This window comes from Xiphias gladius, chromosome 6, assembly GCF_016859285.1.
Source record: "Xiphias gladius isolate SHS-SW01 ecotype Sanya breed wild chromosome 6, ASM1685928v1, whole genome shotgun sequence".
Taxonomy (NCBI): Eukaryota; Metazoa; Chordata; class Actinopteri; order Istiophoriformes; family Xiphiidae; genus Xiphias; species Xiphias gladius.
In genome coordinates, this window is record NC_053405.1 from 21691196 (window position 1) to 21832850 (window position 141655).

Consider the following 141655-nt stretch of genomic DNA (forward strand, 5'->3'; position numbering starts at 1 on the left):
TTAACCACAAGATGTGGGCCGAGGCATGAGTGACGACAAACTGGCACCTTATCACATTTAGTTGCATGTTTTTACATGTTAAGTAAGAACTGTGAGGTTGAGGTTGTGGGTTTGCCTTTTCCAGGGCTTCTTCCTGTCACAGACGTGCTCCATTTGCTGCAGAGCGACCTTTTGCTGGAGGTTGACCTGGTTGTGGATCTGAGCGTGCTGGCATGTGTCAGTCCTGATGCTGAGTTACATGTTCTCATCTGGAACTCGTATTCAGTCAGAGGCCTCAAGTTGTTCACTCTTATCAGGCCCTCACCAAGCTCTGTTTCCTCTCTCACTTCCTATAAAACATCAAGCGATTAGGTCACCTGAACACTGCCTGATAAAGTCTGATGCTTCAAATAACCACAAAGCTCGTCATTTTACCCAGGAGCCATTGTGTGTGCGGAGCCTGATGTAGGGCCTCAGATCCACTGAGGACTCAGTGGTTTTCCACTGCAACACAGCTGCTATGGAGCTATTCCAAAATTCTATCTGCATAATATGAGGGGTCTCTGGTATCACTGCAATACAAAAAAATGTAGAAGTAGTGTAAGTTCACACAAGTGATTGTGTGATGTGAGGAGTTCTCAGCAAAGCCGAATATCGCCACCACAAATACTTAAATAGCAATTAATAATTCAGTAATAAGTCAAAAAGTCAAGACAGTTGAAGTGACTGTCAACACTTCAAAGAGTTAACTGAAACAGCAGCATAAGTGGGCTGACGCACTGGGTCAAAAATTCGTTTCAAAGAGGTATTACAAAAACAGAGAAAATGTTTTGCCAATAGCCAAGTCACATTAGTCAAACAGGGATGACAAAACAACTGTCTCGACACGACTGTTCACAAGATGACTAATTTCTTAAGAAAATATGTGATGATTCTGATAACACATTTTTTTGTCATTCATAAAGATATGGGTTTTACATAAGTGAGAGCTTACCTATGTCCTTTACACACAGGATGAATGGATCAGACTGCGATACACCAAGGTGGTTGCGGGCAGTGATGATCAACTGGTATTTAGTATTTTTAACTAAAATCCCTTGCGGTATGGTGATTTCTTCAGCATCCTGGATCTGGTCGAAATGTATCTGTGTCCCATTTTCTCTGAAATTGGGTTGAATAGAAATCAGGATTGCTGTTATCAAAAGCATATTTTATACCTGTGGGAAGAAAACAAGAAAAGAAGAACAGAACTCAGAATGACACCATACCTGTTGACTGAAATGTTGTAGACAGTAGAGAGGTGCGATTCCCGTCCGCTCTTCCATGAGCAGTCTATAAAGTCTGAGTTCCTTGTCTTTTCACAAGTAATATTTTTAGGTTTATCTGGAGGGACTTCAAGAGACAAAAGATGGGAAACAAAAGAGAAAAATAACAAAAAGCAAGTCATTGTTATTTTTTGGATACAGGCTGAGAAACGCAAACTAATACTCTCTCCTTCCTATGTTTTTGGCACACTAGTTCTCCCATGTTTTTGGTTCCACATGCACAAACAGTATGACAAATCAAAAAATGTGGCTCACTAACAACAAAAGTTTGCATTGACTTTTCCTTAGAGAGAATAATGGGATCTATTCTGCAAATGCTCAAATCGACTCTTTTGAAGTCCTACATTTTCTTAAAATTTTAAGATACAAACATCATTCAAACTTTAAATAGGTCACCACACTATGAAATTTTATGTTATCTCTTAAAATCAAGTTTTTTTTTTTAGCTTTTTCATGGTGGGTAATATTAATTGAACACATATGTCCATTCACTTATTCTGCTACGCTTGAGAGGGACAGAGTTTGAACTACAATCGTTTGAACGCTTCCTTTCCAGGTGTTAACCAGGTGTGAATCAGCAGTTAGTCTCACAGAGACACAGCTTAAGCCACAGGGACAACTCTCTGTCCAGTGTTGCCAGATTGCATGGTTTTCTGCCCAGTTTAGAAATTTTTTATATAATTGGGTGGGTAAAAAAATTTTGGGCTGGTTGTTATAACTGGGGGGCATTTTTTTATATCATTTGTGAGGTTTCCACCAATGAAAAGCTACATTCCAATAAACTCAGCCCTTCCTCTCCTCTGATTTGTTTGATGAAGATTGACAGGGCTCTGAGTTCAGTAGGCTCTGCTCAACATGCCATGGCACATGGCCGTCAAAGCCAAATGTCATTTAAGTTTATTTCAGTTTAACTAGGTTGAACCTTTTTTTTCTGTTCAAATTATTCTTTGGTCATAGCTCTGTGATGAAAGGCCTATTAATGTTTACATTTTTTCATATAAGTGAAGACTTTTAACGTTTAATGTAACATTATCAATCCTCCAAAAAGTATATATATACACACGCGAGTGCACACACACAAACACATACTCAGAAAAAAACCTTTATCCTGAAACAACTTAGTAGGCACCCAGAACGTCCAAGCAACTACTTAGTAACAACTTAGTAACCGCTTAACAACCCCTTGGAATGCCCTAGCAACCGCCCTAGACACCTTAGCAATCACTTTCCAACCACCTACTTAAGACCTAGCTACTACCCAACAACATTTTAATAACCATGACGACCCACTTTAGCCACTATTTTACTACCTGCAGTATCAAGTCCTTAGCAATGAGGTAGCAACTTGTAAAAACTTGTATTGAATTTTTCTTTGTGTGTAATTCTGTATATGGACATAAATTCTCTTTAGAAAATATTGCTGTTTCTTATTAATTTATACGTTCTTAATTCTACATGACTGTAGACATCAGAGCCAAGTGTACATACGCCCACCATGTAGATCCAGTCCACTGACAATCTGAGACAGATGATTGCTCTTCAGCTTGCAGAGCACTATAGATTTCGGCATCCAGACACTGGGCAGATTGAACATCACCGTGGTGCAGTTGACTTTCTTCCAATCATCCACAGCCTCACCATTCAGCTCCAGGGTTATTTTGAACCTGGGAATCAGTAACACAACAGCATCTGAACAAAACTTTTGCTGTTTTTTTCTCAAGAGGGAGAACATAACTAAACAGAAAACATTTTTGAGATATCTGCATGAATTTTATTCATAATCATAGATACAGAAGGCGTATTATATTGTATTTCTACCATTCCTGTGTCTGTTGACAGTTTGTGATGTGGCAGTACACTGTCAGGTTTGAGCCTATGATGAAGAGGGGAGCTGGCTCTACTGTCAGGTAGCCAAGTTCATTGAAGCGCTGGCAGCCAGCAGGGAGCAGAGGGCAACCTGACCAGAAAGGACATACGCACAGGGTTTTCATTGCAGTGCTGTCATCCAAAGCTGAGGAGGTGTGTTTTTTCTTAGTTTTTTTTGGATTAAAATCAGCTGGTGCATATGAATACCTGCTGCACAGTAAACATTTTTACAGTAAATTCCACCAATGTCGTCGGGGACGTGATTCTGTGACACATACTACCTCTCTTCTCGATTTTATGGTTGATCTCCATTTCTGGGTTTGCAGTTAGGCATACCAAGAAAAGTATGAGACAAAAGATGCATGTCTATCCATGATTATTTGACCGTTACAAAGAAGATGCACGCACTTTTTATCTTACTGCTGTGGTCAGTGCTTCAAAAGCATGATGTAAAATCGCAACAGCCACCAAACTGTGATAGAGTTTTCTCACAGAATCAGGGATTGAAACGCACCAGAGACTAACAGGCTAATAGCTATCGTGTGGCTAGGCAGAAAGATACTCACGCTTGATGGAAAAACTGAGAAGTATGATTATGCATCTCCAAATAGTTGAGGACAGATTCATCTCAGCTCATCTTTGTTGATCTCAAAGAACCCACTTAGGATAAATTACCAGCTGTAAACAGAAATTACTTGTTATTAATCACAAAATTTTTCTTTCTAATGAATCAATTATTTCATACATCATTTCTATACTTTAAGTGATCTTCAAAACTTACCTGAACCATCTGTGTACAGGGGACATTTTGGCTAACATGAGGAGGACACGCTTTGTTTCGTTGAACTTCTCATGCTTTTCATGTGCTTGTCTAAGAAGTACATGCAACTCCACTCATAGTAGCTGTGTAACAGATGCGCTGTGGCGATTAAGTTCACATAAGGCTTTTCGTTATCAAGATACCATCCGACAAGTTTTTAGCAATGGTTACATCCTCCTCAGATACACTTGCTTTGTGAGATGCATCTGAACTGCACTCAAGTGAAGCACTTGACTGTGCGAATGATACATCTTAAAGAGGACGGTGACCTAGTTTGGTGGTGTTTTGTAAAAGGCAGAAACTTGAACACTTGTTTGAGTACTTTTTTGTCCTACTTCAGTTGCATGTTTTTCATAACCACAAATGCTCAGTTGACTTTAAATGTCAGTGTGCGGAGCACCTGCTCTAATTAAATGTGCTGCTGCTAGCAGATAATAAAGTGATTGTCCCAACATGTAACATGCTGAGTGACATCAGTGCCTACTTTGAAGAAGAGTTCTTCACAGCAACCTCATTGCTAGTTTTCCTACGGCTGCTGACACATCTCGGGGTTACTGCCAGTAATTCTAAATGTGCTGATGTGTCAATGGAAAAGGCTATCAGTGCACACACTGTTGATTCATCCAAAATGACATTAAAAACCTTCAAGTCTAATCCTCTGATGTCTCTTACCTGATAATCAGTATAAATGGTCTGCCCTATAAATGGTTATCTTGAGGTGAGTAAAACAGACTTACACTTTTTGCTTGATAGAGGTCACTTCACACAAAAGCCAACACCTATCTTTTCTCACTGAGCTTGTTGCTTATATTCATAGTCCCTCAGAATGTCGACTGTGTTTGAGGAAAGATAAGCAAAGACTGAGACCTTTGGGATTTCCTTTTGCTAGTTTTTTTCCATTTCTGTCTTCAAAAGCTTTATAGGGAAAACCCAGACATTTGAGTGGGTGCATGTTCATGCAAAGATAAAACAGATCTCAAGCTTGAGGTTGGCTAATTTTCATAACTGCTATGCCTTCAAATAAAATGTTAAAGGTTCAGGTAAAAAAGTAGCTGAAAGTGCAACTTTTTATATGTAAATGATAGAAGTTGGTGCTTGATGCATGAATACAGCAAATACTGTGAAAGCTGCCAAATACAGGTGACATTGTTTACTGAAAATCTCTGTCACACAAACTTCATACACCACAGAAGCTGACTGAATTATCCAGTTTACTGCAAACTAAATTCCTAACAGCTGGTGTAACACATTGTCACACACTGTCAAACAGCACTCTGAGGTTGGTCTGAGTGTTTTTCTCACCTGCCAAACCTCAGACTAAAACCATCGTGTGAAGACGTAGAAATCTGAATGAGAAGCATGAGGTAAATATCAGTGTCATTTATTAACACACACATTGGGTGTTAGATAGTCTGACAAATCCAATGTGCAGTGGAAAGAAAAGTAGGAATATAGTTCCCTGTGATTTTTTATTTAAAAACTGTAATGTTTTAAGGATTTTATTGCATTTTTAAATACAGTAGATTATGTTAATAATATATAAAGTTTTACTGAAAAGGCCTATGATTGAGAGGAAGAAAAGTACTTCCAAATTATGTTTTGCTCAAACTGTAGGAAAGTAACAATATAGCAGATATTCTTGATGTACTTCAACATAAATGTAGTGGAACACAGTGATTCACTGTGTTGAGAGACAAACATGGTTCAGTTGGGACGGTTAATGGTTTATCGTGGTTTCGGCAAAGAGGCGGTAAGGTTTAGGACAGCGAGTGCCTCCCAACCTGAACTCCAGACTGGGCTGCTCTCCAGCAGGTGCCGAGAAGGAAAAGATCTGAAGGAGGGAGGTAAAGAAGAGGAATAGCTTCATCCTGGCCAGCTGTTCCCCGAGACACACACGCTTACCTGAGAATACACAATAGATTGGATGAGTTAGAATCACACAATCTACGAGCGATGCGCTTTGATCACGGAATATTACTGCAGCTCTGGAACAACCTAAGGATAAGATAGTAACACGCATCCCTTTTTAACTGTCTTACCAAATAATGTGAGTAACATACTATTGTAAATGGTTACACAGGCAACGACTGATGGCAATCAATGGCATATACATATACCTTTTTTTCGTTCTCTTCTGTAAAGCGCTTTGTTAAACCAACATATAACTGAGTTTTAGAGGGTTGTAACCATTGAACTACCTGCTGAAAAGAAAATGATAGCCTCTCTCTTCCTAAATTTACCATCCTGGTCCAGAAAGTGTTGAGGGTTGAAGGAGTGTGGAGTTTCCCACATCGACTCATCATGTAGGACCGAGTGCAGTGTGGGCAAGATCATGGTGCCCTGAAGAAATAATATTAACGAAAAGGGTTGTTCAACCCGCTATCTTTTTTATTTTTTGCTCTAGTTTGCTCTTATTTCTCATGCATGTTTCAACTAAAAAGAAACTTTTTTCCCATCCATGTTGGCTTAAAAGTTGAGCTTTAAAGTTCCTTTTTGGCCTTTAAAACAACTGAAAAATAATAATCACAGTATCTGAAAATACTTAAAATTTGTAAGATAAATTATAATTGAAACTTTTGTCAACTTTTTTGGATCTTTTAAGCACACGTGGATAAGAAGTTCTTAAAGTGTTCCAAAAAATAGAAATTTTAACACCTACTTTACATAACAATTAGGTAAACTCCCTCTGTTGAGTAATATCATCTCATATAATCAAAAGTTCCAGAACAGCTACTAAAAGGATCTTGTAGTTCATTATTTTGGCAAATTAGGAGTCAAGTGGGAAATTAAATGTAGAACCAGCAGCATCAAAGTTTTTAAAACAGGTTATAATAATAATAATAATACACAGTATCTATTTTCCAACCATATTATGTATCTTAGCCTGGACTCTCTCTTCACACAGTGAAAGCAGGAAACAGTGTGAAACTGCAAGAGTATGTGCAACCACATCCCTCACACTCTCTCATTCAACACAGGGTGTGGCAGACCTCTGATACCATAGAGTTATGTCAAGATGCTTACATAAGATGCAAGCATGGGCTGGGACAGATATTCCACACACACACACACACACACACACACACACACACACACACACAAACACACACACACACACCACACACAGACACACACACACACACACACACACACACACACACACACACACACACACACACACACACACACACACATGAGGGTAGTAAGTGAAAAGGCTTTCTTGTAAAATAAAAAGAGAGAACATGAGAAGAAAAGTATCAAGCAGTATGAAAACAAACAGGTACAGGACCTCAGATAATGAAGCAGGGAAATAGATCGTCACATGCACATGATCTAAGGCAAACGGCCCAAATCACTGCGGTGTTGGTGCATGCTTCTGTGTTGAAAGGTTCGAGGGAAAGGGAAACCCCAAATGGTAAAAAAAAAAGCTTACTGCCCTCTAGCTAGTTAAGAAGCATGCGTTGATTAGTTGCTGCTAGTTGAAAAATAAGAGTTGTTTAGTGCCTTGCTTAAGTGCGAAAGCCTAAGTGAGATATCGGCACTCCTGCTGGATGGATGGCTCCAGGTTCTTCTTGCCCCCACCAAAGATTCTTAGAGTATGAAGGGCAAATCTCCTCTGCTGATCCCATGGATAACCATTTGATAACAAAAGACCTTTCAGAAACCCAACACAGCATTCTAACAGCCATCTAACTGGACCTGAATGTGATAACGACTACCTAAATGCAAATATGCTCAACACGGTGTCATTCTGATGCTACTGACCGTACTAAGCATGAACTAGGAATGGTTTAAAGAAAATGCAACACACACTACCTTTACTCCCAGCTATTTCACCAAACACTGGTATGTTGGCACGATCTGTGTAGTCCTCTCCTCTTTGGACCAGGGATTCTCTCACAAGTTTGTAGCCATCAATGACCATAATCCTTCCAACAAAGAGGCGAAGTCTGGAAACGTATCCATATTTCTCTGCAAACTGAACACAGACAGTTGATGTAGCATGTTCTGGATTTGGTTGATTACTTTGACATTAGTGAGATCTAGCCTCTTTGCGAAAAAGAATTACTGATACAAGTGTACATTTGTGACTGCAGCTACCTAAATAGCGCAGCAGTGCTGCCTCACAAATGTTAAATGTCTCATAAAAAGAAACAAACATGTGACTGAATGGCTAAACCAAAGGAGTGATTCAGTATGCAGTTCCTCTTAAAGCCAAAAGAGCCTGGTAACAGAAAACTTCCAACAACTGTAAACCTCAAAATTCATTCTTAAAATGCAATTTCATTTTCTCCAGAATAATTCATAATACTTCATAAGTTAAGTCTGCTGGTGATTGTTTCTTAGGAAAATATTAAAGGTAATAGATGGCTCCCTATGAGGGAAAATTTGTGGCTGGTTGGGAAAAGAAGCAGACTGGTGACGTGTATGTTTACATATGTAGAGCTGTGTTCACATAGAGACCGAAGGTCAAAGATCCTCAGAGGGTGTCTTACAGTTTGGAAAAGGAAGTTAATGCTTTGTGACTGAAACCTTATTTTAGTGACAGTTTTTAGGAAAACAACTGCCTTATTTAAGAGTCGGTGCCCAACGCTGATTTTCAGAGTGGTTGATTGGCTTCACACCCTCTCAGGAGCAGATGTGCAGATGCTTGTTTTGACGCTGTACTTCTTTGTAATAAACCTTTATATGAAACCAAGATGGTGTCAGCGGTGTCTCCTTCATCCTCTTCATATCATCAACACCATCTAATAAACTACACTGGCAACAAGATATTTCATTTAAGTGTCTAGAGTTCCTTTTAGACCATATGTTATCATGCTGAATAGCTTCAGCCTCATGATAACTTTGTATTTTTTTTATATGTAAAAGTATCAGACCTTCGCCTGTAACTGCAGAACCGTTAACATAATATTTTTGATGTAATATGTCTCCACAATTATAATCAAGCTGAGATTCTCCCTGTCAGATCATCGAACCTTCCGGTGGGCTTAGAACCTACTAAACGCTGCTTGCATCTATGTGATTTAAAATGTCATAAAATAGCGAAAAAGTGCTCATCAAAAGAGATTCAATTTACTATTATACAAGACTAAGAGAACCAGTAAATAGTTAGAGAAACTGGAAAAAGTACAACTTAAATTATTAATATACTAAATTGTGGCCAGTGAATTTTCGGTCAACTGACTAATTGTTTTAGCTCAAATATAGTGAACAGCGATGTCCCTTTAGCTTAGGATTGTTGCCATATTTAGGGTAATGAACAGCTGAGTGACAAATTTTAAGGCTGGTGTTTTTACTGTCCCATTATGTTTTTTCTTATCAAACATGAATATAGTTTGGATGTTAATCCCGGACATTTTGTGGGCTAAAATGTCTTAAACAAAGCACCTGTCAACATCCAATTAAACAAGGGCACTCTAGCTGGTTAAATAACACAAGGGACATTTGCTCCTGTGTAGTCTGGGCCAAACAGTGTGGTTGAGTTTTTGACTTTTTATAAGATAATAATAATAAAAATAATAGTAATAATAATAATAATGAGCTTTATTTATATAGCACTTTTCATAACAATTTTACAAAGTGCTTTAAAAAAAAAAAGAAAACCAGACAAAGGCAAAAAGAACCTGAGCAGAGAGGAAGTAAAAACAATAATATGAATAAGATCAAATAAGTAGGAATAAAAACAGTTTAAATAGTCGTATATTTCCAAAAGCCTTCACAAAGAGAAATGTTTTGATACCTGATACCCGAGTAAAGTGCATTGCAGTAACCAAGTTGAGAAGAGACAGAAGCATGAACAACTTTTTGTGAACCATCAGTTGATAAAATGACTTAATTTTAGAAATAATCTTGAGCTCGAAGAAACAAGACTGAAAATCAATCTTGACTTGATCATCGAAACAGAGGTTAGCATCATATTACCCCTAAATCCCTAGCAGCCAGCTACGAGAAAAGCCGCTCTGCTGATTCCTACCCAAGTCTCTGAGCATGTTAGGAGGACACAATGATCAACTGTATCGAAGGCGGCAGTTAAATCTTACAGAACTAAAACTGAGCAGTCACCTCTAGGCTAAGTCCATTCCCACAATAATTTTGCATGTGAGTTTTTCGATTTCCTACATTTCGACGGAACTTGTCTGCAGGTGTTGTATAGTGGCTCTGAAATGTTATTGAGGAAAAACAATGGGTTTTTGGAAAAGTGTAAAAAAAATAAATAAATCACTGACTAGGTCCTTAAAATTTTTGTTGTTGTTGTTGTTGTTGTTTGTTTTTTGTGTGTTTATTTTTATTATTATTATTTTTTAAATAGCCTGAGACGTTTTATTTCACTTACCGGTTTTTCATAGAGTATGTGTGCAGTCATACTTCGGTGAACTGCAGGTGAAGTCTGGTGGGACTGATGCGATGAAGGCTGCCAATCGAAGGAAGAGCCCACGGTCGAGGAAAGCTCGTCAGCACTCTGTTCTTCAAAACATCAGCCAAACGCAGAAAAAAACACATAAAAGATCAGACTCCAGCCGTCTATCCACTCCAGGCCGACTACATTGTATATTTTCTCCATTTGTTATCTTATTTATAATAGCTTATTTATCTTATAAATTAGGGAATTTGCACCACTTTAGTAGCAGATCAATAAAGCTGGGCCCTGTGTTAGTAGCTAAATTTATGGCCCTCTCTTTTGAGTGACTCTGTGTCAAAATCTAGTTTTAAAAGCTTAATTGTTTTAGTTTATGTAGTGGTCATATTCTCAATGAAGTTGCGATTTATCAAATTACCACAAACTTACACAAATTATTTCATCTTAGAAGTACTGTTTGCGCTGGAGGTGGGAACTAATGTGAACAGGGCACATACAGACAACACAGAGGGTGGTATGTGGGGGGGGTCTAGTGGGTGCCCAACCACAAATTTTTGCCTTGATGCCCCCACAATGGTTGATCCCATCACAATAGAAGTTTTATTCCTGGAAAGTGAGGGCATTTCAGTTGATCTTCATTTCTGCAGAAGGCTGTTAAGACTTGAATTTAGGCATAAGGCTATATTAGGTTTAGATTTTGGTAAAGTGAAGGGTTGGGGCTTACAGCTGTGAAAGTTAAAATGAGGGGTAGGGACTAGGAAATGGATTATGTCACTGAGGGTCCTCACAACTGCTGATAATTACTAAATTATTTTAGTGCTCCACTCTTTGATAGTGGCTCAAATTTATCTGGCAGCTAAACTCATGCATTGTGAAATAACTGTCTACTACACATCTCTTAGATACATATGCATTAAAATCCACCTACTGTATAAAATTATAATGTATTGAATATGCCTTTACATTGTTTCCTTACTTGATTCACTAACTGATGACTGACAAATTGTCTTTATTAGAGGTATTGGGAAAACCTCGTGTCCCTAACATGCAGCACACGTGCATGCAGTCAGCGAACAGCTAGAAGAGTTCCAGCTCCAGCGTTGTTTTTCACTTCATATGGGAGGTCAAAGCTCCTGAGAGGCCACCAGTGTTACATAACATTCCCTGGCTGGGGTTTTTTTCCCCCAGTCTCCTTTTCCTCATCCAGATAATGTCAGTCGGACAACTATCCTGTCTGCAGGAGCAAAAGGGAGGTTTTTCAGAGGGCTTTTTGAAATATCTTCAGGATGATATTTCAAGCAATTTTTGATTGTATGGACTTCACTGGTTGGCTTTTGTTTGCTTTTGTATTGCTACTTTTGACGGATGTGGTAAGAAACTGGAGGCCTCACAACTTTCCACCTGGACCCTGGGCTATGCCTTTTCTAGGAAATGTCTTCACTGGACTTGACTTCAGAACAATGGAGAAGGTGAAGTGAATGATAACACTGTTTTCAAAGAGTAGAGAAAGTAGCCTTGTCAACATGATGAACACAAGGAATAACAATAAATACAAAACACCATCATAAGATTGCAATTAAAAGGTGTTTTCTCAACATGTGCCAGTTTCATATTTTACCCAAATCAAAGTTTATTTTCCGCTGCATGACAGGCTATACAGGGTTGACAAAATAATGCATCACCTCAAGGAAAATGACAGTAAAGCTCAAATAACATATTGGTTATAATATATAAGTTATATAACAGTGTATAGCAGTTACATAACAGTTACATAACAGTTAAAAAGACCACTAAAAAGGTTCAGGTTTATCACAGTGTCCTAGTTTTCATCAGTGATTGATCGTCTTTTAGAAGCATTTTTCAGCTAAGGGTTTTGAAAATCATTTAATACTTAAAAGGGGTTAAATATAGTATGTGAGTTTAAAAAGAAACGTGAGACATTCAAAACATTGCAAATAATCAGTGATTAACTGCAGGTGAATATGTGGAAAAGAGTATTAATTTATTTAGTATGTCAAAGAGGACAGTTTTAAAAATCATAAAATCATACACCAAACAATGGCAAACTGCATCAATGCAGAGTAACAGCATTCACAATGTGAAGTTAACAGTATTATTAGCACAAAAGGTGCCTTCATTTCTATTCTATATATAATTTATATACTGAAATATTTAAAGTGTCTTTGCCTCTCTTGAAAAATAATTTGCTTTTAATTACAGCTTGCTCAGGAGTACGGCCCTGTGTTTAGCTTGAGGAGAGGCAGCAAGAGAATGGTGCTTATTTCAGGACACAAAATGGTCAAAGAGGCTCTTGTCAACCAGCTGGACAGCTTTGTTGATCGACCTGTCGTTCCTATCTTCCATGTTGTCTTTAAGGGCCTTGGTAAGTAGCTGAATATATGAGAGCATGAATAATGGTGCAACATATATATAATGTGTTGACAGATTTGTCTAAAAATCATGGTTTAGACAGCCAACTCATGTGGGACTTTATAATGTAAATGCAGAATATGTGTAGTGGCATATTTGTTGGTGCCTACACTTCGTCCCACCCCACAATGATGCACCAAACTCAGCACAGCAGAGAGTAGGGAGTGACGACAACTGTAATAGAGTTCTCAAACCTGTAAAAGCAGGGAATTAATAAACGTAGCACAATACGTGTTATTCTCAAACTACATGCATCAATCCCTGAGCAGAGCCTGTTGGCTTTGTTAATAGTTTGATATTCGATTTTCACAGGCATAAGTTTGAGCAATGGTTACCTGTGGAGAAAACAGAGGAAGTTTGCCAACACTCACCTGCGTTACTTTGGAGAACGCCAGATGTCTTTGGAAAAATATATTCAAGTGGAAAGCAGCTTTCTTTGTGAAGCATTCAAAGAGGAGCAAGGCAAGTAGATCGCTCATGCGACTTCCCTAAAGCGCTGCCATGCTCTAAAAGGATTTTTCCAGTATGATTTATCATCAATTGAATTTAATTTGTTCCCAGGACGACCATTCAACCCCCACTACACCATAACCAATGCAGTGAGTAACATCATCTCCTCTGTGCTCTTCGGACATCGCTTTGAATACAGCGATCAAAGCTTTCGCCGGATTCTGGAGTTGGACAATGAGGCCGTTGTGCTCACTGGCTCTCTTCAGACTCAGGTAATTCCTGTCTTAACTGTTATCTTGTCATCACAGAACAAACTGTACTGCTGATCTATAACTGATCTGAGACTTTGTCCCATCAAACAGCTGTATGATGCCTTCCCTGGCTTGCTGAAGTACCTGCCAGGACCTCACCAGACTATCCACGCCAACTACAAAGAGATCTTGTTGTTCCTGCAAAAGGAAATAGAGAAGCACCAGGAGGAGTGGAACTCTGATGACCCTCGTGATTATATCGATGTATATCTGGCAGAGATGGAGAAGGTACAATATTTTCATATTTTCCATAAAGCTCCGTGGGATAGTGTTAAACCGAGCCCAAAAAGCCCATTCATCAGTCCAAGTACTTCTCGTGCCTGGAAAAAACATAAAATGCTACATCATATCATGCACAAAACAAGCAAATAGTATGAATATCTGTTTGTTTCTTTCACTGTTAAAGAGCCAGCACACCCACACAGCTCCGCTTGAATTGAAATTCACCCCCTCCATCCCTATAAAAGATATTTATAGTCTTTCAGTGATCATGCCTCCTTCGGGACACAAAGAATTACAGAATCCTTCTTAAACTTGACAAAATGTCTACATACATGTCAGCTGCTGCAGTCACAATGAGCCAATAGTTTCAGTGAGCCATGCTGAGAGAGAACCATGTATTTGAACACACTCTTAATATATTACTGGGAAAGTATAAGGTTTAATTTTTTACTGAAAGACAGCCCATGATCCAGAAAATGATTACTGTCAAATGTCATGTCATGTTTCAGCATTGAGTAATAATGCATGAAGTAGCCTCTAAAAGCACAGCCCTGTGTATAATGTCAGAAAATAACGTTGTTTTTTTTTCTGTTGACAAACTGCCAGAAAAAAGAGGATCCTCAGGCTGGCTTTAACATTGAAACCCTGCTGGTCAGCACCCTCGACCTGATAGAGGCCGGGACAGAAACACTGGCCACCACTTTACGCTGGGCAGTCTTATACATGATAATCTACCCAGAGATACAGAGTTAGTCAATTCATCCTCATTAATCATTAATCATGTTAAGGACTGGAATATTGTTGTGAAGGTTATAGATGTTTTTTCTGCTATTTCAAGTGTATAATGGCCAATGAGCTGTCTGCTGTGGTACTGACTCTGCTTCCTCGCTCAGAAAAAGTCCAGGAAGAGATAGACAGAGTGATTGGACTGTCTCGCCAACCCACCATGGCCGATAGACCCAACCTGCCCTACACTGACGCTGTCATCCATGAGACTCAAAGGATGGGAAACATTGTTCCGTTGGGATTCCCCAAAATGGCCAGTAAAGACACTACACTGGGAGGATACTTCATACCCAAGGTAAGGGAATATTTACCACACCCACCCAGGGCTGAATGTCAAGTGGTAAAATTTGCAGATTATTTATACACAGTTGATTTCAAAAACATCACGACTCTTTTTCCAGGGCACAGTTATTGCGACAATACTAGCATCTGTGCTGCTTGATAAGAACGAGTGGGCGACTCCAGATACCTTCAATCCTGAGCATTTTTTGGATTCAGAGGGCAAGTTCCGCAGGAGAGACGCTTTCTTGCCATTTTCAGCAGGTTTGTTCTTTACTCTTCGAATTGCTACCAATATAATTCAAAATAGGAGCATGTATCATAGGTGAGGAATCTGCTAATCTAAAGCTGCTGAGGACTGTTTCTCCCCAGGTAAACGTGTGTGTTTAGGGGAGCACCTGGCCAGAAAGGAGCTGTTCCTTTTCTTTACATCTCTCCTCCAACGCTTCACCTTCACTCCTGTTCCTGGAGAAATGCCCAGCTCGGTGGGGGTGCTGGGCTTCACCTATTCCCCAGAGGAGTTCAGGATACTAGCCATACCTCGCTGATGCTCTCCACCTCTTCAGCTATTCTCACCCCAACCAAAAAACAAATATCAATGAGCTGGATCACCACATTCTTTTTGAGAGCACAAAATGAAAGATCCTGGAAGTTAGAAATTTGCAGAAAATATTTAAGCCCATTACCTTTAGTGAAGCAATAACATAATGAGTGCATAGCCAACCTGCAATATTTGGCATAATACAGTATATGAACATTTTACCCTCAAATGTAATTGTAAATGATTACTATGTCTGTCAAATTCACAATGACATTTACAAGTATTAAGTGAAAGGCACCTGGAATTGTCTTCTTTTTCAAGAAGAAAAAAGCATGTCCATTTTCCCTCTGTTTGTTTCTTACAGGTAATTAAAGCCCTTTTATCCATGGTCCAGGTACAGCAATGTTGCCCATTATTTTGCCTGTGTAAACCTCTTCTTAAGACTGTGTTGATGTGTACAATCAAAACCGATTAACATTTTAACCAAACCTCCCTTTTAGTTTTGTTGAGCTGAGTAGTAAACCTGCCTTAAACTTTTATCATTATTACATGGAGTTTGTTGACTTCTATGAAAAACTGAAACTGAAAACAGAGCTCACTACACATGTTCATTTACTAAAACTAAACTTAAAAAAAAATCGACTGTTCTGCAATAAACGTGTACTGATCCAGTATCTATCACTGGTCTGACAAGATTTTATTTACAGTTTCTCAGATACTTTAATGACATAGTCATTAAGATATAACATCCATAAACTTGATACTGACTTGATCATTTATCAGTATTGAGCCACAGGAGTTCATGATATATCATCAGCTAATATATCCATTACATAAGATGTGTTTGCATTAGCTCCACCTTAGTTAAGCATGATTTCTGTTTACTAGAGGTTTTGCCCTTATTTGGATAAAACTGCACTTTGTTGGACTTATATGACGTAAAGGTTCACGAGCTGTTTGTCCGTCAGAGTGAACGATAACACCTGATGATGGATATGCATGTTGCTAAGCTTCCACTTTCAACCACTCCAATATAAGCATGTCCAAAACTCTATTGTAAATCTCCTACTAAATAATAAGTAATACTGATTACAAAAACACTCTGAAATATTTGTTGCCTATAGCCTCAGTTTCATTAAACAAACCTTTTCCCCATCTTTGTTCACTTTCTTGTCACCAGATCACACCTCATCCTGTGATCAAAATATATCACACCACCTAAACAAAAAGCAAAACTTTCATTTCAGTCCAAACCCCAAATATATGTCTGATAATTCAGCATCTCCTCACCATTTGGATAAATCTTCAAGTCCTCAATTGATAATTTTCCAAATGTGAAAGAACAGGGGCACAAAAGCCTTCAAAAAATGAACCTACAGTTTTGGCTTGACTTAATTTCTCAAATGGCAAAAGTTATGATAATTGATCAAGAAGTAACTTCGTTGTTGAGGAGCGTTTTCTTTCCATCTTAACAACAATACATCTTATGCATACAATTAATGAATAAATTTGCAATTAGCCTCTTTGATTTTGTTACTGGTAAATGAAGAGTGTATATATGTGTACATATATGTATAGTGAGATGTACATTCATCTAAAACCACACCCAGGCCATTTCCACAGAATTTTAACATGGAGGCAAAAGAACAAGTGCAACAATTAGACAAAATGCCATGCAATTCTCCTGATTTTTAATTGAGTTGGCAATCATCACTTTGACCTCTACTTCTATGAACTCGAATTGTAAATTTGTTTCGGTTAATGAGGTAATGTACAAAAATCATAAGTTGTAACTAATTGTAAAAAGGGTCTGTGTTAGGTATGTTGTATTCTGCCTTAAATCAATATATGATTTTAGATATGCTCCCTTGCAAAACAATTTACAATCAATTGACTGACAACACTTGGTAGAGGGTACTACTGTACTGAAAACTCTGCAATGTTGCCGAATATTCCTTATCTTTTGAAAATGTTTGACAGAGGGGATTTCAGTGGAGTAGATTTTTGGAAAGATACCTTATATAACGTATAAGGTATCTTTCATTCCTACCATGTCTAAGGGACTCTAGACTTTAGACTGTCTCAGAGACTAGTCTTTAGTTGTGTAATATGTACAGTCCAGCCCATTTCCACGTATTTACATGCAACTGGATTAGTTGGACACTTTTTAATCCCACAGCATTTTGTGTTGTTGGCTTGTCTCTGCGTACACTATAAACAATCAATCGCTGTCCAAAGTCACGGAAACACAGCAGAGGTTTTGCACTTAGTGTGTGTTATCATATTGCTGAGTGGAGAATGTTGTTGCTAATGATTGATTGCTATAAAATTACTATGTTTCAGCGTAATAATAATTTATTAAGGTTTTTTTTTTTTTTTTAATTGAGTGTAGCCACTGAGCATGTGGGCGATAAAAGGGTGCGTGAACAGGCATTATACAGCTGCAGGTGTTTCAAGTGAGGAAGACGAAAATCTTGAAAAGCACAGAACTGTCTTCTGCTGCTGGTTCGGCTCTCTTTAACCATGTGGCTTTATAATTTTTTGCTGAGTTTTGACCTCAAGGGGCTGTTCCTGTTTTTTTGAATTCTCCTTCTAATAATAGACATCCTTAAAAACAGGAATCCAGCAAATTATCCTCCAGGACCACTGGCTCTGCCCATTGTAGGGAATTTCTCCAGTGTGGACAAAAATATCCACACATTTATTTTACCAAGGTAAATTTTTAATACACACGAGGTTTCACTTTAAAGTATTAAGGGTAAAAGAGTTAAGGTGATATTATTGCTGAGAATGTATTATTAAATATGATTAAATCTGATAAAACTGTTTTCAAGCATTTTTCTGCCACTTGGTGTTTTTTAAAAAAAAAATTGTTGTGCATATTTTCAATTTCAAGTGTGAATTTTACTGAGAAATCCAAATACATTTAAACTTGGTTAATTTGACTGATTTAATAGAATTTACAATCATTTCAAGATCCTTAAAAAAAACATTATTGCGCATTTGCTATCAGTTGCCCCAGACAGCTGCTCATGTGGGCAATAACAATATGTATAAATTTACCTAAGAACAAAAAAAAAAGGAAGCTCTTTCAATCCTTTTTAATAATTTACCTACGGAATGTAACTTTAATTGTTCTCATATTTCAGGAAATGTGCATTTGCATTTAAAATGTTCATCTTTATGTAGAAATAAATGGCTAATACTGACACCTGGTGGTCAAATTGTAAATATAAATTGAAAATTTTAACCTCTAAGCACACTCAACACACCTGGTAATGCATTTGTTTCCCATTGGGCATTGGTAGGTTTTGTTTCTGAACAAGTTACAAAATGCAGTAGCGCTTTGTGGTTCACCAGTGTTTGTCCCTCTCTGATGTCTCCAGCTGGCTGAAGTCTATGGGAATGTGTTCAGCGTCCGCCTCGGTAGTGACAGGATGGTGTTTGTGACTGGGTACAAGATGGTGAAGGAAGCCATAGTGACACAAGCTGAGAATTTTGTGGATCGCCCATACAGAGCAATTTGCTGGCAGGTTTTACCCAAGAAACTCAGGTGTAAAAATCTCTCTCTCTCTCTTGTCTCATGCAGTGCAGAAATGACTCCCCGCAAGTCATTGAGCCTTTTTCTACTGAATGCTTGTGTGTAGGTGTTCTGTTCATGAGTAATGGTGAAACATGGAAGAGACAGCGTTTTGCCTGGTCTACCTTATAAAAGCATCATAGAGCAGAGTATCTGTGAGGAGATCCGATACCTGCAGGAGGAGATAGAGAAGGAGAAAGGTGGTTTAAAATGAGTATATTATAAGCTCATAATCCTAGAGGAGTAGCAGCAAAAGCTCCTAAGCAAAGTAGTGTGGTCCTAACAGTGGACTCCTCTCCTCCAGGTGAATCGGCCTCTTCAACAATGCTGTGTCCAACATCATTTGCCAGCTGGTGATGAGGAGACGCTTTGACTACAGCGACCACACCTTCCAGACCATGCTGAAGTTTCTTTCTGAGTGTCTTTGGCTGGAGGGCTCTGTATGGGATCCAGTAAGTCAATATTACGCATTTTGTTCAATCATTGTTGGAGAGACAGCACACTGGGATTGTGGGAGTCGTTTCTTAGTAACCAGCTGGGAGGCCCATGTCTCTGGTCAAATTTCAAAAGGTGAAAGGAGATGTTCTGAATGAAAATTTTCTCTACATCTACTGTTTTCTTCAAAGTAGTTGTACGAGTCATTCCCCAAAGTGATGAAGTACTTTCCAGGTCCTCATAACAAAATATTCAGCAACTTTGACACTGCCCGACACTTCATCAGTCTGGAGGTAAAGAGGCACAAGAGGAACCTGGACCACAGCAATCCCAGAGACTACATCGACGCTTTCCTCATTGAAATGGAGAATGTGTGTGAGGAACTGCATTGCACACACAGCACTGCACAGTTGTAGCCCTCTCTGTCAAACTGCTAATGATTCACTACTAAATTCTCCTCTGCATTTCAAAGAGCACGAAGAGTCTTACCTGGCCTTCACTGAGACCAGTCTGACTCTGTGCTCTCTGGATCTTTTCCTGGCTGGAACACAGACAACCTCCACCACTTTGCAGTGGGCTTTGGTTTACCCCATCAAAAACCCTGATATCATGGTGGGCGACATGCTTAGCCCTACAGAGAGGTAACTGTGAAACAGGAAGGAAACACGACCAAGAGTTTGCATCCTTAGCAGCTCTGTGAGGCTGTAGTTAGGCACAGCGGTGCTTTGAGCTAAATGCTAACATCCACGTGCTGATACACTCATAATGACATTGCTGGCATGATAATATTAATCAGGATTAATGATATATATGTTTACCATCTTAGTTTAGCCTTTTAGCATGCTAACATTTGCTAATTAGCACCAAACACAAAACTGGATTTGATGGGAATGACTTTTGTGCTGGTATTTCGTCATGAACCAAAGAACTGGTGAAATTCAACTTTTGCACCTAGTAATGGTGCTAGATGAAATGTTAAGGGACAAGCAAAATTAATCCATTTCATCCTGAGGGGACCATGACTATATGTACTAAATTTAATTGCAAAACCATTCAAAAGTTGATGAGAGAGATCAGTCTGGACCAAAGTGGTGGACCCATCTACAGACCAACCTTGCCATCTCTAAAGCCTACGTGGTTAAAAATGAGGTAAGTTGGAAAACATATTACACCCCTGTTTGGTAATAGAAAAGAAAGTTGCTGTGGTGCGTCAATGTGAATGTCAGTGGGAATCTGAACTGACATGACTGCAAGATCATGATGTTAGAAGACAGATCAAGGCATCGAATGCAATTTTAAACCTAAAATCATTAATTACTTGAATTTCTAGAAAAAGTCCAGGCAGAAATAGACAGAGTGGTTGGTCAGGCCCGTCAATCCGCTATGGCCGACAGACCCAACCTGCCCTACAGTGATGCCGTCATCCATGAGATCCAGAGGATGGGAAACATTGTTCCTCTCAATGGATTCAGAATGGCTGCTAAAGACACGAAACTGGGTGGTTACTTCATACCAAAGGTGCATCTAGATCACAGCGTTTTAAGGTCTTAACAGGAATATATCTTGAAAAAATGGGGAATGAAAAATGTGAGTGTTGTTCTTGCAATATTGCTTAGTGTTAACCTATGGATCTTGTTTTTAGGGTAGGTCCATAATACCCGTCCTGACATCTGTGCTGTTTGACAAGAATGAATGAGAGACTCCAGACACCTTCAACCCCGGACACTTCCTAGATGCTGAGGGAAAGTTTGTGAGGAGAAAAGCTCACCTTCCCTTTCTCTGCAGGTAAACCATATTCACCTCAATCTTGAGCATAACCTGAATCAGAATATCATTTTTATCTTGTGCTCTTACACCTTTGTGTGTGTGTGTGTGTGTGTGTGTGTGTGTGTGTGTGTGTGTGTGTGTGTGTGTGTGTGTGTGTGTGTGTGTGTGTGTTTGTTGGCTTTTCGGGGAAACGTGTGTGTCTCGGAGAAGGCCTGGCCAAGATGGAGCTTTTCCTGTTTTTTGTAGGTTTACTGCAGAAGTTCTCTTCCTCTTTTCCTGATGGAGTAGAGCTGAGTACAGACGGAGTCACTAAAACGACACGAGTACCGCACCCCTTCAAGGTTTACGCCAAGGCTCGCTGAATTATGCAACATCTCACTAAACCATTTTTCCATTTAACCAGTGTCTAACAGACAAGACCTAAGCAAAGCACTTAAGAAGTGAAAGCTGTTTTACGATTGCCTCACATTTAATTCTGTGTGATGAAGTTATAGTTTCATAAAAAGATGTTGATAGTACAGTTTAAAAGATATTTGCCTTTGTTCTTGTAATTACTAATGACAGAATGTACAAAGAGTTAATATACATACATAGATAAATGAGAAGCAAGCTGTATTGGTTACGTTTTCTCAACACTTCATAGAAATGATTAGTTATACGTGATGTAGAAGCCATTAGTTAATAATGGACTGAAATTATTTAAAAAAATAATTTAAAGAAATGACTAATTATTTGTTGATATGTGTCACAAACTTGGTTTACATCACTGACAAAAAAACACATCATAACAAACATGGCTATAACATGGGAGTCTGGCAGTTAGTGGAACAATTTTAACATTTAAGCTTATGAATTTAGTTATTTTGTAAATTTAATTGCAATTTAATAATTACTACTTGTAAAACCCATTGTGTAAAAGTTGGAAATGTCTTACTTTGTCTTACTCCTCTGGTGGTGGTATTAATAATAACACTGGTAGACGGCAAGGAAAGGTTCACTTTTCACTGGTTGTCACTGATTTTCTACAAACTTATACCCTATTAATAATTTGGAAGATGTTGTAGTCACATAAAAAAATCCACACTCACTTTAAAAATACGTTCAAAAAGTGGGAAGTATATTATATATACCCCTGTTAACTGCATGTAAACTTTGTTAGCATTCATCGTAAAGTACTAAATGTTCTGGCATAAGCCCACAGAGTAACATTAAGCTGTTTGTGACTGTAATGAAGGGGGCCTCTCCTTTTTTTAAACGCAAAAAAACATGATACACAGACCATGAACACGATGGCATATCATAACCTTATTGAAAAAGGGTCACAATTTCGGAATCATCATCATCATACAGACACAAATCTGCATGACTTTTTGTGTTAACTTGTTGCATAAAAGTGAGAAATAAAAAGAAATGGAAGTTGTGAATTGCTAGACTGTGAGAAGAAGAACATTTCTGAGAACATTTTAGCTTTAAAATGCAGACTGTGAGGTTTTAACCCTACACGTGCTAAAAATGCATGGACAACTGCATATGCTCTATTAAATCAATACAACAGATTCCTTATTTTTATGTTATGGCCTGACAGTTATTTGACTTTTTGGTTTTCTCTTTATAATGTCCATTTTGTTATTGTGTCGATGTTTGTGTCAGTTTTCAGCTTATACGTACTTTGTACTCTTTATTTGGTAAATGAAGGGGCATCCCAACATACGCTGTGAGTCAGCAGAGTACCAGCCCCTTCTCTAACTAGGAACGGATGATGGAGCAAGTGATAGTAATCAGTCCCTTGCTCCTCTCTGCTCCTACTCTGCTTCACAATGAGGCAGTGTAATTTCTCTCTGTGGCTTGATCTGAGGGGAATGCTGCTCTGTATTTTCACTTTTCTCCTGGTAGTGTATTTTCTGATCAAAAAGGATCCACCTAACTTTCCCCCGGGACCACCAGCTCTCCCTTTTTTAGGAAACGTCTTCAGCATTGAACCTAAACAGCCTCACATTTACCTGACCAAGGTAAGCTGACAGCATCACGACATTGTATGTGATAGTTTTTCTTTTTAATTCTGAGTTCACTTGAACAACTTGAGAGTGTCCAAAAGGAGAAAATAACTATTCATTAATAACTTCTGTACTTTTATATACAGTCATTTGCATTGTAAGTTAGACAGGACCTCAAGCACTGGGAATTTACCAAAATGTCTCATTTTATTTGAAAATTTCTAGCAACTCAATATTAAAAGTTTATTTTATAAAACAATGCTAATAACCTACTGATATTAAGTCACAGTGTTAACAACATATTGTGCTGAAATATGCATCTTTTCAGAGTCACATGCTCAACAACGGGCCACTTATTCTCTGCTCCTGCATCCACAGCTAGCTGATGTTTATGGGAATGTGTTCTGCATACGTCTGGGCAGACACAAAACAGTGTTTGTGTCTGGGTGGAAGATGGTGAAGGAAGCCATAGTGACACAGGCTGACAACTTTGTGAATCGACCTTACAGCCCGATGGTGAACAGAATTTACTCAGGGAACTCTGGTAAATCACACAAACCTGGAGTACTCACATGGAGTACATCAGTATTAAAGTAGTCAACCTGCCTCCTGAGCCCTGATCCTGATCAGGGTTTGGTTTCTCTCTGTCTCAGCGGGTCTCTTCTTTAGCAATGGGAAGGTGTGGAGGAGACAGCGGCGTTTTACCATGGCCATGTTACGTACCTTTGGTCTGGCCAAGAGCTCCATGGAGCAGAGCATATGCGAAGAGAGCCGACATCTGCAGGAGGCGATGGAGGAGGAGAAAGGTTGGCAAACACAAAAAAAACAACAGAAAAGACACAAATACACAGTGTACTCAGGCTGAAGACATTTCTTTTGTTCAGGCGAGCCATTTGACCCTGTGCCCTTCTTAAACAACGCTGTGGCCAACATCATTTGCCAGATCGTGTTCGGGAGACGGTTTAACTACGGTGATCACAACTTCCAGAGCATGCTGAAGAATCTGACTGAGATGGCCTATTTGGAAGGCTCCATATGGGCTCTAGTAAGATGCAAGAGCAACACAGACACATGTTAAAGAATACAGATTTGTCACTGCAGGGATTCATTTGGCTTCGTTTTGACTCTAAATTGAAAGCTTGTCTAACAGAAAATATTCCAAGCAAGAGTAAGATCTTTACTTGCCATTGGATAAAAACAACATCACTGAATTAGTTCTCGTTTCCTCTTCAAAACAGCTATATGATGCGTTCCCAGCACTGATGAAACACCTGCCAGGGCCTCACAATGGCATCTTCAGCAACTCCAAATCTTTGGAGGCATCAATCCGGAGAGAGATAGAGAGGCACAAGTTGGATCTGGACCCCAGCAACCCACGAGATTACATCGACACCTTCCTGATAGAAGAGAAAGTATTGCATTGACATTCTTGACTTAGCCTGTCATTATACCGTATATGTGAACAGAAAACTAACCCTTTTATGAACTGATTGCATGTTTTCTCCCTCCACTCTGCCTGACAGCAGAACAGATGCCGTGAACAGGGCTTTGAGGAAGGAAACCTGGTTCTGTGTTGTCTGGATCTGTTCCTGGCTGGCAGTGAAACCACTTCCAAGACTCTGCAATGGGGCCTCATCTACCTCATCAAGAACCCTCATATCCAAGGTGGGTGTTAAGATGAGACAAACTCTTAATGATTCCCAGCGGTAGATTTTTTTTTAACAATACCAGAAGAAGAACAAGTTGAAGCTCAAGGAGGTTACTTTAACTGATCGATTAAAAGTGTTTTATTTCACCTCGCAGACAAAGTCCAGGCAGAGATAGACAGAGTCATCGGACAGGCCCGGCAGCCCACTATGGCCGACAGACCCAACCTGCCCTACAGTGATGCCGTCATCCATGAGATCCAGAGGATGGGAAACATTGTTCCTCTCAATGGATTCAGAATGGCTGCTAAAGACACGACACTGGGTGGTTACTTCATACCAAAGGTGCATCTTCTTACAACAAACAGTTTAGGGATCCAGAAGAAAACCAATGTGCAGTGGTCGAAGAAGTACACAGATCCTTTACTGAAGTAAACGTATCAGTACAAAATGTAAAAATACTCCATTATAAGTGAAATTCCTGCACTGAAACTACTGCTTAAAGTAAAGTACAGAAGTATTATCAGCAAAATGTAGTAAAAAGTAGAAGTAGAAGTACTCAAAATGTCCCCTGTGACTGAAATATTACAATATATACATCATTATTAGATTGTTACTGCATCAAATATGTAAGTAACATTTTACTGTTGTAGCTGGTCAAGGTGGAGCTGGTTTTGAGAAATACATACTCTGTTAGCTAGTTAAGTCCAGTGGCTCCCAACCTAGGGGTCAGTCCCCTCCAAAAGGTCACAAGATAAACCTGAGGAGCTGTGAGATGATAAATGAGAGAGCAAACAAGAGAAAACAAACTTCTGCTACATAAACTCTCTAATTTTTCAGTGAAATCTTGGTCTTTGGGCCTCCAACAGTTTATTTGAGTTTATTTTATTTTACTTCAACAGTTCACATTTAAAGCAAACCATCTGAGAAGTTTGGAGGGGAAATATCTCTTTGGTGAAACTACTAACAATTCACAGACATCACAGACATTTTTTAAGCCTACCCTCACCCTGAAATATAGTGGAGTGGAAAAAACTGTACTTAAATACAGTACTTGAGTATATGTCCTTAGTTACTTTGCACCACTGCCAATATGTAACTTTGTGCAGTTGGTGATGTCTGAAATATGATAGCATGGAGGAAAGCCAGCTAATGTTACTGCAGCGAATATTGCAGAACCTCATGCCATCACCTGGAGATTTATACTCAAAGAGGAGGAAAAAACTTATTTGGCAGGACTTGTCTTGTCTTTGTGTTCCCTATTTTCCCTCTTTGTTGATGTTACTTTATATGGAAGGTATTGAGTGTGTGCATAGACCGGTATTTGCTGGCGGCTGAAGACTGAACTGGCACTTCTCCTGAAATACTAGAGATAAGAACATCTGACATGAATACTAACTGATTATTCATTGAGCTTACAAAAATATATTATGTGCCCACTTAGGCTAAAAACTCAAGTCTGCCTGTGACATCCTTTCAGCAGAGACCCTGTGATTAAGCCATTACATTTCTGTGTTAATACCCACTTGTTGACATTACCCTTGACACACCTTGTCAATGACGTGTGGCTGTACTCAAAACACTCAAAAGGTTTCTTATCCCTTTGTATAAAGACAGAAGCTAAACATTAGATTTCTGTTATACCATATTGGTACTAACAGACCTTGTGCTGTAACTATAAACCTGTAACAGTTGATTATTTTTTCCTGGTTTGTGCAGGGAACCTCTGTGATGCCAAACCTGACCTCCGTGCTGTTTGACAAGAATGAATGGGAGACTCCAGACACCTTCAACCCCGGACACTTCCTAAATGCTGATGGAAAGTTTGTGAGGAGGGATGCATTTATACCTTTCTCTGCAGGTAAACTTCACATCCAACTGAAAATTTAAAAATTTAATTTAATTTTGGAAACTTTAATCTTTAAGTGATGCATGAATAAAGTGATGGTTGGGCTGTAAAAATATATATAACTGTGGGTAGATAGTGAGAGTTGTGCTTTCTTTTTCCCAGGAAAGCGTGCATGTCTGGGAGAAGGCCTGGCGAGAATGGAGCTGTTCTTGTTTTTCGTCAGTTTGTTTCAGAAGTATTGTTTTTCCACCCTGGATGGAGTTGAGCTGAGTACAGAAGCAATCATTGGAGCCACGCGCACACCGTACCCCTTCAAGATCTACGCCAGGGCCCGCTGAACTGTATAACCTCTCCCTTACTACAGACGATATGCTACAGTAAAGCCAACAAATATTTATACAGAGACAACATCTGCTGCAACAGTGGTTAGTTTTCTGTCAATACCATTCATGTATTTGACCAGTCGAGTAGAGAGCGTGTGTGCGAAATACTGGAGCTGATGATGGAAGCACAAGGAAATGTTTCATAAAATAGGTAATGAAGGGGAACTACTATAGCATGCTCTCTGTTCTGCTACAATACATAATGTGTGACTATGTGATGAATTACCCTTAGACTGAACGCCATTATGTAACCAGTAAGCAGCAGCAAAACCCTCCCTCTTCAACAACTATCTCTTCAATCATGTCTATTATTTCCCAATAGTCGCTATATATGAATGATTTCAATTGGACTGCTGCCCACTATAAAAATAAACGTCATAAAGAGAGGCCAGATTGTGTTCTCCGTTTTGTCCCTTGCAGGTTACCTATGTGCATGTATGGTTGGATCTCTCCTGATTGGGGTCGATTTGTAAATTGCTTCTTCTCACATGCGAAGTTCTGATGACTCAAACGGGCGTTTGTCAAATGATTTGTGAACAAACAGCGTTGAAATGAAATGTGGTAAAGAGTGCAAGACTCTTTTTTTTTTTTTGTCTTTTGGACCCAAAATGAGATTGACACTTCTGATTGTTAGACAGACTTTTAGAAAAAAAAGGTATTTATTTTATCACAAGAAAACCAAAGGTTTTAAAATTTTAACTCCTTAAATTCCTGAAAATTCATAATGCCTTCCTCACTTTTCTTCACTTAATCACAAACATATGACACCACATATGTAGTTTCTGTGCTGCGCTACGTTTGATTGTTCTTATTTTTATATAAATGACACTGCTTTTAAATCAGTAATCTACAAGAATCATCAACTGCAAAGGAAAATAAAAGCGCTTTAACACACATCCATCGATCACAAATGGTAAACATACAGAGTAACAAAAGCAATCAACAGCCATTCTGTGTTATGAAACTAGTGCAGTTTAACTTAAGACTTCATAAGATCAGACAGCCAACTACCCACAATATGAAAGAGAACAACTGCTTCTCTACAGCACTCTTCACTCTGAAATAATCAGCCTGAAAACATGTCCATGATTAAATACAATACCAACTACAATCAAATTTCTCAAGTTACAATTTGCAGGTATTGATTGATTGCTGAGCCTGGTCCCAACATTTGGATCAAACGCTGGTGTTAAAATCATCATCATCATCATCATCATCATCGTTTACATTACATCTGTAAAACTTCATAGATTATAATCTTGATTACTTACCACTAAATAGGATTCAACATATTCAGTGAATAGAAAGACCTGCCAGTTTTTATTTAGAGCATGCTGCCAGCAAGGAAGTCAGATCACACTTTTGGAGTTTAAATACATGAGAAACACACTAGGCCAGGATTTATTTTGTAAGAGTTGTTGTTGCAGCACCTCAGAGGTTGATCACTTAATATGACTTATAGGATTTTCATAGCTTTACATGATGGGCTTGTTCCATTTCAATAAGAAAAAAAAAAAAAAGTAACTGGCTGATGTTTGATGCTTAAAAGCAGTTGGTGGCCAGCACCAAATATAGCAATCACTTTCTTAAAGACATCTAATGCATATTTGTCTTTTCATCAGTCTGCTGGATGACAACATTAGTATCCCCTTCACTGCATAGTATGACGGTTCAGTTGTACATACATCCAACAATCATCTGAAGTTACATTTAGTTGGCATTGGCATTCAAGTAACCCTTTTTAAAAATTACATTCATATATTGTACAGTCTCCAATTCTGAATAAAATGGTTAAGCGCTCATGTACATTTCTCTCATTCCTGACCAAGCTTGACAGGATATAAGAGGGTGAAAGCTAAACCGATTATAGCAAGTGTTAAGCTGAGTGTGCGGTCGGCAAAGCAAAAAACCCAGAGCAGTATGTAGTATACTTTAAGTCTATGGTAGGGACAGTGCGCGCTACTACGGGTTGTGGGTTAATGCTCTATACAAGGCCAGTTTGTAGCCAGTGTGTTGTGGGACATTAAGCTATAGCTGCAGGCCAGTTACTCACAAGGTTGTGTTAGATAAGTAAGTTTTCATCGATCCCAATCAGCCCATTTGTGACCCCCTCCCCGAGCGCTGAGAGCAGATGTGTTTAAGGTCACTTGAGGGCTCACTTGTGGGAGGGAGGGTATTTTTCCCTTCACTGAATAAAGATGAGATGTTTGGCTGCTTGATGAGGTCTATTTGGAAGTAGTGGCAGGCACGTTGATGGAAAGTGCCCGCCGTGGCGCGTTTGAGACTTGCCGCTGCTGGGATAAGAAGGACTGGCCGGGGGACAGCATGGAGGAGGTGCGGCCACCGAGGCGTGATTCAATGGCCAACTTCTGAAAGTTCAGACTCTTGAGGAAGAAGAAACACAGAATTGTGACATTTTACTCTCTGCTCTTCAGATAATATAGAGTAAATGTCAATAATGTCATGACAGGCAGGATACAAATCAAAGAAAATCTCATTTTACCTTGTTATACCATGCTGTGACAATCAGCTTCTCCTCATATTCCCTCAGCCTGGCCTGCTCACATTGACGCTAGGAAGCAAAATTAAATTAGTTGAGATTTGAAAACACTCCTTTAAAAACATCTCGTATGTTCATATTACAAACATTTGACAAAGACCATGAACAAGTCAAAATGCAAATTTACTTCCAGGTTGAGAATCTGCTTGTCCCGGTCTGCCAACTGGTTCCTCAGAGCCTGGATCTCAGCTGTGGCTGGATTCAATTTCGGGTCCAGTGCTCGGATCACCTGCAAACAGGAAAGAAAGGTCAGTACTGAAATACAGATTCTGACAACACTTAAACCAGTGGACTAGGTTTAGGTGTTAACACAACCTGAATAAAATACAGTAATAAAAATAGAAATGAGACTCACATTGCGAGCTTTCTCCAGGTACATTTTGTACCTCTCTTCCATGGCCCGCATGTCATCATCCTTCTTCTTCAAAGCAGCCATCAGCTCATCCACCTTCAAGGCTTAGAGGCAGGGAAGTCATTATGAGGTTTCACTTTAGTCATATTGTGCTGCTGTGTTTTGGTTCAGACAAGTTTTTAGTTTGCATTATACGCTCCGAAGACTGCAGCGCTGAAACGATGTGATTGGTTACGTGAGACTTACAGGTCTGAGTGTTGTCGGGTTGAAGGTCTTCCAGCAACTCTTTCTTCTTCATGATTTCATCCTGAGCCTCGTTCAGCTGGACCCTGAGGAAACAAGAGCTGTTTCTTTACCTCCCTTGACTGGAGAAGAGGGAAATTCATTTTACATCTCTCACACTAATCAAAGCACTGACCCAGGACTTACATGTGCGCATCAAGTTTCCGCTTCAGGTTTGACTGAAAGAAAATAAAAATAGTCTTTAAAGTATCTACAAATAAAAAAGGTTACATTTGGTTAAAGCAATCAATTTTGTACTGCAAAATTCATTTTAAAAATTATACAATGAAGGAGCTTTTACCTCTAAATGAGCTCAAAATTTTGACTGAAAATATAAACTAGTGTGATTTTGTTGCGTAATATCATGCCAGCACAAAGTCTAAAACCCTAATAAGCTTAACTCTGTGGGGCCTTTTTCTCTGTATTGGTGCCAGTGCATGCTGCCACACTCACATCATCGGGCTTGGCTGCCTGACTCTGCAGAGCCTTCTGGAGGTCCTCCACCTGCTGCTGCAACTCACTGATCCGCTCTCGGCTCAATCTGCCGATTTGTCACAATGCAGAGGAAGGAAACATCGACATGCAGGAAAGAAACATTTGAAAACGGAATTAACCCAATACATCAGCAAACACAACATGACAGAGCTAAGAATTATGAACAACAGAGAAGCCAGCGACCATGAGAGAAATCAACCTCTATCACATCTATCTGCGGCTGACTTACAAAGAGACGGAAACTCTGTTAACCTGTTCTCAGTGTCCAGTTCACTGCGTGTCTTATGTGCTTCCTCCAGCTGAGCCTGCAGAGCAGCGATCTTCTCCCGCTCATATTCCTCCTGCTGCACTCTCAGCATCTTGTTCTCATGCTGCAGCCTGATGAACCTTTCTCTGCACAATCACACAAACAAAGTCAGTGTTCTCATACTCACACCATACTGGAACAGAAAGAAAACAAATCCTACACTGTTAGAAGCAGTATCTATTACCTATACTCAATGGGTATTAATTCAGCTGCCAGGTTATCATGGCTGGGACTGCTGGAAGGAAGCATCCCTACGTGGAAAAAATGATGTGCATTTTAGAATATCAATGTGACGAGTGGATAAGTAGGGTCACTGTTAGCTGTTAGATCAGACTACCTAGAGAGATACCTGCTTGGGACAGCTGGTGCTGTTGAGCCTGAGTGCATCGCAGCTCCTCGTTGATCTCCTTAAGAGAATCTCTTTCAATGATGATCCTCTAGTAGAGGGGATGGCATTTTAAAACAACAGTAAAATTGTTAGTGAAGAGTTTTACATCAGATACAGTGAGAAAAATCTTCTGTCATTTGTTCCCAACACATGCCAAAAGCTGCCACACCTCTTTCTCCTTCATCACAGTTTCGTGCTTCTCCTCCAACTTCTTCATCTCAAAGGCCAGGGTGTCTGCTCGCCTCGTCTCCTCAGACAACTTCTTGTGTAGCTCCTGGACCTAAAAGAAATCATGTGAAAACACACACACAAAAAAAGAAAAACAGTGTGTGGAACTTAATACATTTTTCCTAGCAAGTGGCATTTACTTATAAAGTGACTTTTATTTGAGGTTGGAGTTTCCCCATCATTTCCAAGCATCATAGCATCATTTACCTGTCTCTTGTATGTCTCGAGCTGTGCACGAGCAGCGTTGGCTTTGCGTAGCTCCTCCTCCAAGCTGACAGTGTTGTGCATGTAGGTCATGTTATTGTCCTCCAGCAGCTTCATCTGCCTCTTCAGATCGCCCAGATTCTCCAGCTTACGCTTGTACGTTTCCACCGAGGCCTCCAGCATCACCACTCGATCCGAGCAGTTCCTATATGAATACAAAATAAATGCACAAAATTACTAAAACAGTGAGTAAGCTCATAAGTTAAGTGCTTTGGGGCACTTCAAGCCCGCATGTAAGATACGAACAAAATAGAAAAGTAGGCTAATAGAAAACTAGCATTATTTGATAAATCAGGAGAAGTGCAGGCTCTAAAGTCAACTTTAAGGTCCAGTATTCAATATTGCAAAAGAAAAATCTATTTTCATGCCTGAGAAGAAATGTGTAAGTCTATAAAACTATACTATGTCTGGAACTTGGTGCTCCATTATAACCGTAACAAAGAAGCCTTTTCTGTCTTTAAGCTCTGGTCCTTGTTTTCCACTAGCACAGATGAAGAAAGTAGGCTCTCTCCCCTATGAAAATATATTGTTAAAACTTATAAACTGTTAAAACTTGTTTAAAAGTTATTTTACCTTATAGTGAAAGAATACATTGTGTATTGAGGCTGTTTTCCTGCTTCCTCTTGTTTGTGCTTGAGCAAGAATAACCCTCATGTCAAGGCCAGCAAAACAGCATCAGCTAATTTCACTGATTAGTTCCTCTTGTCTGGTTGAGAGTTTGCTAATCAGTAAAAATCAAGGTCCTGGCCTTTCCTCTCCATCTAACTTTCTCAGCTGTCTGCTAATCTCTCAATAGGAGGCAACAAAAGATGTTTGTCTGTATACGGCTTCTTGAGCCCTGCTTGTTAATCTTACTTGGTTTGTTTTTGTGGTCTGTGCCTGAATTAAAGAGATACTTCAACACTTCCCTACTGTGACACAGACCTCAGAACGTCCAATTCATCTTTGAGAGCTCGAGATTCTTCGGCGAGGCTGGTGAGCTCGTCGTTACGGTGCTGAACCTCAATCAGCTGCTTCTCCAACTCTTCACAGTGGATCCGGTAATCATCTTTAGCGGCCTCCAGCCTAAAAGATGTAAATGCACAAATGCGTTCAGTCTTTCACAACCATGCTGAGGTTGCTGCAGCACTTTTGAACACAAAGTGACAAACCTGAAGTTTTCCTCCTGCAGTGTCTCCAGCTGTTGCTGTAACTGGCTGTGTTTTCTTCCTGAGGGTGTGCTGGGGTCGTCGAATGTGTCGAGCTGGTTGGTCCGGTCAGTTAGGACATCATTCTCAGCCAATAAGCTGTTTCGTTCCTCTTGCAGAACAGTCACCTGTCCAGGTACGAAAAGTGTTAGAGCCACTCTAAGTTAAGTTCAAGTGAATTAAATATACAAACAAAAAAAAATTCACATCAAGTCACCCGGGATATTTCATGATGTTAAATCTCTGGTTAATTATTTCATGCAAAGCAGAAAAGTCACGTCTGAACACCAAAGGACAGACCCGTTCTATCACAGACACCTCTCTTCCTCTCCCAGCTGTTAAAGCAAACAGTGAAGTTAATCCATGCTGGAAGCAGAGCACAGAAAATGTGCACTTTAAGCAAACATGTTAATACACGGTTAGTCAGTTTTACTTCTCACCCATCATTTCCCTCAAGTATATTTTAGCACCGGACATTGGACTATTAGTCTAAAATTAACTTGTCATTGTTTATGAGTCCTACATGTCTAGATAGAAAACATCTCTAAGATCTATGTCTAACATTTAAAACTACACATTTAACTAGGGCTGGGTTACATGGTTGAAATCACTATAATAGAAAGAACAACATTTTTCTGATACATATATATCGCAATATGGCAAATGTATGCAAAATTACATAATAATAAACCTCAATGCAATGAACAATTTTCCATTTACCTTGGACAAAACCTTTTACACCTTTAAAATAAAAAAGCTTCACTAACCAATTTTGTTGCTTTCAATTTTCAGTTGTCTTAAAATCATTAATTTAGACAACAGGATTTTATAAAATGATAACATAAGACTACAATTATCACAATATGATTTAACTGAACGTTGATAAACAATAAGATTGAAACTTTGCCAAGCCCTTCCTTTAACTTGTGTTCTCCTCTTCTATGGACTATCTTGTAAGCCTAAATAAACAAAGAGGCATTTTAAAATAATTTGTTACTTTCACTATAAGAAGACGACAAAATGATTATTATGACAGAGACGTCCCTGGGTAAATTACTGGAATAATACCACTGAATCTTAAAACAAACATTGCACGACTTGTCTCAAACAGGGTCCTGACTGAGCCATCTGTTAGCTGAGTTAGAGTAAACATTTGAGCAGCTGGTTTAGATGGGTTTAGTTTTGCCGAACGGTCAGCCATGTTGGACTTACCTCGCTGCAGCGAAAGACGAGCAAGACTGGGGACAGAACAAATCAATCTTTAGAGAGTCCAGTTGAACAGTTTTTCAGTGGCTATGATAAATATAGTCTGCCTGTACAGTGCTGAGTGAGGCCTTCTCTAGCAGTGGCAGAGCATTGGGTGCTTGCCACAGTGGGAGCCAGCAGAGCCCAGACAGTAAGCTCACATACCTTCTGCCACAGCAGCTCCAGACAATGGACCCAAGCATTACATCGAATTACACAACTCCTGTTTATGCTGTACCATAGGCCTGCCTGTGTGTGTGTGTGTGTGTGTAGACATGGAGCTGAATATCAGCAACAAGGCATTGAGGCTAGATGGCTGTAAACAAATCACATTGATATATACTTTTCTGTACAAGCACATGCCGAGTGCTTGAGTGAGTGAGTGAGTGAGTGAGTGAGTGAGTGAGTGAGAGAGAGAGAACTCTGTATTCACCTGTATGTCCAGCTCTTGACAGCGTTGGGCTAATGCTTCCTTCTCGGCTAAAAGTTCAGCGAGGTCCTCGAGGGCTTTTTTTAACTGGAATATGAAGGAGATGCTGAAGTAAGTAATGTACGCACCCGCTACCTCCCACACACACCAGAAACACAGATAGACTGGTTCTACTGCAATAATCAGGTCAGAGGTCTCAAAAGGCTTTAAACCCTTCTTTAACCACCAGCTCCTCTTCATGCACTGCATATTTTTCCCTTTTGACTATGGGGATGTGATGTGAAATTATCGAGGAATTTTCAGTTTTCACTTAATCTTAAGCTCGTTACACAAGGCACCTCCCGCTGTCCTTCTGCTCGTCGAGGGCGGCAGAGGCCCAGCTGCAATGTGTAGAGAGAGTCAGTATTTGAGCTCTAGGATTCAGTGCACAGTGGTCATGCTCGCCCTCAAACAGATCCACAAGAATAATTGTCTCAGTGAGGAGCTACAGGGGGCTGGAGGAACTCCTTTGAAATGGTGATGTGAACTTCAGCTGTTTGCCAAATGTTAGACTGGTGATTTATGCAGTTTCTACAGTACATTAGAGCTGAAAGGATAAGTACATAAACTGACTAGTCGATTAAGAGATAAAATCAAGATAAAATTAATGAACCATTTTGATCATCATTTTATTTTTTAAAATAATTTTCCAGCTACTGAAGGTGGTTTTACTTGCTTTTCTCTTATTTATATCACTGATATTAAACACCCTTAGGTTTTTTTCTGCTACTCAGACAAAACAAGCAGGACTTGTGATGAGCATTAGTCATTTTACAATTTGTAGACCAAATACCTCATTGAAAAAAAAGTAACTTGAACGTTATTTTCAAATTAAAATAATCATTTCAGATTGCTACACACACTTGAGGGGTTCTTATTGTGGTCCCTTTGCAGACCTTAAAATTAAAACCACAATATATATAGTGTAGATTTTGTTTTCATATCCAGCAAGTTGTTCATAAAGAATGTATCTCCTCTGGGTTTGAGACTTTCACACCGAAAGAACAAACCTTCTCCCATTCGGAGGGATCTCTGTAGTAATAAAACTGACCTGCTGTTCCAAGTCCCCTGACAGCTCTGCTCCAAATGGGGCCATGCTCTCTTTACTCATGAGCTGGAGAGAAAAAGATGTCACTGGGTTTATTACACAGACTCATTAAAAGAGCTGTAAAGGCTCCCTTAATAACTACTGCTGCTGCCGAAGTCCCTTCGAGATAGAAACTTTGAGGCAAATTACAGTTCCTAAAAAAGGTAAAACTGTTCACCCAAGCTTTTCTGGCCATTTTTAATATCTCTTAAATATGAAGGAGAAAGTTGGTATTAAGATGGACTGACCTCCTGGATGGCTGTCATGACAACGTGCTGCACAGACTCCTCCAGAGTCATGATGATCTGAATGTATTCTGTCAATTGAGTGAGAATGATTCATCAAACACATCATTTATTATTTCTGTGTCCCACATCCCAATGTACAGTAAGACTGCCGTTACTGATTTCTAAGCAAGGCTGCCTGATGGGCTCTGCCTTTGTCAGTGGCTGGGCAGGACAATAATTAAACATTGTTTGGCAGATGGCCTTAACCTACCTAGATTTTGATGGAACAGTCCCCCCTTCTATCTGCACTGTATAGCACATGCATACTGGCTGCGTCTACTTTGTGTACACAAATTATGCATAACATACAAGCAGTCACATACCTTGCTTACGCTCACATCTGACAGCACAGCCCAGTATGAGCTGCAGAAGCCTCCCCAGCTCCACAGGGTCTGAATGCTCTGTCATCTTGGCCAGATCTGGAAAGGGGAAGTCTGAGATCTCCTGGACTAAGACCTGATGGGACAGAGGAAGAGATAAAGAGTTTAACATGTCAGTCTGCTATCACTTTCTGGGTGCAAGTACGCACAAATACAGTGACTGAAACTGTAATGGTTTTTCAAAGCTACAACTGTCGACAGAAGTGGCAGTAGAGTCTTGCTACAACTAAGACGATTGCTGAACAAAATATTTCAGTCATGCGTTAATTTAGCAAAATGAATAGGACAAAAATGCTGGGCGTCAGTACTCCGTGGTATTGTGGCTGTATTGTTTACTAGGCTTGAGCTGCTTGCTTCGATCTCTACTACATAACTAAATATTCCTTATGAAAGTCGCCTGGGGCTTTGCACTAAGTAAACAGGGTATACTACAACTCCCACAGGCACCGAATGAACACACAGAGTCCGGCTTTCACATAGAGTAGGCGTTTCAAGACAATCACCTAACAACTGTGCAAACACAAGGAGGACATTATGCACATGGCCACAGCCTACCTCATTATAATAATCAACCACCATCTGAAGGATCTTCTTCAGGTTGTTCATCTGAGGAGATCACACATATGAGATGTTGATTATGAACTTAGTTTACAGTGCAAATATGAACCAAGAGGACAAGGTCAGAAGAAAAATACCATTTAGACACATATTACAAACATGCAATGACAAAATAAAGAACTTTCAAATGTACACAAGTGAGAAAATAATAGACCTTTTTCACAGCAGATATTTGGACATGTTATAGTTGGAAAACTCCAGCTAATAACATTAACAATGACTTTGCTCTATTAAACTGTCCAAGTAAGCCATGACAGTGTGACAGTGAGCTAGTATGCACAAATCACCCTTTTCACAGCAGACATTTTGACTTGTCAAAGCAGGAAAAGCACAGGTCTAAATAATAACTTCAACAATGGCTCCATTCCATGAAGTGTCCCAGTAAGCCATGTGAGTGAGTGAGCATGCTCAATACCAAGATCCTGGAACTGGCTCACCTAAGCCATCATTAAATGTTAAAAATTCCACCCGTGCTTTTCCTGCCTTGACAAGTCAATACGCCTGCTTGAAAAAGATCTGTCAGGACCCTGAAACTGAAACAGCTAAATGGATCATAAATTCTTATTCACACCTTTGCTTTTCCTATTGTCACACGTCCATATTCTGTGAAATAGGCCTATTGGGGAAGAAAAAGCAGCAGCAGGGAAAACACAGTCACAGCCGAACAGAAAGAAAGGGAATGGCATGCATGTTTTTTTTTAAATCTAAATAACCCTTACTGATATATGTGGACAAAGGTACATGTACACATTTCAGCAGAAGAGTCAGAGCGCAGGGTCAGATTGCAGGCTAAGCCAGGAGCAGCCCCCCCTGGAGCAGGTAGGAGGTCAGTGTCAAGGACAGTTGAGCAGGATTGAAGCAAACAGAGGATTTAGCACACAAAGAGGTTAAGCAAAATGAAGAGAAAAGTTGGAGAGGACACATTGAGGAACGAGGAAATGGCACTGCTCTGTACCTTCAGTCTCCAGTTGTCCTCAACATCTGTTTTGATACGACCGAGCCATCCATCGGTGAACCATGCTGGGTCTCTGCAGCCCAGAGAGAACAATCAACAATAGCTAATCTTCTCTGACTTCTCAAAAACAGTATACATGCAGGGACAAATCCTTCCCTAAGTGACATGAATTATCATATATCATTAATCTTCAATGCTGAATGTATTTCAACAAGTATTTTTGAATGAAAGTGTTACAGTTTACTTCTCTCAAAATTTTTACTTTAGACAGTTGTTTTCTACATTTCCTGTAATTAATTTCAATAATTCTTTCTTTCATTCAGCTGTGGGTTGTACATGTCCGTGGAAAAAATAATAATGAGAGTATAAACAAGTAGGGGATGAGTCCCACCACTCACTCAAAACAAAACATGCTTTTCTCCCTTTTGTGCATTTTGACCGCTTGAGACTGATGTCTGTAAAGAAACTAGCCAATCCTTCCTCTACAATGTATTACTCCCTTAATGGATCAACACTAATGCCTACTGACGAATTTAAAAATAAGTTCTCTGATTTTGAGTGTCCAACACCAAGATGTTGTTGCGACCTTGTGTTTATGCAATTAGCTTTTCTGTATACGTGTTTTAAGGTGGAACCAGTGTAGCTCAGTGGTGAACGAAAAGAGTTTATCCTTTGCTTTTCTGGCTTAACAAAAGTGCCAGGCTGCTGAATGTGATGTGAGTTATTTGAACCTGACTGAAGACTGGCTGTTAATAATGTATCTGCAGAGCAGCCAGATAGTTAATGGGGCAGAGCTATATGTCTGTGTGTGTGTCTGCGTGTGTGTGCCCTCTCACATCTGATGCAGTGCCTGTGATATTGCCGCTCCAGTGGTCAGCTCCTCCACTGTTCTGCAGGGTGCAGGAGTGTTAAAGGTCTGCAGCTGAGTGGCAGAAAACACAGCATCATCATGGGGACTGCTCAAAGATCCGAGGAGAGTACAGGGAATAATGCAGTTGTGCACTTTATTAACCAAGTTATCACTCAAGGGTTTCTACACCACACTGCAGAGGTGCTTGGACGGTGTAGCGGTCTCAAAACCACTATGAAGAATTAGTAACGGAAAGGAGAGAATTGAGGACCGAGACAAACTGACAGATGCACGTTGGACTGCAGATAATAGTGGCAAAGAAACCACAACACCCAGGCAAGGACAAAGTGCAGATGTAAATAATTCAAGTAGCTGCAAAGGTGTAAGGCGAATTCTCGTGGGAGAACACCCATTTTCTCAAGCAAGAACTGTCACACAGTGTCCTGCACACACCCTGCTGTTTATAGAGTTTACCAAACCTATCGGAGGGCTACCGGATTGAGGTTCACTCTCACCACCAACTAAGGTGTGTGTTCAAAATGTGAAAATCACCATTTGAAAACACTGGCATTTAGCATCACAATTCTGTCCACTTTCATACTTTTAAAGCCCCCCCCCCCCAAATTGGACCCAAAGGATTTTTTTGGCATGGAAATCTGGTGGGATAAGTTCAACTAACTTCTTGCTACATGTGCACTAAACAGGTAAGTAATGTGGCTTGTATACAGCCGCAGGATTTAAATGCCAGAAGAACCTGACACGAGATCTAATTAACAGACCCTTTATCCTATTACTAACCCACAAAACAGCCAACAAAACATGGATTCACAGCTATTGAAAAGAGCAGGTGCAGCAACTCTAGCTAGCTATGTCACAGGTAAATGAATGCACTGAACTATTACTGCTGGTGTTAGTCACATTTAATTAGTTACATAACGTTAACAAAAAGATCCAAAGAGCGACATTCCACAAATATCTCCTGTTTAATTGGATTAACACTCAAAACCCAGCGAAGATCAGCTAAACTGAAAGATATTGTAGTCTTTGTAGCCCCTAAGCGGTAACTTCATATCCACTACTCTGCGGTATGTTTGGACCAGCTCCCTTATCCTCACCGAGGTACGTTTCGCACCGGTGGACTGACGGTGTTACACTAATAACAACAGCTGCAACTGAAGCTAATCTTTGTAATAACGACAACGTACACCGGTTGCTGTTAGACTGACCGTCGACCACCCGCTCTGGTTCATGTTTGCCTCATTTCCTCTCACCTGGGGTTACTGTGTTTTCGCTGACACCCCCACCACCTACAAACAGGTAATGAAATCGCCTCAATGGTTTCCTTGTCTCGGGCGACACATTCCCATGAGCAAAACACTCACCCATACTATGAGGCTCTCGACCAGCGCCGTTTTGTTAAAGCCCATTTGTTCCATTTTAGCGAAAATATTTAAATCCACCTGTCAGCAAAGCTCTTCCGCTCCTTTCCTCTGCATTTGACCTCACCTGCTGCCAAGGGGTAGCTCTCTAACGACAAATGCGTATAGAGGAGAGTCGGGGCGGCCTTTCCGCCACAAAAACAACGTAACAAGTACGCGAATGCGGCAGCTTCTTACTTCTTTGACGTTTACTTGCGTGCAGGCTCCGGTCTAGATGTAGTGAAGAGGGGTACCGGATCCAATCAGCATCGAGATCCGTGATGATTGACGACTGTTAAACCCCGCGGTAGCCAATCGGTGAGTGTGATCAGCAATTTATATACGCCCACAGTATGTTGGTATTCCCTCACTACCTATGGGTAAAGTGTTGTGGTAAGAGCCTATATCTTACCAGGGAATTATTATATTAAATATGATTATTAATTATATTATAGTATATCACATTATTTGATCATTAGTAAGGTTGTATTAATGTCTGAGCAGCAACATCTAAAGTTGTAGCTAGTAATGGTGACAGTAATGTCAACAACTTGAGATGTTAGGTAGTTTTAATCTGTAACAGTGCATCATATTTTAAAAACTTGTTCATGTATTAATCTGTAAAAAGAAGTAGGCTGACAATAGCTGTCAAATAAATGTAATGGAGAAATTTAAAGCAATAGAATAATAAAAGTAATGGAGTAGAAGTGTAGAGTAGTGCAAAATGGAGAGTGTAAGTACCTAAAAACTGTACAAATACAGTACTTTAGTAAGTTTACATACCACCACTGGCTGTCAGTACAAAAAGATTGTACAACATCCTAAAGTAGATCAAAGATCTTAACAGATGCCGATTGCAAACAAAGGAAAAAGATGCAATCAAATTTAATGTGTTTAACACATGACAAATGTAGAAAAATGACAAATGCCCCACACAGATAGATTCATAGCAAACATTAAACAAACTAAAGGATAAAATCAGTTTTGTCACAGTAATTCACTTCTATATAAAATGAAAACAGACATTTGTTAACTATTCATTCATTTGATAACTTTTTTTCTTTGTTAGTGAATGAAACCTTAATTGCAGGTGGTTTCCTGTCTGACTATGTGACCTACTGTAAAATACAGCTTAACCTCACCTTGTAGCTCAGTTCATCCTGCACAGTCAGTTTTGCAGGTATTGTTTGGAGTTGGAAATCGAATACAATTGGAATGTTAATCTATTTCAGCCCTATATTAGAGGGTATAATGACAAGAAATACAAGTTCTTTTTGTAATCATCACTGTTTCCAGATAGCCTCTAAAACCCTGGCAGTATGCCAACCCTTCTCTGACGGTAAATCATTTCTCATGAATACAATAAACCTCCTCACGTTATCCATTTATGTATCTCACGTGAGGGTGTGTGTAATTGAAGTGCAGAGGCTAGACAGTGTGTTCCCACTACCACGGCTTTAGTCCTATAAGATAACAAATCTTGCATGTGTCACCTGCTCTCTTGAGCCACAATATGGAAAATTCCCAACAAATCATACAGACAATGAGATGAGTCATTTGCATTTGTGGCCTTATTACATATTTAGTTTGAATTTATTTGAATTCATTGTAAGGAATTTTTACGTCACCCCACAGGGAAAACAACTAAGTGATCACTGAGCATAGTTTACATGTCACACACTCCCAAAACAAGTGTGTGTATGACCTGAGACTGGACTTTACACGTGTGGCCTGAAGCAATGCCCTCTGTCCCGTTTTTAGCTGTCAGTAGGTGAGCGCCTCTCCTCGCTGCCACTCTGAGACCCTGACCCTCACTGACTGATGGCTGCTATTTTTAGATGACCTGAACCACAATGACTCCCTCTCTTTACCCTCTCTCAGAGGTGAGGTGAAGGGCCTGTGTAATTATTGGTCAGGATATTTCTGCAATGGCTGTCATGGTTAACTATGTGAAGATTATCACATATTCACTCACTGTCAGATACTGTTTAAAAAACTGACATATGCATTTGCTAAGATAAGGCAGCTACTACAGCTTTTACTACTTTGCTGCTGCATTCTGGATCATTTGGCCAACACCCGACTTTCCATTAATTATAAAAGAATGGTACAGTGTGAGAATAATATTTGGGAAATTGTTGATTACAGACATCCACCTTACTGTCACACTAAAACATGGATCTATGATAGGCCTCCTTTCTGTTGCTGGGTTTATTATCTACAGATGAGGTAACTCTCAACAGCCCTCAGCGTAGTACAGTTTCAATGTCAGTGACATCCACATGAATTTCACAACCAATAGTTTATGGTAAGAGAAGAGTTATGTGAAGCAGCGCTGTGGGCAGAGTAAACTTCCAGTAAATGATCGACAAAGTCAGATCTAACCTACTTAAACACATTATAGGAGGGATCTTTCCCGGCTTTGATGTGGTGGCAAGTCATGTGATCCAAACAGTTTGCCTCTGACCAGACTGAAGGGAGAAATATGTTGCCTTTTAGATGTAACAAACGGAATACCTTGACACTAAAAATTCATCACAGTCTATAATGAAGTTTTTGTAAGTGTGTTTTGGAGTTGTCCGACTGTGTACAAAACACTGCATTGTTCTTACTGCATTACTGGTCACTTTAAGCTGGAAGACCAGCTGATATTGGAGGGTGTAGTTGATCATTAACAAGCAGCTCCAATTTATTTTGTACAGTGATGCTGTCATGAGGCACTTCACTTCCTTCTAGGAGACAGTGTCTACCTGTCAGCTGCTGTATCGAGATCAACTATGCACCCGTACCACAAGTCTCAGTCCAGGTGAGTCTCATTTTATCATGTTTGGCAGTTTTGATTGTCTCTTGGAGATGAATTGAAATGAGTGTGTTTTGATCTCATGAAAGCCAGCACCACCTGATGTGCTAAAAATAATATATCTTACAAACTAAATTGTCGTCTAAAATTTAAAGTAATCCAGTACACGAAACAGTGTAATATAAAATGTTCAAGTGTTTAAGATCCTCACAAAATATGAAGTTGAACACATTTTATAACAGAGAAAAACCACAAAATGTGAAATATATGTATGTGTGACATTTTCTTTGACATCTGTTTCAGTAACCCAGTGTCTTAATTTTATTAGCTGATTACTGCACATTTAATTTGATGATTGTCATTTAAGATGCCTAATGAAAGTTACTCAAGAATTGTAGCCTAATTCAATTAGCCAATTTGTATTTTTTCTTACATAAATGGTTTTAACTTTCCATGTAAAATATTCATCTTAAAATCATTTAGGCAAACAGCAGTCCTGGTGGATGCAACATGTCAAACTGCTGTAGTCAGAGCATCAGCATCGGAAAACGACTGAGCACAATCAACCTTATCTCACGAACTGTTAGTTTTGTGTCAGTATCTCCTCACTAGCAGATATGCAGTATTTAAGGTGTGTTTATTGTTGTCACCATGTCATGTCACGTTGCAGACCGGACCATCTCCCCTCTGAGGGTCCAGTGGGTCAGGGTCACCTCGGGTCACCCAGGTCTTTGGTTTGTGCACCTGAGCAGTCAGCACCAACGTATATGAGCTGCCACAAGGTGGGAACCTCACTTACTCACACACACTAAACACAGATATGAAACTGATGTAGTGCTATAGTCCAGAATTGTTTTTATTAATTGATGTCAATGCGGTTACATTATTGTTTGTCAGTCGTAAAACCAACTTACTCCACTTTTGGTGATCCCCACGTCTTAACTTCTTTTGAAGGGATTACACTGATTTGGAAAAAAAAAAGATAAATCCCCAATTTTTTCTGTTGTCTGAGATTTTAAACAAACAGTGATAACAGGACACGTACACAGGCAATATTATTACTGTAAGGCACTCCTTTTCAATTTTTATTGCTTTTATTAGGGTCACAGTCTGATTTAGAGGGCTGCTGCCAAACAAATGATAATAGTCTTGCTTCCTCAAAAGTCAATAAACACGTATTGTGTATCAATTATACTGTGTGTTATGAGGGATCATCTAGGACTTTAAGTATTCAGGAGATTATTTAGCAAACAGTAGGTGCAATACTATATTTGGCCTTAGATGTTTTTAGATTTGTCATCTTTCTTCTTTCTTCTCCCTCCTTCTTTTTTATTTCCTAATTCCTGTTGTGTTCCTGTTCCTCTAATCCTTTAACTTTTGTCTTTCTTTTCTTGTCATCTCTTCAGGAATCATCCACAAGCCATCGAGACTGGCACTGCCCAGTCTGCCTGCAGACCGCCAGCTTCCCAGTCCAGACGAACTGTGGCCATTTGTTCTGTGGTACGAGATTACACACACACACACACACACACACACACACACACACACACACACACACACACACACACACGCACAATCGTCTGATTCTGAAGAAGTATCAGAGCAGACCTGATTGGTTTTCTTTTATTCATGCACCTGCTCAGGCCATCATCTACTGTACGAGACGGGATTCATTCATTTTTCATTCATCTTACTCACCTGTTACATCACGTGTTTGCGTCTTCGTTCATGCCATTCACTGGCATCAGTGTAGCATCAGAGTGTTACAGCTGCGTGTCTGGAGCATTGAGACCTGTCTGTTTGGCTTTCAATAATTAACTGTTGCCATGGTTCCCCAACTCTGCCTCTCAATTAGCTTTTCACATCACAGTATGGTGAGAGGTGAACCCTAAGTACAACTCAAAATTTACAGAAGTAGATGTGATCGTGTTGTTTTATCGTATTGTACCATTTTCAATGAAGTGTTACTAAATTAGCTAATATGTGATCTAACCTTGACTGTGGCATTACCTTAGTCTTAAAGGTTTGATTAACCTTGAACTACTGTAAACTCACTAGCGTCTGTAGTGACACGTACACATAATAGTGTAACTGAAAGGTGTACTTCTTCCCAGAAGAGACACAATTGCACTTTACACACAAACATTGTGTGAGTCTGCTCAAGGCAGCTTTAACACATTTCATACACAAGGCAACTCTCATTGTGCTTTGGATTAAAACTTGAGAAAGAGAAAACAAAGAAAGAGATGTATGTAATTTATTAAAAACTACTCAGGCACATCAAGCACATGAAAGCACACTCCAAGTCTCTTTAGGTCTGGTTTTGACAAAAAGCCTCTTTTTTGTAATAATTAGAAATCCACGTTTCTTACGTACAGTGTCTCTCTTGCACACCTGTGTAACATTAAAAATGAAAATACTGTCCCACCTTCTAGACGCTTTGGCCTTGGCAGCGCTACTTTAGTTTTCTTTTGGTCTGTACTGGACTCAATCTTCACACAACCTTGAGAAATTATACATTGTTTGAAAGCTTTAAGTCTCCTTATTTTATCTGTGCAAAGCATGTCAGGATCCTCATATCACTGCAACAGATGTCTTTAATTTTGTGGCAGGTTAGCACACACTACAGAAAAGTTGCTTCTTACCTTTTTGGTTTTTTGTGAGGGGAAAAAACGTGCCCAAGTGCTAAAAACTCCAAAACATTGTTACAGGACTCCAATCAACAAAATGCAGCTGAGCTTTAGTCCAATAAACGTGTTGTAGTGGAGAAAAAACGTCCACAAACTTGAGTAGTTTTGTTTGTGATTGCTTTAGTGATAGAGAACCGGTTTATGACTTACCTTTTTCTTGTGGGTACATTGTTTTCGGGCTTGTGCACAAAAATGGGGGTGTCTGGTAACAGGTTGACCCTGATCTTATCTGTCACAGATTACAAACCTATTTCTATTCCAGCACACACTTAATTTCACCTTTACCTTAACATACTGTAGACACTTAACACCTGACCCACTCACCTCCGTCTTACCCCGGCATATCACACTCAAGAGAATCTTCAACCCTTGAACACCCAAAAGCCTCTGCCTGTTATCAGTAACAGCAAAAGGAATATTGCCTCTTCATTGCATTCTTGTAATAGTGGTGGCTTTTACTGCAGTTTAGCTACAGTGTAAATATTTAATAGAAGCATTAGATAGACACTGTAGTGTAAATTGTTAAATTTTGATCCAAAGGTGCTGATTCATGTGTTTGATTCTGCAGCTCCCTGTCTGATCGCCTACTGGAGACATGGGTCATGGTTGGACGCAATCAGCTGCCCTCTGTGTAGACAGAAGGTACAGTATGCATGATCCGATGTAAACACAGTCAGTTCAGAACGAGTGTGAACATAGAGTTGTTTGTGAGAAAATGTTTGTGACTTTCCAGGTCAGTGTGCTTTGCCATCTATTTAACGAGAGTCGATCAGACCGACAGTCAAAGGAAGTTCTTGGGGAAATCACAGATTACAACAAACGTTATTCTGGAGCCCCACGACGGGTCAGTACTCCATCAAACCTTCAGACATCAAACAGGACACACGTCCTTCAAACAATTGATTTTTAGTCTTAATTGAAAGTAGTCTCTTATTAGAAACTAGTCCTTCCATTTATTTTTCCTCTTCACCTGTCTGCTTGTTTAAAAGTAGTGGGTGTAACTTTCTTTTACAGTCTTGAATGCAACATCAGATTAGATCATAGGAAAGATGAGAATTCCTCCACTATTTCCTATGATACTAGGTTTGGTAACAGGAACACATGTTCTGCAACCTCAAGGATTTACTTTATTATACAACCACCAATTCCAGACAATGGAAGTATCTGGTTAACACATGTAGCGCTGACGCACTTAGTTGCCCAACCTTGGATGGGTTTTCTTTCCTTTGACATAAACAACTGATTTCGCACAAGGATCTCCACATAAATACATTTAAAATGTGGTGGGGCTGTTTGCTAAAAGGTGGTGTTAAAGTGCACAGGTCTTCACAGTATAGCAGCTGAATGTTGAGTTTAAATAGACTCACACACTTTGAAAATATAAAACTCTATCTTTACATAAAAGGAAATATAGGAAGTCCTAATAAGAATTCAGTGACATTCTATAAGTGCTGTGTGCACGAAAATCGTATTTTCCCTACTTGTCTTTTAATATTATAAAGATCAATCATATCATGTTTGAATGTGTGAATGTTCACATCTTGAACCATTTGCTATTTGTTTTCCTCTCTGACATTTCTTCTTCTCTTGGCCACTAACAGGTGACAGACTACCTGTGTGATGCGCCCCTTCTCCTGCAGTTACTGGCCCGTGGCCTCGGCACCATGGGAGGCCTTGTGTGGCTATTTTTCTTCAGGGTGGCCCTGTGCTGCGTGGGCACTGTGGTGTCCATCTCCTCCCCTCCTTTGGACCCTGTGTCCTCACCAGCAGCAAGTCCCCTAGAAACAGACCCCTCCCTCTGCGGCCTGCTGGGGGTTCTGGATGACCTGGTGGTGGTCATCCTTCTCCTTATCTGCGTTATCAACATCAACCAGCAAATGGTGCCAGAGAGAGGAAGGCACTCTGCAAATGCTACAACCTCACGAGGAGTAATGGGGAATTCACTGTAGACAGATGCTGCTGTGGAGTGTCAGTACAAGCTCTTTTGATATGGACTTTTATTGGATTTCTTCCTTCTGACTGTAGCTAGTGGATGCAAGAATACTGACAATAGCACAGCATGCAACAGTTGAAATGTTAGACGGTGTGTCTGGCTCTCAGACTGTGGACGCAGACTCCAGGCCTGTTTGCCAAGTGTTTACAGAGCCTTGAGCAAGAGTGATACCTGAAATACAGTGTTATGCAGTTTGGTGGTTCAACTTTGATTACAAATCCTTCCTCCTTAAGTTCCTGGGCCTGAAGTGTTTGGCTGGTTAATCCATATTAAATAGGCAAAATCTTAATTAATTCATCATTTATATTTTAATAATCCATAATTTATAGCATCTTACCCCCCAAAACTGAGCAAACTGTCATGTTTACCCCTCTAACTAGGCAGCAATTTTGTCACTTTGTTTCAGCGAGCTCAAGAAAAGCTGTCATGTCAGTACTGTAGTATTGACTTCTATTTAAATACTTTATATTGTATGAAATTGTTTTTATGTTTAAAATAAATAATATTTATTGTCTTAAGTGGGTTTTCTTAATCTTATGACACAGTACACATGCTACTCCTTCTCTATTGATTTATTTATTAGCAAGTTTGGTTTCTGGATTTTCAGCAGAGCAACACTGATAATGTCAGCAGATTTGAATGGTATGTAACAGATGAACCTATGGAACATGTATAAAGTCAACAGGAATCCGTAACAGTCTTCAAGTAATAAAGTATTATAGCAGGCACTGGTAATAATGCAAACAGACCAAGTATCACACTTAGTAAAAAGGTGAAGTACACTATTGAGCAAATTCATTTTTGACAGCACCAGAGATTTAAACGAGTATCATTGTATGTTGCTGCACCAGGCAGCTGCGTTCTTGAACATGCGTAGCCAGGGTGAAGGTGTGAGAGAAGGCCTGAAGTCCCTCGGGGCCCAGGGCCACTGCCAGCTCAGGGTGCAGCGCTCAGGGTGGGGCATCATGGCCAGGTGTCTGCCGTCCCTGGAGCAGAGGCCTGCGATACCCTGCGGGGAGCCGTTAGGGTTAAGAGGGTACTCTTCGGTGGGACGACCTTGGTCGTCAAGGTAGTGTAGGGGGGCGAGCCCACCAGAAATAGTCTGGTCCTGAGCCTGGGAGCTATGGAATTGCATCAGACCTGCAGAAAGGAAAGAGGTTTGGGGAAAATCAATATCAAACACAGCTACTGATCACAGAACCTAGTGAACTGTGACATGTGAGTTAGCAGGATGAGTTGCTATTGCATAAGTTCAAAACTTTCACACTGAGCAAACCTTTTGTACTCAATTATGATCCAATTCTGCATTCAACAGCCACTTAAATATTTCTCACAACTTGTTGGTTTTTGGCCAGAAATTTGTTCCACAACTGTACAACTACTGTACGTGATCGACTCTATGGAAGATTTTACTCGTTCTTGATTGTACCTTCTCCATGTGCAACCCAGACTCCCAGAGCTGATCCCTCCATGCCTTGGAGCCAAATGGATGGGGAAGCCTGGATCCCAACGCTGACGAATCGCGACTCAAACCTGCCAGACTTATTATGAATCAACACCACTTCAGACTCTGGGGTAAAATTTGAAGAGAATAAGAAAACGTTTAAAGCTCAGTAGCAGCTGCAACAAATCTCCTGTGATGACAACATTCATTTTTTCTCTTATTGCTGTTACAGTGTCTCAATTCACTTCTAGATTATTATTTTACCCATCATCATCATCATCATCATCATCATGAAATTTGTACGCAACATTTTCACTGCTTTTCCTGCCCTCTCCTCTTACCTGCTCCATCCTTGCCTTCTCCCACCCAGCCCAGCAGGGCGAGCAGCTGGCAGCCATTGCACACACCTAGACTCAGTGTGTCGTCCCGCTGCCGGAAGCGATCAAAATCAGCCTTGGCCTTGGGGTTATATGCAACAGTCGCAGCCCAACCTTTTATGAAAGGAGAATACTGTTACAAAACACATATATGTATATATAAAGGGAGGCATCTTTATAAGCCATTTTTGGCTTCAAACCTCTCCTGCACAATGTTAAAAGTTTTATTATTTTTTTAAATTTCTGCTGTATTTTTATACATATGTGCAAATAAACAAACAATGAACCTTTAGCAGATCCAAGGACGTCTGCGTAGCTGAATCCACCAACAAACACTACTGCTTTGAAATGCTCCAGGGTCAGGGAGCCAGAGCACAGATCCTGCATCGTGACATCCCACACCTACACACAAATATAGACAAGGGTCATGCACGTCAGCTGTACAGCTTTGGTAAACATATACCCAATTGATAAAGGTAATTATATCTTATACCTACCTCAAAGCCTGCCATATACAAAGACACAGACATCTCTCGGTCTCCGTTACTACCTTCCTCTCTCACCACTGCTACACGAGGCTGCCTTGCAGCTGAAAGACGGCAAGACACATAGGAGAGATTTATGATCAACAGAAAAAATGCGTCAGTGACAATTTTAATACCTGATAATCATACACATTTGCTATTTCGTTTGCTATTGATGTAATCACACACAATGCTACAATTTTCATATTGTAAATGTGAATTCCATTTATTAATTTATTTTATTAGGAATATTTTTTGGTCAGACACTATTTTAGTCTTCATTTGGCATTAATTTTGACATATAGAGGCAAAACGATAAATTGATTAATCACATAACTAATAGGCGAACTGATAATGAAAATGAAGATTAGTTGCAGCCTTGGAATACACTAAATAACTGTAAATTTGATCAATTCTGTTTAGTCATACTGAGCTGGCTGATGCTGGGCGTTTCAGAGGGGTCGAAGGTCAGTTTAAAGTAGGGCTGTGTCCTCTTGGCCAAACCCTCCTCTTCCTGTTTAACACAGATCTCATTGGCCTGAAGGCGCTCCAGCTGGAAACTGGTGTCCTCCCACAGTGCTCTGAGGTTAGGTAGCGGCTCTCTCAGTAGCTCTTGTCCATCCACACGAACACTGACCTGGAAGTCAATTGAGAGAAATAGAAAAAAATGATCATCACAGAGGAAGTGTAAAGGCTTAAGATACATATTGAGGTTGACGTCTCACCATAGCCTCTGGTCCGAAGCCACAGGTTCTGCCGATACGGTTGCACTGCACACCTGCGTCGCTGAATCTCTGACACACTGTTTCTACATCAGACTGTGAAACCTCCAGAACCAATCCCAACTCCTCGCTGAACAACAGCTCCATGACTGTGCAGATAAAGAGGCACAGTATTGAAAAAAAAAAAAAAAAAACAAAAAAAAAACCGACAATAACTTTGTGTTGTCATGCTTACAGTTTGTATTGTATGCCTTAATATGCAGTTCAAAGGGAAAAAAAATCCAAAAGTCAACTCACTAACCTCCAGTTCCTTGTGATGACAACTCAACATCAATTCCACGGTTTCCTGCAAATGCCATCTCCAGCAGGCAGGAGATGAGGCCTCCATCACTGATGTCATGTCCTGCGCTCAGCAGACGATCTGAAAGAACAGGGGGGGAAAAAAAAAAAAAAAAAATCAGAATGCCTCTGTTCTCTCTTCTATTTTTTTTCTTCCATACTTTCTAATAATTATTCACTTACAATCCACTTAAAATTTTATATCAGATTTACTTAACTTCAAAATCACACAGATTTACTGAATAAACAACTTTAAAGGGTAGAAAATACACAGTAAAAGCACTAGGTGGCTGTGTCAATGCAGCACAAAACTGTGGCCCAGTGAGTGGAGTATGAAAATAAAGCTAAAATTCTCTCACAGACTAAAACACAATACACAAAGCTAAACTTTTTTCATTTCTGTGGCAGGTATTTCTTTGCCTGCAGGTGCAAGCTGACCGTGTATGAGTGTCTGAGTTGTGTTGAAGCAGGCAGTCAATAGTGCTGGCTGGTCCAGGTCAGGAGAGCAATCTCCAAGCTGGCCGTAGCACTGAGCCAGGGCAGACCCTCCAAGACGATGACGGCCTGGACTGAGAGGAACCCACAACAACACGCCTGCAGACAAAGGGGACAAAGGGTCAGAGGCATGTGATATGTTGTCTTAGAGTGTGTGTGTGTGTGTGTGTGTGTGTGTGTGTGTGTGTGTGTGTGTGTGTGTGTGTCTCTGTCTGAGTGTGTCATACCTTTGCCATCTGGACCCTCAAGATCGGGCGTCACAGTGGCCGTGATGTCAGGACAAACAGCATATGCCGAGATAACCAGAGCACCTGAAACAGAAGCAGGATGAAAGCCAAGTTTAATTAAAACACACACAAACAAACTCCTAAAGACAGACAGACAGTGAGAGTACCTGGAGCTTTGACCGTCTCTTTCCCCACTCTTGCGGCCATACTTAAAGAGTCCTTGCCCCCATCGATGGCCACTCCAAGCTGACCCATGACCTCACACATGGCTTTGCAGGCCTCCCACAAACAAGCTCCTTCACCGGGCAACTTGGCAGCCCACATCCAGTTACCACTACACTTCACATCCTAAAACACATGTACAGTACATTGTTGAGGTAAAAAACAAATCATTGGATATTTGTCACATTTCTGACCTAATCTATCTTATTTTATTAAGTGGGGAAAGGATTATGCATCTTGCATTTTGATTCATTTTTAATTATTTTGCAGATGTCAATTGATAAATTTCCCCTGTTTGGGTTCTGACTCAAACAGATTCTTTGAAATTCCTCACTCTCTCCCTTATCCGCTCACCTTAAGCGCTGTGACTCTGGCAAACACCAGATTGGTAAGAGCTTCTCCCACAGCCATACGAGCCCCCGCCGCAGGACAGACGAGCCCTTTAATTGGCTGCTCCCCGATGGCCGTCGCTGCTCCCTCTAGGCTGAACGGTGACAGAGCAACAACAGCAACGTCGGCTAGTGGGGTGTGAAGAGGGCCGACACACTGTTGCTGGGCAACCAACCCAGTCACAGACCGGTCCACCTGAAAGAGGGAGAGCGCGAAGACATGAATAATCACATGCTGTCTGCGCAAATTTACTTCTGCAGAGACAGACGGACAACACACACCTTGTTGGTTAGGTAGCGTTTGGACGCCACAGCAGGCAAACGTAAGACTCTATCCAGAGCATCTTTGACTGTCAGCCCAGCAGGAAGAGCCAGCAGCTTGAGGGTCGGGGTCAGACGCTCCATCTTAAACTCCTTCTGAGGCATCTTTCCCAGAACCCACTCCAGCTGAAGGTCGACAGGACAACGCCCTCCGTCTGCTTGATCACCACTACCCCCCTCATCATCTACTAGCACAATCTGCGGGAGAAGTCAGACAGAAATAAACACAAAGATGCTGATTTGGGAACTGATTCAGTGTGATACTTGAGGTTTTCCAGGGGTATGATGTGGCTAGTGGCCACTATTTTATCGACTTGATCTAGGCTGAAACGTGCCCTGCCGTCTCCGGTGATGTTTCCCACAAAGTCAACGGGACACTTCTCCCTCTGACACACCCTCTCCAGGAAAGACCTGTCTGATGGGCTGAGCAGCAAGGCATTGCTCTCCTGATACTCTGCTCCCCACAGCTCCAACACACTCAAAGTGGGGTCCCCTTTCTACACAGCAGAGAAAGAGCGGAGAGGACAAAAATGAGGGTGAAATAAAATGAGAAATAGCAGAATGTGTGTTTGTGTATCTTAGTGTTTGTAGCTGTGTTCATGCACCGATTACCTTGAATCTGCTGCAGTAGATTATAGCTCCAGCTGGCTCACTGAGCTCCTTGAGCACATTACCTAAAGATGAGAAGATGTCTCAATACCTTAACTTTTGTCTAATTTCCTAAGCTTTATAAAAATGCTGAAAAAAGCCCTATATTTCATACCATTTCCTCCCGCCCCCTGATCATGTATACTGCAGACTGGATTGCCACTGCTTCTTTCCAGGCACGCCCTTAGAGCGCGATTCATCTTCTGCTCCATTTCAGCATCTCCCCTCTGCACTGCACCCAGATCCCTGTCGCTGGAGTTGTCCCCCTGGACCTACAAGCCAAAATATATTCAAATACACTGAAACTTGGGGTCACTGATTGTCTCAGTGGGATTTAATGTAGCACCCCTACTTGTACAGAGGAGGCCGCTCCTCCTCCCACGCCGATCCTGTACACCGGCCCTCCGATCTTCACCACTTCCATCCCTGATCGAAAGGAAGAGCAGAGGGAAACTGTGAGTCATTGATCGATATGTGTTAATAGAGCCTCTGCATTGATTAAACTCCTTTTACCTACAGAGTTAAAACGTTACCTGTCTGTGCCTCTTCTTTCTTCACATGTGTATCTTCAATAGAACCGAGACCACCGCTGAACATGATTGGCTTAATCCACTCTCGCCGCTCACCATTAGCCAGCCGCATACCAAAGGAGCGAGCAAAACCTAGAAGGGAATTATATAAAAACAGTATAAAAGAAATTGATTGAAATTGACTGAACTGATTTAAATTTAATAAAAGTAGAAAAACCCCCAAACATATGCTATTTGCAGTTTTACGGATACAATTTGTTTTCCTTTTCTCCGTTTCCTATACTTAAAATAATATCTTATTTTTTTGCCAACTACTCAGTCTAAGAGAAAGATCTTATCACACATTGGTTGTGGTAACTTCTGAAAACTAATTTCTGCAATAATGAAGATAATATTATACTGCATCCCTGTTTTACAGTATGCGTTGATCAGCTCTGTCCTGTCACCTGTTTTGATTCAGGTGAAGAATTAGCTGTGGAATATAATCTAGAAATGCTTCAGTATATATAGCGTAAGTTTCCTTACCTGACAGGACAGGTTCCCCAAACTTGTTGCCGTAGTCTGATGCTCCGTCACTGGCCTCGATGGCCACCTGCAGCGGAGGGGCAAAGCTGGAGGGATACTCCCAGCCCTCTCCTTCAGACTCCCAGGGGAGAACGTAACCTGGAGAGAAGGACAGTAAGAAAAGACGTGTCGCACTGTCCAAGTTAGTTTTCTGTGTCTCTATTAACAACTATTTCACTTCATATTCTCATATTAGTTATGGTTTGCCTCAGGGTTTAATTTTGAGACCAATTTTATTTTCCCTATACATGTTTCCCCTGGGGCACATCATTTGTAGACATTTTGTAAACATGTGTCTCTTTCCATCGTTATGTTGATGACACTCAGATGTACCTCACTAGTAGGCCCACTGGCGCTGGCATGCTAGAGGACTGCTAAAAAACTGGATGCCACAAATTTTTCTTCAGCTCAACTCCAGCAAAACAGAGATCCTTGCCACTGGGTCACAACACATCACAACACAATTTCTGCCATCTGCTTGTTCCATATTAGGACATATGAAGTCTGTTGCAAGAAATCTTGTTTTGTTTGATAGTAATTTAAGTTTTGAACAGCATACCACAAAGCTTGTTCAATCATGTTTTTAATCACAGAAATATTTTAAAATATACAATATTTTCGTCAACTCATCAGTGAAGGAAGTGTTCAAAATGTCTTATGCTGAAAATATTTATTGAAACTTGTCCAAGGAGAATGGAGAAATTGTCAATACAAGTTTGTGTGCGTGATGACGTCTGCATTCCGAAGCTCGGTCCCCTTTGTTAAGTCTTTTAACCCTTACAGATTATGTTACAAATGTTTGTTGATGTTAATTTGCTGCCTTGTATGAAGCACTTTATAATTTGGATTTTGAAAAGTGTTCAATAAATAATAATAATAATAATAATAATAATAATAATAATAATGTTATGATAATCATCATCATCATTATTATAAGTGAGGAAAGTAAAGCAAACCGTTTTAGGGTTCCACCCATTCTAACCTGGTATATGCAGATTGCCGAAGCAGTATCCTGCAGTGCCGGCGATGACGTGGCCCCCTCGTCCCGCACTCTGGACATCTCTGATACGACCTCCTGTTCCTGTGGTGGCCCCACTGAATGGTGCTACACCTAGACGTCAGACGAGATGGAAAGTTATTATATGGAAAACAACACATGAGGAATAAAGGACACTTGTGTTTCAAGTAAGCATCATTTTGTTTGTCCAAACCTGTCGGGAAGTTGTGTGTCTCTGCAGTGAAGATGACATGTCGTAGTGAGTGCCGTGTCTCATACGGGCTGGCTTGGGATGGATCTTTTGGGTAAATACACTCCATTTCCATGCCTTTGATACCACTGGGCACATACACACATGGATTCAGTGTGAAATGCACACACAGACATACACACTCACAGCATCTTTGGTTGCTCTGTTGCTTACACTCCTACCTGCTGTTGTCGCAGAACTTGATGACGTTGTTCTGGTTGCTGTGACGCTGGGTGTCCATTATGAGACTGAAAAGAGTCTCATTCTGCTCCTGCCCGTCCATCACCATCCGCCCCCGGAAGAACCAGTGACGACTGTGCTCACTGGGACACCACAGGGCAGAGAGAGCATTAGAGAACAAAAACACCCAGAAACAAAAACTACAGTGCCTAGCAACACACTGCACACAAACCCCACCTGTTGGACTGGGCCAGGTCAAAACACTCCACGCTAGTGGGGTTCCTTTTAATCCTCTGGAACATTGATGTGTAGTAGTCCAGATCCCAGGAGTCAAAGGCCAGACCTGTTTTAAGCAAATCACACACTAGAGATCTTGAATCACCAAAAAACACAACATATTGTACGTGTAGAATTTTTTTCTTATAACTGCAATGCAGGCAACAACCCACGGAGAAGTCAACACTAATAGAGGTGTACATTGAATCAATCAACAGAAACACAGACACAAACACACACACAGTGAGATCCAAACAGCTATTTATATCCTCTGCATGCTTCAAGGGAACAGAAACCCAACTAAAAACTATTTGACATAGTTTTGGTTTATGTACAGTTAAATCAAATTCTACAGAATTTAAACTTATGAAATTCTGAAAGGATTATTATTATTATTATTATTCAAAAGTATGCGTTGATTTAAAACAATGTCATGTCACTCATAGCAATTTGTGTCCCTTATATTAAACACCATGTTTAACTTGACTGGGGAAGCAACATAGTGAAAGCAAAATCAGTCCTTAGGGGGAATAAGGCAGCTTTAGGGTCAATAAAAATCCTTTAGGCCATTTTTAATTATCTCCTCAGTTCACCAGTTGAGCATGAGTGAACCTACAAAGCATGTACTTAAATTGTTCTCATCTAATTATTCTCATTGAGCAGCTTTTGAATATTAATGAAGTTGGGAAGAAGTGAATAAGCAGAGCATAAACGCAAGCACGCACACCACGTTTTGTCGCAGTGGTTAGTGTCCGTCTGAAACTATTCATACAAAGAGAGGAACGGTTTGTGAATAACCAATATATAATACATGAATATGAAATGCATTATTGTTTTGTGCATCGGGTAGTAGAAAGTAAAACTGTTAACTTTTATAGTTTATAGTTTTTATTTTATATACTGTCTAGTTAGTTTATAGTTTTATTGCTGCAACCCAAACCAAAAAGATCAACTTAATCCTTATCTAACTTTCCATTAAATAGATGGAGCCTTTATCTCTTTTTTGGATTTCACAGCACATTGGACACACATGCACGTGCAAGATAATGAGCAGCATCATCGCTGTCCTGTGACTTTAACCAGCTAAGTAATAATGTCATGCATCATGTGGCATTATTACCTCCACCAGCACACGCAGTGTAATCATAAATAGCTGCAAGACTGAAAAGAGGCATAAAGAAGGAGAAAGGTAAGTGTACATTAAGTACTAGTCTGAGTGACAAAAGTAAAAGCAGAGATGGAAAGAGGCTGAGGCTGAATAGTGCAAAGACAAACTCCTCCAATTTGGAAACTGTAAAGGGAGTCTCACCCAGATCATCGTTTGCTGTCTCCAAGGCTGCACGACCCTTCCCCAGGATGTCCACCTCAAACACTGGTTGTGGTTTGGTTTCCACAATGAAAGAGGTGATGGGATGCTGATAGACACACTCGGTCATACTGTCATACAGACACTCAATAAGTTTGTTTAGATCTCCATTGAGCTTGGTAACACTCTCTCCCTTTTTGGGCTGGAGGGGAGAGAGAAGCAGGGACATGAAGTGACAAAACAATCCTGAATCAGCGCTCTACAAAATAATTGTGTGTGTGTGTGTGTTCAAACCTTGATTAGAAACCTGCGAGACAGCTCAACCCGCGTGACATTAGTGAGACCGGCACTGTGGCAGATGGACACAGCGTTAGTGGACCAGGCGGTGGAGAAGTTCAACCTGAAGGGCAAAAGAGCAACAATGCCAATAAATACTGTTGAAAAAACAAAATCTTAGGCTTCATTGTCACTGCAAATCATGTTTGCCTAAAGCCTGTTTGACAGATTAAAATTATCAGTGAAGATTTCCATATTATCTTCCAGTGGACACAGTGAACATCTCCTTACTTCATGAGAAAAAAGCGATTCATAAAAAACTAAATAAATAAATAAATAAAATTAGTAAAAATTGTAGTTGATGCTCTAAGCAGCTGTACATAACTGTATATGTCCTGGTCAGCATGCAAGGACATGCTAAGACTGACAGTAAGTGCTACTGGGATGTAAACTATATTTGTTAAGTGATACTAATCCCTCTATGCAATTTGCTAGTTTGAACGTTTTTCAGACTGGATTTTATTTACGTGGAAATTTTCATTTTTACTCTGCTGGTGGCAACTGAATCAGTTAATCTGATCCATATCTGATATGTTTTGTCTTTTCGGGGTCTCAGGGTGTTACAACTCTATGACATTTGGTATGAAAATTCATGATAAGCTCTGGATGAATATTAATGTTTTCTGACCCGTGCTCTATTGAGACACACAAGAAGTATTAAAATAATGACCAGCTTATTATGATATTTATGGAGCAAATACATGATCCTCAGCACATAAACCTTAAATGTTTTGGGCACTTGATGAGCTTCCCTCCAGTGTCATTCTCAAGCCAAACTTAACATTTTTGTCCCTCTAGTAATAAGGCTCTATGAACATAAAATTCTTAAGGATAGTGATTGAACTTGCTTTTATTTGGTGGCAATCAACACTGCAGCTTCTAGGGGTCACTAGTAGGGCTTAACATCTGATACATGTAAGGAACTGTACAGACTCCCTTTATAAATGTAACTGCACCTTTATGATAAAATTTGTGCCCAGCTTGCTCCAGTGTTAACAACCCAGTTCTAATGAGCAAATGATACTGAAATTGAGCAGACTTCTATATTTTGGTCACATCACGAAAAAAGAAAAAAGCTCAAGAACTTTGACTTGTCAAGAATTAACTTTCATGCTCAACGTATAGAAACCTGATATCCATACGTGAGAGTCTTTTCATGTAACTCTCAGTTAACACGTTTTATAATGTCTTCAGTATAATGAAAATAAAGCTCACTGTGGGACAAAAGCAGACCCACAGCATGTAATCCAGGTAACTGATCAGACTGCTTGGGTACAGCACTACCTCGGTCCGATCTCCACCAGTTTCTCCCCGCTGCCCTCTATGAGATTTGGTTTCTCCGACAGGGGGTCCGCCTGCAGGGGAGGACGAAACAACCAGAGGAGAACCTCCTTCTGCTCTGCACTGAGACTCTCACAGCCTGCAGCAGAGAGCAAGAAGAAAAGCTTTGCAGAGGTGGAAAACATGGAAAAGGGATAAACAGCAAGAGGAAACCTCAAGGTACAAGTTAAATGTATATACATAGCTTTTTATCAATTGTTTTGATGCCCACAGCCTTAAATTATTAGCCGTTACACACTCACCTGTCAGCTCCACATTGTAGCACAGCTCCGTGGTGATTGACAGCTGGTGGTAGAGCTTGGCTGCCCGTTGTAAGGCTCGCCCGTTAACAGCTTCATTACTGTAGAACCGCACCACAGCCATGACTGATTGAGAGATTAAAAAAAAAAACATTCACTTTAAAAACCTTCCATTAATAAAATCAATCAGAAACCATCACAGGTGATGGATTGCGGGCATAATTTTTTTTCCGATGAAACTGATCTACTTCGTCTTAATAAGTGCATATTCTAATGTAATGGATGGTCAATACTGATAAGCAATGATAAGTAAGGACTCAGGACTGTTTTTGCATTTTCTCACTATTTTATCTGGAGACCTTTGTCTCCAGATGAACCCAGGTCAAGATAAACTGATAATCAGATGGGAGGCCACTATTGAAACTGTGCAAACGCTGGAGCCTGGAGTATTACCACAGACATGAACACACAAGAGCCTCCATAACATCTGTGTAAGGGCTCAGTGCGTGCTGACCATGAAGATGACCTTAAAAACCCAAGGGACGTATAGATGTTAAGATAAGCAAAATTAATCTGCAAACATGATTTATTGTCAAAATAAGGGGTGTACATTATCTTTCGACTTGAAAAATTTTAAATTTCCAGAGTATAATCACTGCATCAAGGTCATATTATTTTGTCCAAGAAAACCATTCATATTTTGATCAAAACATCATAGTTTACAATATTGGTGATTTCATTCAGGACTTTCACAAAAGCCTGTCAGCAAACTCCTCGTGCAACACAAGCTTCACATTTTTACAGTGCTGGTATTATGGCTAATTCAGAACAATAATAAATGCATGTTTCTTTCAAAACTAATTCAAACCCTGAACACACACACACACACAGTCTCGGCCTCCTGACAATTGGGCCATTGATTGTGTGCATGTTGGAGGTCACACACTTCACGGTCAGGAGCTTTCTGTTAGTCCTTAACCACATGGAGAAGAATGATGCAGCCTCCTTGCAAAACACACACACACACACACACACACACACACACACACACACACACACACACACACACACACACACACACACACGCGCGCGCCACTTTTGGAGATATTTCATAGACTTGGATTCATTACATGGAGACTTACCCTATCCCTAACCACTGACACAAAAATCTAGTTTTTCCCAGTTGGAGACAAGGCTTTTGTCCCCAAGTAGACAAGCTGTCCCCAATTAACTGGTCTTTAGCCGGAAATGTGTCCCTAAAAGTAGCCTATGACAGACAAACAGACAAACACACAGACACACAGATTTACCAACACTGACTAACTGTGATGCAACTTGTCAAGGAGTATCAAAGAGCCTGTCTACAGTAACAGCATGGAGGATACAAGTGACACCAGGTGACATGAGACAACAGCAAAATAAATCCCTTTTACTTTTACAGCATGTTAGCACAATGTTGGAATGGTTTCTCCTGTTTCGTTGGGTCGAAGCCAAACATGCTAACAGAAAAAAAAAAGGTACCGGAGTTAGCAGAAGGCTAGTTAGTAACGTTAGCTAACTTACGGGAAGCAGCCTCCGCGGTTGACTCTTTGTTTAGGATGGAAAGGTGAGTTGCCGCTCAGCCCTGGGGTCCTGGAGAAACTTCGGGACTGAAAGAAGTTTGGTTGGTGAAGGTCTGCACCCTGCCAGGACAGGATGGATGGACGTCTACACACGTGTGAGCGCTCCAACTGCGTGCGCATGCGCGGCTGCTGTTCTATTCCATTGAACGAGTGTGGATGGTCACAGAACGGAATCTTATGACTTTATTTAACTGATAATCTGGGGTTTATTTCCATTTACATTCTACAGTTAAAACCTCATGGTGGTATTTTATAGGCTGCTTCCAGTGTTTTTAGACTCGGCATTTAAATTTGGCTAAGTTTAGGTCTACTAAAGAAGAAACAGATGAGTCAAAATGACACTCTTTCAAAGAGTTTGGGGAAAACAATGTTTCTAAACTAACTACAATCAATAAAGGTTTTGTCTACCAGAACTTCAAAAAACTTTGACACAGCATTTAGACCTTAATGTTGTGAAATAAAATTGTTATTAACAACTATTAATAACAATTTTACGAGTTTGTAAAATTTACTGATAATTTGCCAGGAAGTTTCCTGTCGGAAAAAAAAGTCTTGACTAGTCTCTGCTCTATTTCATAAAATTTGCAGAAAACATGATTGACCTGCTAAACTGATTAACAAAGAACAAGAACAGAACGAAACTACTCCCACACACAGAAGAGTCAGGAGCTGCAGTCTTAGATATATTTAATAAATTAAAGCCAAGGTACAAAAAAAACAATGTACATTTCATACCTCCCTCCCCTCCTCCACCTACCACTCTCGTTAAACTGTGACAAACATTTTTTTATTTCTCACCTTAAGTGAGACCAAGATACAGACAGTCAGTGTTGAAAGTCCAGTCGTTCACAGTTCAAATCACAACTGGAAGCAAGACAGCTCACTCTCTAGAGCTGATTCTTGCCTCCAGTCTCAGCCTAAATCATGTCTCTATGCAGTGTCTTACACACTAGATATGTTTGTCCCCTCCCCCAAACCCCCCACAAAACACATACATGCTACATGTCTGCAGGCACCTCGGATAAGACAGAAGGATTAGACTGAGATAAAGTTTTATCAGAGACCACAGAGTACATTTCAATGCTGAGTGTTATTAGATGTCAACTGGTCCTGCTGATTCACAAGACAGTGTATTTTACAGGTGTCACATCACTTCACCAATAATGTCTCTGGCATAAAGGATGAGCACAGAATGCCAGTGCTAATTCTTGTTGCAAACGCTGACTAACTCTCATTTTGTTACTGAACTCTAATCCTTCTTGGTCATCTCCAAGGCAGTGACCCAAATGAATGAAAGGATTTTGTGTCGCTTGTTCACAAGCATTTTGTAAAGAGCAGTAGTTGGTATCAATAACAGATAGATGGTTGAGTCTGGTGATTATCCAGATGATGAGGAGGTTTAATGGATGGGTGTGGGTTGTGTGCCGATGAGCAGTGGAGGTGAAATACTGGATGGACCTGGTCAGCCTTTAAGAAGAGAGTAGTCTGACTGACTGTGGTGTGAAGAAATTAATGGGTTCTTTGTTTAAAAGATAGGAGGAAGTTATGGATGTGTACTGTAGGTCCAATATAAGTGCACTGAACAAGTGGAAAAAGTTACATCTGTGCACACACAACCTCTCATACATACCGGTTTAAACACACGCATACACTCAAATACACAGAAGTGTTCAGAAACAACTGTTAATATTCACAACTTGATTAATATTTTTGCACGATTACAGTGACTAAGCAGTCCAACGTCAGGATTATTACTCCCTCTAAACACTCTGTTCCCCTCCCAGTCTCCATCCTGTGCCTCTTTCTCACTGCCAGCTACTATAATTCTTTTCCCTCCTCCAGCCATCACTCTAGGCAGTCCTGCTTTACCTAAGGGACCACTGGATAAAAACCACTGTCTACAACCTGAGGAGACTGCAGTATGACTGGGTGTGACTGTAGCACACGAGGTACAGCCTTATACACAGAGGGCTGGGCAAGACAGCAGACTGTTTTTAGTCCAAGTTTTGTGTTCTTCCGCTTTCTTTCTCCACTCATACCTCCCAAAAAGGCATATCTAACTAATCGAAAAAAAGGACAAATTCACAAAAACATATCATGATAATTTGGCAATACAGATCTCTCGGGGGGCATGAGTGGGAGTAAATATTATTGTATTAATGTCATTTTTCCTGCAGAATCCCCTCCTGACACTGGTCCTCCTCTCTTCCCATTAGCAGCAGCAGGACTGACGCCCACCATCTTTCTATATGTGTACATATACATTTATATACTTAATTTGATTTATTTTGAAAAATAATGTCAAGTAGCTACTTACGATACCACTACCATTTCATATGGATGCTAATCACCAGGAAACAACCTAGGAACCACAGGAAGATCTAGAAAGGCAGAACAAGACAGAGATAGAAGGAGGTGTAAGGCAGCATGCTGGGAGTGCTGCTCGAAGCTCTTCCAGAGAAAAGACCTTTAAATAAGAGGGGAGAGGAGTAACAATCAATTTTAGATCACAAAAAGAAAATCGGAGCAGAGAGGATGGCCTCCCTAAAGCCAATGGGGATTTAATGTTTGTCCATTAATCCGATGGCAGATCCGATTTGCTGGAATGGTTCCATGTCTTGTCCTGCGGCGGGGCGGGTAATCATTACAATCATTTCATGATATCTTCACTGACAGGGTTGGTGAGAACTGTGTTGTTGTGGCATCCAGCTGGTTTGCACTGAGGGCAGAGGTCACGGTAAGGTGAGAGTTCAAGGGTAGAGTTTCAGTATTCAGCGGCGTACTCTGTACCATGAAGCCCTCTGCACAGTAGTGTGAACTCCTTAACTATGTCCTTCACCCTTCTCTTGTTCACTCGTTCTCTGCATGAGAAAGGAGGAGGGAGGCAAAGAAGAGTGGAAAAATATATGCCATTATAAAGTATATGTGAAAAATCATATGGTTGACCAACTGGATGTACTCATTAGCTAATAAGCTTGTCATCAAATGTCCGGGAGCGTACCTGAGTATCTGCTGTGAAAAGTTGTCTTTCTGTTCAGCTGTGACCCGTGACGATGGGAACCCTGGGGGCTGCAGTGCCTCTTTCAACCACACAGCGAGCAGAGAAAAGCAGTGCTTGTTCAGACAGAAAAGCACTTCTGCAAACTGGTCCATCAGGCTCCGAGATGCCCCGCCCCCGATGCCCTGGAAAGAGCAGAGGAGGCTTTTTACATGAGGGACTTAATTACAATAAGAGAGGAAGAAAGGTTTGGAGTGTGATAACACAGCAAACTGCAGTAATAGTGAAATGATGAAACTTTTCAGTGGTGTGATGTGTAAAGGTGTAATGTGGTGCTCCTCACCTCCAACACGGCCTGTACCAACAGTTTGCCATCCTCCTGCACCACCCTGGCCAATGGAGGCACATCTGAGCAGTGGGGTAACAGTTCAGTCTAAGGCAGATACACAAAGAAAAAAAACAAATGACTCATTTATGTTCAAAATGATGGCTTGATCAATTATGATTGCAAGGTTTTCAGTTGTGTGTGTGTGCACTCACAAAGAACAAGCACGTTGACTTGACTGTTGGAGCTTCAGGAAATTTGAGTGACAGAACTCCTAGGAGTGGGAGGGGGATATAGAAACATAAATACACTACTGAAGAATGGTGTCAAACATTTATAGTTTGTACTTCGTACTGACAGGCACATATTTCGCAGGAACCGTAGTAAAACACCCAGTACAATGTGTGCGGGTGTGTCTCTGTGTAAACGATGTGCAAACTTACCACAGTGGAACACTGCTTTCACGTCAAGACTCTCAGACAAGAACAAATCGGGCTTCCGTTTGAGGGCCTAAGAAGCAGATAAAGGCATTAAACAGAGTACATTTCTGTCGGCCCGACCCAATCGGTACTGCTCCACCACATTCCACTGCATAAGCTCCTTCAAAATACTGCTATCAACAATACCCCCTCAGCCTGGTAGCCGGATCTGACTGCAACACAGGACTGAGACCAGATCTGCCTACCAGGCTATAGTACTCTCTCCGTCTGTTTAGGAAAAACTATATCCAAACTCATACAGAAATCCTCCAATGCAGAACTCAGCAGGTATAACAAACAAATTGCAAAAAATCAAACTTTGAAATCATTGGAAACTTAAGTCAAACTAAAGGCAATGATGGTTTTGGCTTTGTTTCTCGAAATCAATCTTACTTGAAACATTACTTTTCCTTGTTTTTGGTTGACTGGATTGAATATGCAACAGAAGTGTGTAAGTAATTAACATGTGCAGATAAAGAGAAATACAACTCATCTCGTAATAATGAACTCATTCAGGATGGAGGAGAGGAGAGAGGGAGAGAGGGAAAGGGAGAGAGATGAAGGTCAGATCTATCCAAAGATAGAAAACAAAGGAAGAAGAATGAAGACGGAAGACAAAAATATAAAACATAAGAGCCATCAGCCAATTAGTCTGAACTGATTAATATTAGTTGAATATTAATTCATTTGGGCTTTGATTGGCTCTAGGCTGGAATGACTTCAGAGGAGGACTGGGCTCAGATACTAACCAGTCACCTGGGACCACAACACTCATTGCTCATACAGACGCCGTTACATCAACTTCCCAAGAGCGCTGCATCAACTAAAATATTTCATCTAAAGCTCTGAGTGTGTTGATGTTTTTTCCAGGGAGCAAATATGCCCTGATGTTGACTTTACAGGAAAAAAGATATAGTCAAAATGAAGGGCTTAAAATTCTGGATTTTCAAGCATAATATGCTTATATTCATAAATGTCTCATTTCTCCATTTTATAAGCAGCATGTAGAGTGGTGTAAGAAATCAATATGATCATTTATTGAGGGATTACACGGTCCTCTGTGAGTTATGACAATTTCTTGACATCTTAAGTTTATTAAACCTTTCCAAAACCTAGTAGCTGTCAAAAATGCACTGTCATCTGATTTAAAAAAAGCTACAGAGAAAATACCACATTTACACCCAACTGTGACAGCATGTCTACACAGTATTATTAAATATTGATATAAAAATAACTTAGAATTTGCATGATTATCAGGACACTAGTTTTGTGTCTAATCAATGCTTTGTATACTTTATTGAGCTCATCAGAAAAAGATTAAGGTGGTTTCTCTAGCTAAAATAAAAACCCTGCATGTGGTTAGTACTAAGTTTCTGTGGCAAGGTGACTTTTAGAACCAAAAGCGTTTGAGGAGAGACAGACGTCTCCTTTTCAAACATTCCCCTCACGTTTCATTCCACTGCCTCGCCTATGTGATGGGACACCTTAGGGCCCAGTAACAAAGAACAGAAAGAGATATAGAGAAGGAGAAGAGGACAGAAAAACAGGGAGAAACTAGAAAAGGAGAGAAAGAGAGAGAGAAACCCAAAGTGAATGAAATAAGAAACCAAAAACACACCTGAGCTTGGAGTTGCATAAATGAATCAACAATATCAGGATGATCCCTGGGTCCTAAAATATAATAAAGATGAAACTTAAGAAATCATAAGAGAATAAGAATAATATACAAACAGCAACTGAATAGATTCAACAGTCATGTGGAAATAAAAGAGAACTCAAAAATATTTCATTGAAATAATTCACAGGTGAATAAGGAACAAAGGGGTAGAAGGGGGAGGAGGTGGGGGCATATGAAGCTTTGGCAGAGTCTTGGAAGAACAGACCAACCAAAAACAAAAAACAGGCAGAAGACAAAGACATGGGTCTGTTTGGAGAGAAAAAAATAAAGAAGTAACGAGAGAAAAAGAACAAACCTAAAGAAACAAAAGTGGGTTTGGAGTGGGAACCCAGGAGGCACCTCTGTTACTGTTACAGTTTGGAGGAAAAGGGGCACCAAACCTGAATGAATCTCCTTTCACCTCCCTCCCATGAGACACTGCTGGCATCACTGTGATCAAACAACAAGGAACACATTTCCTCTGATATTTGAATAAGTGCCTCAGGGAGAGAGGTGATCATCAAAGATTCATTCAGAACTGGTCAATCAGATCCCCTTTGCTGCAAAGGTGAACCCATAGCCATCAGTATGAATCACGCTCAAAGATCAGGATAGGTTCTGATATCACTACCTCCCTTATGCTGGACACAGACTACAAGACTTTTTAAAATGTGGCAGATTACAAATGATGCACAATTAAACACACAATTCCTGTAGAAGCTTCTTGACTGAAGAATCCACATCGAGATTCCTGACTTTCAAACATGGTTTACTCCGAAGGCTTAAGATTGATGTTGGAGGGACTCCAACATCAAAAACGTGTAACAAAACAGAACAAATGTCTGTAGTGAGCGCCCAGCTTTAGCTGTTCCCAGACTCCAAACAAGTTTCCTGCTCAATACCCCCCTCCAGCCCTCGTCCACACACAACTCCTCGAGAGAATACAGGGCTTATTCAGAGGGCTGTGATGAGGAGCTCAACTCTAATTGTAGCACAGCAGTGGCTGCAGCCGTATTGAGCTGGCACGCCCTGCTATGTTATGTGTCAGCCAACTGAATAAGCTAGAGGTCTCTGTGCTGTGACTGTATCCTGTACTGATACTGTGTACTGAAGGGCACCTGCTCAGAAAAGAAAGAGTTTAGAGGCAGGAGGACAGGCAGCCATTACTTAACCAGTCAAAACAGGAAAAGAAGAGAGGAAAAAAGGGACAACACAAAGGGGAGGAGGGGGTGGGGGTAAGCAGCAGACAGTCCTGATACAAGTAATCTAAGCCAAGTGTAGTGAATTGATTATATATCCCCTTGATGTCCATCTCATGTTGAGTGAAAATCAGAACATTAGTCTGGCCCTGGGGTCACGCACATGAGGATGAAAGTCATTTTCATGCAACCCAAACACTGAAACAGTAAATTCAGCCACAACTTCATAAACGTAAAAACTAAATAAATGAATTTAAAAAATGGAATAAGCAAAGACTAGGCTGATAAATATAGAAAACATTGCAACATGTTATTTGTGTAAGTTTAAAGCAAACCATAATGGGCTTAAAATGATTTAATCAATGATCAGTGACAACAGCAGTCTGCATTGATAGAATCATCATTTGAGACTTTGTCCTCTCAACACATCAAGCAGACAGACCACCTTGTGTTTCCACTTACATTAATGAGTAATGAGAGCAAATGTTTAAAGGTCGACTGTGACTGCAGTCTAGTGATTTCTAACCTTTTGTTATTTTCCTATTTGTGGCCTCCAGGCTGAACTGCTTTATTGTCTAGAAATTTAGCAACATATGTATGTCACCATAATATGTCACCACATACATAAAATATTATACACATTTGTTTTCTTTAACTATTACGAACTTGTTTACAGTGTCCCTCTTTTCCCCTGCTACACTAAGTTGTGATTTTGGAACCTGGGAAATCAAATATGATCAGAAGCATTCAAAGTGCTACCACTGATTTGAACAGAAACAGTTCACAGTATTCACAGTCCCGCCCCTGCTGAACCCCCTACCTTGCTGGAAGATGGACAATGTTACCGAGGTAACCAGCTCAAACAGAGCCTTGATGGGTGGGAAGTGCTCAGTCTCACTGGCAAAGATATGCACCATCTGAAACAGCAGGAGTTCAAATTAGACACTTATGTGTACTTGCACACAAGAAACCAGGTTATTACAGGCTGCACCAGGTAATCAGAGAATGTCTTCACATGAACTGCAGTGACCTGATGATTATAAAACCTGTGTTTACCTACAGCTGGTTAATATTCAGACTTCTGCCCTACTCTTGGCCATATTTCTGAACCAATACTAGTATGTTTTATTAGCGCAGCCTGGTGCAGTGAGTAAACAAGCTCTATCATAAGAGCACAGTTTTCTTCTTACGGTGCAAATGTGTCTGAATTTTTAACCTGAGGAATGAAGAATCCATAATGTAATTAGATAACGTAAACTTGCAATTTATTATCTGTTACTACTTGAGTTTGATAAAGAAATTGCAATTAGCAAGTTAGTTAAGTTAATATTAACTGGGTTGAAAAAACATCTAAGTCAGTTTTATTTGTAAATGTTATGATACAAGTAAAAAGAAACTTGAAATTTAAAGAAAATTTCTAGCAATATTTAGCAAAACAAACGCTACTTGAGAATCTAGTCATGAACACAAACTCTAACTGTGGGTGAAGTTTTAAAAACTTACACTGTATCCTAATTAACCTTGGACTCATTGGTGCGTAGCTCATTAGTTCATACACAGCCATTTTCTTAAAAAGCTCTAAAATCTCTGTGCATGTAACCACATAGTATTAAAGAAAGAATACTAATGTTTGTTTTTGTGTGTGTGTATGCACATGGATGAGTGTGTACCTGTCGTGTGAGGTCGAGGGCTGAGGCCTGTGGAATTGTACTGTACATCTGCCCAAGCATCTCACTTAGCTGAGAGACCATGGGAGCAAACTCATGGAGCAGAGTCTTCACCGACTTCTCAAAGATAGCACACACCGCCTGAGGATCAACATGAGATCAGCTTAACTGAAATGTCACCATATCTCTGTATTATTTGTGGACCAAGTTCTACAAAAGTTTGACAGTATGTGGGCGGACATATTGACGACTAACCTCTACAACTTGCGAGTCATTGAGCCACTTGCTGAGTACCGTCTGTATGAGAGCAAACACTTGCTGCAAAACCACCACCACCTTACACACACAGACAAACTTCATTAAACTTAAAAAAAAAAAAAAAAAAATGAACAGAAAGCAATATAATAAACAAGAAGTAGCATTAGACATCAGCATGTACACATGGGTGCATGCCTATAAGCAGAATTAATGACTATGGTTGAGTGACAGCACACAATTTTCCTGTTGGCCACCCTCACCACTTTAACCAGCGATAGCCGATGTAGTCAGCAGCAGGAGGCAGCGGGGGCTGGGGTCGAGAGGAACAGATCTCATATGGCTGCGAGCACCATATGCCCTACTGTATTTCCCAACTACCAAACTGCAGTGCACTACATTACAAAGCCTTGAAATTGAATATATTGTATGTTTTTACTGGCTAGTATCTCTTCTTCAGCTTATTGCTTATAGTCAGTGTACTGGTCAAATTGCCCAACCTTGTTGATGAGAATGACAAGGGTATACGGTGACTGACCGGGTTTGGTCCGGGTGGGGGTGGGGCTGTTTTGATAGGCGGTGCTGAGCCGTCCGCTGACTCGTCATCCTGCTTGCTGATGTCGAGTGTAGTGAACAGGTTGGACAGCAACCCCAATATGTGGATGATTGCCAACTTATTGGAAGGATTTGGCTGAAAGAAAAAAAAAAAAAAGATAAATAAATTATTTCAGCTAGCTAGCATAAAACACAAGCCCACTGTTAGTATGCTGATATACAACCTATCCCCACTGTCCATATGGTTCATTTACTGCATTAGTGTCTGCCTTGAAAAATAACTACTAAAATATTCAAGAAGACAAATCTTGAAAGCTAGACATGTTACAAATTTTTACTCCTGAGCAGGATAAGCACTTTTGAAAATGTTGGTTGGAATGTTTACATCAACTAAAAGAAAATGTGAAATGTGGTGCAATAAGGTGAACATTAATCAATCATAGTTTTGGTAATAAATTATTTAATCCTTTTAGCCAGTGACATTCAATACTTTTGATTATTCTGTAGGCAAAGTAATCAATTTTAAGGCATAATTTAGGGCATTTGTCATTATTATTCATAGGATAAATAGAGTAAAAATTAATAATAATTAATCAACAAAATAATTGGTCGATAAATAATAATTAATTTCAGTTCTAGTTAAAAACCATAAACCACAAGTCAGTGGGTAGGTATTTCAGCAGTGTGACAGAGAGAAAGTAATGGCTCGTTTTCTTATCAGTTTTCTCACTGACATCGGTGCATGCACGCACGCACGCACAAAATCATTAAGTACGGTTTCACTAGTAGTACTTAATCATTTCTCTGTCTCCATGGTGATGTAACAGAGCCAAAAGACTACGAAGAGGACAAAGATGTGGCTGCCACACCCTCTTACAGCTACATCTCTCATCTCTTATTCAACATCTACCTCCTTCACAATGTTGGCGCTTTTACTACCCAGCAGTCTTCCTACAACACCAACAGTATGTGAGAGGTATATGTTTGACATCCTCATCAGAGTGACTCCATCAGCTTTTGCGGTTAGCCCTGCCAGACATCATGGTCATTCACCCCTGATGTAACATAACCTGAAGGTCTCCCCACTAGGTGCCACTATTTGTCTGCCTCCAGACACAGCACCTGATTTCTTAGTCTGATGTAATGCCGATACATCAAAAAGCTAGACAGAAAACAATAAGAGAGGGAGGAAGTCAGAAAGGATGGATGAGACAGTGTGTGACTCTGTGTGTGTGTTTGTGGACAGTAAGGGGTGAGACAGGGACAGAGACAGACACAGAGAGAAATGAAAAGCTTCATCTAAGCTGACATCTCTATTCACCGCACCAAAGGTCTTTACTGACTGTAGAACAAGAGATAAGGAGAAATTCTACTTCGTTCCACATCCAGTAGATATCAAACTGTGTATTTTTAGATAACCTCAGCTCCATATTTGTACTATCCAGCGTGACAGTCATAAAATCCAGGCTCCATTAGACCTGACATTTAAACAGGGTAAGGAATTTTCTTTCGCATGACTGTGTGCATGCAACCTACTGTAAGTGTGTGTGCATAGGCAGTTTTTCATTTTCTGAACTCCGTATTTGTCTCGCTGTGGTGTGTGTGTGTGTGTGTGTGTGTGTGTGTGTGTGTGTGTGTCTGCATGAGAGACAGAAAGTGTGTCTTTGCTACTTCCATGTGAGTCACTAGCCCATGGTGCAGGGTCAAATCCAATCTGGTCCCACAGAGAAATGTTCCACTGCAGTGACACCACACAGATACAAGGGCCTGTTCTTATTGGCCAGAGTCCAACTGTGCTGCTCTGTGTTGAGTGTGTGTGTGTGTACTGTTACACGTTGGTTATTGTACGCACTGTCTCATCCGCTAGCTTCTCCAGTTGCTGAATGTAAGGGGTGATGAGAGAGTGAAGGTTTCTTAAGATGTCTTCCACAGGGAGAGCAGAGAGCAGGAAGCCCAGAGCTTGCATCAGCCACATGCACTGACTTGTCTGCAGGAAGAGACGATCACAGATTTAGGTTCAATTCAAGCATGAGAGCTTATAGTCATTCATGAGTTTTATACCGTAGAGACAGCACAAACACATTTCATCCTCAGACTAAAGGCTGCAAACAAGTTACATCATTCTTTCACAGCATTTCTTATTTAAATTCCACTTCTGAACTGAGTGCCAAAACAGAAAGAGAGAGTGAATGTGAGAGGACAAACACTGACCTTGTGGATTTGCTTTATAAGCACCTCCTTGAGAGAAAAGAGTCAGAGAGATGGTTCTATTATTTTGAAAGTACAACAGAACCTTCTCCAATAAGCAAGGAAAAGTAACTCCAAAACAATACAGCTGAAGTGATTTCAACAAGTAAATGTTATATCTGGAAAGCAGGCAGATTACAAAACTCTGCAACACCATAGATGTTAAAAGTAAGGAGAAAAAGCTCTTAAAATTGATTAATTTTGGCTCTTCTACTTGATCAACTGGTTAGAAAAAGTAATAGCATATTTAAAAAAAAAAGGTAGACATGTGTACACAATACCTGAGAGACAGCTACTATGTTGGTTGCGTAGGGTGGCAGGTCATATTTGCATTCCCTACAAATTTTCTTCAGTGTAGAGACAGAGGAAACAGAGAGGTCTGGGTTCCCTAAAGCCTGTAGCACCAAGGGCAAGACACTGCTGAGCATCACTGGGTGGTCTGCCAACCATTCAGCCAGAGCACCTAGTGGGAGAACAGATACTGAATGAGAAACCATTTGTGTGTTGCTACAGGGGTCCCCAACCTTTTTTGTACCACGGACCGGTTTATTATAAGCATTGTTTTCACGGACCGGCCTTCAAGCTGTGGCGGATAAATACAACAAAATAAAATGATACGACCAACACAAAACATGCGGTATTTTATAAATATAATAATAAATGTGAATCCACTGTGTACTCGTATGTAACTTGATTAGCAGCGTCCTCCTGACATGCGCCAACAACATAACAAGAGTAACATCCTCTCTGGTCGCTATGGTAACACTTGAACATGCCTTCAAAATAAGATATGCCACAAAACAAATATAAAGTACATGAAAAATATAACTCAACATAACGCAACATAATGCTAAATCTTCTTCTGTCTCCTTACTGGGCCTTTTCCCCTTTGTAAAGAAACTTTCCAACGACGTCTGTTTTTCACTCATTTTGCTAGCTTGTGGGTTTAATATTAGCGTTCCGTCACGTGACCGAGACAAGCATCTTGACATGCGTCAAGAGTGAGTGAAGAACAGACGGATGTAACGGAGAGAATTTTCAATTATCATTTAGATTGTCATTTTTCAAAATAAAAGATTGTTCAGACTCGGATAATGAATGAAACGGAAATAATGTAAGTTATTTAGTCTTTCTGTGTGGCCCGGTACCAAACAACCCACGGACCGGTACCGGTCCGCAGCCCGGGGGTTGGGGACCGCTGTGTTACTAGACTAAAAACATTGTCTTTTCTGCACATTTAAATTATGCTTAATTTCTTTAAACTCTTATGATACAGCCTGTATTTGTCTTACCTATTGTGAACATCACTGTGTCCGCTAACTGGACGTTGTTGATGTTGATTCTGGGGATGAGTCCTATCAGGCCTGGGATAACATCAGAGTAATTCACATCTATTGTCTCTGCTATGGATTGGAAGCCATACAGCAAAGCTTCTGTGTGCTGGGGGAGGGGAACGCAGTCAGTGTATTTGTGAGCACGTGATGACAATAAAAAAGCAAATAACCCAAAATATAATATGAACAATGTTTCAAATAGTTTAAGTCCTGTAAATATACATTTCAACTTTTTTCAACTTTTCTTTAGGTTAACTCGAGGTGTATTTTGATTTAATTATAATAATGTGAAAATTAAAATCAACATACTGTTCTTCAAAAACTGGTTTAAGACATCTTGTGCAACACATTTTTAGTATTGGCTTCTGTGCAACACTATTAAAAAAACAGAAACTAGTTCCAAATATCTCTTTGCTCATCTGTGTATGTATGTCTTACCCACCTGCCATGATGTGGGCTGCTCTGCATTAGTCAACAGTCTCCCTAGTTTATCATATAGGTTACTCAGCAGCTCTGCTCCCAGCATCTCATACACATACATGAGAGTGTCTGAGATATCCACCCTGAAGGACAAACATGAAAAAAACAGACATTTTAGGGGCGCAAGCTGTTGAAACCTTATTTGTTACTCTATTTGCCAGACAGGTTCTACCCTCTCAGCTGACAGTCAGTGAGAGTCTATTAGAGAAAAACCCACTCATTTGCTTACGAATCATCCTGTCAGCAAGTATTTTCTGAAAACACTCAGGCTGTCACTGAAGCACTTGCACAAGTGTGCAGCAGAAATAGCCATGTAGAAGACAGGGTCATGTATACAAATGCACACTAACAAAAATAGACACACCTGTAGATCCTGAACTGCTCTTTCTCATCTGACGACCAGGATGCATACTCCTGATCGGACGGGAACTGGGCTTTGTGTAGCAGAACATCCACCAGCTGGAAATACACTGGCCTGTAGACCTGCAGATACACTGCCTGCTTATCTGACTCAAAAGACATGATTTCATCCTGAGGAGGAAGGAATAAGCGAGGACAAGAAGAATTAGTCTTGGGTCTGGAACATAAAATTATTTATGCATTTTATAGACCAAAAGCATCTGCTCTGGCTTGCACAGTGCTTCCCACACAAAGACTATTAAGAAACATTTAAGTAAATTTCAGTTTTTATTAGAAAACAACAACACAATCATCTAACATCTCTAACTTTACAGTGCCAGCTCACATAAACGAGAAAATTGATTATGTTAGATAACACAGACGACAAAAAGCAAATGTTTTCAGACAAGTTGTCTATTTTATTATTTGAAAATCGCAGACAAAGGCCAGACCCCCACAAGTAGCACATTTATACAATCAGGATGTGTAGAGAGTTAATGTTACCACCTTACTTAACATTACTTTAATATTGAGTTAGAGTAAATAATGAGATCGGATTTTAACATCCTTACTTGTAGCGTGTACCAGAAGGTGAGTGTGAGGGAGCTGGTGGTCTCATTGACCGGGTAGTGGCCAGGGATGCCTGTACAAAACATGATCATGTTGACTAAAGCCAAGAAGCTTTGCCAGTGATCCACCTGCTCCAACAGAGTCCTAGAGAAAGAGGTAAGGGAAGGGAAAGGGAGAGAAAACAGCCGTACAATGCAGTTGGTACTGAGGTAAACTATCACCTGAGTACCAACTGTGTCACTCGCTCATTAGGCACAACACCACATGAAAAGGAGACATGGCAGAAGTAGAGACTGCACTCAGACACTGGCAGAATAGTTCTTCTCTCATATGATGGACCATTCATTGAGAGTAGTTTTAAAACTGGACAAGATTTGTGTTTTGTTATTGGACTTGCTAAAACACATTTTATATTTGTTGCTTTCAATATGATTAAATTAGAGGATGTCTGAATTCCTCCCAAGACTGAATAATTATCGAGTTGTGTATGGAAATCATTCTGGCCAAGATAAGTGTAATATCAATTTTTTTTTTACACTGATGCAGGCCTACAAAAACAAACATACAAACATACAAACATACAAACATACAAACATACAAACATACAAACACACACACACACACACACACACACACACACACACACACACACACACACACACACACACACACACACACACACACACACACACACACACACACACACACACACACACACACACACACCTGGAGTGGTTCTCTCCTAGTGTGACAGCGATCCGGCAGATACCGTGGCAGGTCTCCATGTCTCCATTCTGAACAGCTTCTCTGAGCTGCTCCTGGAGGGCCAGCACTTGAGGAACCAGTTTCAGTAAAGTGTTCACATATCTACAACCCATGGACACAAAAAATAGACAAAAAGACACGAGAATTGATAGTTAAGAGCCTAGTTCATTTACAGAAATTGAGTTAAAACCAGACACAGTGCTGTACAAGGGAGAAGAACATCACATGCACAGCCAGTGAACCTCGCCTGGTGAATATAAAACTGACTCACATCGCTCACAGCTAGGCTGATGTATTTATTGCTCCTTCTCAAGACAAGTGTTCATTTCAAATCAAATCTCAGTCCAAGTCAGTCCAACCTCTGATCCAACACACCCACCCCTAAAAACCCACACATCTACCAGGGAACCAGAAAAATCTATTCAAAGCGCTTGCTCAGAGTTCTGCTGCTGTCAGTTATTATTCTGTCTTCCTCCTGCTGTTTCAGCAATCTATAATTCCCTAACTCCAACTAAAACAAACGCATGTGCTGATAAACATACATACACACAAACTCACAGGCACATGAGTATACACCCTTCAACACGGGCTTAGATCTGCTCATGTGACAACATCAGACAACATCCTCCTGTCATACTTAATGACAGCAAGTGAAGGGGTGACATTTGGAGATGAAGGGCGTGTGTGTATGTGCGCCTGAATTTCACTGAGGAGATTATGTGCATGTGGGAATGCTGTAAATATAAACCATATTACCTGTGTTTAAGTCCCAGGGGGGTTTTGTGGTATGGAGGTGGTGCTTCATCTTTCATGAGAGCGTCATAAGGATGTGGGTGCAGGTCAATAAATATTCATCAATGACACAGCTAGGTTGTGTGACTTTAACAATATTAAAAAAAAAACGAAAAAGAAAAAGAAAAAAAAAAACTGAATTCAGCCTGAAAAACTACCGTAGCTCACGTTTTTTCTCTGAGGATGGACACTCAACGATCACTTTAATAGGAACAACTGTGCACTTGCCTATCCATACAATTATCCAATCAGCCAATCATGTGGCAGCAGTGCAATGCATCAAAGCATGCAGATACAGGTCAGGAGCTTGAGTTCACGTTTCACATTAAATGGGTAAAAAATGCGATCTCAGTGACATTGACTGTGGCAGGAGGGGCTGGTTTGCGTATCTCTGAAACTGCTAATCTCCTGGGATTTTCACACACAACAGTCTCTAGAGTTTTACTCAGAATGGTGAAAAAAAACAACACAAAAACAAAAAACAAACATCCATCGAGTGGCAGTTCTGTGGACGGAAACACCTTGTAGATAACAGAGGTTAGAGGAGAATGACCAGACTGGTTGGAGCTGGCAGAAAGTACACGGTAACTCAGATAACCCTTCTTTACAACTGTGGTGAGTAGGAAAGTATCTCAGAATGCACATCACATCAAACCTTGAGGCAGATGGGCTACAATAGTAGAAGACAACATCAGGTTCCACTCCTGTCAGCCATGAACAGAAATCTGAGGCTGCAGACAAAGGCTCGCCAAAACTGGACAGTTGAAGACTGGAAAAACGTAGCGTGGTCTGATGAATCTGAATTTCTGCTGAGGCACGCAGATGGTAGGGTCAGAATATGCCGTCAACAGCATGCACGACCCAACCTGCCACGTGTCAACAGTCTAGGCTGGTGGTGGTGGTGGTGTAATGGTGTAGGAATTTTTTCTTGGCCCCTTGATACCAATCAGTCATGGTTTGAATGCAACAGCCTGTCTGAGTATTGTTGCTGACCATGTGCATCCCTTTATGGCCACAGTTTACCATCTTCTAATGGCTTCTTCCAGTATGAAAATGCCCCATGTCTCAAAGCAAAAGTCCTCTCAAACTGGTTTCATGATCATGAGTTCAGTGTACTTAGGTGGCCTCCACAGTCACCAGATCTGAATCCAGTAGAACACCTTTCAAATAGCTTATTTTGTCCAACCAAAAAGGCTGAAACCCAAAAGCTATACAATTTACAATGAAGAGCAGCAAATCCTCACATTGGAGAAGCTGGAATCACAAAAGGTTTAGCATTTTTTCTTAGAAAATAACTTTAAAAATTATTCAAATAATCAAACCTGTTAAATAAATTTCTGTCCCTTGATTAATCAACTTGTTTCAGCATTAATGTAATCCCTTATAGTACAGCAATAGCCAAACAAAAAAAGCGGCCAGCAAAAATGACGCAATATGCATCCTCTGCTCTGCAGGTTAAATGCATCTCTTACCGTGGTCCTGTGAAGCATTTATTATTCTAATTTCCCTCAGGCCCTCTTATGAGCCGAGAAGCTGGGTCTATGGTTCTGTGTTATCAAGCCAAGTCCCCTACTCAGCAGCCCACGCTGTTTCAGCTCTCTGTGGAGAGAGCTCCACCCTGCTGAGATGTGATGTGTATGAATGTGGCCTCCATCTAATAAGCCCATACCTGTGTGTGTGTCCTGGCCTACGTCCTGTGTGCTCGGCTGTCTGAGTAACTCTGAGAGAGCAGCGCAGGGGCCGACTGCACTTAACTCAGAGTGAGTGACTGTGTGTGTGTGTGTGTGTGTGTGTGTGTGTGTGTGTGTGTGTGTGTGTGTGTGTGTGTGTGTGTGTGTGTGTGTGTTCATGTGAATGGCAGACTGCACTCATGCACTCAGAAGATCATTCATTTTTAACAAGGTGCTTTGCAGATGCAGGTCATGCACTCTTAGCTCAAGAAAAGAGGACTTGGTGTGTATGCGATGTGATTAAAAGGGCAGAATGGATTTGTATGTGTTTCCCCATTTCCCTCATATGAGATGACAATCTGGTGGTTCCTCTGACACTGGCTGCTGCAGCCTCCTCTTCTCTACCTCATAGTTGTCCGTCCTCTCCTCTTTTGCTCCCTGCCCTTCTGTTATACACTTTCTCCCTCCTTCCTGGCTCCTCCTTTATTCCCTTCACCTCCTCCCTCCCCCACCTCTGATCCCCTCTGCAATTACTGCAACACTCCGAGACAGGGGAAATGGGTTGCCTGGCAACAGGATGCAGCTCGACCAATAGCATCCCCCCAAATGAGTTGACTGTAATGTGTTTAAACAGAGGGAGAGAACAAGACACAAGGAAGAGGGCTTAGTACTGATTGTGAGGGAAGAGAAAGGGGAAAGAAAGAGCCCAAAGAAACAGAGGCAGAAAAGATAGAATAGATAAAATAAACAAAGCAGAATCTACAGATGGAAACACGGTGGGCTATGACTTCCTAGAGAGGATCGAGAATAAAACCTTATACCTGGTGTTCTAACAGATGAATTTGTTTTCCTTCTAGCTCAGATGCAGACAAAAGAAACACAATGCACTGACAAAAACAGAGGCCACATATGTCTCAAGAGATGTCACTAATGAGAGTGAGGACTTTTGGGAGGATCTGACAAACATGCACATTATACTGGGGTGTGTTCAGTTGTGACACACAAAAAAAGAGAATAAAGGGAGAGAAATTGGTATTGAAAACAAGTGGACAATTGTCCACAGAACTGAGATTTAGAAAAGAAATCAGAACAACCCCATGTCTAACTAACATAGCCTATCCTAGTAGAGGATGTTCTACTCTTAACTTGACCGCCATTAATCGTCTTCCCACCATCAGCTTGGCATAATGCCAGTGTGTTTAAACTGACTTGTCAGCAGCAACTTCACAGACACGAACCCCCTGTCTGTGAAGCAGTGCAGAGGTATGGAGGATGAAGTATTTTAATCTTGCACAGTTTTCACACCTTCTCCTGCCCTTAGCACCCTTTCTTCTCTTTTGCTTCTCTCTCCCTCTCCCTCTCCTCCTCTCTCTCTAGGGGAGGGGTAAGGGGTGCCTGCCATGTTTGAATCAGCCAGGGCATGATGACATCTCTCCCCAGCTCTGTAACCATAGCAACGCCAGCCAACCGAGAAATGCCGCTCTCCTTCCCCTGGCTGTCAACTTGCCCTGTATCAATCCCTCCTTCCTTCCCTCCATCCCTTCCTGCACCCTTCCAGTGCCCACCCTGTCGGTTTCCTGCTGTTGGGTAATGCATCTTTTTTGTCCTGTCTTATCCCTCTGACTCTCCTCCTCTACCTCCATTTTTGCTCAGATGTAATTTCTACAGTCATTACCATGACAAGCTTTCATGCTATAGTATCGTGGTTCTTTCTCCTGCGTTTTTCTCAGGTTGGCATGCCAGTATGAGTACCGACTGGCACACATTTGTACGCACCGTTGGGAGTCCGGTTGTGAGATGGCGTTGACTATTGCCTCTACCGCTGTGTCGAAGAGCTCTGGGTCAGGCAGGGCACTGAAGCAGTCGTGCACCAGGCCTTCGCTCTCGCTGAGGGGCACATCCAGAAGCACCCAGGATGACAGGCAGCGAAGCACGCGTGCTTTCACTGCCCCGGGGCTGTCCGTCCGTCGCAGCAGTTGCTGCAGTAAGGGACACACTGACCCCCACTCCCGGCCCAAAGCACCCCGAACCTAGAGGGAGGATGATAACAAGTGTTAGACTGCTAGTTTATCGCTCACGTTGTATGTCCCCCAAATTGTTGAGTGGATCTACTTTTTCTACAATGTTGGCATTAAGATAAAGTTTGTTTGTTTTTTGTTTTTTTTACTGACACTAATATGATGACTTATTAAAACGTTGCTTTTTGGAATATACAAACTGTTTTTATCTACAAACCCCTTGTTTTGGTAAATTTACAAAACTAGCCAAAACCTTCAGAATATCACGTTTAAAAAAAAGCACGTTTGCTGACATAAAATAGTCTAAAATTAATAAAATTATGATTTTAAGCATATATCAGGAAATATCTAAAGACTATCTTAACTAGACTATAAATGTGACAATGTATTCACTGCCAGCTTCTGGCACTTGATCCTTTTTAATACTTGGTAATAAAGACACAATTCAATCAATTCTCAAAAAGTATTGAAGTTTGATACCTACTAATGAACAAGTGAATCCAAAAGAAAACCTGTTAATACTGCACAGGTGGACATCACCACCCGCAAAACTGGGAGAAGGTAGTGCCTGCAGAAATACCTGTCCCTTGCGGTACTGTGGCAGGCGGCTGGTCTGGAACTCTTCTGGCAGGACGGTGAGCAGCTCCAGCAATGCCAGACAGCGTGCTCGCCCATCGACCCCTCCCCCCTCCTCCTGGAACACCCGCACCATCTCTGCCACCGCGCCTGGCCAGGCCTCAGGCATTGTGTTGAGCGCCAGAGAGGCCAGGGCCACACAAAGCCGGGTGAGCACCATCTTGGAGCCGGAGGAGAAGCAGGCAATCTGGGAGAACAGCTGGGTCTTCAGAGACTCATACTGGTCCGTGGGGATGTCTGACCAATAGCGAGAGATCTTGGTGTGAAGCGCACTGGCGCCGAAGTACTGGATCTCTGGCACCTGTGAGAGATGATAAAATCATTGCAAATGACGCCAAACTCTTTTTCAGTGTATGTGTTTGTCCATGTGAGTGTGTGTGTGTGTGTGTGTGTATACACTGTACCTTATCTGGGCTCAGCAGGGCCCAGCAAAACTGCCAGGCCTGAGGTGAGACCTGAGCCTGCATTAGCCATTTCTGGGCCAGATTTTTGTTTTCTATATTGGGATCATAGTACAACTGGTGGAGGGCCTAAGACAAAAGGAGAAAGAAAAGAATAAAACTCAGAAAAATCAAAAGAATCCATACCATTTGTGGATGGTTGAACAACTTTGTATGAACAAAGTTCATGTGAGCAACTACACTCCAAACATTCACAATCGTGTGTGTCAGAGAAAGCAGATCAGCTGTGAGAAGACAAACACAGTCCCTTGAGCCCTTGTTTGGTGGAAAGAGCTAGGCACCTTGAGAAAATAGCATCTTTTTCTCAATCGCAAGCGGGCAAAGACAGACACATAGAAGATACAGCGAAAATCTGAAAGAACGGAGAAAGCATTGACCTGAAAACAGCACTCTCTGAAGTACAGCTGTGAATATAAGTACTTGAGTGCAAGGAGAACAAGAAGGAGAAAGCCTAAGAGGAAAGTAGATAAAGAATGAGTGTAAGAGAGGGAAATAAAAGTAGGAAAACAGGAGCATTAATTAAACAGACACCTTTAATCCTGGCAGTGCCAGAAGAGAGGTTTAGGCACTACTTTACAAAAATGACTGTTTATTCTCTTTGTCTCACACAAACACACATATATATGTACATGCTCACTGCACTAAAACCACCGGCAGCCGGCACTAAGTGTCTGACAAGCAACACAGGAAAAAAAAATCTATTCTCTGGGCTTCTGATCCTTGTCTTTTACCCCTGAAGACTGCTCACAACCATTCCTCCACCACCAGCCACTCTCTCCCTCTATCTATCTCAATCTCAGTCTTCTTCTAAAATCTACATTATTTCCCCATTCCCTTATTACAGAGGTTTAGGCTGTCAAACAAGGGAGGACTGTAATACTGTAAAGAAACCATGATGGGTCACAGACGTATGATCTTGCAGTTGCAGCTATAGAGAAGATCATCAACCCAGTGTCAATACCTACTGGAAGCAGCAGCCTGCAATGCATATTATCTATGTCTCAACTTACTGTACAAGACTCTGAACTTGGCTGGCTGGGCGTTAATGAGCTAATTGTTCACAGAGAGTCGGGTGGCATTGTACATATATGTGTGAGAGGGAGCTATAGGTGCAGGTACAGTATGTGCAGCAGGTACTGTTGGTACAGTATGCATGTGGCTTTAACTTTTTTTAAGCTGGCAAGTCTCTCTACCCCAATAACATCGACCTTTGCCACATTTAGGTTTTGAGTTTTTTATTTAACCCTGAACAGGTTAACAGAGACAGAGCTTCTTGACAAAACTGATGAAATATGAATGTGTTAATGTGTTGTGATTTGGCAAGGTCTTTCCAAAGCATTAACATTAGGATGGATTTTGTTAGTCAGCTCCACTCGGCCTTTCTGTAAATGAGGCTGTGATATCGGAGTTCAAAGCAGGAGCGGCTCATTACCACAGTCCACTATGTGATCGCAGACCTCTCCTCATCCAATCACAATCAGCATCATAGCTGTGTCTGAGCCTGTCTCTCCTTCCTTGGTTATTATCAAAGAAAAAGACACAAAACAGTCTGTTCATTTTGCTGCTTTAATCTTCTTACAAAGAACCACTGCCTGTTTCCTCCTAGAAATCATGCCAGCGTGCAGCAGTTATCTTTACTAACTGTAATTGTCCATTATTAATTTGTTCTTAAAACAAGCAAAAAGCATGTGCACCCCTAGAAATAGCAGTGTTTTTTGCAGGTGAGGTAACTAATGCAGCTGAATTAACTAACTTTATCTCCAGATGGTGGCAACCTGCCTGAACCACACGGCTTCACCTGAGGATGGCGTGCTCTTGGCAGTCACTGTCAAAGGTCATTAGCCTCCTCTCCTGTCCTTTTGCAATAGGATGAGGAAGGGAAGAGGGATGCAAGTGAAAAACATGGCTCAGTTAGACAGATTCACCATCTGCTCTCATGTATAACCACAGATTTGTTTGCTCACTACCAAGGCCAGGAGGATAACTACAGTGTGGGTCCTAGATGGTAGATGGAAGTAGATGGGTTTGAAAAGGGGCAGCCTTTCTATGTTTTAGTAAACATCATAGAAATCTCTTTCCCCATGCTTATGAAGCATTAACGCACGTGCCAAAACACGCACACACACACGCACGCTCCCACACGCACACACGCACCCACACGCACACGCACACACACACACACACACACACACACACACACACACACACACACACACACACACACACACAAACACACACACACCCATTCCCTTTGGACACGTCTTTGCACGCTGTTCACACACATGAGGTAAAAACACCTCTCTGCCACAGCTTCACTGTGTTTTAGAGCCATCTGTCCACTAGAGTGTCACGTTCAAAGTCATTGTAGTGATGGGAGGGCAGTGCTGGTGATGCAGAAGGCACCATCACACCACTGACCCATCATAACACTGTGCTATAACTGAGAATAGAAGACATGCAGAGGAACGATGATTAATGAAGGATCAAAGAAGAATAGTTTGTGTGAGTGTGTGCGCAGGCGGTTGTTGACAGCACACGGCCAATTCAGAAATTAAGAATACCATGTTGCCAATAGTCATAAAATCTCAGCATATGAAAAGCAAATATACCCTTGTACTAATATGCAAATATCAGTAACATGAACCGTTTCCTTTTCCACCACATAATTCAGAAGAGTGATCACCTACAGGGTTCCACACTGAGCCTATATACATTTCTGTCAATAAGTGGATGGTAATACTCATGATGAACCCTCTTTTCCTTCTGAAATTGCCTCTCATGCAACCACAAAACTACTCAATACACCACGCAGTATTTCTTAGTGTCACATTTGTCTGCCCTGCTATGTTCTGTAATATATAAGCTGGCACGCTGGTTCATCTCCTCTGCTTTTAAATTCAATAAAACTATTTAATTAGAAAAAAAAATTCACATACATCTGATCCTAACTTTATTTGAGGACAGTTTCCAAATGGAAGAGTTGCATCACAACCCGAGAGTCTAGGAGCTGAGGACTACTGAAGGGGCCTCGAAGGCCTCCTATGGGAAGCATCCTCTGTGGGTAGTGGGGCGACCGAATGATTACAGATAATCATGGTAACAGACAGCCCTCCCTGACCAAGTGCCCTTGAGCAAGATGCTGACTGGTATAGTAGTTATTATATAGGGAGGAGAAATGCAAAATGAAAAAAGCCTGACTTGCACACTGTTCAAGTCTGTAGAGCTCTGAATTTACTCTAAAATCCACTTGCTTGGTGGATAGTGATTATGAAGATAATTATAGTCAAACGGAAATTTGAGGCAGTATACGAACGCATTCATTATACACACAAAGTTACTGACAATGTTGTACTTTGTTTCACAGACCCAAGACTGAACAAAGGCCTTTTTATTTGACTCATACAAATACTGGGCCAGGAACCATCATCTCCACCACAGCCCACTGTACAATAGTAACAATTCTGCCCAGCTGGTCATTTTTTAATTTCACTCTTTAAGCAACTGCAGTTACTCTCATCATCTTAGGAGAGGCACAATTTCTCTGTCTATTGATGTCCTAAGGTGAACATTACGACATGTCTGCTGGAGGTGTGAGCTTTTCCAGTTACTTGCTGCTGTGACTGTTTTACAGAGAGGATACTAAAATTACTGGTAAAAGCAACATCTCAGATTCTTCTAAAGTCATTAAGTAGGTGGTCTGATGCAAATACTAATATGATGCTTTTAAGTGCACGCACTGATTCTAAAGAAACCTTTTGTCTGCCTCTTATTCCACTGAATGGACAGCATCGTGCTGATTCCATTACCAGTTAAGTACAAATATGTCATCCTAGCCAAATTATCTAGAAAAGAAAAAAAATCATCTCACCCAAACAGTGCTTTCTAAATATAGCTTAGCCTTAGAAAAACAATTTATCAGTTTTGAAATGCAAGTGCAAAAAAAAAAAAAAAAAAAAGAGTAAAATGTGATAACTGCCTTACTCGTACTGTTTCCCAGGATCCCTAAAAGAGGAAGGGTGGACCAGTTTGAAAGTAATGTACACTGCAATGACATCACTTGTGCCTAAACATTGTTTTCTGAACAACTACTACACTGACATTTAACCACAGCAACCACCTCCTGTTTCAGATTTCATATAAATCACTGAATATTGAATGTGTATCTGACATGTGGTTCACATTATTTTTTTGATGAATAACATGCACTATTTTTGCTCGCTTGGGGTATTTTGGCAAGCAATGGTTCACTTCCATTGTAGATGAGACACTTGCGTGCCGGAAAAACCAAAAAAAAAAAAAAAAAAAAGAAAAAAGAAAAACGGACGATGTATTGAAATATTCCATGCAATTTATGAGCTTGGGTTTCAGTTACTTTTACTAAAAAATAACCTAAGACATCATAACAAATTATTAATGACCCTGACAGTTACATTAATTATACATTTACTTAGGTACGCATACAATATGTACTAGCGTTTTCTTCAACTTTAGTTAATGTGATCAAAATTAGAGGAAATATTCTGTTTTTTCTTTACCTCCAGCAAATTATATAACAATAAATTTTCAAAGACACCACTCTCTCCACCTGTGGAAATGAAACATGACCAAATGAAAACAGGGATTGTCCAAAGGGAGACTGGACCTTGCTCACTGTTTGTCAATCTTCCTCTTTTTATGAAACCAGAAACCACAGTATCATGCCAAGCCATTTCCCCTACAGGAATGTGCGTCTCTCCCTCAAACCTGCCTCTAATCATATCTGTCGCATCACCAGCCTCCTCCCACCCCCTCCTCTTTCTTTACTGGCACTGTCACAGACATCAACCCTGTCCCTCCCCTCCCTCCTTTCCTTCATCCCCCAATCCATCTCATCGCATCAACTCTGCTCCTCCACAGAAGAGCCTCTCTCTCTCTCTCCCTCTCTCTCTCCATCCTCCCCATTGTCTCCCCACCCATCCGCTCTCGTCTGAGTCTGTGGCCACCCAGCAGAGAGATTCATCACAGCAACCTGGCAGCCACAATCAGCACTGCCAAGTAAGCACGCACACACACACACACACACACACACACACACACACACACACACACACACACACACACAAACACACATGCAGAGAGAGAGAGAGAGAGAGAGAGACAGACAGACAGACAGACAGACAGAGAGAGAGAGAGAGAGAGCCAATCCAACACAGAAAAAAGACCCAGACAAGCATTTCACAATGACAGAGATGGCAACAAACTGGCGGGCTACAACCTGTTATTTTGCTCTCATCTGCTTTTTCTTTCTGAACATCGGCACTAGAGACTAATTTGAAGACATGATAATACATCTAATAAGGACAGATGAGCTGAATCTCTGCATGCAAGTACAGACACATTATCTCTCAAAACGAAATCAGTAAAAACTGATACATTATGTGGCTACAAAGCAAATAAAACTCTTACGCTTTGTTTCTCAAGCTGTTTTAATTTGAAACATGACGGATTATTTAGTTCACAAACCCCCCGGTGCTGTATAAGCCAACAGGCTGCTGACAATGACTTACTGGTCCAAAAACTCACCTTCTCTACGTTTTCCACCGTAAAGTCCAGGGCGTCCGGTGTAGCTGCTATCCTCCCCGGCGTCTCCATATCTCCGCTGACACGGAGCTGTCAAATGATCAAAGAGGAGCAACACATTCAGGAACAAACAGCCAACGTTAAAATCCCCTTTCTAGACAGTGTCTTTTCCATAATACGTCCACAATAGCAATCGGGATCTATAAATCAGCTGAAAGAACTCATAAATTTAGGTTTTAAGGATCACACGAGAAGCTAACCGGTAAGCTAACATTAGCTTGTTTAACTGAGGGGCAGGCTAGCTGACGCTATCCTCCACTATAGAAAAATTCTATAGCAACGGCTAGCACCACTATGCTAACGCTACACTAGCTAACGTAGCAATGCATATAACTCCACGCTACTCTGGTAGCAAATAAAACCAAGCTAGATAGGTATATTATACGTTTTCACAGTGTGACAGCATTATCAAAACAGTGCTTTCTCCCTGTATTATGTCTAGGCTGTCTAAATGACCAGTATTTTCACACCTTTCTGTCCTGCGACGTTATGAGACGATGCTGGCAGCTCCCTGCCGCTTTTCTGCCTCTTCTCCGTCACCGGGAGCTTTTTTGCTACATTCAGGCGCTGTGGGAAACAGCGTAATCACAGCGTAAGTGGTCAAGGACCACCCAATAACACGGTAAATGAAACAGCAATTTCTAAAGTTCCCAAAATATTCAATGGCGGAGTTTATGCAAAAGCTGAAAATTAACAGAAAAATCGTCTGTTTTACTGTATTATTAGTTAGTAATGTATTAGTAGTCTTCGTAACTGTCGGCGCAGCTACTACACAGTTTGTCATCACATATTTTTAGATTAAACAACTGCTATCTTGTGTTTCAGCTTCGCTTTGTGTATTTTGCAACCAAAAGTACTTGTACCTGCGACAACAAGTTTTTTAAAGTACACGTAGCCTATATGAACATTCATATATAATCATGATTTTTGTAAAAATCATGTTTTTATATATGGATGGACTCATACAATAGCTTGTATTTCACAATACATTAAAATGTTTTTTTTTCATTTTCTCAGTAATTACACGTCCATATATTTTTTTTCAAATTCTTTTCATTTTTTCCACATACACAGCGAATATATGGAGAACAAAAATATATATTCACACCTCTTCCCGTGTATACATGGTATGAAAACGGTACTAACATCAGATTAAATGCTAAGTAGTAGCATTAGTTCCTATTTGACTCATGTACATCAAAATTAACTGAAAATTAATTAATGTTTTGTGGATTTTAAGAATTTGTTTTACATTTGGGGGTTCTCCTGAACTGCATGAAATGTGGAAAGGAGAAAAAAAACACAAGGTACACAACACCAAGGTGCAATTAAAAGCTTAAACAGGAAGACTCACAACAGAGCTGTGGAGTAGGATGAGACTGCTGTGTGAGCCTATGTGAGAACATCTAGCAGATGTTTTAGGTTTGAGCAACCGTTTCGCAGGAACTCAGTCTGGCGAAGTCATTGTGGCTGTTGGAAGAGTGTCATCTCACTGGAACAACATATTCTAGAGAAGTATTGCAAATTTAGTATCGATTTCACAGTCTTGATTTTTTTCCCCCCAACAACAGGGCAACAGCGCCCCCATGTGGGGAAAAGAAGACATCACAGTATAGTAAAACCCCTGTAGAAAGTGACATGCAAAAAACAATAAACAAATAAAAAACACAACGAAACAAAATAAAAAACAAAGTGAGGATGCGTCAAGTTCAAGTCAAATACCTAAAAGTATTTATTTATTCTTTTTATATAGTTGACCAATGAGATCTTCAGACTCCAAGCTGTCCCGGATGTAGACTTGGTTTTATTAACTGATTCATTTCTTCACATGCAGTCTATGGTTACAAGTCATTGGTGCAAACACAAAACATAATGATTCACAAAAAATATGAAAATAAACTCTTGTAGTAATCCAATCAATTTCATTTTCATTTTTCATTTTGTCGTTTTTAAGCGGTTATATAAGGGTCTTATGTAATAAATATATAACAACTAATTACTAATAAACATATGAGGCCTATGTAAGAGGCTAATAAAGCCCCCAATCTTTTTGAGAACCTCGTATCTCAGAGAATATGGATGAATAGACTAAATACATAAATACATAAAACACACCACTTGTCGGCTCCTCAGGACACAGTCCCGACAAAGTCAATACGTGAAAGGGTGGAAACAATTAAGGGGAACACACTCAGTAATCCAGTACACTGACCAGACTTTGCGGTGCTTAAATCGTCAAATACAACACACGGTTATAATTAAATGTTAAATAATTGTGTGAATCTCATGGGTGTTGATCTGGTCAGCAGTATTTTTTGTTTATTTATTTATTCTTTTTTTTCGCCTGTAGTTGGGGTGAATACACAGTAGTGCATTGTGTACCCTGGCAGTTGCATGGTTTTCTGTTATTCTGATACACAGTACACGCTCTTGTGCGGGTAGGTGTCAGTCTTTGTACTGAATAAGCGCCATGGCACAGGGTCAGACCTACTGACTATTTTGAACAGGAAACACGTGGCACTGTTTCTGGAGAGTTTGGGTAAGGGGAGGGGGGGGCAATCGGGACACACACCCTCCTCCTTCAGTCCCTCCAGCCACGCATACACTGGTAGAGCTGCCGCCTGCAGTGAGTGGGACACTGTACAGCTGCCTGGGATTTCTGAACTACTCCATTAAAGTGTGGTATCGGGCTGTGAGCGGGAGAGATACAAGTATCCAGAGACAACAACACGAGGGGCAACGACATTTGCTTACGGCATTTTCTTACTGTGAAGCCAGAGGAGACAGATGATGGAGACCAAACTCTGGATTGTCCTTTGTGCGCTGCTGCTGCTCATTGACCTGGGATCCGCTGAAAATGGTTGGTAGCGATTTGGTTTTTGTTTATTGCATCTTTTGGGTTTGGATAGTTTCACATATTCGGGGTTGCGTTAAAGTAACAAATTATGAATTTGAGCTAGAAATTTGCATGTCTTGCTGTACTAACAGTCCTCACACACACACACACACACAGAGTCGTGTCTCCGTGGCTTGAGGGGACATTCTCTGGTGACTTACTCTAACATCAACCTCAACTACTACTTCCCTAACCCTAAAACATGTCTTCAACCTTAAAATTGAAGGATTTACGTTATGGGGACTTGCTTTTTGTCCCTATAACGAGGACAAGTCCCCATAATGTGACTGTGTAAATAGATTTAGGTCCCCACGACATGAATAACACTTAGACCACACACACACAAACCGACCTCACCTGCCTTTAGGCGCCTGTGGTGTTTTTGAACAAAGATTTAAATGGACAGGGCTGAATTGAGTTTACAGTATGAAGTTAACTTTATTTGTCCGTGTTACACAATGAAGGGACAGCTGACTGTGAACATCCGAGTTCCTCTCGTCTGTTTTCTTTCGGACCCTGACATCACAGGTGGACTCTCTGCCACCCCCCCCAGCAGAGCTTTGTTTCAGATTGATACCTGCTTCCCTTTGTTCAAATTCACATTTTTTTGTTTTAACAGCCTTGCACTTTATCCTTCACATCACTTCCTAGACCCCACCCCCACCCCATCGCACCCCCCACTCCCTCCTTCCTCCTTCCTCTTTCAGCATGCATCACATTTACACACCTTGCACACATCCTGTATTTCACTTTCCCCTCCTTCTGCTTTCTCTCCACCTTCTCCTCCTACCTGCCCTCTCTCTCTCTGTCAGCACCTCTCACATAAAATTAAAATGAGACTATTGACATTTGAAAAGATTTTATTGGGCAGAACTGTCCCATTAGAAATTCAAATGACCAGAAAACAGCATGGCTCCACTGGAGGACATTTATTGGCTGTAAATGGGCAGGGAAGTACATTGTGATAAATGACACCTCTAACTATGTGCAGCAGCACACTGTCATTTCACTGGCTTCCTGCTAATTGACTTGCTTCTACAGTGCAGTATGTAGACTTTATGAGCAGATTTAAAAGCAGTGCAACTGTAGCCATAGTAGTAGGTTCAGGTTTTACACTGACCAGACTTTTTACAATTATGTTGACTGTAATCACCTATTCAAATATTTATCAATTCTCTTGTTTCTGTGGTCAGTGTGTCGTGACTTTAAGGAAGGGTGGATGTGGCACTTTATTAACATTCTCCATAAACATCCAGGTCTTCAATTTCTGTCCGGAAAATGAAATTTAAAAACTTTTCTCCTCTGCTGTTCTTACATGTTTTACTGACAAAACCCTTTTTGTTCCACTATAAACCCAGTGGGCCTTCTTTCTGAACAATCAGTAACATTTTTTGCTCTTTTTTTTTTTTACCTTCACTGGTTTATCATACACAAAATATGAAAATAAAATACAAACATCTAAATAAAAATGTACCAGTTATAATAAAGCAACCATCAAAATAAATTAATAAATAGACCTATGAAAAAATACACATACATATAATTTGAATCAAAATTTAACTTAATTATTTATAGTCTCATGAAAAATAACTGCAGAGTAGAGCCTTATGCGAGGCAGATTTTGACTAAAGGTTAGAGGAACTCCAGAACTCTCACAGTGATTTCAGATACATAAGTGTAAGTTTTCGTAACTGGCAGGTTTAATGGTCTCCTGGAAGAGGAAGACAAGGTCAATTTCATCTTTGATTATTATATATATTATATTCTTCATGATTTAAGGCCTATACTTTTTAGTAAAATGTCCGACAAATGTTTCATCACTGCAATGGTATTTTTAGTGTCTTTTAAGTCCATGCAGGCTGGGAACTTGTATGTGTATTATAGTTACTTTAGTCTCTCACATGTAGTATAATATGAGTCTCGTTGGACTGAAAAAGAAGACGAGGGGCTAGAAGCATGACATGCTGCTATAGAGGTCACACACACCAGTTGCAAATAAACATCTGAAATAAATGCAGATGAAAATGCCAAGGGCAGCATGCACAGAGCTGTCTCAGTCCTCAGCTGTTCTCAGTTCCAGTTAAAAGGAAAATCAGTAGAATGATCTGCGCTATTGACTCCAAAAATCACCACAATCGCATGCCATGAAAGCAGCGTTACGTGGGTTTTTTTTTAACGGAAGCATTCACACAGGTTTCACACAGAAGGTATTACTGACTCACTTCCAGCACTGGGTGTTGAAGCAGTCGACATCTGCTCGCAGAGAAACGGTTGGCTGTTCCTCTCACTGGCAGGGTCAAGGAGTGAGCGAGGGCCATTTCCCCAGGTAAATGCTGCACTGGCCTGAAAAACTGTGAATGAGACCCTGCAATATCTGCAGAGAGGAGTGTGCAACAGCGGAAACAGTGGTCCTCTTTATAAATCTGCTCAATGCACACACACACACACGCGCGCACACATATATACAAAAACAGACATACTACTCCAGCATTTGACCTAAGCTGCTCTAATGGAGCTAAAGCGAGGGAACAAGGCCAGTATTATACAGCTCAGCACCTCTGTCTATTTATGAGTGTGGCTGTTTTTGTATCATTTAGAGTTCAAACAGGTCTCCCCGCTCTCTCTCATTGTGTGTGCTGATGAGCTGCGTGAGTAATTATGGAGGTAATGAAAGGCACCACGTCAGTGTGTTACCGAATGGTAATGACATTACATTACATTAGTGCTCTGGTCTTCATCAGAGGGAAGAGGGTAGAAGCAGAGATGAAGTGTGGTACAGTAGTGCTAAAGACATCGAGACAAAGAGGAAAGAGAGAGTGAGAGAGATGGAAGGTCTCAATTAAGATATTACTTCAAAGGCAAAAAATTACTTGCGTCTCATGTGATTTGTAGTTGATGTCATGCAAAGTAAAAGTTAGAGTCAGTCCTTATCCTTTTTATTTTGTACTCTAAAATGATGTTTTACAGTAATGTGACTGTGTTGTGCTTTACTGCAAAAATTTCAGTATCTATTGAGCTCAGTGGTTCCCACTCTGGAGATTGGGACACCACAAAGGGCACAAGATAAATCTGAGTGGTCACAACAAGATTACCAAAATAGAAGAACAGCATATCCCTATTACACAAATTATGTTTTTTCATTCTTTTTTTTTTTTTTTAGATGGGGAAACACCTAAAAACAACTACCATATGAGGAAACATTGATCTGCTCGAAGCTCAGGGGGTCACGAGTAGCTTTACTTTGCTTCACTCTAAAGGGTCGTGAGTCAAAAGTGGTTTGGAACTGCTCCATTTAGCTCACAATGCAAAAAAAAAAAAAAAATCTGGGTTTGCAAAGGGGATATGACGTTATCTTTTCCCCTAACACTTGAGTGAGACACTAAACTCCTGTTTGCTCCAGTGAAGCTGCTCACTGATTGATACAAGGCTGTCGTGCGCTGAGCACATAACTCTGTTAAATGCAGCACTGTTTTACTGGAAAAAAGTATTCATAGTAGGATAACTTTCCTTGTATAAATAATACATGTGTATATATTTTTCAGTTTTGATAATTGTTGTTTGGATAAACACCGGCTTGTGTTGACTTATATACTCTACATTAATTCAGATGGTTAGTGTACACACTGTCTGCTGCCCTATGTTTGCTTGGAATAATAAGCAAATACGTTGTTAATGACTCTGAAGACGAATCACCAGGAAATGGCCATTAACCAGCTTTGGCACTATCCTCTCCTCATTAGATGCTGCTGCTTCAAAAATCGCTCTTGGTGCTGAAGCGGCTACCGAGGCCCCAGCTGCAGACTCTGTGCCCCCCTATAGCCTGAGACCCACCGGTCATCCTGCATCAGCACTAAATGGCTCTGACACAAACCCAAGTTCCGGTGGCACCAGCAGTTTGAGCAGCAACACAACTAAAGATGGGGAAACCACCTCTCAGACACCAATACCACAGAAAGATAATGGTAACTATTCAACTGTTAATTATAAGAAATAAGAAAACATGATGGCAGACTTATGGTAGACTGAAAGAGTCAAATGTTTGGTCAGCCCCGGTTGTGAAGATCATGGAAAACATGCAAAAAAAACAATTAAAAAAAAAAACTAAAGGCAATATGATGTTATTATTACTATTTCAATCAGGTGGATTTTTTTCATTGAGGATATTTTGTCACACTTCCGAAGAGTTTAGTAGGAAGTCCAGCAGCAGGTGGCTCAGAGTTTAGGAGCTATATTTAACAAAGTCCCTATCTCTGCTGTCCATGTCCAGAAGTGGGCCACAGAGTGAGTGACAGGGTTAAAAGTGTTGACAGTCATGCCACAAATACAACACAGGCCCAGAGACCAAGAGCTTGGTCTTTTTAAAAACTGGATCACAGAGGAGGAAAGAATTTCAGGGGTGGGAGAAAAGAGTGAAATAAAGGAGGTGTGACTGAGTTAATTAAATGAGGTGCAATCTGTTGGGTGAGCAATGGTAAAATATACTTGTAGCAAAGTTAGTTCTTAAGCGACGGTGCTAAGAAATGATAACATGCTGTGTGACTTTTCACGTGGGGGTGAGAAAGGTAAAAGTGAAATACTCCCCCCAGATGAAAACACTGTCTCCGTTTTGCTCTCTCTCCCTTTCTCTCTGTCTTTCACGCACAAATCTGTGCTGGTTCACACATTAGACTCATAAACATATTCACAGGCTTGCATACATTTTTAGGCAGTTAGTTTATTTTGTGGAAAAAGACTCTTTGCATTTATACAGTTGAAACAGTTGGTATATCTGTGGTATCATGCCATTCAGATAGCTGTTTTGTTCTTCCAAGTTTTGATATTCAGCTTCTAGTCTTCTGCCTCCATCCCAATACAATGGAGGTGAATGGATTTTTATTTGTGGCACTCAGCATTGGAAAATGTGCACTTTAACATGAGTCGACAGCTAGGCTAGTGGCTTCGTTAGGCTGTACTTAGGCACAGTGGTGCTTTGATCTAAATGTCTGTGAAGATTCTCAGTCATCCAGGTTATGGTTATCCAAGAAGAATTGAATTGAAGGCAACCTGAAGAAGTTTCACACCTCACCGAGGAGAAGCCCCCCAAAGGGGCTATTTCTTTGTTAGAAAGAAGCCCCACTGAAAACGAATGCCAGAATTAGTTTTTTAAATGTAATTTTTCAATGCTGTGCCATAAATGAAATTCCATTCACCTCAAGTGTATTAAGGTGGAGGCAGCAAACTAGACATGTATATCTCAATACCTGGACAAATGGACCCAAACTTTCTGCATGGCTGGATAACATTAGAAAAGTGTAATAAAATATGTCTATTAGAGATTTGGGTGAGATGGCACTTTAATTTCACACATTCTTCTGTCAGATACTTCAACACATTTTATATATGAACAGACAAAACATACATCAGTGTAGAGTAGGCCAGTGTCAGCATGCAGATGGCATAGATAAACCCTTTACAACAGCAGAATTATTTCAGTATTTTGATAACATTCTTTCTCTTTCTCCAGATACCATCGTGGTTTCTCCCTCAGTGTCTGTTGTTCCTGAAAAAAGTGAGAACCTAACCGTAGAGTCGACATCACAGCCTCGAATTCTTCCCTCTGAGAGCCACGCCAACACCACTCACATCCTCCCTACCATCACCACCACCTCTACAAGCCCCCCACACACAGGTCACAGTGCCCCTGTCGACACACCGGTCACCAACACATCCAACGATCCTGCAGCGCTACCTCCTGACTCCATCTCATCCTCAAAGCAGCCAACCAGTTCCACAACACACTCATTCACTTCTGCCCCAACACCTGAGCCACCAAAGCCTGATACTACAACCACTACCAGCGCCCAGTCCAGGTCAACATCCAGCACCAGCTCCTCTCAAAAGCCCCCCAAATCTGAGTCGGAAACGCTCACATCTCCACACATTTCACGGTCCGACGCACCCCAAGACCAACCAAAGTCCACCATGGCCCCGCCGAGCAACCCCTCATCCCAGGCCAAAGCCCATTCTGACAACCCCTCCCAGCTCAATGTGGGTGGTGACAGTAAGTGCATATCATCTTCTGTGTTGGTATATAAATTTGTTCTGGGCTATTTACTGGCTGGATATTGACAGAGCCAGAAGAGAATTGGCTTCACAACAAAGGACGACGCTGTGCTTTGTTTTGCAGAACAAGCGGATCCTCGCTTCTGCGCACACAGACACAAACACACACACAACATGCATCCCCCCGTCTACATCATCTACAAGCACTGTCACCACCAAGCACTCCACAATTATGGCTCTGTTTGGGAGCAGGACAGAGGCAGTCATGGGACTCGGGCCTTGAGAATGCTCTGTTTTTCTTCTTTTCTGTCTCTCTCCCCCTTTGTCTGCTAAATGATTTATTTTTCTACTTTCTGTATCTGTACTCTGCATGTTCAGTATACAGATACATTTCTTTTTCCACCATAAGAAGTCTGTTTCCAAGCTTAGGTTGTCATCATTGGAAGGAAAAGGGAAGGAAAAACTGATAAACCTTTCTCAGTTGACCAGCCTGCTTGAATACAGTTAAAATATAAAATCTCTCCACTTCTCTCACTCTGTGTGGTTTTATTAGGCCACGCTTGGCATCTCGCCTCTTTCCATTAGCTAGAGGAACAGGGAGCATTCACTGCTCTGTGGTTGTTGTTACTTTTGACCAGAGGATATTAAAAAAAAAAAACAGCTAAGTTTACAAAACAGAATTCCATAGCAACATCCCTATACAGAAATACGCTGCCAAAAACACAGACTCCTCATGCAGAGATATACAAACACAGAGTCCTCAACATAAAAAAGGTGAAGGGTGATGATGTTTTTAGAGATTAAGCAGCACTCGACAGCATACTATTTTGTATGTAAATACTATATAAACTTCTTGGTTCCAAATCTCAAAATGATGCCCTATAAATACATTTACTTTTTCAACAGTGAGCTCAAGTACTGTACAGGCAAGGTTAACATCACCATCCTGTGTTTGACATTTCTGTCCTGAACTGCATGATGAACACTCGAACTCAACACGCTGCTGTAGCGTCTATATTTAGCTCCAGTCACAGCGTCAAACAGCCATTTAAGAACCTGTAAGTAAAATCCACGTTAAACTGGATCCAGTCAAGTATGTCCGTTTTTTTTGCTCCAGCCACGATGCACGAGGCTACCACATTAGACCCTCTCCTGGCCGGCCTGGTGTCAGCCTTCATCATCACCGCTGTCATCATCACTCTGCTCCTCTTCCTCAAACTGCGCCGAAGAGACAACCGACCAGAGTTCCGCAGGCTGCAGGATTTACCTATGGTGAGCACAGCCTTGACATCCAGGCACCAGATACGGTCCTGTCTCAGTCAAAATATTCAGTCTGTCAGATAATGTTAATCACAGATGTGAGATATAGTGTTACAACCTCACTAATGCTTATTTGGCATTACTGCAGATTTACTGCTACAAACCAAATCACCACCACTTTCTACTAAGGCATCATTTGTAAAGGCTTTATGAGTTGTAACTGCAGGCTTTACTAAGGATTATAATCATAAACGAATGCTCTATAGATTAGTTATAACTAATATATCAGTTATTGTATCAGTTATATCTACTAGCCATTAATAAGTAATTAAAAAGAGCAGCTTTTGTGTTGCCAGGTTGGTGTTTATCCTCCTCTGGCAGGATCCTTGCTTTGTCTGGATAACTTTACCAGGAATACCACTTCAATGGACCATATGACTTCTGACCTTCCAGAAAACAGCTGCAGAGCATTCAGAACAAAATACATTCCTGAAATGTATTTCATATAAAAGTGCACAGTTAATGGATTACTGTACAAACCCTTAATTATTTATAAAAATGCAAAATCAGGAATGACTGACTAACTTTTGCTGTTGGCTTATTAAGCAGTGAGAAAGCTGTGAGTGAAACTTTATTAATGACTTATTAGCACTCACAACTTAAGAGCTTAATAAAAAGTTACTCTCATAAATCATGTTATCAAAGAAATAATGTGACATTTTGGGATACAGACTTATTTGCTTTCTTGCCAAGACTTAGATGAGGAGAATGATAGCACTCTCATGCCTGTATGGTAAATATAAAGCTACAGCTAGCAGCCGGTTAGCTTAGCTTAGCATAAATACTGGAGATGGGGGAAACAGTTAGCCAGTTATGACAAGCCTGGCTCATAACCCCAAGTACACTCCACTTTTTTGGTTTTTGTACAGATGGGACAAACATGATAAAACCGGATAATTAGTGAGCTTTAGAGGTGTTGGTTGGTTAGCTTATGCGAAGCTAACTGCCTGTAGCTTCATATTTACCATACAGACACAAGAGTGCTATCCAGCTTCTCATTTGACTCTCAGCAAGAAAGCAAACAAGCATATTTCCTAAAATGTCAAACTATTCCTTTAATGACTTGACAATTAGTAACCCACTAGCTACGGATATTTCAATATATTCTTAAAAATGGTTTCTAATAGGTCAATAAAGCATCAGTAAATTATTTATTTGAGCTTAATAAAGCTAATAGTTACAACTTATAAACTTTCACAATCGGTGTGACTTACAAGAAAGTGGTGCCACAAAATCTGCTGTATTATCTAAAATTTGAGCACATGTGACCATGTAGACTGTAAACGTGTAATAAGTTATGTTATTACATTTTTTCCGCGCAGGATGATATGATGGAGGACACACCCTTGTCCATGTACACCTACTGATGGAGGCATGACTGAAATTTTTGGCACCTAAATACTCTCCTTCAATCCAGGCTCATGCTGCAGCGTTCGCCTTAATCTGCACCAAACAGAAAGAATCCTGGGTAGGTGCGAGCAAAATTTATGGCTTGCTTTCATTTATCCAGATACTGGACATGTACATAAGGACATGATTGAAGCTGTAATGGACAATGAAGACATTACCCACGATGGGGTCCCTTTGGAAAAAGTCTATGTTGATGCCTGTAATTACTAATTAGGTCAACACCTCTGTTCAATAATGTATGCTTAGTATTTTCCAGGCCATCTTTTGGGGTCGTATAATATATTTAGATTTCCCTAGAGATGAAAAGCGTAGATTTAAAGCACAAGGCAACATCATCAGTTGTATCCATCAGCGTGATGATTAACACTTGGATACTGATTCAGCCTGTCCTGCCAGACTCTTACCAGGGGGCACTGGTATAATTTCCCGTTATCAGTTAATGCTGTAAAGTCTGGCAGACAAAAAAGGTCTCACAGTCTGACTGAGAGACCGGAGAAGAGAAATGAACAAGAAAAAAAAAACACACAGCTTGATTATAGAGTAAATGAGGTTGCACTTTACTTTTTCAGGAGTTTGAAAAAATTGGACAAATATTTTTGTGTGCCTACATACAGTAAGTGCAGGCATAGCACTCTTTGTTTTTAGGTGTGTGTGCATGTGTGTGAGTATGTTAAGGGATGCATGTTTGGTTTTTTGGTGGCATGGCAGGGGATATTTAAGTATTTTTTTCTGTGGTAAAGGTCCTGCTGCCTTTACACCGGAGTTTAATATGTGCAGTGTTTTTTTGTTGTTTTTTGTTTTGTTTTGTTTCTTTCCTGGAGTCTTCAGTCCAGGAGAGAGTGCCTTACACAGTATAGGAACAGCATACCATATATTGCAACCAAATAACTTCCAGATTTACCAATCATTCCCAGTATTTTGTGTGATTCCCATTTAAACACACACTCAGGGCCAGGTAGCTGCTCGGACTTGCCTGTGTTTGAGGACCAGCCTTGAGTGTGTTCAACATGAAGCACTCAATCACGCACGATGACAGTTGCAGACTGAAATTGGCCAGTGGCCTTTACACACAATGTTAGCATTGTCCTGTGCATTGTAAATACTACTGATGACTGCATCATGCAAAGACAACTTTATGAAACATTTCATCTTAGTAGCGTTCACCAGACATAAACATATTAAAAATGTTACATGGATTGACCTGACTGCGCCATGTTCCCAGTTCAGAAATACTCTATTGATTTTACTGTGTATAAGCCTTGCTGTATTTTCGCTTTGCAAATGTGCAGGAAAATGTGAGTGGAAGTGAGACACATAAAGGATGCCAGAATGACCCCCATCAATGCAAAACATACGCAGCTTCTATTTATTTAAAATAGACCCTATGAACTGATACATCAAAACGTCTAGTGATTTCAATCAAGTTTATGAATTGGAGCAAAACGTTGTGCTTCTTATTACTTCTTGTGCTATGAAAAATTACAGATGGGTGACAAATTAGAGGAAAACCCAACATAAAAGTGCCTTAGTAAGGTGTTGAGCCCCAAGAACAACTTCATTGCTCCTTGGCACAGATTCTACCTGTCTACATTCCCTAATTTTGCGTTTTGATGAGGGAGGTGGAGAGCGCCTTCTAACATATTGCTCCAAAATCTCCCAAAGATGTTGATGGTGAATGTGAAGGCCATAGCATATGATTAACATCACTTTCATACTTGTTAAACCATTGAGTGAATCCTTGTTTTTCCTTTCCATTTGTCACCCATCTGTACATCCAGTATTAAATTAGACACTGTAGATTCCTAATTTAGGGGTAAAATTGTCTGTAAAGTCCTGTATTTGTCCATTTCTTTAAGTGTCAAAAGTACCCTCTATGCATAATGAGGCTTTGAAGCCAGATGTGGATTGATTGGTGTTGTATGATTAAAGGTATTGTTAAACCATACTCTGCATTTCCTCTTATTCCCGTTCAAATCTGTTATTAACAGAGTTTGCTGTAAACAGCTCTTTGACCTCAGCTACAACAAGAGCACAATCAGAGCACAACACTGCTATAGAGGCAACCACAAAAAGGCAAGCTCCTGTTTTTCCAACTTTAACACAGACTTTTATTGTTGGAGACAAAAAACAAAACATTTCTTTTACAGACCTTTAAATGAAGGAATCAGTGCACTGCTATACTGCAGCACTATTGCACAATACTTGGCAAATGCAATAAAACAGCAGTAGAAAGCAGAAGTCTGATTCATCAGCCATTATGTTGCCAGAACGACAGATGAGCCTTTTCTTAGTTAAATGTCTCTTCAAACACAATATTAAAAGCTGAACAAGAATAATGTATTAGCAGAGGTGTGTTAAATACTGTTGTGTACTGGTCTGTGTAATTTACTGTTTTCTAGAAGGTCTTTTATTGCTCACTATTGACTAGTAAAACAATCCGCCTTGTTAGATGAGCTGAAACGTGTCTGTGGACACTTGCGTGATCCAAGCCTCCATATGCACACCCTGCTGAACACCTAACCTGCCCATCAGCTCCCCCGTGGCTCTGCACTGTGGTCTGGGATCCTCAATAGGGGGTGTCTGGATGCTGAAATATTTAACAGCCTGACACCAAGCCTGGCACAGTGTGACTCATGTCAGACTAGACATCATAAAGGGATTCTTTACTGGCTTAACTGAGCTGTGTATATGTATGTGTGTGTGTCTACAATAAATAAATATTATATATATATATATAAATAAATATTATATATATATATATATATATAAATAAATATTATATATATATATATATATATATATATATAATATATATATATTTATATATATATATATATATATATATATATATATATAAATATATATATATATATATATACATATACACATATATATACATATATATATATATATATATATATATATATATATAATATATAAATATATATATATAATATATATATAATATATATATATATATATATATATATTTATATATATATATATATATATTTTATATATATATATATAGTGAATGAGCATATATATATATATATATATTATATATAGTGAATGAGCACCAGAACTTAAAAGCTAAAAGGTACTGTTAATCTTTATTCTTGATATACGACTGTACGACATGTCATCAAAGTTTGTCAAAGTGCAATGTCATTGTTAAATTTAAATTTGTTTGTTATTTAACAAGTTGATTACTTAAAATATTCCAGTTTAAGGCAATAAAAGCATATTGTAGACCCTTATTTTGCAAACTGAAAGCAATGGGATGAGTGGTGGCCTTATGGACGCAACTGTAGTTATGGTTAAAGATGAAAGTCCTGCCCATGGCTTAACCACATCAAACCTTTACCTAACCCCAACAATCTGTAATCATAACCAAGCTAAGCATAACTATTTTTAATTTTGTCTTGCCTAAAACCAAACCTTGTGGTTTAGCTGGCCAATCACAGTACTTATGTCCTTAGCTCTGGTAGGACCCGTAATTTATCATCAGCGACCCAAAACATGGGTGCAGAGGGTGCTTGCTTCTTTGCTGACACAAAGCTCTGCCATCCACTATGATGGAAGATGTTTTCTGAATGAGAAACATTCCCAATAGGTCTTGGTTTTTTAAACAGTTGCCTGTCTCTTCAGTTTGCTCCCAGCATCTTATAAGGCTGTACATGTGGACACAGTTACTGCAAATTATTTCAAGAGAATTTTTGGCTATAGCAGTTCTCAGAGGTTTGTACAGTCCTTACAGACCTCAGACTAACTAGACTGAGGGAAATTGCGTTGATGAATACTGTTTTAGACAAAGACATGAACAAACTAGCATTTTCTAAATCTTTTGGTTGTTTGTTTCAGCGCACTGTGGTAGCAAGAGATTTGGGTGTCACATGAGACTAGACAGTGATCAGATGAGTGAGTCAAAAAACAAACAAACATTGAAGTAGTTTGACATTGAGCGATCTTTCCTGAGTCCCTAACACTTCTGTTATTCTCACAAATAACTGTTTATAAAGAGCATTTGAGAATTTCCCACACTAAAAAGAAATTTACCCATTGGTATCAACGATTTATCACACATCATATCCAAGCAGGTCTGTTAAGCAACAGTAATCAAACTGAGTAAAATTACATAATTACTCGTTATATGTATTTGCCACCGTTGCAATGCCAAGTTTGCAGCTATTGAGTTTCTTTGTTTGAGTTCCCCTTCTCTCAGGAAAACAAAGGAAATACGCCATATGGCTGGTCGTGTTTTTCTGACTATTTCTATTTTTTTTAAATTATATTTATTTATTTATTTTTTATTTATTATCTATTTTTTTTTTTTTTTTAAGTTTAGGGTTTTGCAATAGGGCTCAATCTCAAAAATGTACTGATCAAATCAAATCATTTTAAAAGTATTAATACATCTCAGGTACTTTATTAGAAGAGTCAGAAAAAAGGTCTTTATGTCTTCCCAAATAAAACTTCACCTTGGAACAGGTCAGAGGTCATTAAAACTTAGGTCAGATCCTAAATCTGGGCTCACATCATCATCAAGGAGATCATCACCATCATCATTATTGACATCATCACCATCCTCCAGATCAGATCCTGGACCAGCAAAGTTGCTCCGTCGGGACTGAACACTCAGACGTACACGAGGCTTCTGATTAAGAGCTGGCAGGGGTAAAGAGATGAGGTGGAGCAGTTAACTTGTGTGTGGAAGTGACTGAGTGCCTCTTTGCTGTATTACCATTTGGGATTAGGTTGGAAGACATTCAAATCTTTTCCCTTTTCCCTGTACCAGTATGAGTGCGTGTGTGTGCGTGCATGTCAAATTAGCCTGGCTTCATGGGCCCAAATCACTCTGGGAAACATTTAGAACAGAGATTGTAATCTATTCCGGGAACGTGAACCTTGTCTTACAGTGAGTCTCAGGGGTGAGCACTGCATGAACTCACATACTCACACACATCACAAAATTTCGAAAGGAACAACTGGCTTTGCAGAGACTGGTAGAGAGGAAATGAGAGCTTTACTGGTTTATCTGCAGACGGAGGAGCACGGCAGGACTACAAACTTGTTCAGAATGGTGCCGTTCGTCTCCAGATTACAGTTTTCTTTTCTTTTCTTTTTACACTTCTTCTCTGCCTTTAAAGGAGCAATTCTTGTTTTGCCTCTATTTCTAATCACTTCTTTTCACTGTAGTGTCCAGTCTGCCCTTCTGGCTGAAGCTCCTGGTAAATAAACAGCTGTTAATGCTACCCATGGCTATGTAGCTATAGCAAAAACTTACATATAGCACCTTTAATTATATCACCTCCTCTTGTGATATATTTAAAGGAATAGTTCATGATCATGTCTGTCATATGTCTATAATGTAAAATGGAGAGGGGTTAGCTTAATTTAGCACAAATAGTGGAAACAGGGGGTAACAGCTAGCCTGGATCTGTTCAGAAGTAACAAAATTCACTGAAGCTCAATAGTTAACACATTGATCTCGTCCCTTAAATATGTACAAAAACTGAAGTGTTTTATTGGAGCTGTGTGCAGGACTACCTCTTTGCTGGGAGCAGTTACTTCCCGTAGTCTTCTCATCACTGCTAAGTTACAAGGGAACCAGCAAAGATTCCAGAACACATATTACATTTGTATCATTCTTCTCATCTAAATCATCTAAAGTGTATTTCCCCAAAAGGCAAACTATTCATTTAACTAACTGTATGCTGAAATGGTAAACACAGAAGAGTGCTCTCCACAGTGAGTCAGATCTACTGGGATGAATCAGAGCGTAGGTTGAGCCAGATGTGTGGGGGAGGGACAGGAAGGGGAACTACACGTCCCATCTTGCTGAAAGCATCATCAGTGTGTACCCATCTTGTGCCCTGCATAACGTTTTCTGTCGGTCGGAGTGTGTGATCCAATTGTCAGAACACGCTTCCATTGCTGTGTATGTAGGTGGACAGAAGGCTTGTGAAAATGATATAACAGAAGCATGTGGTGTTGACGGCTCAGCATACTGTACTTTAATACCTGATGCTGCACAAGGCAACCATGCTTTGGCTCCTTTTTCATTCATCCTTACCAGGGTCTTTGTCATCCAACCATGACAGATCATCTGAGCTGACCTCGGCCAGGCTTGGGGTCGGGCTAAAGTCTTCTGAGTCAGAGTCTGGCTCCTCAACTCTGACTCTGCTGTGGCCGTGAGGGAGTGCAAGGGGTGATGCAACTGAATCAAACAGAAAAACACGGTTAATTAGTTTTATCATGCTGTGTATTGTGTCTGTGTGTGACAGAAGTCACAGTGTGGGAGAGACACTTGCCTGATGTGTGTGCTGAAAGTAAAGGTGTCGGTTCACGTTCTTGAAGAATAAGACTCCTGACTTCGTCTTTCAATTCTGATACAACTGTTCTGTTGTAAGAGATTAAATGCAACATATGTAATCCACAGAAAGATGAGCCATATTCACACACACACACACACACACACACACTCACTCACTCACACACACACACACACACACACACACACACAGACACACACACACAGACACTCACACACAGACACTCACACACAGACACTCACACACAGACACTCACCTAATCTGGTGGACCTCTTGCTGTGTGTGTGAATACTGAGAGACAGTCTTTGCTAGATCAGTGCTGTGAGTTCTGTAGCTGTCTGTTAGCTCTTCCAGTGTCTGAACAAAGCACGCAAAGGAGAGGTTAAGGATCTGAAAGACTACAAACCACACATCGCACAAGCAAACACAACCTTGTGAAATACAATGTCTGTGTACCTTGCAGCTGCGTTCGTACTGTCTCCTGGTCTCTCTGGCCTCTGCCTGTTGGAGGAACACGTCCTCCTCCTGTCTCCCTGTCAAGAGGAAAAGAAAGAGCCAGCGTTGTGAGCAAGACTGTGCTTGCCTTTGCTTTGCAGGTCAGCACAAAGCTTAGGACATGTGCAGTCCCGCAGAATCATTACAAGGGCATGATGTCTGTGTGTGTCTGTGTGTGTCTGTGTGTGTGTCTGTGTGTGTGTGTGTGTGTGTGTGAGACTCACTTAGCCGTGTTTTCAGTTGGTCAACCTCTCTCCGCAGGTGTTCCAGCTCATCTCGGCGAAGCTTTGAGCTGAAACTAGGGAAAAAGAAAGAAGCTGTGACAAAACTGGTGTGCCCTTTCCTCTTTCATACCTGTGTCCCCAAAAATTGAAAATGTCACCCAGAAGCCTTCATAGTAGCAAAGTCTTTTTGAATTCCATGTGAGGTGTAAATATGTTCATGTCAATCATGAGCTGGACCTATCACCAGTTTAGTCTTCAGCTACGGCCCACAGCTCCACCCCTAATGCACCTCTCCTCCAGGTTGCCTAGCGACGTGGCTCTGGTGATGTGTCCCCGCAGACTGCTCAGCTCACGTCCCACCTCTCTCCTCCACTGCTCCATCCTTCTCTCTGCTCCTGGACTTTGTCCCCTCCTCGATTCGTCCCTCTCTCGTTCACTCTCCCTCAACGCCTCATGCAGCCTGTGAACCTCCTCTGGAAAAGAAGAGAGATTTCTATGAGCAAGGGATTTTTTTTCTCCTGTAGCAGCCTTGTGGGCAAATCCGAATAATTAATTAATATGTTTAATTATGAATGAATCCCATCCTGATGAGTGTATTTTGGCTTTTTCAAACACTAAAGGCTTGTGTATTGAGTAGGGAAGGCACAGAAGAGCAAACACTAGTGGGGAAACTTAATATTTAGGACAGCAGTGAAGCATCATTTTTATTACATAAATATATAGTAAGGTACATAAGTATTTGGACATTGACACAATTTTCGTAATTTTGCCTCAACACCACCACAATGGATTTGAAACAAACCCAAAAAAAGATGTGATTGAAGTGTACCAGAATGTTCGGAAGAGAAGAGTCTTGAGAAGGAAAGGAACGGCTCATGATCCAAATCAACCACATCATCTGTCAAACATGGTGGAGGCCGTGTTATAGCATGCTCATGTATGGCTGCCACTGGATCTGGGTCACTGGTGTTTATTGATGATGTGACAACTGATGAAAATAGCAGGACGAATTCTGAAGTGTATATGGCTCAGCTATCTGCTCAGATTCAGCCAAATGCTTCAAAACTGACAAGACGTTGCTTCACAATACAGATGGATAATGACCCAAAACATACTGTGAAAGCAACCCAAGAGCTTCTCAGGGCAAAAAATGGAATATTCTTCAATGGCCAAGTCAGTCACCTGACCTTAACCCAATTGAGCACGCTTTTCACTTACTGAAGACAAAATTGAGGGCAGAAAGACCAACAAGCAACTAGAAACTGAAGGCAGTTGCAGTAAAGGCCTGGCAAAGTATCTCAAACTCTGCATTTGGTGATGACCATGGGTTTCAGTCTTCACTTAGTCATTGACTGCAAAGGATTTTCATTAAAATATTAAAAATAATCATAAATTTATAATTATGTTGGTTTGTCCAATTACTTTTGAGCCTCTAAAAGTGAAGGACTATGTATAAAAATGGCTGTAATTCCTAAACTGTTAATTTAATATTTTTGTTAAACCCATAGAATTAAAGCTGAAAGTCTACACTTCAATCACATCTTGATTTGTTTGTTTCAAATCAAATGTTGGTGTACATAAGCAAAATTACGAACACTGTCGCCGTCCAAATACTTACGTGCCTAACTGTATAATTCTACAATATATTTACAGCTACAATTATTTAGGTATAATGCAAGCCACAGTAGATCAAGAAAGGAAAAAATATGGCATCTTAGAATTGCATAAATATATTAGATTGATAGCACTCATCTAGTGCAAGTTGTGCTGTAAGTGCCGATGGTTCACAAAACTGAAACCTTTTCGTTCCTGCCATCCTCTTGTTTTCTGCTGAAGTTAGGATTTTGCTACAGGTCTCACTCCCTGTTTTCTCCCCTGAGATAATCTGAGTGAAACTGATGATACGCAGTTATCATAATGAAAATTGAAATAAGTTTTATTTAATACAAACTAAAAATTGGGGTATTTTTCCTGTTTTTTTCTTCCTTTTGCCAAGTAATGTCAAGTAAAGGCTAGAATAGCCTTCCAGTCGTCTTCATGAAGGTTTTACTTGTTTGCTGTAATTAAACTAATCAATCCAGTTATTTTGTATATACTGCAAAGAATTTCAACCAGAACATGGCTCATTAAAAGCATTAAAATTAAAACTAGAGGTTGCATGCAGTTAAAAGTTCAAATTGTCTCCAAAAGTGATCAAACAGAGATAACAATGCAGGAGACGGAAGAGAATTTTATAATTTTTGTGGAGCCACCGATAAAACTGAAACCAGCTTTTTTGTTTACTGAGTGACACACAAACTTGGGTTAGGAGCAGAGTGGTAAAGCGACAGCAGTCCAAAAACGTTACAATGTACGCGATGCGCTGCTTTTCATGCAAACAGTAACATATATTATTCAACGGTGAAAGTAACAGGGAGGCAGCAAAGTGAGGGATGAAATGGGGTAATATGGTCGAATATGGGTGAATATGTGGACATGAATGACTTTTGCCAGGTCAGAAATTTGATATGAAAGGACTGTAAATGATAATGTTTTAACTGAAAATGGACTTGATTACCAAATTCAATTGTTTAATCAGACTTAACTGCTGCACTCAATAATATAATACATTTTGGAAGCTACACACGTGTCAAAAATAATGTGGTAATGATTTATTTATGCTAAAGTAATTCATGTAGCACATCGAACAACCTGACAGTCGAGGATGTGAGTGAAGATAATGTGATTCAGTATAAACTGAGGTAAGTGATCACCGTGCAGTAGTTACCTTGTAGCGTCTGGATGTGACATTGTTGTGACTGTTTCTCCCGTTCCATGTCATGCAGTTTCTGGGTAAGAGACTCAATTGCCTTGCAAAGACATTAGAGGCAGAAATTTGGAATTCTGTCAATGTTAACATCACTGTAATACATTACATAAATGCAGCTATTTGATCTTGCACACTTTGCTTAATCAAGCAAATAACTGCATACCTGGCTCTGTATCTGGAGTTGTGACTGGATAGCAGCAAGGTCTGCCCACTGTACACCAGAACTGAGAGATGGGGATGGCTGTCGGAGAAGGGGGGCTCGAGGGGGAAGAGCAGGAGGGTCCAAATCTGAATCATGAATCCGCTCCCTCACTGGAAACAAATCTGGAGAGGAAGTGGAATGTGAGGGCGGTAGTACATAAAAGACTCAGATCAAATCGAATGAGTTCAAACAACTCTTCCTCCTATCATGATCTTCTCTATATGGTGAAGTCTGAAAGACAAGAAGTTATAAACTCACACAAATATGTAATTTCCCCCTTTTAGTCATATTCATTAATTTTAAACGGTCCACCCACCTTCCCCTCCTTTGGAGAATTTCCCTGGTGAGGTCAGTCTCTCCTGTGGGCAAAAACATTTTTCAGAATCCATGGGTTTCCTAAACTCTCAATATCAGTACGCAACTTGAATAACTGAGTTACCCTGTTAAATGTTTAGTGGAGAATTGCTGCCATCTATAGACAGCTACAATAATAACAACAATTTACAACTGACCACAAGACCTCAGTGAAGGCTCTTGTGTGTTTTATAATCATTTCACTGATTTAAAAGTAAAATGCTTCGATGCACAGTAGGAGCACACACTATTTAAAAGTATGACTTTTTGTTATTTTCTGCAAGACCAATAACTTAGGAGAAGGGTATATGGATTTACTCACTCTCATCTTTGCAACGCTGCCATCTGCCACAGACAGGATAGAGCTCAGCTGACTGTCCCAGTTCATGTCTGAGTTGATCTAGAAAGAAGTGGACCAAGTGACGTTGCCAAATGCATCGTTCATCAGCATTAGTCGGTTAATTCTCGATTCAAGGTGCAAAAAGGTCATGCAAGTGTGTGCTGTGTGGCCCGTCAATGATGTTACATCAGAGACCAGTAACTTTGGACGTGTTTTGTGGCTGGTTGGTGAGGTAACAACCTAGCTGAGATCTCTGACACTTTATGGGAGATTAAATTAGAGCAGGCCTGGGTATTTGCACGGTTGTAGAGACGCTTATCAGCTATGATCTGCTACACGGGAAACTGTAGCTGTGTGCAGGCTGTCTGATAATATGACAGGTCTGCTTAATTAGTCTCCAGTCCCGTGGGGAATATCTCTCTCTCCAGTTTCCAGGAGCAGAAACAGATTTAGACTGGAAGTGATGCAGGGCAGGACCCCCAACCCACCCCACCCCGAGTAGATGCTTGGTTACAAAGACAAAGGAAAATGCACACTAAACACGTCAAGGTAACATATACCAAGCTAAAGCAAACGTTGGATAGCCACTGTTAGCGTACCCTAAGCTAATTTCAGTTAGCAGCAGTTTTACGAAGACTTTTCTCCTAGCGTTCATAACATTACTGTCTCGGTATGCTGCCAAAAAAAATATTCACTGCCTCTAAGACACTGAATGATGCCAGCTTCCCCTAATAACATATTACCTATCGTTGAAAAAAAAAAAAAAAAAGTATAGTATATAATGCACATGTCTAAATATTTGTGCTAGCTGGCTAATCAAGATACTCACTGAAAACCTTGCGACTCTACTTTTAAATCCAGGAGCCCATAACTGCGACGTAACTGCGCACGACGTAGCCGCAGGAGTCTTCTGGGTAATGTAGTAGGTGGTTACTCTACTCGTCCTTCTTTAGTCACACAATTACGTAAGTACTACAGTAGAGTTTCTCCGAAACACATTGTAGTGCGTGCCGTATTGTAGCCACCCGGTTTTTCAGAACAAATCATTGCAAAAAAACCCCAGCGAGTCGAGTTTAGTGTAGCTTAAAAGAACACCATAACCCACAATCCCAAACTCTGTGTTGAGATGCAACGATGGCGGACACCACTCTCAATGGGGAAAGGGTGACAGGATTGTTAAAGGACCGCTTATCAAAACTGGGATTTGAAGTCTACCCTCTAAAGGTACTGTGGCACTGATTTATATCTAGTGTGTAGCTTTAACATCGAGAAGGGTTTCATAGTGTGAAAAATACATTTCACTACATCCACATCGGTTTTCCTGCTAACTGGGACTGAGTCGTAAGGAGGTGAAAGAGCCAGAAAATATAACTATGTGATTTATATATATAATTTTCACTCCTCTTCTCCATCCTCTGTCTTTTCATGCTGGACTGTTTATTTGTGCCTCTGTCTCAGGTTGGCTGGTATAACTCGGTGCTGCCTCCTTCACTGCGCCTGGCTTATCCAGATGACAGCCTGGCTGTGGTGGTGCTCAGCACCCCTACAATGTTTGAACAAGCCTTAATGCCCTTCCTGGAAGAAAGGGGCTGCCAGGGACTGTCTGACCCCATAGACCAGTGTGTCAAACATTGTGTCACCTCTTCTGTCCTACAGGTGAGGGTTGTTTAGGGAGAGAAAGGGACAGACGAGATTTTTATCTGACCATATATATCCTGATACCATAAATTGTCTGGAATTTCATTTGAAATGTTGTATAAAATAATGATGCAAATTTCTGGTTTTGGTTAAAACAAATTTATATTTTTTCTCATGGCATATATCATTGTCTTGCTCAAACCCAGTTAGAGATAGGATTGTAGCTATAACTATTTTCATGATCAGGTTGTGACACCTGAATATTTCCCTCTCCTCCTCACTGCCCGCAGTGTTTTCCAGGACAGAGTGTGGATGTCAGGTATGACTACGAGCTGCTGCCCAGCAGGAAGCCGAAGTTCTTGGCACAGACTGCTGCTCACGTGTCTGGAGCAGCTTTCTACTACCAACAGTCTGATGTCACAGACCAACCCTGGGCTGAAAAAGTAGTGCTGTTGTTGTGGAATCTCACTGGTTGCTGCTTGGATAAATATCAATACTTTGAGGAGTAGCGTTTCCCATCTTGTGTCCTCACCGTGAGTTTTGTGCATCTCCCTCTGTTCACCCACAGAAAATGTTCGGCGTGTGTATGCATCCGAGGTTTGGGGGCTGGTTTGCCATCAGAGCTCTGTTGGTGTTCAGAGATGTGACGGTGGGCTTTGAGGTGGTGCAGCCTGTTCCTCCTGACTGTGTGCCCACTAGAGAGGGCAGGATACAGCTGCTGGAGGCTTTCAACTTTCACTGGCAGGTACTGCACCTCAGCACTATCAGTTGTAATACCTGTTGCACACACGATAAATAGACACGAGGGTTACTAAACTGTTTCCTATCAAAGACCGCCAGACAGATGGCCTTTAGATAAAAGAACAACCATGTGTTGGAGGTCTTGTTGTCCCCTGGGCCCCCCCTTCTGAGATGATTTCAGTTGTCTGTTCACTCTGTACTGTACTGGAGGTGCGATGAGAATAACGAGTGAAACCTGTGTTTTTGTACAGTGCATTTTAGTTTTCTACACAAAAAAAAAACAACCTGAATGTATTTTAAAATAAAAATGTGGGTGAGGAATATTTTGATTAATTTTAGTTACGGGATTTATCATTTTTACATTTTTTTCTACATATTCAGCCCCAGTGTTAGAAGTCATGCTAAAATTTTCTAAGCATTTCAGTTTTTCAAGTTACTATTATGATTCACAAACACTTTCTTTTCCCCACAACTCTTTTATTCTGCTATTGAGCCGTAATTTTACCTGGATATGGGGGAAATAGAATTGCTTTTGATTAAACACATTTTCCTGGAATTAAATGCAGCCAGTGTCCCAGTGTGTGTTTTTAATGGTTTTTCAACATGTAGTTAAAAACTATATATGATCAGTCACAGAATATCAGAGAGCTTGTGTGTTTATTGTTTAATGTTACAGCCCTCGTTTTGAAAACATTGTACATATTCATTATCATTTAGGTAGTTGTTGAAGACTGCAATTATTTTTCATTTTTCCTGAAAGCTGAATTTCCATTACAGTGACAGTTTCTTTACAGCTCAATTTTAGTTTGAATTCACTTATTTAACGGTCTTGACCATCCTAAGTCTAATAAGTGTGTCATTAAATTTTCTTTCTAATTCATGTCAGCAGGACTGGAGCTACAGAAACATCGTCTGTCCAGTCCAGACATATTCTCAGAAACAGAGGGACTACTTTTCCACCCCTCCTGCTCAGCGGCTTGCTCTGCTCAAGTCTTGGGGCATCCTGCCAATTGATGACCATCAACCTGAAAGCGACTCAAACGCACGGAGCCAAATAAACGGACATGGCTGAAAGAGAAGAGCAGCTGCAGTATGGAAGTATTGCCCATCCACTCTGAGCACAAACCTCCACTGCTTGCTGGACTTTTAATTAAATATTGATTGAAACCTGAAGCTGTAATTTGACACCTAAGCTGAATTGCTGAACTGTATTTATAAGGTTTTGGTTAAAAATTGTTTCATGGTACGTGGCTTACTGTTCCAGGACTTGCGTATAAATGCTCACTATGTGCCTCACAATGTATGGCTGCTATATGATGTGTTTCATCACATTTTTACACTACATTCAAATTCTGTCTTATATTTGCCAGAGTAAAAGGCCGCTCCTTTTATTGTGTCATTTTATGGAATCCTGACTATACTCATACGAATTGTATGAAATCAACGGTGAGGACTGTTAAAGGGCCTTGTAGCTGTCTTCTGAAAAGACAGTTACAGTTGAATACAATTTCTGTTAGAGAAAAATGCTTTAAAAAAAAAAAAAAATACCAAAGAATTTTGTTTTGTGTTTCCAGAACTAGTGCTGCTCCCGTTGTTGAGGGATTGGGGGGATTTTGAGAAATGTTGAACAGATCTTGTTGAAAGTTCAGACAGCCCGCCGGTACTCTGGTCTTTTGAGCAAACCGACCAGAGGAAACAGCATTTGTCTGTCATGTTCTACCATATTTTAAAGAAGAATGCCCTTTATTTGCTTATTGCTTGTGTCATACTGAAACACACAGATTGTAAATATTTAAGTAACAACAGCGAATTTCACTTACCACACTGGATTGTTTAACTCATACTCTGTATCAGCACAAGAGGCTTCACGAAGCCCTCTATATAAACTCTGCCAAGTGAGGCTAAATAAAAAAAATTTGAGCATATAAACACAATGTGTAAATCAATGACCACCACGCTAAAGAAACCTTTAAAGGATCAGTCCACCAAATTACAAAACGCTTTATGTTTTTACTTATTCCCTTCTGGTATGTAACCATGCAGATACGTTAGTATTGGTAGTAGTTGTAGTTATATTTGCATGGTTGTATGGTATTCTGTGAATGAAAATTACTTTTGTTGTCTATCCATCCACCTATTCATGTCCAGTATTTATTGGTTCAGTTGTTCTATCCTTGTCTCCAGTTTACCGGACACTCATCTTGATGCATTATAGATGTGAGCTGCCGCCGCCCGCGGCCTGGTGACAGACTGACAGCTTTCAACTGTAACTATCCCACTCTGTCACTGGGTCATCACTGTCTCCTAGGACTCACTCTGTTTGTCAGGTTCAACAGGTGTTTTTCTTTCTTTTAAAAAACATTTTTTTTTTAACAAAGGTAAATTCACACAGACACATTAACGCCTAAAAGCTGCCCCCAACAGCCAGTTCAGTGAGGGGTTAAGTGTGCTCTTTTTCTGTCTAAAAGGTACAGGAACAAAGTAGGTAACTGTATCTATGAGCACTTTTGCAGTAGAAATTCGTTGCAGGTCTTGTGTATAGTTACACCTCTAGATGTCACTGTTCTCTTGATAATGCAGGTTGTGACTTTGTGTTTCTGTCTAAAGCTTCTGCAAATGTTCAGCACTTGATAAAGTACGGATTCTGCGGATAACCTGCCTCACATTTTAAAGTATTCCATCTACTCACCGTAACCGTTAACACAGTCTTACATAACTATATGGTTATACATTGTATTCAGTTTAAGCAGCTTTATTCACCCCCCTTATCATTATGTACACTTTGCTTTCTTTCTTTGTGCTCAAAATGACGAGAACCCATCCTGCTGAACATTTTCTGTTCATCGCAACATCCCATCTCTCTCTCTCTCTCTCCTAGTGCATCCCTCTCCTCACCCCCTTCTCTCTCTCGTGCTATTCTGTCTATCTGTGTACTGAATCAGCATTTTAGAGTAGTATGCCGCAGGCCTGCAGAGAGGCAGACCATGGAGCTAATTATGCTCCCACAGACACTCAATCTCTCCCCTATCCCCCTTCTCTGTTGCTCCATCCTGCCTCTCTCTCCCTGTCTCCCGCTTTCTTTCTTTTGATGTATATGTCTTGAACTCTGCAGCTCAACTCTCAGTCCCATCGTAAGCTTCTAAGGATGCCTGAACATCCATAATAATCACATCCAAATGACTGTTTTTCTTAAAGTTCATCATTTCCTTTCAGTACATCCATATAACATTACAGTTCTGTAAGGAGCAGAATTATATAACTACAAGATGATTCTATTGAATCGAGGTATATTTTTTGCAAGCTACATTTTCCAGGAGCTGTTTACCGAAGGAAATGCATTTGGCACAAAACTAGACAACAGGAACTAAGCAGGCACAGAAAACTTTAGTAGAATAATGCCCATCTTGCAGTTTTTGTCCTCATTGCTGTTTCTCTTTTTATCCCTTCCACACTGCTTTGATTCTTCCTCCGTTGGTTTTTAACCCAGACATTCGTAATTTTCTTTAGAGATATCTGACAGAGTGAGAAGCCAACCCTCTAGTAGTTCTCAGGGACTGCACGTCTCTGAATCTCTGTTGTTGTGGGCGAGAAAGGCTGTAAGCTTTGTCCTCAGAGGGGAGTTCTGTGCCTCACCATCTGCAGCTGGGAATACTTTGATATCCAGTAGTTGAACATTTCGGTTGCATGTCAGAAATCGAGCAATAAGATATGGAGAGTCAGGTGAGGGTGAGAGCTCCCTCTTTCCCCTCTGTTCAGTATTCTGCAGCAGTCAGTTCTGGCAGGCAGAGCTACAGTACACTGCCAAGCTCCCGTGGTTCCTGTGTTTTTTCCAGGACTACAGAGGCAGTTTGGCACTTTGACTGTTGTGGGACACAGGAGGTTACCAGTATTTACACCACCAGATAAACTAAAGTGTTTTTTCCACATGATCCGCAATGGTACACAAAAAAAGTCTTTAAGACATGAACAAAAAAGATTTGAGTTAGATTCAGACTATAAGATTCTTGCCCTATTTTGTAGTTTTAATGCTACATTGAACAGTTTAGGAACTAATCCCACAGCAGAGGCTTGTAAGTCCAATAAAAGCTAGTGCAGGTTTGCTGATCCTAAAAATAAATGAGTTTAGAATCAGATTGTTAGGAGAAGCAGTGTTAAAAGTCTACTTGGAGCAGCTCTTTAAGATCCAAAAAAGGAAAAAAAAAAAATAAATACTGGACAGTAATGACATGTTTGTGCACATCAAGAATTATCCGGTGCTGAAATAGTTTTAGGCAGAGATGAAAAAGAAGAGAAAGAAAGGGAAAAAAAGATGAGTGGTGTTTCATGAGTTGTGGATCAGTGAAGCAGCATTACCCGCCCACAGACTTCAGTTAACAACGAGAGAGGGGAAAGGCCAGCAGCGTACCAGCAACAGAGGAGGTACTGAGCTCTGAGTGGGGGGAGGAAAAGCCCAACATCCAGAGAATTGTTAAATTTATAACTTAATATTTACATCACTACTGATTATTTGAAAACAAGGCGAAAACGGAAACTGGAAACATCGAACTCTCAAATATTACGCATAGATGGAGATTTATTAGAACTAGGGAAGAGCTTATTTATGACTGTTCTCTTTGTCTTTCTCCTGCACTTCCTCTCTCTGTTTACTCTAACAAAATATTCTCATATTTTCTCACAGAGCCCCCCTCTCTCTCTAAACCACGCTGCCTCGGTGTGTGTATGCTTCCAGAGGTTTTAAATTTTTTAAACGTCTCCTTATCAGTTTCGTGGATTAGCATAATTAACTAGTCCTTTGCCTCAGAATTTCCCCTGCAGCTAATTGGTTGTCAGCTCTGGTTGCGGGGGCCAATGGGCTAGAAGAGGGAGTGGACAGCCAAGGACTGAAGAGAGAGAGAGAGGGAGGGGTGGGCACGAAGAGGACTGTCCGATTATCTCATTATCAGACTCACCAGGCGATTAAACTAGAAATCCCCCCTTACTACATACACAGAGACACTTAACACATGCGTTGAATGAATAGAACAACATAAGATCTGGTTCAGAAATGACAAAATTTGATGCATCCTGTACATAATACAGGTACAAACATGTAGTTATATGCCAACACACACAGCTGATTTAGTCTGTGTCAGACAGAAAGACAAGAGTTCAGCCATGAACATCCACTGAGTCCGCATGCAAACAGAAGACTCTCATCCCCATGATTAGCAAGTAGCTGATGTGCAGCAGGGCAATGACAGAGCCAGTGATCATGGGCACTCATGTAGTGGAAAATGCTGCAAGCAACCTCCCAGCTATTGGGATGCCCACATGTGAATATAATTTTACTCACTGGTGTACTCAGAGTCTTATAGGAGTTTGTATCCGGACAGCGATGTTACAACGGCATTATTTCTGTTTCTCTCAGGGGAACAACAGCATAACAACATCTACCAGACACCCCATCGACTCCGCTATAAACCCCCCATCAAAGAACAGTGTGGCAGTCAGACAGGAGAGAAGGATTAGCCCAAGCTAAGGTTCCCATTACATAATCCACTGTTTTAGATTAGCTTCATTCCCCTGTGAACGTGATATATTTAACCCTTTGAAACAGAGAGGAGAATTGCAGCCTCACAGATCTATAATAGAGACAGTCACATGACAGTTCCCAACAGTTTATTTCTAAGGGGTGACATGATGACACAGGAGACGCTGAGGATGGTAATCCTTTATTTTCGTAGACAAAGTTGGGTTGTTCTGGAGTATGCACTACATTTTGTGATTCAGTTCTGGCTTGCGGGAGTTCAGCTTATGCTGTCAAGAAAAAGTTAAAGTGAACCTATGTAACTTGGGCTAAACAGTGGCCACGAGTGAGCAATCCCGGGATAATTGTAGGTAACACACTGTGTAGCCGTAGAACAGAAAGTTAACAGACAGATTCACTAATGTCAGTTATACAGCAATCTAAATTTAGCTTACATTAGCCACCATAAGCTGCCAGTCATACCAGACCAAGCGAAGCTGTTGTGCATCCCTGAGTGGATTGAAATGAGAGATGGCAATGCTCGGGTTTTAGTTCCTATGAATTCAACATTTCATTTGCAAGAGGAAGAATATGTTGATTCTTATTTCCAAATTCTAATAAAAGTTCTAAATAAATTGCCTCAAGTGATCTCACTTGACTCACTTTCATTTACAGTTTCTCCTAGGAAGAGTACATATTAGTGGCAGTATAGTTAGATCTTATTCTCAGACATGGACATTTCTATCCACTTAGATATGGAGAGCAGGGGTTTGATGCGACCTTTGTTAGTGCAACTAGCGACTTTATAAATGGGCAAAACAGTCTAGGTACATCAGTAAAGCAATCTTTGGAAATGTTTGTTTCCTCATTGAACTATAAATGAGCTAATAACTGAGCTCCGCCGAGCAACGGTCAACACACCATCAAACTGCGATCATCAGAGAAAGGAGAAGGCATCTGCTGACTGTAGATATGTGGGGAAAAACTGCACCAAAAGCACACATACTGTACCTACATGAAAAAAGGTCTAGTGAAGCCTGACATGTTAATAAACTGAATGAGAGAGTTGATTAATTGTTTGTTTATAGTGAGGGAAATACTACAGAGCACTTAAAGTGACTACAGAGAGAGGAGGTGCTCTCTCGCTCTGCTCTGCTTCTTACTGAATGATTGCAATTAGCTCCAAACCACCATCTTCCGCATGCCTGGTGTGCTGCTGTGGATCAGGCTCACATGGTACTACTGTATGAGCTAATTTATAGCCGTGCATTAAGTATTACACCACGGCTCTCAGTGAACTCTAAATCTGCCTTTTATATGAGATTAGGCCCACAAGAAAATGTGAGGAACAACATTTACATCTTCTATCTCTGTTTTGCTCTTGTTGTATTTCTCTTTGTTTTCCTCTGTTTTCTGTTCCTACACCCGTGGATGGTGACAGAGCAGAGAAAGCTGTGGAAAATGTTTGGTCACTTGATGTTGTTCTGCTACATGTTCTCCCGTGGCCTCTTACCTCCCTCCCTTGCTGTTTGCCTCTGCCCCTTTCCCCTCTCCTCTGCACAAGGCTCTCCAGCCCCCCAGAGAGACTGGTTTGTTGTGTCGTGTTGCTCGGCTATTGAGGAAAATTATGCTCACTCTCGGTTATCATTACCTACGACTACTCTCTGCGGGGTCTGTGGCTCTCTGTGTCAGTCTATGTGGGACTCGTGACAGAGTAATAGCATGGTTTGGATAGGCAGGGAGGACATTTTTCTCGTTTGACAATGAAGTTAGTAGACTAAGTACAATTCCCTCTCACATTACTTGGGGGTAAAGTGTACTGTGCGGATCTGAACACCGGTGAACATCAACGACAGACTGTTAGATGTGATATGCAGTGGGCTGAAACAGCTCAGACCGGTCTTCACAGGTGGACGTAAACCAACAAAGATCTTGGGAATCAGAGTTGAGAATTACTTAAAGGCTTCAATCATTATGTGGTATTGTTTCTTTGAGTCTGTGTGTGTTTATGTGTGTGTCTACCATCCACCCACACCATCATGCATCCTGTGTTTTGCATCCTGATCATAGCATTACTGCAGTGTGCTGCAGGCTTAGAAAACCCTAAATACACTCTCTAGGCTCTTTGTACATGTGTCTCTGTCCATGTTGGTGCATTTTTTATATGAATTATCTCCATCCCAAGAGCTAAATCGCCTCTACATTGTATGGCTGTTAATTAAGTCAATATTTCATGCACACGTACAGAGTAAAATATGTCATAAATCCCCTTAAATAAAGTAAGTGCTCCTCCTGTTCAGTGTTTGACCTTAGAGCCAGAATGGAGCTGGTGTGGTAACTGGGGACTGGTGATTTAATTTGATTGGTAGTTTAGTGTCTGTGAGCAAGTGAGCATCACTATGTAAAATTTCCCTTGTAATGGAGACGGTCAAAAGTCAAAGCCTCATCCAAGCCATACACTAAAATATTCACAGGCTGATGTGGAAATCCATCTGAGAAAGCAAGAAGAGGCTGCAGGATTTACTTTCAAACCCTCAGTACTCAGCGCACCTGTCGTCCACCATTCAGCATCGATAAGTGTAATGGGAGAACAGCTGAATTCATTAGGCTCAGATTGACCTGCTATGACGAGCAATTTAGTTTCAAACACAGTTAGGCACCTGCGGGAGGGAGGAAATTAGCATTTTAAATAGGGACGATTATAGGCCAGGCCACTGTGTGTCTGTGTGTGTGTGTGTGTGTGTGTGTGTCTTTGTCTGTGTGTGTGTGTTTGTGTGTTTGTGTGTCTTTGTGTGTAGCTACACACGCAGACATCCCCCTTCTACTCACTTACTTGACTAATACATCGCCGTGGGTTAAGCCATCTGAAATATTGACAAAACATAATGCTCTCCTCCCACGCCTCAATGCACTTTTTTATAAATAGAGTGGCGGTGCAGAACGCAGCTGGAGAGCACTTCTGAGAGCACTTGAATCTGACACAACACAAAGAAACCACTCTGCCCTACTCCTACATTTAGCTGGCAGGCCCTACAAAATAGTTACCAGTGTGAGCATCTAAAGTGCAGATGGCTTTGATATGATAGTAGCAGCATATCAGCTTTAAAGACACACGGACTTGTGCTGGTAAAACAGATTTAATCGGTTCGGAATCAAACGATATTAGGGTATGCACATGAGTGGTGTGGTTGATCATCATCAACTCCAAAGTTATTTTATTTCCACAATCTGTATTTTTTCCTCTCTCTTTGGGAAGAGATATTTAATTAGCCAATTTCTGCTAACAGCATGACTCCAGCGATGGCAATGTTGGTCTGTATGTGGGTCAGTCCTTCATTTTGATCCAGACTGAAATGTCTCAAAACCTATTAGATAAATTGCTGTGAAATTTCGTACAGATATCCATGTCGTAATGACTTCGGTGATCCTCTGACTTTTCCTCCAGCGCCACCATGAGGTTGGCAATTGTGGTTTTGAGTGAAATGTAATGAAATCTGTTTTTTATTATGACAATTTACGCATTGAAAGTAAATACAATTGAAATGGATTGATTACCAATAAGTCAGACAATAATAATCAGCCAGTGACTCTCACAGACTTTAGCATGATTTATATGAATTATATGTAACTTATATGTTGTAATTGGATTTGTTTTGGCACATGACCTATCACAGAGCGGGCAAGGGTGTAGAGTATGTGTGTGTGTTGAAGGGTAGTTGGGTATGTGGAGGATAAATGACTACTGTTCTTCGCTCCAGCATGGAAATGGTCTCCCCTGTGATGTCACTCGCATGTGCTAAGTCCATTAGCACTTTTGCCCACAGTCATCAGTTATCTCTCTATTATCATTTGCAGCGAAGGAAAAGAACTCATCTCCTCTTTGTAAAAGGCCTAGAAGCCATGCTCAAAGAGTAACTTAAAATAAATCACTGAGATTTTTTTTTCCAAAGGTTTTGCATATTCTTCGATAAACAATCGATAATGTATACTTTTGATGTTTTCAAGGAAAGCATACATAGTTACACACAGGCAGAATTGTTATGTCAATCGTTAGCAAAGCATCTTGGTGAAAAGAGGGAGGCCCATGTGGAGGAGAAGAAACACAGAATTGTGTTTCTTTTTCTTTCCTCCCTTTCTTACCATCTTTTATCCTGCTCTCTCATGTATTGATCCAAAAATGGGTGTTTATAGCTGTTGTCTCCAGCATAAAAATATCCAACCCTGCTTTTTCTACAAAATCTTCGTTTTCTCTCTTTGCCCTCTTTTGTTTATGGGTTCATGAGGGAAGGTTCATCAAAACCTGCTCCTGCTACTGATGTATGTCATGTGTGGCTGCTACTTTTAACTGATTTTACCCTTTAACATAAGCTAAATGGTGCAATAGTAGCTTCTTTGATGATTTTTAAGTCACAGAAAGAGGTTTACGTCATCCTGCTGAGGTAAAGGTGTGTGTGTATCTCCTCAGGGACATTGTTAAAGATAGGCAAGTAAAAGGTAGATGGTCTTTGTGATCCCTTGGGAAGAAATAAAGATCACCACCAGACTCATCAGTGCACCACAGATTTGGACAGAAGAGGAAAATGGGCTGGAGTGGAGCACACTGTGAGTTATTGAGTTTATACTGTTATTAGCCTAAGAATGCAAAATTGCTAGTGAAGGAGGATACTTTCATAAGAAGTGTTGCACAGATTGTTCAAATGTGACAGAAGTGCAGGATCTTGTATTCACACCATCATGTTGTCGGTTTCGACTGTGTGCAGCGCTTCTGTGGCTGTGTGTGTTTCATCTGAGTGGGCTTTCTACTCAGCTATATTCAGCGTCTCCTGAGAGGAGTCAGACTACACCTCTACCTGGAATAGGATCAACAGGCCATCCATCACACAAAAACAGCTACTATGACCAGCTTCGCAAAGTGCTGAGCCAGCAGTTTCTGAGAAAAAGGGCATGTGAGATTCTATCCTTTATTTGTGTTTTTACAAAAATGTGAGGTAAGCATAAATGCTTTACATTTCTGGGAACATATTTACTGTACAGATATAGTAAGAATGTGCTATTAATCTTCTCACCTAACTCTTGGCAAGTGAGAAAATAATTTTTTTCCCGAAATATGGAACTAATACTTTTATCATTGCTGTTCGTGAGTTATCTGAAACATTAGTTATAGCCTACCCTTCAGTTGACAGTGGCCACCCCCTTAGGCACTAGCTCCACACTCCATTCCCAAACACGCAATTCACAGAATGGATTTACTAATATCTGCACTCAGACCCAGCTGCTGAAATGATGATACCGGGATGAGATGGCAGGTTTTTTTAAGTGTGCCAAATCAGATGAGCCTTGTTGAATGTACCTTTTCATGCAGAAGCACTCATTTCTCCTCCACATCCAGGCCCACTCCTTTATGATGAGACCCTGTTTTGTAACTGTGTCCACCTTGAAGACTTCACCTGGATCCATCCATACATATGCACACGCAGCTCAGACATACAGGCTGTCTTCCTCCTTACTTTCTCACACCATTACACACACATGCTGCTGCAAAGTAGACAGAGAATAATACTCTTTGTATTCATGGATAGACCTATTTAATGATAACTTCACAGTGTGTGTTTGTGTAAGACTCTCTGTGACTGTCAAAACAGGACCCAGAAAATAGTTAATTATGTTGATCTAAATTCCAAAAGGAGCTCAATTACTCATGTTTTGAATTTGACACCTCAGAAGAGCACCAGAATGAATATTATGACACTGGACTAAGAGAAAAAGAGAAAGAAGAGAGAGAAGGAGGAGGGTTAGGGAGAGAGAGAGTAGAAGATATGATGAGACCTCATTAAGGCTACAGTGAAGCAAGCGTGTGTGTGTGCACGCTCATGTATCACAGTGAGCATGATCCAGTGTGTTTTTGTATGTGTGTGTCTGTGTGAGTGTGTGTGTGTGTGTGTGTGTGTGTGTGTGTGTGTGTGTGTCAGTCAGAGCAAATCGAGGAAGCCCCTGGGAGGGTTAAGTAGGGAAACAGAAGAGATTGAGGTGGGAAATTCTCATCAAATATGTCCAAATCAGGAAAGGTGTCGACAAGAGCCACCCTTCAAAGGGACAGAGGGGAACAGAGACATCAGAAGGGTGTGTGTGTGTGGGGGGTGGGGGCCTCTGTTGAAAGAAAGAGGGGTCATATGTCTGACACAAAGGTGGCAGGTATGATGCTGGAGAGGAAGGTAAAATACAAAAGTAAGGGTAATTGGAGTTACTCTAACATTACTAAGATAAGCAGCTTAACAGGGGAGGGAGGGTTGTGGTTTCATAGATATGCGTCACGATGTGGGGGCTCCATCTCAGGGGCGAGGTCATGTTGAGAGGGGTGACATGCTGGTGATGAAGCGGGGGGGGGGGGGGGGTCCTTGGGGGCAGTCCTGTGGTAATGAGCTGTTAGTCTCAGAGGAAGACAAGCTCTATTACAGGCACACTGAGCTGCTATTCTGAGGTTTAATCTGAGGCACAGAGGCTGGTTCACCTTCTCATGCCGCTCAGCACAGATACATGCTCTCCCTTTGACAACCTGCTGAATGTAAAGGGAAGTGAACATTAAGATCTCTCAGATCTGGAAGATGTTCCCATCGTGTGCCAGGTATGTCTCCTGAATGGAGGATTGCATTGCCTGTGACACATTTTTTGTTTGAGTGCGATGTGATTTCCTGTCACCCTCCTCTCCCTGTCCCTCTCTGACCAAAACAGGTGAGGGAATCCTGTTTTAAATGCCTTCTAAATAACCTCACAGGTGCCATGCCAGTCCTGCCGTCCTGACCCTCATTTCTCTACACGTTCAAAGGTTCAGTCCTGAAACAAGATGAGAAAGTTTTAAGTTTCAATCAGGAGTGCCTGTGAAAAACAGAGTAGTTAGCAGAAAGTGATTTTCTCTGGAAATAAGTTCGAGAGTCATAATCATTCGTTTGGCCAGTGGAATTGTGGAGTAATATTTTGTTGCTGTTATTGCTGCTGCCTGAAATGGATGGATGAACTGCATCAAAGGAATTTCTAAACAAACGGAGACCGACAGTCACACTCTCAGTCAATTTTCTGCCTGAAAGGAAAGCGTGAGCTTGGTGGCTGTAGTAGAAAATACAAAATAAAGTCATGATAAGGCTCTAAGAGTGCACACAGGATTTGTTTAACAGGACACACTCCATGTATTGGTTTGCATTCTTACCATAAACTCATTTTTGTTACAAATGGTAAAAGTAGAGTAGAAAATGTTAGTCGATCCTTGCACTTGTTTTTCTGTAGCAGTGTGCGAGAATGACCTGGTGACACAGTGAGCTGTCAGGATCGATTGAGGCTCCTCGGAGCTGGCAGCAATGACCAGGCCTGGCATTCTGGCTTCGGCATGCCATGTCTGGTCTACCATCCCTCCTTAGGAAGCCCATAGCCACAGTGACACACCAAGTGGAGCTGCAGCAGAAAACTGCACACACACACTTTGCCTACCTTACACAATTTTTACACCATTAGCTGGGCTGCCAGGCTGAACCCTCTCTCATACAGAAAGTGCAGTACATGGATACACCCTCTTCCTGCGTGTCACCCTCTCTACCTACCCTCAGCTGTGTTTTTCTTTTTCTGTCTCTACATTAAGTGCCAAATGCCACTGCAGTATCTGACCCATCCTGGCAGAGGTGAGTTTGGATAGTAAAACCACTGTTCTTGCCAAAAAAGATGAGAAAACACTGGAGCTACTGAGGAGGCTCGAAAAAAATTGGCAAAGGGAATTATTGAGGTTGAAAGATAAAGAAAGACACGAAAAAGAGAAGAAGTGTAGTTCAGGGTTGACAAGGTTTGAGTAAAGTTGCAGGTGCAGCGTTATGAATCTCTTTTCTCTTTCTCTCCCACCCCTCCATCAATCCCATCTCGAGTGCCAGGGCGTTGGTGCAATGGCTAAATCAATCACCTCTGTGCCCTTCTTCCCTCCATCCCTCCATCCACACATTGTGCTGACATGGTAGGTGTATTTTTTCTCATCACTGTAGGACACAGAAAGGACCCAAAGACAACACACTTAAAAAAAAACCAAACCACAGTCATTGGTCAAACATCAGTCTATCGTCTTTAATAATAGTAAAAGATAGAATGTTACTTAATATAAGTTACTGCAGTTTTTAAATAGCCAGAACCTCTGGTCACACAGATGCAAGTTCTGTGTAGATTCATACAATAATAGTCTGAGTGTGTTCAGTGTGTGTGTGTGTGTGTGTGCGTGTGTCTGTGTGTGTAGGAGTGTGTAAAGCCAAAGATGAGAAAATAGAAAGAGGAGAGTTACTGTAAGCAAGACAACCAAGTGATCATTAACAGGCTGTGTGTGTTTGTGTGTGTGTGTGTGTGTGTGTGTGTGTGTGTGTAGGCCCTATGTAATATAGGTCTTCAGGTGCGTTGCTACTCAGTGTGGTGTTCGTTTTTTTTTCCTGTGTGAGTGTACATGGTGTGTTTCTTATGTATAGAAAGTTTGTCATGTTCATATAATTATGAAACATCTGTCTCTAACCTTCTTGTGACCTCTGTCCTCTGTGTCTCACTCGGCTAGTCACAATCTGGGCATGTTGGAAAAGATGCCTGTCTGTTCCTTTTCACACCTGACACATCTGTTTGCATTAAAACCACCAAAGTCTCAGGCGGAACATTATAAACCACGATGTAAAGCATGAACAAGAACTGTAACTAGTTCTGGCTCTTTTGCAGAATTTTTTAGCTAGTAAATATACAATTTTATAAATACTGTCTTCACTTCAAGTTTTAATCATACTATTATGACTTTTCTAGGATGGATATCTAGACTGACAATGATTATTTTCTCCTTTTTAGTACAGCTACCTACTGACTGGCCTGTTTCACATTTCACAGTCCAATCATTGTCTACTTTTTCTTGGAAAGGTCATGTTTTCAAAGCTCCCTGTTAACGCTTGACACTTTTTGTTTTGTAAGATGGCTAGGGTTAAGAGAAATTTACAGTAATCTTGTTTTTTTAAATGCTTTAGGGGGCTGTGCGCTGCTTGCCCTGATGAATGTCTTTTTTTGCAGGAGTCGCACTTTGTGAATCTCTAAAACGGAGGTGGCGACTGCAAAGTTGGCATGACGCATTAGCCAGAATAGCCACAATTATGAGAATAAGACCCAGGTTGAAAAATACCAGAATTTCATGTTAGATCTGACAATTGTCCTTTCTGCTGTAGCATGGCCATCTGATGATGGTGTTGTCCTTTATGGTACAATCATCTCCTATCCTCTCAGGCCCCTCTTAACGCAAATCAAGGGCAAGCAAGCAGAGGGAATCCTGCTGACAGCCACACTCTCCTCTGCTCCCACACAATGTCATCTACAGAAAGGCTTTTATCCTAGAACGTGTGTTTCTGTGTGTGTGTGTGTGTGTGTGTGTGTGTGTGTGTGTGTGTGTGTGTAAGCTCTCAAAGTGGGGTCACGTTGAAAGTGATGCACAAAACTCAACAACTCACCAGTTGTTCAGTTTTGTCTTTTCACCTCGTAAGACAAATGAGACAAGTGATCTCTACTACAACTTTGTCCACTGCAGCCCTGCTGTCAAAGGGGGATGTATAAAGGAGAATCTAAAGACATAAACAGGTTCAAAGGGAAGGATCCACAAAGAAGAAAATCGTCATCTTTACCCCTAAAAGGCTTATTTGGGCTGTGTGTGTGTGTGTGTGTGGGTGTGTGTTTGTGTGTGTGCGAGTGTGTGCATATGTGTGTGCAATGATGGGATGTAATATTGACTTATTGCATTAGATGATCTCTGCGCTTCATGCTCACGCTCTAACTTTGCCCTCAGAGAAATAACGGGATCAGACTGAGCACACAAACTCAAGCACACACCCACACACACACTCACACACACACACAGTAATGGTTGTGTGAAGAAAAAATGTTTTGTTTCTAGCATTGCTGGAAGTGCTCTGGGGTTTTGTGTTCTTAGTACTGTCTACATTTGCCATTTCTGTCTGTCTGGCTGTCCACAAGCCAAGTCACTTTTTCTGGCCATGGGTTCATCTGTCTTTCCCAGCTTTCCTGTCTCTCTCATAGGACACTTTCAGAAGCTGTAAGATCCAGCAGGCAGAGATTCGAGGGCCACGTGAAGGATTAGAGCCCGCTCTTTGCCGATGGTGTGAGCAGAGCGACCAAGCAATTGGCAGCACAAATGAAATGAAGGGAGGAGGGGGTGGAAGGAAAGAGCAAGTGGAAGGGTGGTCCACTGTGAGCCAAGCAGGTAGTGCGGGGATGCAGGCACAGATAAAGAGGAGGAAGAAAAGTTGTCAAGCGAGAAAGGGAAGAGAAAACCATCAAGTTGAAGTCATCTGTGAGCCTCTGCGTCCTGCGTCCTGCCCTAAGCCCCTGACCTGTATCCCAATGCCCACTGTTTGAGTATGTGTGTGTTTTGTGGTGTGTGTGCATGTGTGGGGTCAAACCTTCGAGTACTATAGAGCCACACATGACAGACGGACCATTATACAGGAAATTGATTTATAGAAGCGGATGTAGCCAGACTCAAAGATTATTGGGGTATATAAAAGTGTTTTCTCTTTGAACTCTGTGTGCGTGTGTGTGATTGAGAATCTCTGAGTTTGCTTTTACCATCCTCACAGAGTGGAGGTTATCTGTGAAACTGAGCTCCAGGCTACTGCAACAAAATGCACACACAGACACACACACACACACACACACACACACTTGCATACAGACACAATAGGGGAGTATCGATATCAGGGGGCATGACTTAAACTTTTAATCCTTAAGATTTCATTCATGTTTAATTCGGTGACACCCATGGTTACCGTGGTAACATCAGTAATACAGTGAGAGCTCATTGAACAGCTACTCTTTCAGATATACAACAGAAGAGCAGCTGGTGTACGCTGTATGTTTACAGTGCAGCCAAACAAGTTCATGTTGTTTTAATAAGTCAGTCAAAAGTAATTGCAAACTTCACAATAAAAGCCGCCAGTTAAGCTTTTAATGTGAAGCAGCGGCAGGAAATGTAACGTTATTAGCAGTAACTTAAATACAGCTCTGATACAGCGTTGTGCTGTATGGGGCTGTATTAGATGCACATCTTGTTTACTACGAATCCCTCCATTGTGTGAAGGATAGTTGGAAGCAGCAAGGGAATGGTGGACTCTGCCACTAACAATAAAAGCTACTATACTGATAAATAAATTATAGAATCTAAATATATTAAATGGCTATTGCTGAAAAAACCTTTAATAGTGTTACAATTGGGGTTTGATTTAATGAAAATCTTAAGGATCAGAGCTTTAAGCTGATGAATTAATAGACCTACAGATGCTGTTCAAACCCAGAATGAATGCATTTCATCAAAAGTGTTTTGTGACAATTAAAATATTTCCAGTATTTGTGGTATAAAAATTCTTACAATATTTAGTTGAGTAGTTTTTATTCATGTAAGAATTCCTGTTCTATTACAGCACAAGAATTCAAGTCATTTTTTTCAGTATTAACAAGTAAAGTCTTAGAAAACTACTTTTCATCCATTTATCATCCTTACGTTCTTTATTTCTTATGATTCATGATGTACAAAACTAAAGACAAAAGTAAAAAGAAATGACAAAGAAAAGACGTGGTATCCTTTATGTCAGCAGGGATATTGGAATCTGTATCAATGTCGGAAATCCACACGCGCACACACACACACACACACACACACACACAGATACACACAAGGTGAAGACTGTTCAGTCTCTTCAGTCCTGTTGCCTTTGAGGACATTTGCAATCTGCAGCTTTACCAGCAAGCCACCACAGCACCTCTGATCTCTGATCAGCAGGCTAATGATGTTTTCTCCGCTGCGTAATAATGTATGGATGGACCAGACACACACACACACACACACACACACACACACACACACACACACACACACACACACACACACACACACATATCAAGAGATGACAAGAGGAGGGGATAAGTTACAAAGCAGCCCGTCCTTCATATTCATCACTTGCTTACGCACATCCAGAACACTGCCCTTGGCAATGATTTTCTGAGCAACAACATGTCGATTTTTTTGAACTCCTCTCCCACCAAACGTTTCACTTTCCTCCAGCGAGCACGCACAACAGCTGCAGTGGCTACATCTACATCAAGATTCACACCACATCTTCCACAGAAGCCACTTTTCACTGTCAAACATGTTGCTGATGTAAATGGCAATGTATTTATCTCTATGAAACTTCTACCCCCCTCACAGTTGATCACACCCTTTGACACCTCCTACATGTGTGCACAAACACACACACGCACACACACACACCAAACACAAGCCCTCTTGGTCTTAGATCAGTGATATTTTTACTCCGTCCTGTGTTCTGTCCTGTGACAAGTTAACATCCTCATCCTTTCATCCTTTTGGCACACTGACTGACTCCCCTATCCTCTGACCTACTGCTGGTTAAGGACTGACATTTTCTGTCTGCTAAACAGGTCTATATTTGTCGGCAGCATAAAACTGACATTCAGCCGAGCAAAGGGGCTGCAAGTTCCAAACAGAAATTGTGTTTAGACATATGTTCTGGTATGTAGCTGTGAGTTCATGCCCTTGTAGGTCAAATACCTGTTTATGAATTTGTTGTAACACAAGAAGGATTGACACCAGCAATCCGCAGGTCCTTTAAAGCCTTTAAGCTTCCCTTTGAACAAATGATCTGATAATGACAGCCTAAAGATTTAACAGATCATTTATAGGTACAGGTGTGTGTGTGTGTGTGTGTGTATGTTTGAGCATGTGTGCCGGCATTGTGAGAAAGATGATGACGGTGTCAGATTGAGTTTGGATGGGAGGATAAGAGAGTGTAGCGATGCATGATAAGAGAGACCAAAACAGGAGTGTTAATGTTCTCAGGCCTGCGGCTCTGACTTTAGCTGTGCCCTTGAGTTTTATTATGCATGTGGGTGAGTCTAAGTGCGTCTGCAAGTGTATGTGAGAGAAAGACTGAGCAGATTCTTGTGTTTGAGTGAGGGAGGATGCGTGTGTTTGTGAAGATGTGCATCAGCAGGCTCCGATTTGACAAGTTTTGATTACAAATTACCCTCCGACAGCCTGGTAAAAAAAGCTGTACCCTTCTGCATCCGCATAAAGATATACTGTCATACCACTGATCATAAACCAAGTTGGAGATAACCATAAACATGCACACACGTATGCACAAACACACACAATGACACGCAAAACACACTGACACACATACACACACACACTCTGGCAGACCCTCTGGAGAGTTATCATTTAGCCATGCCAATTCATCTGAGGCATTTTGAGCCACTCAGCTCAGAAAATGAATGAAAAGCCCAATAACTTCAATAAAGCTGCTAAATACATCAATCAGGATGAATTCCGGCTTCTGATGGTGACCCCGTTCTTTCTCCACCCCACCTCTATCTAAAGTTTGTCGTTTTCATCTCTGATCTGCCATCTGATTGTCCCACGACGGACGGGGTGGAAGCGGATCAGGATGGAGGAGGAAGGGTTTAGATCAGTCTGGGCTCATGAATCACTCGTCCATGCTGCTCACAGAGATGCCCTGTGATTGCTCTGCCCCACTTAAACACACGCACACACACAGTCATGCATAAATGAACATACACACTACTACTACTCCTGAGGCTTGCTACCACAGTGACAGCTGGGCTATAGACTGCAGTCTGTATTTGCACAACTTTAACATGAGGTCAGCCAAGCGAGGCTTCCAGTCACATGGAGTCGAGTCATCACTAGCTATACGACCGACTCAATCACCCTGACGCTGTCTTCATGTGCAGCCACCATGAACCTGCCCCACTTCTACTACTGCAGAAGGTTGGAGAGCATGTATACTGGAGTGAGAAACTACCGCGGAGTGGCTCGCAGCACAGGAAAGCATATACCCACAGACACATGAAGATTAAACATACACACACTACACAAAAGATATGATACAGTCACATAGTGTCGCTATAGGTAGACTTCATCTGCCCATCTTTCAAGGGGGAAAAACTCTGAAAATAACTTCCAAAACGATAAGTTTCTAGTCTGTTTCACCTCTGACCACACCAAACATAAATAATTGTGTTTTCATCCGTCTGTGTGTTTTAAATTTGTGCATAAGAAACTTCAATGGACATTTAAAAAAGAAAAAAAAAGTCTTCATGTTTGGCTGAGTTGGAGAAGTTTGTGTATTGGTGAAAACTAAATGTGATAAAGTGCGATGGAAACAGACTCAGCGGATGAATCATGATGTACGTGACGCACGTACCCTCAACTCCTAATATTTGCATAACTGTAGTAAACGGAAATGTGCTATCATTTGTATTTTCTTTTGCTGATTTTCTATTCACTTAAAACTTGTGCTACATTTGGATGGAAACTTGGGTGTCTACTAATGGGTGTCGTTGGGTGTTTTCAGAGGAGTGGTCTGTTGCACCTGTAACCACACCCAACATTGATGTCATGGTGTACTGACATACCCCAGAGCACACTTCTACATCATCATAGGATGGTAAAACCCAATAGGCGTCAGGGAAAGCAAGATTTTCAAGGGGTTGTCAAGTTGCTCTTTAAGAGGTACCCTGTGGAGTTTTCTTGCCAACAAAGACAATTATGTTTACATTCAGAATTTATCACATAAATGCATTTGTTTGTATCCTTGAGGCCTACGAACATGTAAAACATTTACAAAGCTGATTTCTGAAATTATTTTTAAACTAACAATCACGTTTGCTAGATGCTACACTGATTCTTGATGAGTTACCTCCTCTGACTGTTTCATACGTTGCTCCATAGCACCACTAGTATTCAAAAACTCTACAGGGTGCCTTTAAACTACAAAAGTAATATGTTAATCCCACGAGCAGTCGCTTGGACCACCAGGTCCCCAAGCTTGTTCATTTTCTGTGAATTGTAGTTCATTCTCAGTTTTACATTCACATTATTTTGTCATTGTCCTATCTGTTATGATCCAAAATGTACTTTTGCTTTTTCTGGACAGATTCTGTCTATAAGAGACAACAGTTACTGTTCACTGTTTCAGGTGAGGTGCCTTAAGGCATTCAGGAACAACACATTTTAATTTACTAAGTTTCCCTTTTTATTGTAGCAGAGCTAAGGCATCACTCTCTTTGTGACCCCAATACCTTCTTATGTATTTTGCATGGATGCACTCCGTGTATGTTTGTGTGTGTGTGTGTGTGTGTGTGTTTGAATGTTTTGCTCACATAACGTGTCTTGTTATAATCATCATTTACAGGGTGTTTCTCAAGAGCAATTCACATAGTATGCATGTACATCCGCCTACTCAGAGAATCCAGCTCCGTAGAGTATCTGTGCGTGTAGTTGTGTGTACGGGGGTTATTGCTCTCAATAATCTCAGAGGTCATTCTGTACTCCTGAAGTGAGGGTATAGTCATCCTTATTGCTGTCTCTGTCTGTCTCTCTTTCTCTCTCATAGACAAACACAAACAGACACACACGCGCGCACACACACACACACACACACACACACACACACACACACACACACACACACACACACACACACACACACACACACACACACACACAGACACACACACAAGCACACACTTTCTGCCAATATGTTGAAGGGCATATTGCAATATCTAACTCTGTTAAAAAGAGAGACAGTCGAGTCTTGGTTCATCGCAGAGCCTTTGGTCTCAGAGTCCTCTCATCACTTCTGTTTCCTCCTCTCTGTCTTTTTTCTCCTCCTGCGCTCATGTTGTTTCACATCAATCTGTCACACCTGCATGCCGGGCTTGCTCAGATCCCCATTCCCCTGGTTCCCTCCTCCTCCTCCTCCTCCCCCTCCTCCGCCCATCCCTCCCCTCTTGTCCTCGTCATCGCTGTCTATCTCCTCGCTCTTCCGCTTGCTGTAGCGCTCGTAGAGCACCATGAGCACGCCCATAACCCAGGCTGACACCGTGCCGGCTGAGAAGATGACAAAGCCGATGGCGATGAAGAAGAGGTAGTCCCAGTAGCCCAGGCCTTGGTGGCAGTCTGCCCGCAGCTGCATGCCGACCTCCGCCAACCGCTGGCCTGCCAGCTCTGGGGGACTGTGGCAAACTGTCTGGCCCTCGTCTGGAGGTGAAGCAGAGAAGATAAGGTAGATAAGTAAGGAAACAAGAGATTAATGAGGAGAGATATAGCATAAAAGAGAATAATAACTATAAATGGTTGAAAATGAAGTGTACAGTATCAAGGGGAGAGACGGGGAAAAAAAATGAATTACGCTATAGAAAAAAGTGCAGAATGGATAATACCCATGCCCCCCCACCCACCGACCCACACACACAAACGCAAAAACAAGTCGTTAACTATGCAGTGATAACCTTTGTGATAAATGATCCCAAGAGACACCATAGACCTCCTCTGAGTAATGTAGGTCTTTGGTGTCTAGGACATGGCAAAATTATTATGCCACGCACACACACACAAGCGCTCACACAGATGCACCGAAAGGCGAATAGACTTGACTGCAAGCCTTTGACACGTCAGCCCTCCCACCCCCTCATGACCATCATTATACACTAACAAATCACTCTGATAAGCAGATGAGTGTTTTCCCTCACAAAACATCTACTGTTCATAACGAGAAATATGATAATCAGCGAGGGAAACTGTCGGCCACAGAGGGGCAGAAACACAAGCAAATACAGATACAGATTTGAATACAGTAAAGTGTTTATTTATAGCAGTCCTTTGCAACAGAGAGGTCAAAGGTCAGAGTCGGAGTAGGGACTCAGTGTCTTGCTCAAAAACAATTTAACAGTGTTCGACATACCCTGCTGCATGCTTTCATTCTGCTACAATGACTTTGCAGCATTAGCATATACAGTACCCTCATGTATATTAATTAGTATGAATGCATAGCGTTAAAAAGAGAAGGGGGGGTTGCTTTGAATGTATCTAATGGTGTGATCAGAGACAAGAGGAGAGCGGAATACAGTAAGTGCTGTTTTCTATCAGTTCATCTGACTTCATCTCTCATTACCAGCGCCGCTAATTCCCGTGCTCCTCCTCTGCCACTTTCCCTGCTTTCTTAATTGCGCTCTCCAAAAAAGCAAGCGGGAGCTTGTTTCTTTTTTCAAGCTAGGATAAATGAGAGAGATGAGAGGGCCAAAAGAGAGACAGACAGGCGGACTGAGAAGGCACTTTTCAAGATGGAAGTAAGACAGCATAAAAAAGAGACAGAGGGAGAAAAAGGCAAGGGAGAACAATTAGGATATATTTGCTTGCACACTCTCGAAAGAAAGCACAGATGAAGTGAGTTTGACCTCAGAAGATGACAGAGGAGGCAAAGGAGGGAAGTGCAGCTGGCTGCAGTCCTGTCCTATGATGGATTATTACTGTTAACAATGTTAATTAAACTGCACTCATCTACCAATAAAGCCAAAGGTCTGAACATGGGAATGAGTGATGAGGGGAGGATTGTGAGAATAGTCTGATATGATCTATACTTTTCAGACTGCTTGCCGGGGCTTCACAAGACCAGCAGCAGCAGCAGCAGCAGCAGCAGCAGCAGCAGCAGCAGCAGCAGCAGCAGCAGCAGCAGCAGCAGCAGCAGCAGCAGCAGCAGCAGCAGCAGTTTAAGTGAAGAGCTATAAGAGCTGTGTTGTGAACCAATAGCTTATGAAAGGGAAAATGTTGGACTCAGAACTCAGTTTGGAATCTGTACATACAGTACACATAACAAAAATTAACCTAATCCTTTTTCACAAATCCTTAAGTACATTATTTTCCTAATATCTGATTTAATCCCCAAATAAGCACAAAACAGATTAGTTTGAAGAAACAGATTACTTCAACTGTGTGTCTGTAAGGGTTAAAAATAGTCATTCAGCTTGCTTGTTTTTTTGAAAAGGTTTTACAAGCCTGCAGAGGAAAATGTTCACAACATATCTGCAAGGGTCTGATAAAGTCCACGATCAATACTGACTTATTGATCACCTCACCAGGGCGTTTTGTCTCAGACTTGAAGAGACAACTTGTGCTGACGCCATTTGTCATGTCTGCTGGGCCTGTCGAAGCAATGGATTGAGACTGTGCTGTGACATGATGGTGTGTGTACCAATGTCCTGAAAAGTAACAACAGGTAGGGATTACACCCACTGTCTACATCTCCATCTACATCTGCATCTCCAAACTGTCATTTTATATTCGCTCTCTCCTTGTCTCCACTCACTTTCTCTCTTTCAGCTCATTTCCTCAAGTGAAAAGCAAAAGAAAATGTTAATCTATCTTAGTCTGTCTCAGTCTTTTATAAAATTATGTCAAATGTCGTAATTATGTTTTAATTCCAACACAGGAGGGGATATAGGCTACAGTATGGAAAAATGTGGTGCTAATGCAGCATGGTCAGTGAGAGGTACAGAGGGCAAATTCACATTAATTTAGAAATTTATACACAGGTATTATTGTACAGCAGTTTAGCTTCAAAAATGGGACTCCTGGGTGTTAATCACTGTTGGAAATGTAAAAATAAAGCAGGTAATTTCCTCCATTTAATGCAGAAATGCTTTTTTGTTTCTCCTTTTTGGAAACCAGTTATCAAAAAGTGGCTGCAGAAACTAGAGACAGGCGTCTCTTACCACCTGGTAAATCCAAATCCAAGGAAGTTAGACTTGCATTGTCAGACTGTATTGCCTCTTCAAGGATTATTCTCCACCTTTGGAAGAGTAAGACAAAGCCTTATTTTGCCGAAGGGTTAAAATGGATGATGGAAAAAAACTTATCAAAAGAAAATGCCTGTGAGGTTTGGACTAATTTTTTTTTATTTATTTGAAGAAGGAAATGTAATAGGAAGTAAATATTCTTCCGTGAAAATGTGTTGCCCCATCTTTATTGTATTTATGTTGTGTTTTATTTGTACTTTGTTAAATCGATTGGTTTGCCTCTTGAGCATTTTTCCTTGTGTATATTTTTGTTGCTGTCTATTACTTCTTACGATATAACATTCATGGCTGGATGGTTGAGCAGCAAGGTGCAATCAGTGACTGTACAAACACACACAACAGCAAACAGGTCCCTCAGGGCATCTGGGTCTCATCGGTCCTTCCTCCATCACTGTTTCCTGCATTTTGCAGCAGTTCTTGGATGCATGTTACTGCTGCCTGGTGTCTTCTCAAAGAAAAGCATGATGAAAGCCAGGACGAATCTGTAAAACAGCATTTAACCAGAATTTGGCAGCCAAAGGTTATTACTCTTCTCAAAGGTTATTACTCTTCTTGTCATTGTTTTTGTGGAGAAAACTACTCTGAGCAAAAGAGCAGTTTTGGGTCTTCATCTACAGTTAGAGATGTCGGAAACTGATCTTCTGGATTTTATTTATGTCGGCCATATTTCTCTGATCAGTATCAACTATATTAAGCCTGATGCTTTTCTCAACCCTCAGCTCTCTTTTTGCCGCTATGTTAGTGACATTTTGGAGGTGTCCCACCTGGACAAAGTGTAGCTGTTGGTCAAAAACAGCATTGTGAAACAAAAAACTGCATTTAAAAACTATTTGAGCTTTTACTTGACAATAAAGGATTCCATTAAAAGGAATCTGTGATGCAGACTGTATCTCCTTGGAGTCAGACTGTGTCATTTTTACTTAACAGCAGCTGCTGTGGCTACAATTATGAGATAATGCTAAAACAAGCTAAATTGCTAAGCTATTGCAACTGTAACCGTAACTGTGGAATCAGTGAATTGACTGAGAAATGTGTGTTATCTAGCAATATTTACCTGAGGTTTGTCAGTCTTTGCTAACATTAGCCATCATAAGCTGCTGGTCATACCAGACCAAGCAAGAATGCGGCAGTTAAACCCCCGAGTTTATTGGCGTGAGTAAGGGTGCATTTTACTTCTAACGAAGTCAACTTAATATGTGAATGAGGAAGATGTGTAATCTCTTCTTTCAAAACTTACATAGTCTTGCTTTAATGCAGAGCTATGGAGCTATTAAACATACTGTACTGAAATTGGCTTGATTTAGGCTTAGGCTGTACCGAGTTTAGGTGTCAACTGTGCAGCTGTAGTATGTGTGCAAATGTAAATGTCAGATCAGAGCTAAATATTGAATATATATATATATATATATATTAGGACTACATATAAGATATAAGGTTGGTTTTTTTTCTACCAACAGTAAGGGAAAAGCCTCAGAATTTCACACTGCAAATATATTTTTCCTTTGGCCACCGGACATTTGTTGCTACATTTTAGAGAGAATGCACGACTGCTTCCTATAATAAGAGATAAGAGAAAATAATTTGAGCATTACTGGAGAACACTGAAAAGGATGGCAGCCGGGATGATTCACTATCTGTTTTCAGTCTCTCTTCAACGTCTGTTTCTTTGTCACCCAGTGTTTTCTCACTCATCCCATCACTCAGCCTGGAAAACCACTCAGACATCATTCCGGCAGAATGCCCTTGATATTTTCTGTGTTTGTCCCTGTTTTTCTCCGGTTGAATTTCTTTCACCGAATCTCTTCCTTAATAATGTAGTCCCTGGCACCTTTATTGAAGGCAGGTTAAATGGTAATACTCTGTATGCCAATATTAAAGGCCCAAAATTTAAGGAATTCGAATTTCCTGCAGTTAATCACCCAATCTAAATGAAAGGTACTGGTGTTTTTTTTATCATTTCCAGTCATGACTCGGTGTTTGAGCTAACAGGACTGGAAAAATATCCTCAGTAAAGTGTGTTTTTGTGTGGCTGCTTATGAGGCACTTATTCAAAGAGACAATTTGATTTTGTAGTATGTAATTTTGAAAATGTATCAATAAAATGTTTTTTAAAGAGTCTAAACGTTTTGATTGAGATTTCGGATAGTGTCTAATGTTGTCTGGCCAACTTGAGCTAACTTATTTGAACTTGCACTGGCACTTAGAATCACACTTAGAATTAAAACACTCATAAACGTCATGTGCAGCAATCATAATGTTATCCTGCAGAAGTAGACAAGTACCACAGGATGTTTTTCATGCTAGAGATTGTGCGTATGCCTTTGTGGGTATGTGAGTGAAACAGAAGGGGAGACAGAATGATAGAGATGTGTGTGTGTGCTCCTGTGTTCCTGCAGAGTATCTTGAATTTGCAATCTAATTTCAAGCAGTTTCAGTACAGTTCCTGCAGCCCTGAAGAATTCATACTTTCTTGCATGCTTGCGGCACTGCAGTTTCCATATTTCTCCATCTTAAATATGTACTAGCTGGGAAATCCTGTGGCATAAGATGGACACAGGATGGCCCCCACTCTGCCTTCTTGTGATGACTTAGTATGGTCTGAACCAGACAACATTAATCTTTGGAAGCAAATAGTATCTCCTCCTGCCCTGCGCTTAGATACTGTTATACTGTAGTTGGACAAGATGTCACTATTGTCTAGTTCTTATTTTCTCTTTAAACAGCTGGACAGGAAGGAGAGCATGAAGGTCACCTATCTGCCCTCACTGTGCTAAGACCTGTCTTGTCCCTGCATGATGTCACTCTGTTATGGTAATATTATCAGGGTTGTGGTCAGTGGTACTACTATGCAGGCTGTGTTGTGAAGTATGCCACTCAACAGACATATAGTAAAGCCCCGCGGCTCTGTAACACACCACGGGCCAGAGGCAATAAGGAAAAAAAATAACACTGCAGGGAACAAACAGCAGCAATCAGAGGAACACACCCATGTAACATTTTACTTATGTACAGAGAAAGGCAAATACAAAGGCACAAATACTGACGCTACAACTACATACTTGCACTAGACACTCGCACTTTACACACAGAAGCAGAGATTTCCAGGAAATGTGATTGGGAACTTCAGTGTTTTTCTATTTTATTCTAATGAGAACGCATAAGTGAGCAATCCAGTGAGCACAAATGATAGTGTTTATGTGTGTGCATAAATCTATGAGATTTGTCCCTTCTGCATAAATGCGTGTGTGAGTGGCTGCCAGTGCGACGGGGTGATACAGTCTCTGTGACAAATTGTCAGCTGGACGGTTTCCAAGCTCAGCACTGACACACTGACAGCGAGCAAGGCTCGTCACCTCCCTGGATGAGGGGCTAGTGAGGGGGCGAGATGCCACTGAAAAATACTGCTGACTCTTCTCAGAACTTCACTCTGTTTTCCTCCGACTCGCTCCGTTCCTCTCTGCTGCTCGACGCAGAAAAGACCAATGAGCAGTGGAAGAACCGCAGCAGTTTTTTCAGGCTTTTCGAACTGCACCATGAATGCAAACACAAGCTTAGGGTATAGGGTACTCAGAGGGAAGCAAAACGCAGGTGTAATCTATGCATTTGACACACATACATGCATGTACAGTATACAGTCTGTTCCCATTATACACATACAGACAATCAGAACTGTGAAGTATTAACCTGCGGGGCCGAGAGTCTGTCCTGTGAACTGGGAACAGAGCTATTTATAAGCCGATTAATTATGCCATGCATATGGTTATCAGTATGGTTGTGGACTCATATAGAGGGGGAGGTGGAGGCTGTAGACTCAAGCATCCCCCCAAGCCCCCCAATCCCAGAGAATTAACCAAAGCCTACTGTTGTAACTTCTGACTACACAAAATACATACATACGTATCTTTGTGTATATAGAACCATACAAGGAGATCACCATCTAACCCGACAACCTCGGGCGACACCTCTTTAACCATCCACCCCTCTGAGGTTCCCTCCGCAAATTTCTCAATCCCTACCGGCTCCTGTGCAGGCGCTCTGTAGCTGACCTTGGCTTCTGACCTCCCTGTGGCAGCAGGTTTCTGGAAAGAGGACCTGGGGTATTATTTATAAATTGTCCGTAAGATCAACGGGGCTTGGATGTCCTCATGCTAGTTGTAGGGAGAGTCCAGTAAGCATTGATTTGATGTTTTGCAGGTCAAAGTGTGAATAAGATATGACTTGCTTTTCTATAATGTGACTCAGTTATTTTCAGTTTGGATATGAGACCTTGACTGCTTATTCTCCGAAGCCCTTACTTAAACTTCTCTTGTTGATAAAACTCAGTGATGGGATTTGCCCATCTAATCTTTTCATTTGCGTTCTACAAGTTTTGACATATGGGGTTTATCAAAATTTAAGGATGTTTTAATCAAGTACTGATGTGATAACAGTGTAATTTGAATTGTCTTCCTTTTTGATTAGCTGTTGCAGCTTGTGGCTTTAATATAGGTGATTTGTTTTGTATTGTGAACTTGATACCTGACAAAGGTCCATGACAAAAACGTTTAACTCTAGTAAACTCAGTGCTGACAGTGTGCCGGAATTCAACCTTTCCTTAAACATGATTTTATTTTCCTATAGGCACCTGTGTACAGGGGTGAATTAGACAACACACAAGTTTGACATCTAGACAATGAACAAACTTTCTCTTTTCAACCAGTTTTTAAAGGTGCCGAAACATCGACAGCTCGCCGTTTAGCCAGCTAAATGCATCAAACTAGGGTTGCCGAAAACTAAGAATAGATGACCTTTTCTCCATCACATCCACTAGGGCTCAATAACACACGCCTTCACACTCCTTTTCTCTCAAATACGGCATTAGTCAGAGTACCACCATCCTCCTTTCCATCATTTCTGCATATGATCCCTTCTTCCTCTAGCAGAGGATGAGTGGAGAGTGAAGGTCAGATAGCAAGAACTCTTTCTCTCTCCTTCTCCCTCTATCGCTCCGTCTTATCAGTCTTGCTCTCTTTATCACCTCCCACTTTTCATTCCCACTCTGGCACATTAGCATTTATTCTCCCTTCATGTCACCCCTTCAGCCTTTATCAGTCCATTTCCTCCTCCTTCTACATCCTTCCATTTCACCTAGCTTTGCTCTGTCATCTTCACACTCTCCACTCTCTTTTCCAATTTTACTCTCCGGTCTTGTATATTGCTTGGTCGCGCACACGCAAACACACACACACACACACACACACACACACACACACAC

General features: G+C 40.8%; 11 protein-coding genes and 2 pseudogenes across 26 annotated transcripts in view; 6 read left to right on the forward strand and 7 right to left on the reverse strand.

Moving 5' to 3' along the window:
* The window catches only part of il23r (interleukin 23 receptor), an 11090-nt gene extending 6979 nt beyond the window's left edge, over positions 1-4111 (reverse strand). The window contains exons 1-8 of the mRNA XM_040129194.1: positions 3952-4111; positions 3737-3848; positions 3123-3261; positions 2793-2968; positions 1248-1371; positions 974-1140; positions 415-551; positions 116-329 (exon numbers count right to left, since the gene is read on the reverse strand). Of these exons, the coding sequence (XP_039985128.1) occupies positions 116-329; positions 415-551; positions 974-1140; positions 1248-1371; positions 2793-2968; positions 3123-3261; positions 3737-3797 (1018 nt within the window). The 5' untranslated portion in view covers positions 3798-3848; positions 3952-4111. The remainder of the gene's footprint in view (positions 1-115; positions 330-414; positions 552-973; positions 1141-1247; positions 1372-2792; positions 2969-3122; positions 3262-3736; positions 3849-3951) is intronic.
* A 1596-nt stretch (positions 4112-5707) lies between these two features.
* LOC120790765 lies at positions 5708-10555 on the reverse strand (annotated as a pseudogene).
* Positions 10556-11532: 977 nt separating this feature from the next.
* LOC120790861 (cytochrome P450 2J2-like) lies at positions 11533-16506 on the forward strand. Its single transcript, XM_040128813.1, has 9 exons — positions 11533-11820; positions 12572-12734; positions 13094-13243; positions 13343-13503; positions 13594-13770; positions 14371-14512; positions 14658-14845; positions 14952-15093; positions 15202-16506. The coding sequence occupies exons 1-9, from the start codon at positions 11638-11640 to the stop codon at positions 15375-15377; spliced, it is 1482 nt and encodes a 493-aa protein (XP_039984747.1). The 5' UTR covers positions 11533-11637; the 3' UTR covers positions 15378-16506.
* Positions 16507-17893: 1387 nt separating this feature from the next.
* LOC120790795 lies at positions 17894-21514 on the forward strand (annotated as a pseudogene).
* Positions 21515-22969: 1455 nt separating this feature from the next.
* On the forward strand, positions 22970-26979 carry LOC120790794 (cytochrome P450 2J2-like). Its single transcript, XM_040128651.1, has 9 exons — positions 22970-23161; positions 23525-23690; positions 23800-23952; positions 24031-24191; positions 24385-24558; positions 24670-24811; positions 24950-25137; positions 26512-26653; positions 26804-26979. Exons 1-9 carry the CDS (start codon positions 22970-22972, stop codon positions 26977-26979), a joined length of 1494 nt encoding a protein of 497 aa, XP_039984585.1.
* A 799-nt stretch (positions 26980-27778) lies between these two features.
* On the reverse strand, positions 27779-40675 carry hook1 (hook microtubule-tethering protein 1). 6 transcript variants are annotated; one of them, XM_040128650.1, is made up of 22 exons: positions 40595-40675; positions 38965-39050; positions 38129-38201; positions 37111-37161; positions 36499-36631; positions 36137-36204; positions 35853-35915; positions 34766-34849; positions 33052-33215; positions 32825-32965; positions 31844-32045; positions 31578-31688; positions 31358-31457; positions 31205-31271; positions 30966-31106; positions 30672-30759; positions 30366-30397; positions 30183-30265; positions 29940-30040; positions 29712-29813; positions 29528-29596; positions 27779-29408 (listed from the first exon to the last, which is right to left on the reverse strand). In XM_040128650.1, the coding sequence occupies exons 4-22, from the start codon at positions 37159-37161 to the stop codon at positions 29250-29252; spliced, it is 1959 nt and encodes a 652-aa protein (XP_039984584.1). In that variant the 5' UTR covers positions 38129-38201; positions 38965-39050; positions 40595-40675; the 3' UTR covers positions 27779-29249. The 6 variants fall into 6 exon arrangements, with proteins under 6 accessions (XP_039984584.1, XP_039984583.1, XP_039984581.1 ...); XM_040128649.1 differs by having other exon boundaries at positions 40485-40595; XM_040128647.1 differs by lacking the exon at positions 40595-40675 and adding an exon at positions 40361-40588 and having other exon boundaries at positions 31370-31457.
* On the forward strand, positions 39832-48430 carry si:dkey-183n20.15 (RING-HC_RNF170 domain-containing protein). 5 transcript variants are annotated; one of them, XM_040128654.1, is made up of 8 exons: positions 39832-39855; positions 40620-40714; positions 43099-43202; positions 43867-43978; positions 44603-44696; positions 46455-46528; positions 46620-46730; positions 47488-48430. In XM_040128654.1, exons 3-8 carry the CDS (start codon positions 43174-43176, stop codon positions 47833-47835), a joined length of 768 nt encoding a protein of 255 aa, XP_039984588.1. In that variant the 5' UTR covers positions 39832-39855; positions 40620-40714; positions 43099-43173; the 3' UTR covers positions 47836-48430. The 5 variants fall into 5 exon arrangements, with proteins under 5 accessions (XP_039984588.1, XP_039984587.1, XP_039984591.1 ...); XM_040128653.1 differs by lacking the exon at positions 39832-39855 and adding an exon at positions 40102-40295; XM_040128657.1 differs by lacking the exons at positions 39832-39855; positions 46620-46730 and adding an exon at positions 40102-40295.
* Positions 48153-61394, reverse strand: pfas (phosphoribosylformylglycinamidine synthase). Of its 2 annotated transcripts, none has more exons than XM_040128643.1 (28): positions 61170-61394; positions 59610-59732; positions 59311-59446; positions 57985-58090; positions 57694-57892; positions 56346-56451; positions 56111-56251; positions 55893-56017; positions 55664-55792; positions 54643-54780; positions 54121-54249; positions 53940-54013; positions 53703-53859; positions 53552-53613; positions 53275-53436; positions 52901-53137; positions 52584-52814; positions 52175-52355; positions 52008-52091; positions 51724-51879; positions 51248-51367; positions 50950-51095; positions 50654-50861; positions 50198-50289; positions 49988-50102; positions 49665-49814; positions 49309-49449; positions 48153-49019 (listed from the first exon to the last, which is right to left on the reverse strand). In XM_040128643.1, the coding sequence occupies exons 2-28, from the start codon at positions 59728-59730 to the stop codon at positions 48709-48711; spliced, it is 3957 nt and encodes a 1318-aa protein (XP_039984577.1). In that variant the 5' UTR covers positions 59731-59732; positions 61170-61394; the 3' UTR covers positions 48153-48708. The 2 variants fall into 2 exon arrangements, with proteins under 2 accessions (XP_039984577.1, XP_039984578.1); XM_040128644.1 differs by lacking the exon at positions 61170-61394 and adding an exon at positions 60749-60877.
* A 420-nt stretch (positions 61395-61814) lies between these two features.
* Positions 61815-87937, reverse strand: LOC120790936 (importin-13-like). The gene is made up of 23 exons (XM_040128944.1): positions 87825-87937; positions 87298-87384; positions 81679-81804; positions 81219-81575; positions 80397-80650; positions 76120-76260; positions 75396-75537; positions 74789-74955; positions 74387-74507; positions 73903-74050; positions 72892-73073; positions 72575-72601; positions 72216-72350; positions 70347-70499; positions 69809-69889; positions 69557-69694; positions 68707-68803; positions 66649-66701; positions 64995-65061; positions 64767-64825; positions 64570-64659; positions 64230-64411; positions 61815-64089 (listed from the first exon to the last, which is right to left on the reverse strand). Exons 2-23 carry the CDS (start codon positions 87364-87366, stop codon positions 63993-63995), a joined length of 2886 nt encoding a protein of 961 aa, XP_039984878.1. The 5' UTR covers positions 87367-87384; positions 87825-87937; the 3' UTR covers positions 61815-63992.
* Positions 87938-89920: 1983 nt separating this feature from the next.
* On the forward strand, positions 89921-100974 carry LOC120791282 (flocculation protein FLO11-like). The gene is made up of 5 exons (XM_040129623.1): positions 89921-90214; positions 93991-94212; positions 95754-96290; positions 97410-97564; positions 98935-100974. The coding sequence occupies exons 1-5, from the start codon at positions 90142-90144 to the stop codon at positions 98977-98979; spliced, it is 1032 nt and encodes a 343-aa protein (XP_039985557.1). The 5' UTR covers positions 89921-90141; the 3' UTR covers positions 98980-100974.
* A 2446-nt stretch (positions 100975-103420) lies between these two features.
* Positions 103421-110735, reverse strand: LOC120791222 (centrosomal protein of 112 kDa). The gene is made up of 12 exons (XM_040129487.1): positions 110611-110735; positions 109764-109841; positions 109404-109446; positions 109049-109209; positions 108844-108925; positions 106366-106549; positions 106077-106150; positions 105814-105890; positions 105614-105714; positions 105337-105425; positions 105099-105242; positions 103421-103690 (listed from the first exon to the last, which is right to left on the reverse strand). Exons 2-12 carry the CDS (start codon positions 109827-109829, stop codon positions 103515-103517), a joined length of 1197 nt encoding a protein of 398 aa, XP_039985421.1. The 5' UTR covers positions 109830-109841; positions 110611-110735; the 3' UTR covers positions 103421-103514.
* On the forward strand, positions 110211-113705 carry mmachc (metabolism of cobalamin associated C). Of its 6 annotated transcripts, none has more exons than XM_040129493.1 (5): positions 110211-110330; positions 111240-111437; positions 111710-111865; positions 111988-112164; positions 113047-113705. In XM_040129493.1, exons 1-5 carry the CDS (start codon positions 110310-110312, stop codon positions 113230-113232), a joined length of 738 nt encoding a protein of 245 aa, XP_039985427.1. In that variant the 5' UTR covers positions 110211-110309; the 3' UTR covers positions 113233-113705. The 6 variants fall into 6 exon arrangements, with proteins under 6 accessions (XP_039985427.1, XP_039985422.1, XP_039985424.1 ...); XM_040129488.1 differs by lacking the exon at positions 110211-110330 and adding an exon at positions 110888-111005; XM_040129490.1 differs by lacking the exon at positions 110211-110330 and adding an exon at positions 110888-111005 and having other exon boundaries at positions 113050-113705.
* Positions 113706-133253: 19548 nt separating this feature from the next.
* LOC120791060 (leucine-rich repeat-containing protein 52-like) overlaps positions 133254-141655 on the reverse strand; it is a 13936-nt gene continuing 5534 nt past the window's right edge. The window contains exon 2 of the mRNA XM_040129199.1: positions 133254-133807. Coding sequence (XP_039985133.1) covers positions 133467-133807 — 341 coding nt within the window. The 3' untranslated portion in view covers positions 133254-133466. The remainder of the gene's footprint in view (positions 133808-141655) is intronic.

Coding starts and splice junctions, on each gene's coding strand:
- LOC120790861 (XM_040128813.1), top strand. CDS start 11,638: ATGATATTTCAAGCAATTTTTGATTGTATGGACTTCACTGGTTGGCTT. Junction 11,821..12,571: donor ACTTCAGAACAATGGAGAAG/GTGAAGTGAATG, acceptor TTTTAATTACAG/CTTGCTCAGGAGTACGGCCC. Junction 14,846..14,951: donor GAGGATACTTCATACCCAAG/GTAAGGGAATAT, acceptor CTCTTTTTCCAG/GGCACAGTTATTGCGACAAT.
- mmachc (XM_040129488.1), top strand. CDS start 110,916: ATGGCGGACACCACTCTCAATGGGGAAAGGGTGACAGGATTGTTAAAG. Junction 111,438..111,709: donor TCACCTCTTCTGTCCTACAG/GTGAGGGTTGTT, acceptor CACTGCCCGCAG/TGTTTTCCAGGACAGAGTGT. Junction 112,165..113,046: donor CTTTCAACTTTCACTGGCAG/GTACTGCACCTC, acceptor AATTCATGTCAG/CAGGACTGGAGCTACAGAAA.
- LOC120791222 (XM_040129487.1), bottom strand. CDS start 109,829: ATGAACTGGGACAGTCAGCTGAGCTCTATCCTGTCTGTGGCAGATGGC. Junction 109,210..109,403: donor ATTCTCCAAAGGAGGGGAAG/GTGGGTGGACCG, acceptor CTTCCTCTCCAG/ATTTGTTTCCAGTGAGGGAG. Junction 108,926..109,048: donor AACTCCAGATACAGAGCCAG/GTATGCAGTTAT, acceptor TGTCTTTGCAAG/GCAATTGAGTCTCTTACCCA.
- hook1 (XM_040128645.1), bottom strand. CDS start 40,414: ATGGAACAAATGGGCTTTAACAAAACGGCGCTGGTCGAGAGCCTCATA. Junction 31,458..31,577: donor CTGTGATGAAGGAGAAAGAG/GTGTGGCAGCTT, acceptor CCCCTCTACTAG/AGGATCATCATTGAAAGAGA. Junction 31,272..31,357: donor CCAAGCAGGTATCTCTCTAG/GTAGTCTGATCT, acceptor TTTTCCACGTAG/GGATGCTTCCTTCCAGCAGT.
- LOC120790936 (XM_040128944.1), bottom strand. CDS start 87,366: ATGGAGACGCCGGGGAGGATAGCAGCTACACCGGACGCCCTGGACTTT. Junction 81,805..87,297: donor CGGTGGAAAACGTAGAGAAG/GTGAGTTTTTGG, acceptor CTTTTGTCTTAG/GCCCTCCACCAGTTGTACTA. Junction 74,508..74,788: donor GAGCAGTTCAGGATCTACAG/GTGTGTCTATTT, acceptor TTTGTCCTTCAG/GGTGGATATCTCAGACACTC.
- LOC120791282 (XM_040129623.1), top strand. CDS start 90,142: ATGATGGAGACCAAACTCTGGATTGTCCTTTGTGCGCTGCTGCTGCTC. Junction 90,215..93,990: donor CCTGGGATCCGCTGAAAATG/GTTGGTAGCGAT, acceptor TCTCCTCATTAG/ATGCTGCTGCTTCAAAAATC. Junction 94,213..95,753: donor AATACCACAGAAAGATAATG/GTAACTATTCAA, acceptor CTCTTTCTCCAG/ATACCATCGTGGTTTCTCCC.
- si:dkey-183n20.15 (XM_040128654.1), top strand. CDS start 43,174: ATGCACCCGTACCACAAGTCTCAGTCCAG. Junction 43,203..43,866: donor TACCACAAGTCTCAGTCCAG/GTGAGTCTCATT, acceptor GTCACGTTGCAG/ACCGGACCATCTCCCCTCTG. Junction 44,697..46,454: donor CTGTGGCCATTTGTTCTGTG/GTACGAGATTAC, acceptor TTGATTCTGCAG/CTCCCTGTCTGATCGCCTAC.
- LOC120790794 (XM_040128651.1), top strand. CDS start 22,970: ATGAGGCAGTGTAATTTCTCTCTGTGGCTTGATCTGAGGGGAATGCTG. Junction 24,192..24,384: donor AAGGCTCCATATGGGCTCTA/GTAAGATGCAAG, acceptor TCTTCAAAACAG/CTATATGATGCGTTCCCAGC. Junction 24,559..24,669: donor CCTTCCTGATAGAAGAGAAA/GTATTGCATTGA, acceptor TCTGCCTGACAG/CAGAACAGATGCCGTGAACA.
- pfas (XM_040128643.1), bottom strand. CDS start 59,730: ATGGCTGTGGTGCGGTTCTACAGTAATGAAGCTGTTAACGGGCGAGCC. Junction 54,014..54,120: donor GAAAGAAGAGGCACAGACAG/GTAACGTTTTAA, acceptor CCTTTCGATCAG/GGATGGAAGTGGTGAAGATC. Junction 53,860..53,939: donor GAGCGGCCTCCTCTGTACAA/GTAGGGGTGCTA, acceptor TTTGGCTTGTAG/GTCCAGGGGGACAACTCCAG.